Source organism: Mytilus californianus, unplaced genomic scaffold, assembly GCF_021869535.1.
Source record: "Mytilus californianus isolate M0D057914Y unplaced genomic scaffold, xbMytCali1.0.p SCAF_7, whole genome shotgun sequence".
NCBI classification, from domain to species: Eukaryota; Metazoa; Mollusca; class Bivalvia; order Mytilida; family Mytilidae; genus Mytilus; species Mytilus californianus.
The window spans coordinates 114,630,112-114,739,387 of NW_026262723.1; the positions used below are offsets into that span (position 1 = coordinate 114,630,112).

Genomic DNA, 109,276 nt, shown 5'->3' on the forward strand with positions numbered 1-109,276 from the left:
TTTAAAAACCGTTAACGGGGGTTTTGCCCTTTACGGATAGGTCAAATCTCTTCAGTCAAATATTAAAAAGTTGCGCCTTAATGACCCAAACATTTATCACTATTCACGATTTCTGTAAGTATAATGGTTTTTGAGATATCCCATGAAAAGTTGTAAGGTTGAAGGTCCAGATCAACCTTTAAAAAGCTTTAAAACACAGTTTAAAACCAGTAGTCAGCACTTCTGTGTTGACTAGAGTTATAATTGATATGTTCATAATAATAAATTGTTAACAAAACTTTGAATTTTTGAAATACTGAGGCTTTTCTACCTCAGGAATAGATTACCTTAGCTGTATTTGGCAAAACTTTTAGGAATTTTTGGTCTTCAATGTTCTTCAACTTCGTACTTTATTTGGCCTTTTAAACATTTTTTGATTCGAGCGTCACTGATGAGTCTTTGGTAGACGAAACGCGTCTGGCGTAAATATAAAATTTTAATCCTGGTATCTATGATGAGTTTATTTAGAACACTTTAAATAAGTCAAAAACACTTAATTCGCTATTTAAAAACATCACCTTGACCTTTGACCTTGTGACCTTTGGTTTCTGTTATCATCCCATAACAAGGTGTAAGGTCAAAGGTCAAGGTCAACGTCAAAAAATTTGACCTTGAGGCATTTTCAAGGTCACATGAATTGATGATCATTGGTGAAGATCCTAGGTGACTGAGACTTACGGTTTCTGAATTTAAGTGGCCAACCGACATAGGTTAATTTTCAAAGGGGCATAACCCTATCAATGAGTCGTTGAATCTGTTTGATCCAAATGTAACGAAGAACCAGGGTGTGGTCCTGAACAAATTCCACCCTTCGGTTTTTTTTCTACCTATTATGGTTACGGTGTTTGAATGATAACAAGGTTTTCGGAAAAATCTGAGCGACATCTTTCGAAACCACTATACACTGCATGAACAAAATGTGGCGGAAGAAGAAAAAAATAATCAGAACAAAAGCAATAGGTCTTTCCACGGAAAAGAGGAAAGACCTAATAATTAGAAGAAATACAGTATGGTCTTTCCTTATAGTGAAAGGAAAGACCTTAATAAGAAAAAGAAAATATTAGAATAGAAAACATGTATTATAGGACATAAGTTCCGGAAATCGTCGAATTATGTTATGAAAGAGGTTTTTAGATATCATCTTCACGCTAACAATAAACGAAAAAATAAACCTCCAGGTTAGAAGACAGTGGTTGTTTTAAAGCGTTTTTTTCGTGCCCATGATTTGATAAAGAATGTCAATTAAATGTGTAGAATTAAAATGTTGGATGAGACTGTTAAGTATGTATTCTTTGCTTGAAATGTGATATATTCAAAACTGGTTTTGTTAAATCAAAACATTTTAACTATTACCAAAACTTTTGTAGTGGGAAAATTTATTATATACTTCGAAATAAACTCCTGGCCATTACTTAAAGATGAAGATATTTCATGTTAAAAAAAGGTGACATTCAGGTCCTTTGTTTACGCCGGGTTAAACGTTGCGTCATTGGCAATCGTACACCATTTCAATATTTCAATTTATTATTTTTTATCACCGCGGCACAACCCCATACCTATATTTCTGTCCTTTTAAAATTTTTTGTGAAAGAGTAACTAACCACTCTTTATTTCTGACTGTATTTACTTTTTTGTAAAACGTTTTGCATCGCTTTTTGACATCGAGAAAGGGTTCTCTCAGACACGCCCGCGTTCCGATGTCGTCAAAATTATTTTTGAGAAGGCCCCTCAAAGCGATCGTTACCAAGATGAAGAGCACGCACTCGTCGTTAGAAACATGCGTCGAAAACTGCGCACTGTTAAAGGGCCGAGCCACCTTAAGTGCGGATCTTGCAGTAAAAGGGGATCAATAAACCATTGCTCCACAAAAACAGAGTACCATTACAAATTTACTTGTATGGACATATGCTTTTATCTTTTTTATGGATGTTATGCTAGGAAAATGACCTAATTGAAGGACAAGAGTTCCTGAAATACATGGCTTCCACGAGAGGGTATGGCTAAGATTGGGTCAAATATGATTGCAATACAACCTACGCAAGGCTAGATGTCCACAAAACGCTTGAGTAGAAATTGACATTGAGCTGTGGGTATTGTATGTCACTACACCCCAAAGATCCGTTCATTTAGACACTTTTGATATCAATTATTCTTATCTGGTCAAATGTCCGAGATTTTAAACCTGTACATGTCAAAAGATTCTCGCTACCATGAAAGGGTAACAACTACGGTATGTTTACTTGTGGGGCAGCATGTAAATTTGAACATAAATGTTAACAGGTGCTCTTCGAACCACCATATTGGGACCTGCAAAAACTTCAAAGTCGAGTAGAAATATGCACCTCATCAGAATTATAATTTTTTTCTCGTTGTAATATTTCAATATGGTATCATCTTACAAGCTTTCCCGGCAAAATAAATGTCATAGCCGATTCGTTATCCGTTGTGATTTTCAGCGGCTCATAAACCTTTGCCCAGAAGCAGATCAGTACAGTACAGCGATACCAGACAAGGAGGCTGTAGAAATCGAATTAAATCACCTTCTCAACTCTTCCATGGCATACAATTTGAATGATAGATAGTATAGATTTAGCAAATGTCCAAACCTTAAGTTTTCATTTCATTATAACAATTTTGTGAGTTGCTAAGATTAAGGCTATAGTTCCATCTCTTATCCCATACAAGTGAGAGGTTTAGTTAGCTATCAAACCTGGTTTAATCAACCATTTCTTCGGAAAATGCCAGTACCAAATCAGTAATATGACGGTTACTTACCATTCGTTCCGATGGTAGATATTTTGACTGGTTTTATTGACTTTACTCCGAATTTCTCTTGGAGTTCGGTATTTTTATTTATACTTTTTTTTTATCATATTTCACCAATCTTGACTTAAGTTTGAGAATGAAACATGGTGAGCAGGATGATAACATGAAAACACCATTTTAGAATATCTGATATAGTTCCAGTTTTGCAGTACTTAAAATTGTTTAGTTCCAACATGTTCAACATTTACGTGTTTATCACATGTATCCGCTCTTTGATGATTAAATGTTTTATATATAGCGGTCTAACTTATATTGTCCACCTGAAATTTGATTTATGACATGTCCAAATGACATGTTCAGGTATTTATTGTTTTTCAACTAACAAATAAACAAATTTCAAAAGAAAATGAAAAATTTTGATATAAATAACAATTTTTTTTTAAAGAAGTTCAAAATATCAAAAGTTCTTTTACTTTAAAAAGAAACTTAAGAGTACTTTCTGACGGCCATGTGTAGCATATTGCACCGCTAGTTTTTAATTTGTTCAACATGCTTTACTTGATTATTAGTGATAAGACAACTTATTCATATCATTTTTGTTTGGCATTACAGAATAACTGAATTTCAACTAATTGTATTAGTGATTAAACTTTAGCATCACTGGATCTATGTATGTATGTGACATGTTAATCTGAAGCATTTACTTGATACATAAATACACGTAATCAGTTATCAATGTACACCTAATCCTCCATCAACTCGGAGAGATTCACCACTAATCATTCCACTCTGGTCACTTAGTAAAAATACTACAGTATTAACTACGTCTTCTATCTCTGAAAAAAGAGTTATAAAGTATGACCTCAATACAGAACATTTGGACGAGTAGCTAGTGTTTGATTTTAGGTTCAACAATTTTTGGTACATAATGCCTTTCTCGAACTGTTTATGACATGTTTACACAAATTCCGTTTGGTGTGCACTGATTGGTAATTTTATCTGGGGAAACATTATTTGTCTGTTAGCTGTAATTGGTTTTAAACTAGATTTCCGTAACTGCGAGTACTCTCTAATCGGTACTTTTTCTCTTTTGTTCTTGTGTTGTGCTGTTACACCATTGTCCAAGTTTAGGGGAGGATTGCGTGTCCATTTTTGTTTAACCCGTCATTCGTCATTTATCAGTGCTTTCAGGATTCTGTAATTCAGAGGTTGTATTTGGTTGTCGTTTGTCATATTTGTTTTTCGTTTAATGTTTTAAAGTGAATCAGACCGTTATTTTTTTTTCGTTTTAATCGTTTCATTTGTTCTGCCATGCTAGTGCATTTGATGACAAACTATGCAGTTTGGGTTTTGCTCATTGTTGAAGGCAATACGATGACCTTGTTCTCTGGTAGATGATTGTGTCATTTGCTATCAAACCACATAAGCAAAAACTCGTCTTCTGATACTACATACATAGAACATTAAAAAAGAAAATGAAGTCTATATGAGGAATCATTTACAGAAAAAAATGTATGATATCTTTTCGTCTTTTTCATTTTAAATTTTTAAACAAAATAATATTTTCTCGGTATTTTCCTTTTGGGTCTTATCAGTTAATTTTTCGACATTCTACGTATGTTTCTTACCTGGAAATCTTCCCATTGGTGTCGTTGGACTAGTTGCATTAATTTTTCCTTGTATGGCCGAGTCATGTCTGTCTTCACCACAGAGGGGTTGATCGTATTTACTCTTACCTAGAAATCGTTGTGGTGTCATTGGAATTGGAAATAGCGGCATTAATTCTTCCTTTTAGGCCGATTAATGTCTGTCCACACCACAGTTGAGTTAAGTATATTTACTCTTACCTTGAAATCTTCCCATTGGTGTCATTGGAAGTAGTGGCATTAATTCTTCCTTTTATGGCCGAGTCATGTATGTCCACACCACAGTGGGGTTAATCGTATTTACTTTTACCTGGAAAATCTTCCCCATGGTGTCATTGGGAAAGTGGCATTAGTTTTTCCTTTTATGGCCGAGTCATGTCTGTCCAAACCACAGTAGGGTTAATTGTATTTACTCTTACCTGGAAATCTTCCCATTGGTGTCATTGGAAGTAATGGCATTAATTCTTCTTTTTATGGCCGAGTCATGTCTGTCCAAACCACAGTAGGGTTAATCATATTTACTCTTACCTGGAAATCTACCCATTGGTGTCATTGGAAGTAGTGGCATCAATTCATCCTTTATGGCCGATTAATGTCTGTCCACACAACAGTGGTGTTAAATGTATTTACTCTTACCTGGATGTCTTCCCATTTTCGTCATTTGAAGTAGTGGCATTAATTCTTCTTTTTATGGTCGAGTCATGTCTGTCCACACCACAGTAGGATTAATCGTATTTACTCTTACCTGGAAATCTTCCCCATGCTGTCATTGGGAAAGTGGTATTGGTTATTCCTTTTATGGCTGAGTCATGTCTGTCCACACCACAGTGGTGTTGATCGTATTTACTCTTACTTTGAAATCTTCCCAATAATGTCATTGGAAGTAGTGGCATTATTTCCTCCTTTTATGACCAAGTCATGTCTGTCCACACCACAGTGGGGTTAATGGTATTTACTCTTACCGGGAAATCGCCCCATTAATGTCATTGGAAATAGTGGCATCACCACAGTGGGGTTATTTGTATTTACTCTTACCTAGAAACAGTGCGGTTAATTGTATTTACTCTTTCCTGGAAGTCTTCCCATTTGTGTCATTTGAAGTAGTGGCATTAATTCTTCTTTTATGGTCGAGTCATGTCTGTCCACACCACAGTAGGAATAATCGTATTTACTCTTACCTGGAAATCTTCCCCATGCTGTCATTGGGAAAGTGGCATTGGTTATTCCTTTTATGGCTGAGTCATGTCTGTCCACACCACAGTGGTGTTGATCGTATTTACTCTTACTTTGAAATCTTCCCAATAATGTCATTGGAAGTAGTGGCATTATTTCCTCCTTTTATGACCGAGTCATGTCTGTCCACACCACAGTGGGGTTAATGGTATTTACTCTTAATTGGAAATCTTCCCCATGGTGATATGGGAAGTCGTGGCTTTAATTCTTCCTTTTATGGCCGAGTCATGTCTGTCCACGACACAGTGGGGTTAATCGTATTTACTCTTACCGGGAAATCGCCCCATTGGTGTCATTGGAAGTAGTGGCATCAATTCAGCCGTGTATGGCCGATTAATGTCTGTCCACACCACAGTGGGGTTAATTGTATTTACTCTAACCTGGAAATCTTCCCATTTGTGTCATTTGAAGAAGTGGCATTAATTTTTCCTTTTATGGTCGAGTCATGTCTGTCCACACCACAGTAGGATTAATCGTATTTACTCTTACCTGGAAATCTTTCTCATGCTGTCATTGGGAAAGTGGCATTGGTTCTTTCATTTATGGCTGAGTCATGTCTATCCACAGCACAGTGGGGTTGATCGTATTTACTCTTACTTGGAAATCTCCCCCAATAATGTCATTTGAAGTAGCGGTATTAATTCCTCATTTTATGGCCGAGTCATGTCTACCTATACCACAGTGGAGTTAATGGTATTACTCTTACCTAGAAATCTTCCCATTGGTGTCATTGGAAGTAGTGGCATTTATTCTTCCTTTCATGGCCGAGTCATGTCTGTCCACACAACAGTGCGGTTAATTGTATTTACTCTTTCCTGGAAGTCTTCCCATTTGTGTCATTTGAAGTAGTGGCATTAATTCTTCTTTTATGGTCGAGTCATGTCTGTCCACACTACAGTAGGATTAATTGTATTTACTCTTATCTGGAAATCTTCCCCATGCTGTTATTGGGAAAGTGGCATTGGTTATTCCTTTTATGGCTGAGTCATGTCTGTCCACACCTCAGTGGTGTTGATCGTATTTACTCTTACTTTGAAATCTTCCCAATAATGTCATTGGAAGTAGTGGCATTATTTCCTCCTTTTATGACCGAGTCATGTCTGTACACACCACAGTGGGGTTAATGGTATTTACTCTTACTTGGAAATCTTCCCCATGGTGATATGGGAAGTCGTGGCTTTAATTCTTCCTTTTATGGCCTAGTCATGTCTGTCAACACCACAGTCGGGTTAATTGCATTAACTCTTACCTAGAAATCGTTCTATTGGTGTCGTTGGAAATAGTGGCATCAATTATTCCTTGTATGGACGAGACATGTATGTCAACACCACAGTGGGGTTATTTGTATTTACTCTTACCTAGAAATCGTTTTATTGGTGTCATTGGAAATAGTGGCATCAATTATTCCTTGTATGAACGAGACATGTATGTCAACACCACAGTGGGGTTATTTGTATTTACTCTTACCTAGAAATCGTTCTATTGGTGTCATTGGAAGTAGTGGCATTAATTCTTCCTTTTATGGTCGAGTCATGTCTGTCCACACCATAGTAGGATTAATCGTATTTACTCTTACCTGGAAATCTTTCTCATGCTGTCATTGGGAAAGTGGCATTGGTTCTTTCTTTTATGGCTGAGTCATGTCTATCCACAGCACAGTGGGGTTGATCGTATTTACTCTTACTTGGAAATCTCCCCAATAATGTCATTTGAAGTAGCGGTATTAATTCCTCATTTTATGGCCGAGTCATGTCTACCTATACCACAGTGGAGTTAATGGTATTACTCTTACCTAGAAATCTTCCCATTGGTGTCATTGGAAGTAGTGGCATTTATTCTTCCTTTCATGGCCGAGTCATGTCTGTCCACACAACAGTGCGGTTAATTGTATTTACTCTTTCCTGGAAATCTTCCCCATGGTGGCATTGGGAAAGTGGCATTGGTTATTCCTTTTATGGCTGAGTCATGTCTGTCCACACCACAGTGGTGTTGATCGTATTTACTCTTACTTTGAAATCTTCCCAATAATGTCATTGGGAGTAGTGGCATTATTTCCTCCTTTTATGACCGAGTCATGTCTGTCCACACCACAGTGGGGTTAGTGGTATTTACTCTTACTTGGAAATCTTCCCCATGGTGATATGGCAAGTCTTGGCTTTAATTCTCCCTTTTATGGCCGAGTCATGTCTGTCCGCGACACAGTGGGGTTAATCGTATTTACTCTTACCGGGAAATCGCCCCATTGGTGTCATTGGAAATAGTGGCATCAATTCTTCCTTGTATGGCCGAGTAATGTCTGTCAACACCACAGTCGGGTTAATTGTATTTTTACTCTTACCTAGAAATCGTTCTATTGATGTCATTGGAAATAGTGGCATCAATTATTCCTTGTATGGACGAGACATGTATGTCAACACCACAGTGGGGTTATTTGTATTTACTCTTACCTAGAAATCGTTCTATTGGTGTCATTGGAAATAGTGGCATCAATTATTCCTTGTATGGACGAGACATGTATGTCAACACCACAGTGGGGTTATTTGTATTTACTCTTACCTAGAAATCGTTCTATTGGTGTCATTGGAAGTAGTGGCGTTAATTCTTCCTTTTATGGCCGATTCATGTCTGTCCATACCACAGTGGAATTAATCGTATTTACTCTACCCTGGATATCTTCCCATTGGTGTCATTGAAAGTAGTGGAATCAATTCATCCGTGTATAGCCGATTAATGTCTGTAAACACCACAGTGGGGTTAATTGTATTTACTCTTACCTGGAAATCTTCCCATTTGTGTCATTTGAAGTAGTGGCATTAATTCTTCCTTTTATGGTCGAGTCATGTCTGTCCACACCATAGTAGGATTAATCGTATTTACTCTTACCTGGAAATCTTTCCCATGCTGTCATTGGGAAAGTGGCATTGGTTCTTTCTTTTATGGCTGAGTCATGTCTATCCACAGCACAGTGGGGTTGATCGTATTTACTCTTACTTGGAAATCTTCCCAATAATGTCATTGGAAGTAGTGGCATTAATTCCTCATATTATGGCTGAGTCATGTCTACCTATACCACAGTGGGGTTAATCGTATTTACTCCTACCTGGAAATCTTCCCCATGGTGTCATTGGAAGTAGGGGCATCAGTTCTTCCTTTCATGGCCGAGTCATGTCTGTCCACACAACAGTGGGGTTAATTGTATTTACTCTTACCTGGAAATTTTTCCATTGGTGTCATTAGAAATAGTGGCATTAATTCATCCTTTTATGGCCGATTATTGTCTGTCCACACCAAAGTTTTCTTAATTGTATTTACTCTTACCTGGATATCTTCCCATTGATGTCATTGGAAGTAGTGACATTATTTCTTCCTTTTTTTTGTCCACACCACAGTGGTGTTAATCGTATTCACTCTTACCTAAAAATATTCCCATTGGTGTCATTGGGAAAGTGGCATTAGTTCTTCCTTTTATGGCCTAGTCATGTCTGTCCTTACCACAGTGGAGCTAATCGTATTAACTCTTACCTGGAAATCTTCCCATTGGTGTCATTGGAAGTAGTGGCATTAATTCTTCCTTGTATGGCCGTGACATGTCTGTCCACACCACAGTAGGGTTAATCGAATTCACTCTTATCTAAAGTTAGAACAACATATCATAACAAAGAACGTAAAATATACAAAATAAGATTGAGAATGGAAATGGGGAATATGTCAAAGAGACAACAACCTGACCAAAGACCAGATAACAGCCGAAGGCCACCAATGGGTCTTTAACGCAGCGAGAAAATCCCGCACCCGGAGGTGGGCCTCAGCTGGCCCCTTATAAAAATGTGTATTAGTTCAGTGAAAATGGACGTCATACTCAACTCCAAAACATATAAATGAACTAAAATTAAAACTAAAAAAACATACAAGACTAACAAAGGACAGAGGCTCCTGACTTGGGACAGGCGCAAAAATGCGGCGGGATTAAACTTGTTTTGTGAGATCTCAACCCCTACCCCCGCCCCCACCCACCCCCCACCCCCCCCCCCCCCCCCCTACCTCTAGCCAATGTAGAATAAAGAAACACACAGCAATACGCACAGTAAAAACCAGTTTAAAAGAAGTCCGAGTCCGATGTCAGAATAGGTAACAAACGAAACTAAGCAAAATGACAATGATACATAAATTAACAAAGGACTACTAGCAGTTACTGACATGCCAGCTCCAGACCTTAATTAAACTGATTGAAAGATTATGTCTTCATCATCTTAAAATCAAGCACAATCCCTCCCGTTAGGGGTTTAGAATCATACCATCATAAAATATATGAGAAAAACATAACCCGTATCAAGCCTATGACTTACTCAAGAATAACTTGCATGTTAAAAAACAATATTGATTCCAATTCTGAGAACAAAGTAAGAAAACATACATCATATTTAATAGGAATAGGTATTGTTATTTGAAAAAGGAGACGATACCAAAGTGACAAAATAAAATCATAATTCAGAAAAAGACAGATAACACCATGGTCACAAGGAAATAAGACGAACAACATTTTACACACCACTATCCAGATAACATCCTGGCAAAAAAAGGATAATTCACAGATGACACAGAAAAAAAGGATAATACACAGATGACAATATGAACAAAGCAAAAATAAGACAAACAATAATTCACACAACACTACACAGATAACGCCATGACCAAAAGGAAATAAGACCAACAACAATTTACACACCACTATCCAGACTCAAGACTAAACAACAATTACCACACCAAAATCCGGTTGAACTCAGATGCTCAAGAATGAAAAGCAGTTTTTTGGAATTAAATGACAAAACAAAATTAGGTAATACGAATCAAACAAAGTCCAGGTGTGAGGAATACGATGAATACCTTTTTTCAGTAGTTTTCTTAATGACTAATTCATCTGTATAGATGAGATGTACTTACATTATGAGGTCCCAGTTCTAATGCCATACATTTAGTTAACATATCAATAGCTGCTTTTGTTGTAGAGTAGACACATCCTTCAGATATAGCTTTTTCAGACAAGATACTGGATATGTTAACTATTCTTCCACCTTTTCCATTTTGTATCATCCTCTTAGCAATAACCTAAAATAATGGTAATATACCGTTTCAAAAAAATCGTCTGCTATCAAACATTAAATCGTTAAATCTGTTTAAATCTAACTTGGTTTCAGTTTCTCATTGGTTGGTTTGATTTGTGCTCATGTCTTCACAAATTTTATTGGTAACAAAAAGTTATATGTCTTCAACAGATTCATTTATGATATCAAACTAAGTACATTGTACCTACTTAACCTGTCGCACAATTCATTACCAAAATCGTCCAGTTGTAATCTATCAGAAGTCCTGCAGTAACAAATCTTACCAGTCAAAAAAATGCTTTCTGTTAAACAAACTTATCATATTAATCGCCGTTGTAAGTCCCGTGCTAGCTCTTTACAAAATCTTCAAGCCATCAGACCTTAAATATTTGACTTTACAGTATAAATAAAAAAAAGAAGTAGATAAATTATTAAATACTTTTGTAAAAACTGAGAGGGCTTTAACCAAACAGACAAAAACCCACTCTAGGTAAACTTTGCATTCAGGAGACATTTAACTCTAGTTTTGATATTAATTACAAAATAAATTGATTAAAAAAGACAGTCACAATGTATCATTTAAAACATGAAATTGCGGAAGCGCTGCCTTCGGTGTGGATAGTCATATAAAACAAAACGTGCAATTTGGTGCGGTTTTTTTTGCCATTTTATTGCATTTACTTCATTTTATATTAGCTTTTTATTGACATTTACGTATCTTTTTCCTATTTAGCTTAAAATACAAAAGTACGAAAGAATAAATAATACATTCTGCAAATTGGAGAAATTTTCATTTTATGACAAATATGGCACTTAATTGTTCTTTTTTAAGTTTACCTGAGACACGTTGAAAGTTCCTTTAAAGTTGATGTCAAATATTCTATAATAGAAATTAAAAATGTAAGGTCAGATATTTATAAATTTTCAATCGGATTTAGTTTATACTGGAAAAATAGTACTATTTAAAGTAAACAACAAATGATTTATTGATTATCTTCTGATATTATCATAGGATTGGTTCCCTTGCACATCCCTTCTTACCCAACCAGATCGAAATTTTGTACATTTCTGATCAACTTGTCATATGCATGATCCCGGGACACATTATCTATATTTTGAACTCAAATTCAAAATGTAAACGAATACTAACTAAAAAAGAAATAAAATGATATTATATCATCTCAACTATATGTACATAATAAGAAAGCAACAGGAATTAAAGAAACATTTTGTCTTGTTTCAAACTAGAAATTACCGAACTAAATGCCATACCAAAAATATCAGATCTAATTATTGAATAACAGCAGCTTAAATATTACGTTTACAAATACGTCTACTACTCATGAGCCGATGCATGTTTACTTTAAGTCCTATAATGTATTGTCCATTACATTGATATTGTAAGGCATTAAAAAATCCATTTATTCTTTATACGTCATTTATGTCATTGTATTATAATAATGTTTTGATTCCTGTCGACAAATTCGACTTGAGATAGCTTTAATTTTCTGTTAAGTGCTTTTATAATGCTTTAAAACATCTTATTTTTCTGAATTTTGAACATCTTGTCTCCAGCATATCATATGATGATATCTCAATAAGATGCACTGAAGATAACTTCCTCAAAAACCCAGATATCTGAAAAAATTAAGCGTAAACATCTTCATAACCTGTCTTTTGAATTGTTCAGAAAAAAACTTGTACAAAACATTAAATAGTATGTTTTCTCACCTCGAGCGGTCATCTAATTTAATGCATTGATTGTAATGGGTGAAATATAAGAATAAAACTTACATTTACAAAAATATATGAAAATTAGTTTAATGGAATGCTTTATATCTTGCCTGTCAATGTTTTCTTTTGGAGTATCGATGAATAATGACCTCATAGTTACACCAGCATTGTTTACCAGTAGGTCTATGTGTCCGATCTTACTGACTTCCTGTCTTGATTTATACCAGTCTTGTAAGTCTACATTAATCACGTTAATGTTTGGTACCTAAAACAATAAACAACAGTATTATTAACCAGTAGGTCGACGTGTCTGATCTTATTGAGTTCCTCTCTTGTTTTATCCCAGTCTTTTGAATCCATGTTGATGTTTTGTACTTAAATAAAGGCAACAGTAGTATACCGCTGTTTAATAGTCATAATTCGATTCAGCGAAAACAAATCCGGGTCACAAACCAAAACCGAAGGAAACATATCAATTATAAGAGGAAACCAACAGAACAACAGAAACACTTAACTACAGCAACAGCAAACGCCAACCTTCATAGGAACGGACTATTTGATAACAACTACCATATTCCTGACTTGGTACAGGACATTTTAAGAAAAAATGGTGGGTTGAACCCGGTTTATGGCTAGCAAACTTCCCGCTTTCATGGCAATGTTAAAAATACTGCTAAAAGGACAACATTACGTGACAGGAATACAATACAAATAAACGCAAGAGACTGTTCATATAACGATTGGTAGGAAATAACCCCAATTTCCCTTAGCTCTTCTTATTTAATAGAATTGATCCGTTTATTTATATGGTATGCAAGACGTTTTGTTAGCTGTGTTGATTATATTTCTTATTTCTGTATTTCCCAACGAATAATTAAAAAATGAAACTTATTTAGACATGTTGGATTTTTTTTTTTTGTCGTTTGAGGTATTAAGATAATTATATTATTTAAGTAGAAAAACAAATGCTTCCTGAAAATGTATTTATATACGTTCTCTATTAATATTAAGTTACCTCTGATTCTATTTCTAATTACCTGTCTTTTAATCTATCTAATTACCTCCGATATTAAACTATCTAAATCTGCCTGTGTTCTACTAAGTGCAAATGTTTCTGCTCCACATTCTGCTAATTTTTTCGCAATAGCTCTACCAAATCCTACAATTTATATCGTAGTAGAATTTCATATGTATTTGAAAAGAAATATTATTTAAGTTCTTACTGAAGTCTTAAGAAGTTTCAAACATCAGAGTTCAAATTTATGGACAAAAAACTTAATATAAGTTTATCACAGCAACTCAAAAATCGCGTGCCCTGTCAACTAATGATGAAACAACAACATGGAATGTATTGTTATATCACATATATTCAAACTTCATCTCTTTTCGTTTACAGAGTAGTAAAGACATAGCAGTATTGTAGATACTAGAATTTGTTCAGTTCTTTGAGTAAAATATTTCTAATTTAATCATCCCTTACGTGCTTTGAATCTATTTTTGGAGTTTATAAGGAGTCACTTTTCTAAATAAATTTAGAATGCAGATTTTATTTCAAGAAAGATTAAATTAAAATGCAGAAAATTTAATTGACAATAAAAGACCTGAAACTAAGACCAAATCACGAACCTGAAAAAAGACGAAAAACAAGTCATCACACTTTTCATTTAAAACCTAATGATTTTGGTTCTTGTTGCTCAGTCTTCATTGTTAAGTTTAGTGTTTTGTTTGTCTTCTTTGTCGCAACATTTGCTTTTTTTTTTTTTAATCGTGAATATTGATTGTCTTTTTGGTATTGTTTGTCTCTTTTTGATATAATTTATGAAATCATAAATAAAAAAAATATGAACAGGTTCTGAAATGGCACCTTATGACTTAGGACTTTGCTTTGTTAAAATTTCAAGTACCATTCCTTCATTTCCGATATCCATGCAAAGAGTGTGGTCAGAAGCGTCGATAATGTAATCATCTCCAATTATGCAAGCCTAATCTTGTAACGAATTAACAGTAAATGATGTCAACCAAGATTACTCATAACTGTCATAAGATTCTTTCCTAGATACAAAGATATGGTTTGGAAGTATAGCTGAAAATTTATAACAAACGGCATATCCCATCCTAATGTTTACGGCGATGTTGTTTAGAGCCCATAAACTTAGATACGATCTATGTAAACTTATCGATCATTTGAATAAACTTATTCTACAATGTTATCAATTTGATACTGTAGGAAGAACTTTGAATATTATGTCGGTCTTATCATTGATCTTGTTATTGATTAATAAATCAGAACATAACTACAAATGCATTCCTATAGTTATGAACACTTGTGGTCCTACATTGTATATACTATTGATACTTATATTTTGGCATTGCAAAAGGTCATGGCATCCCCAAACTGTTATGGCGTCTTTAAAACTATATTCTTTGCCAGATGGAACCTTTTGTCTGGGAAGCATGATTTATTTATCAGTTGTAATTGAATTTGAACTAACTTTCAGTAATAGCGAGCTCTGTTAGCTTGGTACTTTGTGTCTTTAGTCTTTTTTAAGCTTTGTTTTTTTCTAATGAGTCAAACCGTTTTCAACTTCTTTTTACAGTTTGTTCTACTATTGTGTTGTTATACCACTGTCCCGAATTCGGTTGAGGATTGAGCAGTCGCCACATTGTATTTGCCTATCCCTAGGCAGGAGCCTGTAATTTAGTGATTGTCGTTTGTTTTTTTGTTATGTTTTTGTTTCTTTTATTGTTTTGTTCATAACTCAGGCTGTTTGTTTAGTATAACGGATGTGAGTTTTAATAGTTCACTATGCAGTTTGAGTGTTGGTCATAATTTAAACAAATTACGGTGACCTATAGGTGTCAGACCACTAATTAAAAATCCCTATCTGTTCAACCAAATTTTGCAATTTTCACAGCTTTTGCAATTTTCACAGCTTTCTAAATATTTTACCTTAAGTTTAACTTCATAGAAACCAGGTATATCTTGAATAGTACATGTATCACCTTTCTACATGGCAATTTTCAATCTACCTTTAAAGTCTTATAAGAAAAATCTGACCTTCGGAACATAGGTACTACCAAAATAACCCCTGGTTTTCTGGAAATCTTAAATTAGTATGATGTGGCGTGGTCATTTACATCAAAGATTTGATGGTCAATACTTAATCAGTTTAATGATCTTTCATCTTGATTAATGTGACAGTTTATACGGTACATGGGTTGCACAGTACAGTTGCAATAACATTTTAGAAGTTTATCAAAATAATCTAAGACCATAAAACAATGTTTAATCTAAATTAAGAACAGCTGTTTATAGCACGATCTTGTGAGAAACTTTATGTATTGGTCAGATATATTGGAGTAGTAGCTTGAAGTAACAAGTTGTATTATAGATAATAATGAAGTAACATGTTTTATAGAGTTGGAATTAAGTAACGTTTTATATTGGAATTTATAACTGTGAACCTTTACTAATATCATGTATACATGTACTGTTACACGATTAAATATGTGAACATTAAGCAGACTTCGTTATACATACATGCAGACAGTACTTAGTGAGCTTACGGAGAAACTTTACATTAGCTAGTTCTCTATGCTAACGGGCAAGATGGAGTTATTGATCCCGGATACATAGTTCCGAAATAATGTATAGTCCCAAAGCATACACAGAATAAAGCCCCGTTATATCACTATGGAGCGCATTACTCCTGAATGTTTGATACAAACTCATAGACAAGTAATTTGTTGCTCAAAATGGTCTAAATTTATTTCTCTTTCACCAAAAGTTTCATTTTTGCAAATTTGTTGGTTAGTCTTAAGTAAACAATGACATCAAAAGAACTACTTTGTGTAAGAGTAGGGCTACTTTTACATACGTTCTAAATTGGAGGGAGTATAATTGGTGGTCTGACACCTAAACCTGCTACCAGTTTACCCCTACCCTACCCCCATCCCCAATATAAGAAACACTAAAACAGCAGCGGAAATAAATTGATGATACAGCAAACTTTTTTGTAAGCGAAACCTGTTTATAATTATTACTTTATACATATGTTTTCCGATCAATAGCATCATCAAAACAGTTCAAAATAAACCTACCTTTCCCAGCACCGGTAACGAGAGCTCTCTTCCCATCAAATCGAATCGCCATATTTCAATATTAGTTTATACTGTTTCACACTTTTTTAACTACAGGAAAAGGATGACCTCAACACAATGTCTGTTCAAGGTAACCTATCACTTTTATCTACAGATAGGGTTAATTATATGTATGCTTTATTGTCTTACAATGTAATATTATACAATAATAAATGGTCAGACACTTACATACATTTATATCAACACATATTGTCATGCTATTTTTGTACGCCATATTAAACTAATGGACACTTATAAAAAAATCAGTTGTAAAAAGTGTCTTCTTCCTAAATATTTATCAAATCGGCATGTCTATTTTTCTATCAACCCCTCAAATAATTTCATCTACACAAATGTAAAGCCAAAGGCGATATGATAAAACAAAGTGCCCATTGAAATTGTAGTAATAATAAACGTCCTGAATCCTTTGAAAATTATGTTAGTTATGAATACAATGAGCAGTAATATTGGCAAATGGGTGCCGAAATATTTGCTGTGATATCCCTATAATGTACAAGTATAAAATGTATGCACCTCAACTCAAAGTTATTAAATGCAATATTAATAGTGACCGTTGGTCTTTGTAGACATTGATATTGGAATTTCTCATGACAATCTTCGTACCAAAATGAATGAACAAATGAATACATAAAATTTTATACAACGTTGAATTTTAAACCGAAAATTATCTATGTATTATATACATGCATACACTTATTACCGTGTCGAATACGGATATAACATTCGTGATATATAGTATTGGCAAACTTTTGTTTAATTACCACAAACGGAAATCAACGTGTATTTTTGTCGTCTACTAATCAACTACAAAATGTTTATTTTATTTTCAAATTGATAAGATAGTGACACTTCTTATCTTGATATATCTGTAACATTTTTATATTTTAGGTCAAGCGTGTTATCTGATTGTATCAGGTTTACATACATCTGTATTTTCACACATAGCCATTTAATACAGTTAGAGATCATCAGAGATATTAATTAAGAGTTATATTTAGATTTCTTTGTTTGACTAGTGAGCCCTAATGATTTGCATATGGTGCCCTAGTAAATTTATGTAAGGGGCACGGAACACTAGGAGCCCGGATAACCGGAGCACCCGGATTACCGGTGCACGGAATACACGGAGCCCGGTTGCCCTAGTGGCTTGTAGGAGAGATATAAAAAAGAGAAAGAGCGTGAGATATAGGAGGAGAGAGAATTTATAGTGAGGAGAGGACAGTTACGTTTGTAGAGTAGAGAGGAGAACCGTAATTGTTGAGCCTGAAGTTAGATGTACATTTTGTTATACTTGTATAATGTGATTTTGATAATACAGTATTGAACTTTTATTCGACTTCGTGTTTATGTTCACTTACAAGACTTCGTTCAGACTGCACCAGGATCCATTTATTTATTTATGTGACCAGGATTCCCTTAATCACGCTACCAGTAGATTTCAAGGTTAACCCTGTTAAAGAGTATACTTGGCATTTGTCGTCCGTGTACGAGTGAAAGGCACGACCTGAAACTTATACACCCAACAACACAGCACAAACACACGTGTGTACACTTTAGTTAAAGTTGCATAACGGAAGACTTTTTTGTCACATTGGTGGCAGCGGTGGGATTTACTGTGTGTGACTTCAACGAACTTATAGGTGATAGTTGTATTTGTTTTATAATACAATGGAGACACCAAGAAGGACAATTATCACATCAACTCAGGCTCCAATGCTCTCTCGGGTAAGGCAGAATTGCTTCAGAAATCAACTTTTTTCCCCAGAAGATTCTGAGTTAATAGATAGTTCGCCTGCCACTGGTACTCTCCATGATGTTCGCACGGAGACTATGCCAGATGTCCGGTATCGCCGGAGAATCGGGCATTTTTCACCCAGGAGCAATCAGGATAGAGCTGTCCAGGAGATGAGCAATACGCAAAGTGGTAAAGAAAATGGTTGGAAGAAATTTTGGCAAAATATGGATTAGTTTGCTTACTTTCAGTAGCGGCATCGTTGCAACAGCATGGATTTATTTTCCTAACAATAGGGCAGTACAGAAGTCTCAGGAATATGTAGTGATTGGATTATTAGCGATAATATGCCTGATAATTTCAACGATATAGTTTTGAAATTAGTATGGAATTCCGTCATTACTGGTTATTAGTCAGAAAACACTGCATATACATGGTCCAGGAACAGGCGAAGCCCTAATCATATGTATAATGGGCTAAGCCGTACTCCGGATAATGTTATCACTGATACTGGTACGCCCTATGACTCAGATGAAATGCCCTCGTACTCGAGCCCATGGCCTAATTGCCCTGTTATAAACGGGCAAAGGCAAATGGAGCTTGAGTCACCCGGGCATACATCGGAAAACATGGGCTTATCACCAGGACATGTTCAATTGCCAGAGTCTGTTAGTCGGGAAAATTAATGTACTGATATAAACGGAACGACTACGGAATATCCGAATACTTGGTGTATCCGTGGACGGAACGTTCCTCCATCTAATGAATATCCTGTTCGGAGGACCTTTTCCGGAGCAAAGAATAGTGTTTGGAATGAGTTTATTCAATACTTTGAGAATATATCCGAGTTAAATGTATGGAACAATGAAAATTCACGAAGGGTCCTACTTAGTACTCTTATGGGACAAGCGGAGACGTATGCACATGGGATGCCAGTAATAATACAGAGAGATTATAATCGCCTTAAACGAAAGATGGAAGAGAGATTTGGACATACGGCGATGAAAGAAAGGTATTTGGCAGGGGCAATCCTGAGATTGTAGAGGAGAACTCTATTAAAGCGTTCCTTGACAAGTGCGGACAGTCAGAAGATTTTCGCCTTGCTGTCAAGCGGCGAACCAGACCTAATACCCTGCAAGAGGCGGTAATTAATTCAATGCAGGAAGAATGCTTAAGAGTAGGAGAAAAGGACCTCGCCAAGCATTTCAACCCAGTTCAGCGGCCTATATTTGAAGTTGAAGACGGGGATAGTGATGAAGATGTAACTGCAGAAGCAGAAGGAACACGAAGAGAAAATGTCGACAGAAATAATTAAAGTTCCTGATAATTACCCACGGAATAACGGTAAAGGATCCCAAGGGCGATTCTATAACCGTGATATATGGCATGGAAGAGACAGATCCCCGATGTTTAAAAATCGTCCACCAGAATTTCCGGAACCGAGAAGGGGACCGTAGAGATTCTCGAGAGACAGATTTACGCAGAGGAGATCGACACCAGAGGCCAGGTGTCGGTCATCCGGCATGGACGGTCTAATGAAAAGAAAAAAACCCACAATGAAACGACGGAAGAAGATAGTGAATAAACCAAGTGACTTTATAAACAGTTGTTTATTTATTGTGTAAACTATGTTGTTTTATACAGAAGTTTTTCTGTGTTTGTTTATAAAGTAGAAGTTTAGCTTTATTTGGTGCTCGAAACCCTAAATACATTTTTATGGTGTCTCGAAGCCCTTTAAAATTACAATATGTCGCTTGAAACCCTTCAATCATGGTGTTCTCAATGCCCATTAAACAATGATTAACTACATTTTTTTTAAGACCAGTAAACTCCATTGTTTTGAAAGTCTTAAATCTAAAACTATTATGTAGACTTAAAATATATCATTGTCGGCACTATATAATTTTTGTATTTTTGTTATATTTCTTATTTTTAATAAGTGGTGCTTATTTTACATAGACTTACATTTTGCATAATTAGTTTAAAGTAATTTTGTTTATATGGAGCCCTGTGACCCTTGTTATTTACTTGGTGTTACCTGGCCCAATTTTGAGTGTACGTTTAAACATTTTAAAGAATCAAATCTTGGATTCCGATGGTTTTTTTTTATATACCATGATAAAAATATGATATCTCTGTAAGTTGTGTTAAGTTTTGTTATTTAGAATCGCATAATACTCAAAACTAGTCAGAGGTGCTATTTTTATATTTTAAAAAGTTATGATAAGGTTTTTTTTATTATCATCTATCTCAGGGTACATGTACATTTTTGTTTATATATATATTTTTTTTATCTTAGAAGTTCTTTTGATGCAAACCATGATATGTTTTTGATATATATACATTTTTTTATATACATGTACTACTTGTTGGCTACGTGTGTATTTGTTATAAGGTGCTCAAGAACAGTATTTAATTAGATTTTTTTTTATATAATGCTGTATACTGAACAGTGGAAGTTCATAGTTAAGAGGGGGGCTGTGTAACATTTTTATATGTTAGGTCAAGCGTGTTATCTGATTGTATCAGGTTTACATACATCTGTATTTTCACACATAGCCATTTAATACAGTTAGAGATCATCAGAGATATTAATTAAGAGTTATATTTAGATTTCTTTGTTTGACTAGTGAGCCCTTATGATTTGCATATGGTGCCCTAGTAAATTTATGTAAGGAGCACGGAACACTAGGAGCCTGGATATCCGGAGCACCCGGATTATCGGTGCACGGAATACACGGAGCCCGGTTGCCCTAGTAGTCTATATTTGTATCCGGGCTTGTAGGAGAGATATAAAAGAGAGAAAGAGCGTGAGATAAAGGAGGAGAGAGAATTTATAGTGAGGAGAGGACAGTTACGTTTGTAGAGTAGAGAGGAGAACCGTATTGTTGAGCCTGAAGTTAGACGTACATTTTGTTATACTTGTATAATGTGATTTTGATAATACAGTATTGAACTTTTATTCGACTTCGTGTTTATGTTCACTTTCAAGACTTCGTTCAGACTGCACCAGGATCCATTTATTTATTTATGTGACCAGGATTCCCTTAATCGCGCTACCAGTAGATTTCAAGGTTAACCCTGTTAAAGAGTATACTTGGCATTTGTCGTCCGTGTACGAGTGAAAGGCACGACCTGAAACTTATACACCCAACAACACAGCACAAACACACGTGTGTACACTTTAGTTAAAGTTCCATAACGGAAGACTTTTTCGTCACATATCTTATACACTAGAGACAAATCAAATTAAATGAGTAATACTACTTATATTGGATATATATACTTATATTGGATATATATACTTATATTGGATATATATACTTATATTGGATATATATACTTATATTGGATAAATAAGTCCTTTCGCATTTAAATCATTCTTAAAAAAACTTAACTGATATAGTCTTTCATGTAAAAAAGATATTCTAAATAATAAATTTTTGTGGTAATTTATTTCTCAGATATTATGCATACTATATTTAAATCATCAGTTAATGTGTTGCTGGGTGATTATTGCATTGATGCATGTTTTGCATCCCTTTTTACATTATTTTACCTTCGGAAACATTCTTTCATTTGTGCACACATCCTTTAAGTCGGAGTCGGAAAAAAATTAGAAGGACTAAAAAGGTCAACACCTTAAGATCTGACTTGCGGATACCAATTTCGATTAATTTATAAGGAAAATTGATAAGGTCGCTACAATGTGTTTGCAATCTTCGTACTAATCAGTTGTGTTTGCTTCAGCTTTCAGTCTTAGATTTTTCGCTTTAACTCGCATTGGTAAAATAGCAATGAGTTTCATCGAAGTATTCGAAGTTTTAAAACAGATCAACTATTCTTTTCTATAACTTTGATTGTCCGTCAGCAAAAGGACATATCTGTGTGTCGGATTCATTTACTTAAGATTTTTTTGGCAAATTCGTTATCCTCCGCCCGAAAATAACTTGTACATATATTTTTGATGGGTCAACTCTTACAAGTTTTCAATTTTCTTCTATTTTAAAGAAGAATTTGTCGTTTTGCGAGGTCAGTGGACTTTATTTCGGAGCGCATTCTTTTAAAATCGGGGCAAAAAAAATTAAGCAAAAAGGTTAGGAGGGGATGACGACACATTTACAGAAATGGGGTCGACGAACATCCAACGCTAATACAAAATACATTCGCTGGACGATTTAAGTTTATTGATTTTAAACCACATTAACTGTCATTGAAATAATACATATATCAATTGTAAGTCTCAAAACAATTGGCTAATAGGATAATCGATAGTGTATTGGGAGAATGTAAAACCTTCATTTAGATTTGGGGGACTTCACTTTGACCTACAGAATGAGGTGTCTATATTAATTGGATTGGTCAAATGGGCATGGAATGGTGCGATTTTAACCGAGTCTTTCGACAATGGTTGCGTAATCGCTTCCTCTCGAGTTTCATTGTTATTCACATTGGGTTAAATGATATGGGTGTATTGACACACTATTCGGTGAGATAGAATGTGACCTGCTTTGTTTACATCCATTATATCCAGCTTTTTAAATAATACGGTATGATATATTAATGAGACGGTACTGGCGCAATGCCAAATGTTGAAAAGCTATTGAAAGGGCTCGTAATCAAGTGAATCTCCGTGTCAGGAACTGGGTCCTGAGCATTAGTGGATACGCAATAAGGCTGGTCCTGAGCAATAATAGATACGCAATAAGGCTGGTCCTGGACATTAGTGGATACGCAATAAGGCTGGTCCTGCGCATAAGTGAATACGCAATAAGGCACTGTAATAAACGTACTTAAGAAAGTAATTTATACAGATATAATGGGACACACTTAGTTGTTAATGATGACTATTTGATCAATTTACAAGGAGAACTTCGGAACATGCTGGTCAGGATTATGACAGTTTGATTTTGTTTGGTTTTATGGACTTCTTTTTAATTTATTTTTGAGTTCTGTATTTTTATCATATTCATTCATTCCTTGGAGTATGATAAAGAAACATGTTCAGCAGGATGAAAACATGAAAACACCCTTTTTGGAATACCTGATTTATTCCGGTTTTGCAGTACTCCAAATTGTTCAGTGTCGTGATTGACGAGTTTATCCCAAGTATTCGTTCTTTGATGATTTAATGTTGCTTGCGCATATGTTTTTATATATCTCGGTCTTGTATTATCCTTCTCAAATTCGATTTATGACATGTATAAATGACATGTACCGGTATTTGAAATTTTTTCAACTAACTAAAAAAACAAATATTAATAAAAAATGAAAAACTTAAAATAAATAATTTTTTAAAGACGTTTCAAGTACCAAAAAATCTTTTACTTTAAAAACCAATAATAGAGTACTTTTCGACGGCCATGTGTAGCATATTGCAACACTCTAAGTAGCAAAATGCATTTGAAAACTAATTTAAATTTAATTATCCTTTTTAGTCCACTAAAAATCAAAACCGTTCGGCCCATCCAAGCATAAATCTTAAATTTATGCATAAATAGACATGTTCGGTACATGCCATTTATACATGTCATAAATCAAGAACGAATATTGTTCTTCGTCAATCTGCTGTTTAACTTGATGAGAGTGGTTTAAAGACCCTTTATCGGATATTGTTTTAGCCAAACGAAAGCTGGATTATTTAATTTTAGTCTGCCTAATAATCAATGATGTGGATCGATGAAAAGCTTCATTCTATTTTATACCTTTCTGATTAAAAGAGACACCAACGGTTTGGGATAAAAAGAAACAAATGGGTAATAGCATGAAATAAAGCATCTTCTTTTATTCTATCAAATCCCTTATATTTCAACGGTAGATCGTTTTTCGTTAAATGTAATAACATCTAATTATTTTTATAGTATTTCACAATTTTCAAAACAAGGCAAGTTTATGTAATTATACAATTCTTATCATCACGTTGTCAAAAACCTGTTCAAGACTCGTGTCAGGTGACATGACCTGTCCAGATATTACACAACCACTACTATAAAATCAAACAGTTATACAAGACCCACACAGAACAAAATGTATACCATTCTACTAACAACTGTGCTGTTGCCTACAGTGACAGGTTTCCTGTTGGATTCGTTTGGATTAGGCTCTGCTGTACCGACAGTGTCACAACTGGACGTGAACAAATATTTAGGAAGATGGTTCCAAATGTACGCTAGTCAATCTGTTTATGCTACATTCGAAAGAAAAGCCGTGTGTGTTACTGCGGACTGTACGTTTTATCTTAGTTAATTATAGTTTATTTAGCTTTTTCTTTTGTTCAAAATGGAAAAGAAACATCTTTCCGTCATAGACTTTTTAGAATTTATAGCCGTTTTTAATATACATTATACACCGCTTATATCCTTCTGAATGTACGTTTAATTTGACTCTCTGTTCATGACATTTTTTAACAACACGTCGTAAAAAAGCATCAAACAGATTTTATGGTGATTTTATATCAAATGACCTTGGCAATTATTTTAATGGTGATCATTATAGAATTTACAAGGGATATTTTATAAGGTTTCTGTCTGCTGACTAGACCCCTATTCTTTTATCAACTTAAGAGTAAGAACACATTAAATTGGTATAAATAAGTTAAAATAACAATAAAAAAACACCGAAAAAGAATAGAAAAAAGGGGGATCTATGCCCCTAACGCCAAGGGCAAAAAATACAATTAATGCAAATTTTAGATCACATATTTGATTTTTTCCATGCATGTAAAAGTAGTCTACACAATGTATTTTATGTTTGTTCAGATACTATGTCAACTGATGGGAGTGGACATATTAATGTCCTTAACTCTGAAAGACTCAGTGAAGCTAAGGGAGACCTGAAAGTTATACACGGATATGCTACACCAACCAAAGATGTCGGAAAATTAACCGTCCATCTGGAAACAGTAGGATTTAATGCACCTTGTAAGTAGTATACATAATAACAACTTCAGCTCTCAGGATTGTTCTTCTGTTTTGAAAGTCTTGCTAGATGTTAAATTGTAACTTGGATGGAGAGTTGTCTCATTGGCACTTATACTTTATCTTCCTATATCTATGTCCAGATTTTCTTTCCGAAGAAGCAATCTCACTTCTTATCTTCGTTCGTGTTTAAACAAGGATTTGCAAGTAGAGAAATTAGGCTCGGATTTTATGTACGGATAATGATGTTTTGATTATATTTTGTGCTTTTTCTGTTTGTTGGTTTTTTTTTAAAGTTTTTTTTTTTGCATTATTTAATATCTAAATCTAACGTTTATAAGGTGCCTTATACTTGGAAGTTTGGTGTTAGAATCCTGTGCAAGTCGGAATTATAACCAAACAAAAGGTTAAACATATTGTGAAAATGAACTGGAGCTTAAAATAGCCAAACCAATCTAAAGTCCAACTTTGCCAAATAGAAATAAAGTCTTTGCCTTAGCTAAATACAAACATGATCAACTAATATTTAGTCAAATTATATTTATATATGATGGTAAGCACCGAAGCGCCAACATTGTATGTTAATCACAGTGGCACTGTGATTAACATACAATGTTGGCGCTTGGTGCTTGTCACAGTGGACTAACCAGACTTCACGAGGAATACTTAGAGATAAGGAGTTCAAAAGCAAAATGTCTATAAATATAAGGAAGATAGAAACAATAGCTGTAAAAGGTTAAGATGAAATTTAAAATGTAGGCGATGCGGTATAATTGTCAGTGAAACAACAATCAAATGATGAGGATGTGAACAACTATCGGTCACTGGACTGCCTTTAACAATAAGCAAAACCCGTAGTTTAGTTTCTGATAACTTGCAGAGAGATGGCACAAAAACATTAAAATAGTCTTTCAGTGAATTATCAATTTGTTGTGATTTTATTCGATACGAAAAGGACGGGAATGGACTTGTGCATCTTTTATATCATCTTTTTATGGATTTTTTTAAAAAATAAACTATTGCACTTTTTTCAGATTGGGTAATGAAACTCGGACCAGCTACATTCGGACCAGACAACAAATATCAATACGCTCTAGTGTCTGACAATTTGAAGGCTACTTTATTTGTACTAGCACGCGATCCCGTCGTCTTCAAACGTGATTATGAGGCAGAGGTTATGCATTTTTTAAAAAGTGAAGGATTTACCTCTGTTATAAACAAACCTGTTAGTACTTACCATGGAGCGGACTGTACATACAATAGTGATCACGTCTAGAACAATCCGTCAATTCTAATATTTATCATTATGTGTCCCATTCATCCAAAGAGTTAGCAAACTAAATTGTGGTTATTAACAACAAAGCTAACATGTATCAAATCTTGAGGTTCATCTGAGCCTGTATGGCCTGTCAGATAGAGTTTGTAGTGATGAAATCATTTTTGATTGAGATCAAATCTTCATTACAAGTGTAATAAATGATTTATTTTAAATATTTTAATTTTACCTAATAGTTGATCCAAAATGAGGTAAAGGTCAGATAAAACATGCCAAACAGACATGTACACCTAACTATCATTCTATACACCAAAAATAAAAGCTCTATAGCTTATAGTACTTGAGAAATAGACCAAACTACAAAAACTAAACATTGACCAATCAACCATAAAAATCAGGTCAAGGTCAGATGAAAATGCCACTATATAAATAACACATAGCTGAGAGGGTCTAGAGCAGATTGTTACCCCGAGAAAACATTGTCAACTGAGGCGAAGCCAAGGTTGACAATGTCTTTTCGATGGGTAACAATCTGCTCTATCACCCTCTCAGATATGTGTTATTTAATTTATTATACTGAATGTTCTGTTATTACTATAGTATTAATGTATGGACTTTTTCATATTGCCCTTGTAACATGCCCGAGGTATAAATAATGGCCAAGGATGGTTGTAATGGCCCCGAGGCAGCGCCGAGGGCCATTACAACTGTCCGAGGCCATTATTAATACCAAGGGTATGTTACAGGGCCAATATGAAAAAGTCCATATATTGATACTTTTATTAACCAACTAAGGCAACCTCATTCAAGACAAGAACAGTCATCGAGTCTCGGATCCAAATAAAGCTAACCACGAATCTATAACAGGACCAATACAAAAAAAAAGCCAGTTCATAACACTTTTATTACCGTAAGTGGTTTTAATTCTTCGATTAAACAAAGAATAAGAATCTTACCGTGAAGAAGATACAGGAATTCATAGCTGAACTTGTCTTTTCGCATTCACGATGGGTTTTTGGTCAACATTGTCAGATGTAATTTCTGATTTCTCATCCAAGTACTTTATTTTATGCTATTACAATTCATTTCATCTAGCAAATATAAAGTAGCTGGGAAGAATAATTCAGACAGTTAACTATTCTTACTCTGAGTAGTCTGCGTTCTGATAATTGATAAACGAAAATGAAACAGTGATAATAATCGAAAGTCGTACTCGAAAAAGGCTGTGTAATATTTCCGTTTCAAGTCGTTACAAAACACTGAACATCATTTAAACTTTTTTTTATGATATTAAGTTAAAAAAAATTTGAAAAAAGTTGTCACTTATTTGAAGAAATAAACGACATTTTGATTTAATCGATATCCCGTTTCATCTGTTTATAATGCATGGATGTGATTTCGTAATGCACGGGTGTGATTTCGTAATGCATGACTGAGATTTCGTAATGCATGGATGTAGCAATTTCTCCGTTCATAATGACCAGTTGTCGAAATTTTCCCTTTATAAAGCATGGGCATTTCTATACATATTGTAGTAAGTTGGTTAATAATGTCGATTAAATTTCAAATTCAAAGTAATAAACTATGACGTCTTGTACATAACAACCATCCGTATTTAATAAAGCGCACACTTGATCAAGCGTCTCCGTGAAGGGTAATAGAGTATTTGCCATAGGATAGAGTCGTATTTAATAAAGCGCACACTTGATCAAGCGTCTCCGTGAAGGGTAATAGAGTATTTGCCATAGGATAGAGTCGTATTTTATAAAGCGCACACTTGATCAACGCGTCTCCGTGAAGGGTAATAGAGTATTTATCATAGAAAAGAGTAAATTGACACCCTCGTATAAGCCAATCAAAATATTGCATTTTTACTTGAAGTATAATAAAAAGATATGTAAACCTTACAATCAACGTTTTTTTTTATCAGGGAAATTTTTCCTGAATAAGAAAAAAATAATACCTAGCAGGTTTTAAATATGTAACATAGTATCCAAAAAAGGAACATCATTTCAAAACAGGTAACAGTCACCAAAAAGCTGAAATTCAATCAGAGTTATGTCCAAACAAAAATAGATTGCTATGATTTCTATCATGTTTTCCTATTATCCGCAAGAAGATGGGACTAGAAATCAGCAGTATAACCTGATTATAAATAACCAGAAATGTAGCAGCTATTATCTCAACAAGATGGCACTCACTGTGATGTTTTGCATTCTTTACTGATGATTAGTGAATTGATATCGAAAGTGTTTTACACAATTTGAAAGTTAAATAAAAATATCATACTAACTTGACATTATCAATGATCAGTGTAAATGACATCCAGGTTATATGAAAACTGCCAAACAGATATTTACACCTTGGAATCATTCCATACACTAAATACAGTTCAACTTTTGCTTATAGTACACAGGCACTTGTCTCAGAAATTTTTTCCCTATATACCTTATATTAAGGTATATAGGGGAAAAAAATTGTGAGACAAGTGCCTGTTATAGTATCTGAAACATACCTAACCACAAACACTTGATGTTGACTAATGGACCATAATCAAAGCCTTAAAGGCTGTTAAAGCAATTGCTGCCAAGTTAATGTTTTTGTGACTTTTATTTTTCATCCACATGTAAAAGAATTAAACCTGACGGGAGTCTTGTCTAGTTAAAAGTAAGGATGTTTTAACTTTTTATATCAATAAAAGACTTATCCAGCAGAACGTCATTTTTAAAATGTTTTACATTTCCCAGGGGGACGACACGTTTATCAGGCTAACGGCAGAGGTAAATATATGTGAAGAAACATAATAACTCAAAGAAATCATAATAGAATATCCATTTGTAGGGTGTTTATTACTAGGCAATAATAAAATAATTTACATGACAATCCATGCATCTTCAGGATTCATTATCTTTATTGCTTTGATTTTAATTATATCATAATTGGTTTAAATTTAGCCATTCAGTTGATGATTTCAACTTCCGTGACGCGAATGTTCTACAAGACATATAATACTTTATTATGTATTATATGTCTCTGGTTCTACCGAACTATATCTTTTTTATAATAAGAATCAATCATTCATACATACTTACCGATTTAAGATTTTGAAGATGGGACAAGCTTCTTAAATTTTCATGAAATGCACGTTAACTGTGGGTCAACCTGGGAACTGGCTTGCGCTTTACCCCTTTCATCACTAAGACCAGGGTTTTTTTTAATTTGTTGGTTTACGAATTTTTCACATGAAAAATTCCGGTGTCATATGGTATTTTGAACCCCTTGAAAAGTGAACCCGGGGTCAAAATACCATATGGAAAATTGACCCCGGGGTCATTATACCGCATGGTATTTTGACCTCAGGGTCATTTTTCCCATATGGTATTTTGAACCCCCACCATGGAAAATTGAACCCTCCTGTTTTAGATAAAAAGTATTGTAGATTATCTAATGTGCAATATGTTAGTTGGCTATTTTTTTTCAAGTTGAAGGTGTATAGGAGGGGTTTCAATATACCATGGCTAAGTAAAATTTTCCAAACATCATTTCCAGCATCTTTAATACATACTAATAACTACTGATTGGAGCATTAATACTATGTAAAGGAGTTAGAATTCCAAACATCTTTTCCAGCATGTTAAATACATCCCAACTACATATTGGAGTATTATTGCTATGAAAAGGAGCTAGAATAGCTGTAATTTTTTTAATTAGAGGTGTATAGGGGGTGAGGGGTCAATATACCATCGCATGGAGGTCAAAATACCATGGCTAAGTAAAAATTTTCAAACATCTTTTCCAGCATGTTTTATAAATAACAACTACTTATTGGAGTATTATTACTATGTAAAGCAGTAAGAATAGCTAGAATTTTTGAAATTGGAGGTGTATAAAAGGGGGGGTGCAAAATACCCTGGCTATGTAAAATTTTCTTAACATCTTTTCCAGCATGTTAAATACAGATCAACTTCTTATTGGAGTACTATCACTAGGTAAAGGAGTTAGAATAGCTAGAATTTTTGTAATTAGAAGTGTAGGGGGGGGGGGGGGGGGTCAATATATGGCAGGGGGGTCAAAATATCATGGCTAAGTAAAATTTTCCAAAAATTTCCAGCATATTAAATAGATAACAACTACTTATCTGAGTATTATTACTATATAAAAGAGTTAAAATAGCTGTAATTTTTTTTTAATTGGAGGTGTATAGTAGGGGTTCAATATACTATGGCAGGGGGGGGGGGGGGGGGGGTCAAAATACCATGGCTAAGTAAAAATTTTCAAACATCTTTTCCAGCATGTTTGATACATAACAACTATTTATTGGAGTATTTTTACTATGTTAAGGAGTTAGAATAGCGGTCGGTAGGTCATGATAAAAAAATATCTTACGAGACATATACAGGTAAAATATAAATATATATTTCAGCTTACTAACAATATTTTTGTAATGCTACTTTGTCATCATTTCTTAAGTCTTAGTCCCAAACATTATTACTCAGCTGTTTTAAACATACAATAAGTGCCATCATCATATAATTTCGAAAAAGGGAGTATCACGGACAAACATGAAATCAAATGGTCATTTCACGAACAAGAAAAAACAGCTCCACGTTGCTTTTTATCAACTTTCACGAAACATGTGAAATAAAATTGCAAACACATCGACTTGACCAGATCTGTGTCAAAAACGAAGTAAACTCATCCACTGGAAAGCTGAGGATATCAGTTTCATCATTTGTCATGCATTCCCGTTTTGGTATCCAAATGGACAAAGTTTTTTTTTCAATCTATGAAATAAGAAAATTCCAAATTGTTTGTGAATACTGCTTACTCTTAACTTGGGATATTTCACATTTAGACAGGTCCACTACATCTATAAGATGATCGATAAATCTTATGGAATTATGACAAACTAGAGGCTCTAAAGAGCCTGTGTCGCTCACCTTGGTCTATGTGCATATCAAACAAAGGACACTCTCCCACATTGTAGAAGAGAATAGACTTCATGACAAAAATCTTTATTTTGTTGATCTTGTATTCTTTAGTTTTTGCTCAAAACACAAAAGAGGGTAAAAAAAAATTTCATTTAAGGGCAATCACTCCTATGAAGAGTGACAGTCTACTAACTATATTGGCAAAATTTGACTTTTTAATAGATCTTGCCTTGCTGATCATTTTTGTGATTTAAAGTGTTTATTTATCTATTATAATTTAAATCATTAAAGGCATAACGGAAAAACGTTGCTGTTTACAGTTTATCTCTATCTATAATAATATTCAAGATAATAACCAAAAACTGCAAAATTTACTTTAAATTACCAATTCAGGGGCAGCAGCCCAACTACGGGTTGTCTGATTTGTCTGAAAATTTCATTGCTGATAGATCTTAACCGGATGAACATCTTTACCGCTTGTCAGATTTGCTCTAATTGCTCTAGTTTAAGAGATATAAGCCAAAATCTGCATTTTACTCCTATGTTCTATTTTTAGCCATGTCCACCATGTTGGTTGGCAGGCGGGGTCATTGGACACATTTTTAAACTAGATACCTCGATGATGATTGTGGCCAAGTTTGGTTAACTTTTGCCCAGTAGTTTCAGAGGAGAAGATTTTTGTAAAAGTTAACGGACGACAGACGCCAAGTGATGAGAAAAGCTCACTGGGCCAGGTGAGCTAAAAAGGAAAACAGACTTATTATTATGTGTTTTTAGCACAGGTTTTGTTCCGCAAAATTATTTGCACAAACAAAATAACAAGGTCAGTTATGTTTGTCTATTTTTAGATACGTAAACAGAGTAATTAGGGTTATTATGATATTTCACACTGTCATTATATCATTTGTTTACAGAGTGGAGTCTATCAGTATCAACAGCAAATAAGGAACTCCTTAATAAATAACAGGGCCCGTAATTTCATGAAAGTATTAAAAACATGGTCAGAGTAATTAGAATGGGTAAACTGTGCTACTTTTAATTTAAAACAAATAATGCGAGATAAGATGACATTACTATAATGTGCGTAGTGATTTTATGATAATTTTATGAATGAACGATAATTTAATGAATGAAAAAAAGCAACTTGACCTCTTTCTAAAAGAAAAATGAATTAAACAACATAAAACCGTATAAGAGATAATTCAGTCCAATTTTCAATATTAAATCAACAACTACTGACATGATTCAATATTTTGTTGAAACATCTCAATTACGAAATCGCAGGTATAAAAATGCACTTTTTTCACTCGGACTTTTATGTTCTTTGATAGTCAAACAGTTGTCCCCTTAAATACAAAAATACATCTACAAGAACAGATGTTGAAACTTCTCAAATCCACTAATGTTTTTCAACTGTTCCAAATAATGTATTGCATTAGAAAACATGCATAGTTTTAGAATGACAGACCAGGAATCTGCTAAAAAAAACTTTGGCTTGATCTGGGCAGAGTCTCTGATCTGCGTCACAAAGATGGCCATACGCTATAGCATGAAAGCAATTAAAAATTAGATTACGGTCAGATAAACACTGCCATACATTACAGACATGAACACCATACATTAAATATAGTTATGTTGCTTATATTATCTGAGAAACAGATTTAACTACAAGAAAAACTTTAACCAATGAACCATACAACTGAGGATAAGCTCAAATGAAATTTGGCCAGCAGACATGTACATCTTACAATCATTCCATACAACAAATATAGTATACCTATTGCTTAAACGGTCTGAAATACAGACTTGACCATGTACACTTAATCTTGATCACTGATCCATGAAATGAGGTCAAAGTCAGTTGAACCGTGTCTGACAGACATGTAGATTCCATATACTTAATATTGTTATCCTATTACTCATTAGACAAATTTACTTTTCAAAAAACTAGTTTTTTAAGCAGTCACTGAACCATGAAAATGAAATGAAACATATATATATAATGAGCATATGACCATGATGACAGATGAAAACTTTGTAAAATAAAGTGACTGTTTTACAAGGATATGAAGCATCATGTCTTACACCTTCTGAAGTATAAAGCTTTATTATACAAATAGTAAACACCATTGTCATGTGATTTGTGCTATAGTGGGAGATACTAGATGAATCAAAATTATTTACTTGAAACCATCAGAAGAATGAAAAAGACAAACAAACAGAAGCTAAGGTCGACAGCACAAACAGTTCCTTGGCCAATACCAAAAGCTCATCTTCAATTTTTTTTAAAATATGTTCATTTCTATAAGTAAACTTTTGAAATCTTAAGTATACAAAATCAGTTTTCATCTGAAAATCAATACATGACCTTCCAATTGGTGCTTTTTCCCAAAATATTTGACATCACAAACAAAAATCTTTAGGTCACGATGTCCTTTGACAAGTTTTCCCTCAAAATGACCCCATGTCAAATGAGGCAGTTTGTTCATAAATCAAAGTTTGAATCTTGTGTGTTTCTGAGCAGCTGGGAAATATCCATAAATGGAAAACATTTAAAGCCTGAGCTCAAGTCTATAATTATACTCAAATAAAAAAACTTTATTATTGTTGTTTATTATCAGCATTAGAATTATACATTTCTATAACAACAGACTCACAATTTACTCTTATACAACACTAATCCATTCAAAACAACATAAATGTGTAACATAGTTTAGTAATTATCTCCATAACAAAACTATATATGAAAAAATATGACCTTATTGAGGGCCCAACCTCAAATTTCATAAGCAACATGGCTTTAAATACAAAATATCTGTGTATATCCTGTATTTATTGTCTACCCTATCATATTTGTTTTAACAACATGTACTGTTCAATAAATAATTTAGTTTCTTCAAGAATTAAATATATTAGGCAATTCTTCATCATCGCTGTTATAGTTTTCATCAATCTCCAACAAAGACAGGTCTATTTTTCTCCTCTTTCTTCTTTGTCTAAGACCAACACTACCTGGTACCTTAAAAGTAAGACCATCCTTGAAGTCCATCACTTCTGAACACTGGTCCCCTTTCTCTAAAGAAACAAACTCAGGATCCAGTTGCTGTATATTAAAACTATCTGTTGATAATGAAGATTTACAAGAATCTACAAAAAATAATATAATCACATTAATATTTAACCGAGAGAGAAAAAATTACAACAGAAAGTATAATCACCTATGTACACCTGTTTTTGTTGTAAAACTTCAAAACAGGAAGCAATAGAGATGATTTAACACTTTCATATCTGTAAAACCTCCCAAAGCATGCGTTTCTCAATTCTTATATAGATTAGACTGTTGGTTTTCTCGTTTGAATGGTTTTACACTAGTAATTTTTGGGGCCCTTTATAGCTTGCTGTTCGGTGTGAGCCAAGGCTCCCTGTTGAAGACCGTACTTTGACCCAAGGCTTCCAAAACGGTCATATATTCCGGACATTTGTATAATGTCCGGTAAAATTCCGGCTGGGCAAAGCATGAAACGGACATCTACTTTTTAGTTTTCAAGGCTTAAGAGACGGTCATTTTAACATAATTCGCGATCTTTTTGACCCTATCTTTTGCCTTTAACAGCCACACATTTCCGGTCATAAAAGTGACATGATCATTAAGTACTATCAAAACAACCCCTACTTTAATACCTTCTCATTTTAATCAAGGCTAATTAGTTGTCGAACAGCTGAAATTTACCTGTTCAGGTGACAGGTAAACTATTTTGAACCGGACATTGATCGGTCTATTCAAAGTTATTTTCTTACATTTCAGCGGTTTGCATCTAATTAATTTAGTAAAAAAGATTTAAATTATCAGAAATACGTTTACAAATGTGAATTGATGAAAAAATTAAAAAGGTGAAAATGAAAAATCGTCATAACCACATTGTTTGAACCTGAGACATGTCTCTGTTTGAACTAGTACACGTGTGCGCATGTGCGCAGGTGTGAAATTTAATTATGCATCCTAATTTCTTCAAAAAATGCTTAAATTGTCATTGATACCTTTATCTCACGTTTATTTCGAATATTTTCTTGAAGAAATAACATAGAAAGAGCTACTTACACTCATTCATGCTTTGCAAACGTACACAGAATTTACGTATCCGTCTCTGGTCCATGTTTTACCATTGTCAAGATAACATCCGGTTTAGATTTAAAAACGAAAGTAAAGTTTTTGACAACGTTATTTTGCACAAATAAAGAGTCTAAGCAGATATAAGTACACTGATGTTGCACACTTCCAATGATGCACTGCCAATTTAACAGTTTACGTCAGAACTTCGAATTTGAATCAAAGAAAGTTTAATATCGGTTTTTTTTTAATGTCAATCATTGGGATGGCCAACTCGGCAACTGATTACCATAATTGCCTTTTATTTATTTAGTCTTAAGGGATTAAAATCGGGATAATATATAAAACGTCCGGCTGGCTAAAAATAATTTTGGAAGCCCTGATTTGACCTATAATGGTTTCACTTTTATAAATTTTGACTTGGATGGAGGGTTGTCTCATTGGCACTCATACCACATCCTCTTATATCTATGTCATAAAAACAAATCAATACCCACATCACGAACCAGTATTCAGAAGCTTGTAGTGATCTGGCTAAATGCCCCCTCTCCCATCAAAACAGCAAACCCTATCTAATATATAAAAGTCTTGAACAAATCAGCTTCTGACTTGGGACAGACATCAATTCAACACTGTAATTATATCTTTGAATGTTGTTTTTATTGGTATAAATATTGATTTTGTTAGTTAATTAAAGCCATACTAAATTTTATTGTTGTACACATACATGTATACACTATGACAGTACAACAATCTGTCTATACCTATATTTTGGCAGTGCACAAGGTCATGTTTTTCTATTAATGATGTCTTTACACTAAATCAATGAATGTTGGATGTGTACTGATTGATATTTTAGGCTTAGGTACATGATTTTTTTCTCTTGTTATTTGTTGTTATTGGCTTAGAACTAGCTGTCAGAAACTTGTGTACTTTGTCTGCTTTGTAATTAGGGTTGTATAAATAGCCTGCCACATCTGGTCTGTATTGTAATTAGGGTTGTATAAATACCCTGCCACGTCTGGTCTGTATTTTTGTTAGATGATTTTCTGCTTTATATCAATCTGATGAGTTTAGACCTTTTCAACTGATTTTCATAGTTTGTTTTTATGTTGTGCTGTAACACCACTGTCCCAGGTTAGGGGAGGGTTGAGCACTCACAAATATGTTTAACCCGCCACATTCTTTATGTCCATGTCCTAAGTCAGGAGCCTAGAGTTGGTTTCACAAAAAAAACTTACGACTAAGACTGATCGTAAGTCATGAATAATTCAGTATACTTACGATCAATCTTAGTCGTAAGTTTTTTTGTGAAACTGACTCCTGTAGTTCAGTGGTTGTTGTTGGTTCATGTCTGTCATATTTGTTTTTTTGTAAATTGTTTTGTTATAAATTAGGCCATGGGTTTTCTCTATTGAATTGTTCTCATATTTTCATATCGAGGCCTTTTATAGCCGACTATATGTTATGGGTTTTCTCATTGTTAAAGTCTGTATGGTTGCCTATAATTGCTTACATCCACTCCATTTGAACTTTGGTGGATAGTTGTCTCATTGGCAATCATACCACATCTCCTCATTTTATATACATATAGAACGTGGCAGGAATAATCATAATTATGATGACTCAACTATCCCTAACCTGGGACACTTTTTTGAAGAGAAGCATTGAGTTTAACTTTGAAATTTACAATTTACGTTATTCTGTATCTTTATTTTGTAATTACTTGACCAGTATTGCAATTTTAATACATATTCCATTAATAAAATTTACGAAGTTACATTCTAGAAATTACCTATACCTGTAAGAGACATCGGTGGACTACTTGAAGCATCATCTGTAAATATTTCTTGGTTGTTGTGGTTACGTTTTTTCTTCCGTGAACTTTCAGTAGATTTTGGTTCTAATTTTAATCTTTCTCTGATAATGTCTGCACTCTGTAATCCTTGGGGACTGGAATCTATCAACAATAAAGTCTGTCAAGTTGTAAAATATGTCTGATGGAATACAGTAGTGTCTGGTAATTTTGCCCGTATGGTAAACCTGCCCACTCCCATTTACTTCCGTATTTGTCACTTCCCTAAATATTTCGTCTGCTATTTTATTCATAGGAACAGTACTTATCATCACCGAATGTCAAATTTTAAAGAAAAATCCTTTATTAATTAAAATGTCTAGTGATATATATAATAAAGTTTGTAAAGCTAACAATAATCATATTATTGCTTAGAAAACTCATTTCTGACTTGAAATTTTTTTTTTTTGATTATCTGGAATCCCTTTATAAGTGGTCTATTAATAGATCACCTTTTCCTTTCATAAATATATGATAAACTGGTCCTCCATACATATTTACTGCGCATGGGCAGATTTACCGTACAAACACAATTCTGATAAAAACACAAATGACCCACTAGTTTTGTTTTATTTTAAAAGTTATTTCAGATATTTTTTGGGAAATGAGATGAACTACTCAAAATTGATTTGTCAGTGGATTGATTTATATTAAATTTGATACAATTTGTATATAATTAAGCAGAAATACATATGATCAAAGCCTTATGTGGGCAGTTTTACCTGACTGAATCATAATTAATGTTAAAATGTTGTAATATAAAGACAATATTTATAGAATGTATTGGTATTGATGTTAATGTTCTGTGTAGGGCGTAGAAAGAAGTCAAAGACTTGCTGAGAGGAACTTCCTGTTTCCTGTCGAAAACAAACTATAAAACTTCTACGTCTTTTTGTCTCTAATGGAAAATTATCTCATCGGAAAATATTCCACATCTTCTTATTTTTTGGTCTAAGGTGGAGAGTTGTCTCAATGGCAATCATTCCACATCTTATTTTTTGGTCTAAGGTGGAGAGTTGTCTCAATGGCAATCATTCCACATCTTATTTTTTGGTCTAAGGTGGAGAGTTGTCTCAATGGCAATCATTCCATTACTTTTATACACATGTTATCCAAGATTTTGTACAAGTTGAGGTCTCACTGTTCTGATTTTGAAGTTTCTTTATTAAATCTACTCAGTACAGCTGCTGATATTAGAGTGTAGGAAGACATTATTTCATGTCAGTCAGTTAAGCTTGCTATCAGAATACATTATTCATGCTGAAATGATTTTGAAAGCAAAAGAAATTCATTGAAACTAAAATGCTCACGTCAATAACAAAATTTTTAAACAAAATAATGTTAAATAAATGGAGAATATGTCCATGGGACACTGTTGATGCCCCCACTCTAGAATGGTATAAGTGATGCCACCCAAATTCGAACTTGATCCATGTTTTTTTGGTATAAAGTATTGTGTATGAGTTTCACAACAGTTGGTTGAGGAAAACTAAAGTTATAGAACGAATACTAATTTTGGGACATACATACTTAGGATAACACTTAATGCCCCCTTCACTGCAGCGGCGGCAGAAAAACTGTAACTTTAGAAACTTATGATATACACTCTACACATTCATAGATTCCATAGCTTTTTAATTGATTGTATCTCTAAAAGCATGAATGTTACACATATCAATTTTCGATTTTCAGATGCAGTTCTAAATGCATACAAAATTTCAGAAAATTTTTAAATACCTCACAATTACCATTACTTTGCCTTAATTAGATTTAAAAGAATTATTTAACTTATGTAAAATAAAGTTTCAGGAGATAAAATTGATAACCATATGAAATTGGTCATTAATAAGATATAAGGAGTGCTTCATAGTCAAAACAGACATCTAATCAGATGAAAATATATGACCCATCGACATTCAATTACTACCCATTGATATATATTACATTGGTAAAATTGCACCCCATTGATATATGTGAATATCTAAATGGTGATCAATTCCAGTGGCACACCTGTGTATACCTTTACATAGATGGAGCCCCCTCCCCCTGATATCTGTATGTGTGTACCTGCATAAGTTGTTTTTCTGTGTTTGTGTGTATAAGTGTTTGTTTGCTTAAACATACACATCTGTATGATGTGGGTGTGAGTGTGTACCTCTTACCTTTACATTGCTGTATGATTTGATGCCACAGTTTATTCTTGGTAAGGTTATTTTCATTACCCACAATCAATAGATGATGTTTGGCTCTGGTCAAGGCAACATTGGTTCTCCTGTAGATGACAGAACATTGTACACATACTGTTTACTGATTTCTTATTAAATTTTAACAAAATTCTTTATGGCTTTAATTACAAATTTAAAAGTTTATGACTCTCAGGAAGTTTATAGTAGAAGTGAGTATATTATATACATACAAATAAAACTTCTGGCTTATTGTGAAATGGTAAAAAAAAAAAAACAAATGATGAAATGATTTAATATTGTAGCACTTCTCCCTACTTTTTGTTATCAATAAATCCCACATTTCTGGTTCTGACACAAGATAGTATGATCACGTCTCTCTCTCCTCCTTGGAAAGCGTCAACTGTAGAAACCATTACTCCTTTTAACTCTTTACAGTTTCTGTCAAAATAAAGTTTAATCACAAATAATAGAAAGGTATTACAAATGCATTATTTTTGTCCATGTGGATTGCCCAAAACTTTTCATGTTAGTTTATGTTGTAGTTACTGAAAATGTCAGATTAGCAAACCTATACTGAGACAAATTTTATAATTTTTGCAGCTTTCACTTACTTACACTATGCTTTATAAGTCAGGATTATGACTTGTTTTCCATTCGTTCTATTGGTTGATAAAGTTTAAGGTTTGATTTTGTCCATATTTAAGGACTTCCCCTTTTTGAATTTACCTTAGAGTTTGATAGTTTTGTTAATCCTTTTTTACTGCATCCAAGACAAAGATTTATTTTATACTTACTTATTGCTGCCGAGTAAGTTTGTAATTTTATACATCTGAGATTTATAAAGAGAGATAACTCCAATCCTGTCAGGATTTACATCTTGGCCAACCAATATTTCAATCAGAAACATAATAAACTGTGCCTCTTTTTCATTGTAAAAGCTTCCATCTCTGTCATTGATTTCTATGCCATCACATACATCATAAAAACAAAGGGCAGGTAACTCATCCTAAAAAATAATAGTTTCTGTTAACTTTCATATCAACTTAGAATCTTAAAAATTTCAAATTGACTAGTTTTCCTGGTCAACATGTCAAAACCATGAAATCACAAATTTAAATTATTCAGATTTTACCTATATGCATAAAAACATTGCCTGAACAATCCAACAAACTAAAGGAAACACAATACTGGGGTTGCCCTTATTTTACATGCAGACATCTTTTGGATTCCTCTGTGATCACATCCTGCAGGCTTATACCTTACAGATGAATGGTTTTATTGTTTAATACTAAGTTTTACTTCAAACTTCATATTTATGGTCCTTCATGAAGTTTTCTGAGCTTGCTGGAAGATATATATTTTATATACTAGGTGGGTACTGTTCTACTAAATTAAATACTTCCATATATAAGTTGTATAATTATAGGTCATGTAGCATCCTGGAACTAAAGTTTGATGTTAAACAAAACTGATACAGCCTGTTAATTTTGATATTTGGACCATTTTACTTTCACATCTAAATGCAGACTCTCAAATCTGTCTTTTCACATCAAATTAAATCAGTATATATTTATATCTGCCACAGACCCATACAGGAATATACCCATGGACACAGATGTTAACCCTTTTGCCGACAAACCTCGTTTTTCCTGGAATTCACGATGAGTCCCGTTATATTTCCCGCTGAAAAACCTTGCGACCACAAGTTATCTTTCTTTGTTTATTGCCCAAATGAACGTGTAAACATGGTGCTTCGATTTGTTGAAAACCGTGACAAAATCAACTGAAATTTACAGATTTCACTGGAATTTGAAATAAGGGGCATTTTTTTGGAAAGAATTTGGAAGAATTGAAGCCAGACTAGTATACTATTTTGACATAAATGCTTTTTTATGTACAAAAACACTTGGAATGGACATGGTTCAGTGTAAGGAATTTGTCCAACCTCATAAAAATGTTCAAACTTTTGCAGTTTTTGGTTAACAGTTTATGATTTTGGGTCCAAAAGATGAATTTCATGAATTTTATGTATTTCAATGCCGAAAATTAGCAATTTTGAATATTTTCGGACACAAAATTTAATAATAAAAAGTAAATAAAACTGTGTCCATGGTGTAAGTGAATAAAATAAAGACATAAATAACTACAGACAAGTTTTTATTGATATTTAATATGAAGTTCTCCCACTTGTGTCACAATAACCAAGGAAGCCATCATCTCAGAGTAGCTTCCGTTTTGGCGGCTATCGGTGAAAGGGTTAACAATAGTCTATTATTTCTAGAAAATTTACATTTTTTTGTTTCAATTGGTCTCTGTCTCATTGACATATCTCCCATATTTTTCATATTCAAAATAACTAAGTATCAAAGAGTATTGTAGTTTATAATTTTGATTAATCTTATATCTAGTATAAATCAACTAACCATGACTGGATCCCTGTCCTCTACAGAAATTCCATTCCTTAATACATTATTATAAAAGAGAGAGTTGGAAACTTGACTGATGTATGGATGACACCTGTATTGTGTGTGTAACATGACAGGACTGTGACCCTGCAAAATATTCAATATACATTCTCTCACATGAAATTCTAGTGAAGTTATTTTTATGAACTGCAAAAAAAATCAATTTTCACAGGATAAAATTTTTGTGATTTCAATGTAAAAAAATTTTCAATTATTTATTTCTAAGGAAAACAGAGATTAAACGAATATTTCTATACTTCTATATAAATTACAAACACTGAGGTGGTTGGGGGTCTTATATAAAATCCATAGAATTTTTTAATAATTTGTCAAAATGTAGTTTTTATCATGCTTTTCTCCAAAATATAATAAAAAGTATGGGTCACCGGTACACACTACAGGTTGTGCAAAATTGTCAGATTTTGTAATTATGCATGGAAAATCCAATTTTGTGTGATAAAAAGAAAACTACACCATAGAATTAAATGTGAGAAGATAGCTCTTATAACATGTTTTCAGATAAGAAAACTAGAGGCTCTCAAGAGCCTGTGTAGCTCACCTGATTCTACTTTGGTTTTGGAAATCATGTAAAAATAGATTAAAATCATAACAGATACCCTAATAATGAGTGAGGCCAAATTTGGTTTAATATTGGTCCTGTAATTTAATAAAAAATCCTGGTGGCCATCTTGAACAGTAAATCGGCAACAAATTAGCAACACTTAATCAGCACCTCATAAGAAACATTTATGCAATGTTTTGGTTTCATTCCATTCAGTGCACCTCTAGAAGAAGCATTTGTATGTATTTCCCATAGGGTCTTATGTTAAAGGAAGTCCCCCCATTGGCGGCCATCATGGATGAAGGATCAGCTTCAAAGTAACAAAACTTAGTCAGCACCTCATAAGGAACATTCATGCCATGTTTGGTTTCAATCCATTCAGTATGTGGTTCTCTAAAAGAGGACATTTGTATGTATTGTCCATAGGGTCCTTTGTTAAACATTGTCCCCATCTGGCAGCCATCATGGATGAAGGATCAGCTTCAAAGAAACAACACTTGGTCAGCACCTCAAAAGGAACATGCATGCCATGTTTGGTTTCATTCCATTCAATGGTTCTCTAAAAGAAAACATTTGTACTTATTTCTCATAGGGTCCTATGTTAAACTAAGTCCTCCGCTGGCCGCCATCTTAGATTATGGATCAGCTTCATAGTAACAACACTTGGTCAGCACCTCATAAGGAACATTCATGCCATGTTTGGTTTCATTGCATTCAGTGGTTCTCTAAAAGAAGACATTTGTATGTATTTCCCATAGGGTCCTATGTTAAACTAAGTCCCCCGCTGGCTGCCATCTTGGATGATGGATCAGCTTCAAAGTAACAACACTTGGTCAGCACCTCATAAGGAACATTCTTGCCATGTTTGGTTTCATTCCTTTAGTGGTTCTCTAAAAGAAGACGTTTGTATGTATTTCCCATAGGGTCCCATGTTAAACTAAGTCCCCCGCTGGCGGCCATCTTGGATTATGGATCGGCTTCAAAGTAACAACACTCGGTCAGCACCTCATAAGAAACATTCATGCCATGTTTGGTTTCATTCCATTCAGTGGTTCTCTTAAAGAAGACATTTGTATGTATTTCTCATAGGGTCCCATGTTAAACTAAGTCCCCTGCAGGCGGCCATCTTGGATTATGGATCGGCTTCAAAGTAACAACACTCGGTTAGCACCTCATAAGGAACATTCTTGCCATGTTTGGTTTCATTCCATTCAGTGGTTCTCTAAAAGAATGTTTGTATGTATTTCCCATAGGGTCCAATGTTAAACTAAGTCCCCTGCTGGCGGCCATCTTGGATTATGGATCAGCTTCATAGTAACAACACTTGGTCCCCACCTCATAAGGAACATTCATACCATGTTTGGTTTCATTCCATTCAGTGGTTCTCTAAAAGAAGACATTTGTATGTATTTCCCATAGGGTCCCATGTTAAACTAAGTCCCCCGCTGGCGGCCATCTTTGATTATGGATTGGCTTCAAAGTAACAACACTCGGTCAGCACCTCATAAGGAACATTCATACCATGTTTGGTTTCATTCCATTTAGTGGTTCTCTAAAAGAAGACATTTGTATGTATTTCCCATAGGGTCCTATGTTAAACTAAGTCCCCCGCTGGCTGCCATCTTGGATTATGGATTGACTTCAAAGTAACAACACTCAGTCAGCACCTCATAAGGAACATTCATGCCATGTTTAGTTTCATTCCATTCAGTGGTTCTCTAAAAGAAGACATTTGTATGTATTTCTCATAGGGTCCCATGTTAAACTAAGTCCCCTGCAGACAGCCATCTTGGATTATGGATCGGCTTCAAAGTAACAACACTCGGTTAGCACCTCATAAGAAACATTCATGCCATGTTTGGTTTCATTCCATTCAGTGGTTCTCTAAAAGAATGTTTGTATGTATTTCCCGTAGGGTCCAATGTTAAACTTAGTCCCCTGCTGGCGGCCATCTTGGATTATGGATCAGCTTCATAGTAACAACACTTGTTCCGCACCTCATAAGGAACATTCATGACATGTTTGGTTTCATTCCATTCAGTGGTTCTCTAAAAGAAGACATTTGTATGTATTTCCCATAGGGTCCCATGTTAAACTAAGTCCCCCGCTGGCGGCCATCTTTGATTATGGATTGGCTTCAAAGTAACAACACTCCGTCAGCACCTCATAAGGAACATTCATACCATGTTTGGTTTCATTCCATTCAGTGGTTCTCTAAAAGAAGACATTTGTATGTATTTCCCATAGGGTCCTATGTTAAACTAAGTCCCCCGCTGGCGGCCATCTTGGATTATGGATCGGCTTCAAAGTAACAACACTCGGTCAGCACCTCATAAGGAACATTCATGCCATGTTTGGTTTCATTCCATTTAGTGGTTCTCTAAAAGAAGACATTTGTATGTATTTCTCATAGGGTCCCATGTTAAACTAAGTCCCCCTGCAGGCGGCCATCTTGGATTATGGATCGGCTTCAAAGTAACAACAATCGGTTAGCACCTCATAAGAAACATTCATGCCATGTTTGGTTTCATTCCATTCAGTGGTTCTCTAGAAGAAGTTCAAAATGTAAAAAGTTAACGCTGACGACGGTCGACGGACGCCAAGTGATGAGAAAAGCTCACTTGGCCCTTTGGGCCAGGTGAGCTAAAAAACTAGAGAGCCTGTGTCGCTCACCTGTTATCTTTTTAAATAAAATTGATACATTATACAAAGCAACATTAATATTTCTAATGCTATATTCCTAACAATTATGGTTTTTAAAGTGTTTAAAGTTTAAAAATGAAGCTTTATTGAATCCACCAAGGCCTGTATAATGTTGGAAATGCCTTAAAATGTTTTTTTGGAACACCCTTCAAAAAAATTTCAGCATTGGTTCCCCTGACCTCGGCTAATCCGACCATTTGAATTAATTGAAATTGGTTTTTTTTTTACAATTTTCCCATAGACTTCTATAGGCCAGGTGAGCTAAAAATGGGGTCAACGGACTTGTTTTCTTGCTACATATTAAATTAGGTAAATTCACAACACTTTCTATTATAAAAATTACTTTATCTAAGTTATCTCCCCTACTACCTGAGTTATTTCCCCTTAAGTGGCAAAGTTGGAATAAAAAATGAATCAAACAAAAATATTGTGTTATTTAGAAAATACAGCCGTAAATATGATAAAACACATTAGCTATATTAGCATGAAAAGTCTTACACATGAATTACATACTAATCTCAAAATTTGCACATTTCATTAAAGATCTAGACCAATTGTTATCTGCTACTTCAAAATCCAAGATGGAGGAAGACACCTCAGCAACCTTAAATAAGAATTTGCTTGCACTTGTGAATCAAAGTATTGAAAAAAAGGAAGTATGTATCTTACAGGCTAAATAGCACTCACATGTTACAACTCATTTCTTTTAAACATGCTGACCAAATATGAAGTCATTTTGTTGAGTAGTATGTAAGAAAAAAATGTGAAAATACTTATTGGATGAATGGACAGACATGGTTATTGAAATATAGCCTAACTCCTAGAATGGGGTACAATTAAAACACAAGAGTAAATACCATAAGTGTAATTCTATCAAAGAGAGTCTGTTCCAGTCCATGTACTGTTGATGTTTCACTGCCTTGTATTGTAGGATCTAGTTGCTGGAAAGAGAATCAATGTGAATGAGTAATTTTTTTTCATTCAGGGTATTTGGTATTGATAGATGTTTTATAGTCTATGTTGGGCTTGATAGTGTGTGGCCACTTGTCTATTGTGGTACATGTAAACCATAAACTAGATGTCTTTTGGTGATCTTGTGATTTTGTGTTGTTAAGTTGCTGTCTTATCTATGTATACACCAAAAACTTTTTTCTATGTGACGAATACAAACTTTTAAATTATTGTGTAGCTGGTAAGTTATAATTTTTCTTGCCTTAAATTTGTTCTGGCTTCTTCATTTGTTCTCATACAGATAATATACTGAAAATGTATGTAAAAATATCCATAGCAATATGAGTTTGTTGACACATAAGTCAATGTATGAAACATTTGTGTTGCAGGTCAGTTTAATTGTTTGTTTCTTAGGGTGCATTTTGTAGGACATGTTAAAGATTGAGGTACATGCAAGTCAAAGTTTTCAGTTTGTGAAGTGCACTAAAATATGAAATTCAAAGAATAATTTTTAAAAAAGAGTCCATATATATGTAACACTCCCAAACGTATCCATCCCCCCAAATGTGTCCATTACCACCAAATGTGTCCTTAAAATCCCAAGTGTCCAGTTTAGCATCCCCCAAATGTGTCTGATAATTGTTATTCGCCAAAACATGTCCATTTTAAAACACCAAAATTTCTCAAAGCTTTTAGCAATAACATGACAATTCAATGAAGGATTCAACACACTTGTGTTTTTTATTTTATCTAAATGGACACGATTGGGTGTTCATAAAAAGGACATGTTTTGGCACCCTTTAGCAACTAGACATGTTTTGCAGTTCAGGGATTCCATATGGACACATTTGGGGGAATAGAACACGTTTGGTGGGATGGACACATTTTCTGAGTGTTACATATATTTAAAAGTGTCTCCACAAAGTATAAGCTAATTGCAGCGACAAATCTAGAGAACTTCAGCAATCTGAAACCCTTTTATTTTAAATTAAAAAGACATAATGTAAAAAAAAAATGTAAAAAAAAGCCTACTTTTCTCTGAATAAAACCCTACAAATTAAAACTACAGTCGAACCTGCCTTAACAGTCACCTCCTTGTAGCGGTCACCTGCCTCTTACGTTCACTTTCAAACCCTCCCAAATGTATTCTCTGTATAATTTAACTCGTTTCAGCGGTCACCTAATTTTCGCACAAAATCCTCATTTCAACTTTTAACAACGGCCATATTAATATTTTTAACTATAAAATAATCATGATGAAAAATATACGTGTCAGTTTCAAAGTCAAAAAGAAAATCGGAACCCGTTTGCAAAGGAGATCACGCAATAGGAGGTGAATAAGTGAACTCCTTGTGTTACACACCTTTCAATTTCCATAAAAAACCGTATCACCGATTTATTTCTCACCGATTTATTTCTCACCGATTCAATTTACAGCACCGAAATCCACCATTTTTTTTTTCACTGCCGCAAGAAAGATAACTCTACCAATTGAAAACACTAAAACAATTTTCCCCGATCTGGCCATGGCAATGTAGGGATCAGAATAATTCAGAATCTCGTTTAAAACGGCAACCTCCCTTGGGCGGTCACTTTCGATACTTCCCAAGAGCGAATGCTTAATACAGGTTCGACTGTACTCATTTAAAAGATTTTGTATCTGCTACTGCATCAGTATTGGTGATTATTATTAAAGGAAATCTAACATGAAATTGTTTATTATAAATGTGATAGAAGAGTACATTGTATGAAGTTTAATGATTGAAATGTTCTTACCTTTGGGTCACCAACTAGAACCAGTTTCTGACATTTAAACTTTGCCACAGGTAACATAGAGGCTGGCTCAGTCATCTGTGAACATTCATCTAACAGCACTATCTATCAATGGAAATAATTATCAAACAATTCATTTTTTTTTTTGTGTTTTTTATTTTGGACAGCTTATTTCACCTAGAACAGGGTAAATTAACAAATATCTCAATAATTTAGTCACACCAACAAATAGCATTTGACGGTGTTTATGTGTTATAACACATCACAACAAGTACAGAACAATCTATTTTTACAAAGGTTTCCCATGTATCTGGAAGATAATGCAAAAGAAGCTAATCAAATATGGTTTATATCTTCCTATTTAGGATAAACAATGATTTGAAAATCTTTTTTTTTTAAATTTGTTGTCTTTTTTGTTTGTAGTTTTTGAAAAGTGAAGTGTAAGGTCTACGTAAATGAATAATTTTACCTTACATTCAAGTCTGCCTAGCGTTTTATCACCTTAAGAATGATCGCTACTCTGTTTCAAAATAACAAGCTTTTTAAAAGACTATTATAAATTTATAGTATATAAATAACAGAATTTAAAAAGCAGAAAAAAAATGAAGGGTTCGTGTGCTTGTTTTCGAGATATAAGCCATTGAGAAATGATTCTCTCTATATTTTTCATACAATTAACATTGGCACCTTTTTCCTTTAAAAAACTATGAAAAAATAACAAGGATTTTATAAGATTTTCAAATATGGCTTTTTGAACTATATGTAATAAAATTATGAAAAGAAAAGTAGGGCTTAGTGGGCAAAATTTTTGATGGCACTACATGGATAAAACTAGAGGATTCCGAATATCTGACAAAAATTCAAAAAACAAGAGAAGATAACATCCTTAATGTTATATATCTAGCTGTGGAATTGTAGCTCTTATGGTCTTTTTGATATTTTTTGACATATTTGCAATTCACATATTGTAAGAAAACATATCACAAGGACCATAAGAGCTACAGTCCTGGAGCTAGATATATGCACACTGCTCTTAGTTTGTATATAACTTGTATGATGAGTGTGACTATTCCTATATATCAGACTTTATAAACTTACAGGAAACTTCATATCCTTGAGAGAATTAGCTGAGCAGGAAGCACAAGTTACTCCAACAACTCTCACTTTACTCAGTTTCTGTAAGGTAAAAGGTCAAATTCATTTAGGAATGATATAAATATTTAAAAGTGTGATTAAAAATATGGAATATAAAAATGTTAACTAAAATTATGCGAACAGGCACTTATAAATTGATATCTTTCCAAGGATTGCCCATAAAACCGTCTCCTTTATTTCTAATGTTTTTTTTTTAATGTATAGCAAAATGGCACAATTTTATCTTATTTTTCTTTAAGATGATATTTAGATATTAATTAATTCATACTTCCAACTATTTCTAAGATATAACCTAAACTTGGCTTTAAAAACACCATGGTCTTTAATTGACGTTAAAGAACTAGGAACTGTGTTCCAATCCTTTATTTCATTGAAAAAGAAAGATTAGGAATAAATAGATTAAAAAAAAAAAAAAAATACAACTGATTAAATGCATCATTTTTTTTATGTTCGCTTCAGAAATTTCTTTGCTTAATAGGCAATATTATTGCTACTTTTCCAATTGTCTCACACCTGTAACTGTGGCAAGCAAGTCAATGAAATACTTATTCCAAATTGTATTTATTTATTTGTTTAAAAATTTTCAAAACCAGCAAATGTCATAGGAAAACAAAACTCAAAACAATCATACAACAAAAACATTTGTTTTTAATTTAACATCTTAATTTGTAAGCAAAATTTTTGCTCATTTATTTTTACCTAGGACAGTCAAGTTTTCTTGGAATTTTACGTGTTTAACATAATTGAAATTTATTACAGAAGTAAAGAAAATCTAAATACCTTTTTATTTTCTCCAAGTTTGTGTTTCTCAATACTTTGCTTGACATTTCTGGAAAAAAATATTAAAAACAAATTAATCATCATTGTGTGGACATAATAATCATTGTAACTCTACATTCTCTTCTGGTTGTGGCCTGTTATCTATTTCTTGCATGAAGAGATATTTCTCGTATCACACATCATTGGCTATTCGTTAGGTCATTGATGACTATCAAAGGTTAAGACGATGTACATTAAAAAAAATATTTCGTCCATGGCAACAGACATATGAGATTTCTTCAATAATATACAAAACACTCACACTTTTAATCTCAAAATCTGCTTTTTGTCAAATTTTCTTACATTCTGAAGCATAAAAGTTTTTAAATGTCTGATGTTAACATTTGACGCCAGAATATGACTACATACTGGTATGTGCAAAAGATTAGATCAACGATTAGCGGAATTTTTAATATAACACAATGAATGTGTTGACTATAAAAGAAATAGGTCTAACAACTTATAAGAATTTGATATTGCTGGATATCAAGTCGAGTTATTTAGTAGTAAATAGTAATAAACGACCTTTATTATACTGAAATTAAATATCTCGAGTTGATATCAAGCAATATCCTATTCTCACTCGTTAATTCATGTCTGTCATATTTTTTTTTTGTAAATTGTTTTGTTATGAATTAGGTCATTAGTTTTCTCAATTGAATTATTTCATATTTTTCATTTCAGGGCCTTTTATAGCAGACTATACTCTATGGGTATTACTCATTGTTGAAAGCCGTACAGTTACCTATAATTGCTTACATCCACTGCATTTGAACTTTGGTGGATAGTTGTCTCGTTGGCAATCATAACACATCTCCTTATTTTTGCTTAAAAGCAGCAAATCTAAATTTTTAACCTTCATTTTTTCACCATTTTTACTTCCCAGAATCCATAACAGTAGTTATCATATCAAACAATTTATCCAATCATTTACTTATACTCGTGTATTAATTCATTAGTTTTGTATGTGCATGCTCATTTTAATGTAATATTGTTATCACATTGTATACATGAGAAGACTTTACAAGTTGGTAAAACTTGTGTCTGATCTTATTTAAATCATTGATCAAATAATATAACAAATAAACTGAGATATGTCTCGTCTGTCTGCGTAAAATTCAAAAAAAGACAATCTGATGGACAGCAACATTAATTCAGTCGCTGGACCATTATCTAGTGGGCAAGGCCTGAAAATAATCGTCAAACTGATATGTACTGATAGTAGTGCAACTTTATACAAAATTGATCTATCACAAGTAGTTCTTATCAAACTGACTTAAGCAGAAAACTTAACATTGAAAATTGCTAATTAATTCAAAGTCACTAGACCATGACCTAGGAGGCAGGGCCTCGAAATAGATGTCAAACTGAAATGTACTGATAGTAATGGAACTTTACATTAAATATCAACGATCTATCACAAGTAGTTCCTATCAAACTAACTTAAGCAGAAAATCTAACATTGAAAATTGCTAAACTGAATAGAATTATTTTTAAATTGTTTTAATACATAACTCACAAGTTTTCCATAGTTGTTAGTTCACCACTACGTAACATCATTTGAAGATCTTTCAGTTCCTGACTGTCTGACCCTGTGACATGTACACTGAGAGGCAATTACCTATCTGATATACTCACTGTTTCTCTGTAGCCGTAAGTTCACCACTACGTAACATCATTTGGTGATCTTTCAGTTCCTGGTCTGACCCTGTGACATGTACACTGAGAGGTTATTACCTATCTAATATACTCACTGTTTCTCTGTAGTCCTAAGTTCACCACTACGTAACATCATTTGTAGATCCTTCAGTTCCTGACTGTCTTACCCTGTGACATGTACACTGAGAGGTAATTACCTATCTAATATACTCACTGTTTCTCTGTAGCTGTAAGTTCACCACTACGTAACATCATTTGAAGATCTTTCAGTTCCTGACTGTCTGACCCTGTGACATGTACACTGAGAGGTAATTACCTAACTTATATACTCACTGTTTCTCTGTAGCTGTAAGTTCACCACTATGTAACATCATTTGTAGATCTTTCAGTTCCTGACTGTCTGACCCTGTGACATGTACACTGAGAGGTTATTACCTATCTAATATACTCACTGTTTCTCTGTAGCTGTAAGTTCACCACTACGTAACATCATTTGAAGATCTTTCAGTTCCTGACTGTCTGACCCTGTGACATGTACACTGAGAGGTAATTACCTAACTTATATACTCACTGTTTCTCTGAAGTTGTAAGTTCACCACTACGTAACATCATTTGTAGATCTTTCAGTTCCTGACTGTCTGACCCTGTGACATGTACACTGAGAGGTAATTACCTAACTTATATACTCACTGTTTCTCTGTAGCTGTAAGTTCACCACTATGTAACATCATTTGTAGATCTTTCAGTTCCTGACTGTCTGACCCTGTGACATGTACACTGAGAGGTAATTACCTAACTTATACACTCACTGTTTCTCTGTAGCTGTAAGTTCACCACTATGTAACATCATTTGAAGATCTTTCAGTTCCTGACTGTCTGACCCTGTGACATGTACACTGAGAGGTAATTACCTGACTTATATACTCACTGTTTCTCTGTAGCTGTAAGTTCACCACTATGTAACATCATTTGTAGATCTTTTAGTTCCTGACTGTCTGACCCTGTGACATGTACACTGAGAGGTAATTACCTATCTAATATACTCACTGTTTCTCTGTAGCTGTAAGTTCACCACTACGTAACATCATTTGTAGATCTTTCAGTTCCTGACTGTCTGACCCTGTGACATGTACACTGAGAGGTAATTACCTAACTTATATACTCACTGTTTCTCTGTAGCTGTAAGTTCACCACTATGTAACATCATTTGTAGATCTTTTAGTTCCTGACTGTCTGACCCTGTGACATGTACACTGAGAGGTAATTACCTATCTAATATACTCACTGTTTCTCTGTAGCTGTAAGTTCACCACTACGTAACATCATTTGTAGATCTTTCAGTTCCTGACTGTCTGACCCTGTGACATGTACACTGAGAGGTAATTACCTAACTTATATACTCACTGTTTCTCTGTAGCTGTAAGTTCACCACTACGTAACATCATTTGTAGATCTTTCAGTTCCTGACTGTCCGATCCAGTGGCATGTACACTGAGAGGTAATTACCTATCTAATATACTCACTGTTTCTCTGTAGCTGTAAGTTCACCACTACGTAACATCATTTGTAGATCTTTCAGTTCCTGACTGTCCGATCCAGTGGCATGTACACTGAAATGATTTTACATCTCTATTATTTCATTTGTTAGAATTTATACAGTAAGTTTAAATACGATGGAAAAGGTTTTTCCAAAGATATATAACCATGAAAGATATTGCAAGTAGTTGTATATCTATTATTAGGAATTTTTGTCAGATGTTTGGACTCCTTGGATTTTTTCCTAATATAAAGGGTAAAATATTTTGCCCAATAACACCCATTTTTCTTTCATATAAGACTTCAATAGCTCATAAAAGGTCATTTACCAAAATTTAAGCAGATTCTACATTTCTTTTCTTTCGATTTGAGACCCAAATAATACCAATGCAAATATAAGGTAAAAGTCTGAGTTAGCCTTTTCAAGCCATTTTTTAAAAATTAAATATCTCGAAAAGGAGCTCCAAAAGCTATCAATATTTTTAGCATATTTTGTTCCTTATCTAATGCTCTTCTGACATATAGTATCAATTTTAAATTCTAGATTTTTTTAATTTCACCTAAGTACATCCTTAAGCAGCATGAGAATGTCTAATTGAAAATTCAAAACGGAAAGTCCCTAATCAAATGGCAAAATCAAATGATAAAACACATCAAACGAATGGACAACAACTGTCATATTCCTGACTTGGTACAGGCATTTTCAAATGTAGAAAATGGTGGATTGAACCTGGTTTTATAGCACTAAACCTCTCACTTGTATGACAGTCGCATCAATTTCCATAATATTAACAATGATGCGTGAACAAAATGTCACATATAGGGGTACAAAAACAACATGGACCCAACCAAAAACTAGGGGTGATTTCATGTGCTCCGGAAGGGGAAGCAGATCCTGCTCCACATGTGGCACCCTTCGTGTTGCTCATGTTGTTACAAAGCCGGTAAGTAGTCTAATTGGGTAGCATTCGTGAAAAGGGAAGGGGATTGTAGTTACGACATAAGGAACATATCCGATATCATCTGTATAACGAATATTCCATAACGGTCAACCAACTTGTGATGGCTTCCGTAATATCTACGAAGTGATGATTACAACTTCACCATTTGGATCTCTTGGTTTAAAAATGAAAAGGTCACAATTGGGAAGCTGAAATCATCTCTCTTGTCATAAAGTTGTGTTTTCAACTGACCCTCATAGTCAATTTCTAGATATAAGTCCTAATCAAATGGCAAAATCAAAAGCTCAAACACATCAAACAAATGGATACGTAACAACTGTCATATTCCTGACTTGGTACAGGCATTTTCTTATGTAGAAAATGGTGGATTGAACCTGGTTTTATAGCGCTAAACCTCTCACTTGTATGACAGTCGCATCAAATTCCATTATATTTACAACGATGCGTGAACAAAACAGACATAATAGGTAACATTGTCAAGTTATGGCGAGTTTATATTTACCAAAAAAATAATGAAATGCATAATAGTTCTTCAACTCAAAGTCTTGGTTTAAAAAAAATAAAATTCTGAAATATTTATATGAAAATAATAAACTTCATATAAATGCACTGTGAACAACAAATTTATTTGTTTGATAAGGTTATAAATAAACAACTTACTAACCTGAAGGGTAATATAGGTTTGGATATTTTTTTAACACTACCAACTCTTACAAACTCCTCAAATTCAATGGCTAATAATCTGTAAATATATTGTACTTTTTAGTCCATAAATTATCACTCCAATGAAACTAAAACAAATTGAAGTTAACAAATCATACAACTCTCTTTTTGTAAGATATAAAGTGTTACTGCCCAGGGTTTTTCACTTTTTCATTTGTGGGTGCCAAATTTAAATAACATTATTCAGAGTAAAAAATTATAATAAAGTGTTTATATTTCAATGTCATGTAAATTAATAGTGTTAAACAAAGCATGGCATGTATGTCTATTGAATGTAGAATGCTGCTCTTTAGGTGAACTTTTCTTGTTTTATTGAGTTTCAGGTCACCTCTCAAATTTAATTTCATTTATATCTGCATGAGTATCTTTGATATGTTAACAGTTAATATGATCTCTCAAATATTCTCAATTAAACCTAAAATAGAATACACCAGAATTAAAGGGGCCTCGGTGGCTGAGTGGTCTAAGTAGTTACTACTGTAATCACTAGCCAGTCAACACTGAGGTTGTGAGTTCGAACCCCGCTCGTGCGGGTGCACTTGACTCCAATCTTAATTGACTAGGATGGTCAGTTTTCCTATCGAAGGTCAGTGGTTTTCTCCGGGCACTCCGGCGTCCTCCACCAATAAAAACTGGCTGCCATGAAATAGCCCAAAAGCGGTGCTTAAAAGTGGCGTTAAAACACCAAAATTCAATCAAATCAATCACCAGAAATAAAGCAATTTGGCCAAGGAGACAACTTTTGCACACACAAAAAAAGTCTTTTCAGGGGAGATAATTAGACTGGATAAGACTGCAAATCACCTATTGTTAAATAAAGTAAACAAGGATTTTAGCAACTATAGGTCTTAGTACAGCCTTCAAAAATTAGCATTACCCACACTATATACTCAGCTATAAAAGCCCCAACATGACAAAATGTGAAAAGTCAAACAATTATCCAACTTTAAATGTATCAATTATGACATATATATTTATATACAATTTATAAAAAAATTATTGTACAAAAATTGTGACATTTATTTTCCCTAAATTCACTTTATAATAGACAGTCATACTAACTAGATAAAACTTGACAAGAGAACTAAGGAAATCCTTACCCATTTAGTATTCTGTCTACAGCAACATTAGTGGTAGATGCTATTAGAAGTTTCCATGGAAACGGAACTCCAGGGGTGTATGTATCATTCCTCTCAAATAGCCAAACTAAAAATACGACCACTACTGACAACAGGAAACTTTTACCAGCTCCAAACACACCTTAAAATATATAATGGTATATTAACAAATGTTCTAATATTGCATGCTAAATATATTTTATTTTCAAGTTTAAAAAACCTTAATAAAAATTAAAAAACAATTGTTCAGAGAACAATTGAAGGTCTTTCCACATCAATTTTCTAAATAAGTGATAAGAAGCGACTTCCAGTTTACATAAAGTTACTTTTGGCATTCAATCATAGGTTTCTTCATACTGATTCAATTAATATATGATTTCTGCATACTTTTGCCTGAAATAAGGGAGATAATTGCCAATTTCCGGTTCAGAAAGTGTCACTTCCAGTCTCATATGATAGCTGTATTCACACTGATTCTAAAAATATATCATTTATAGATACTTTTGCCTGTAAAAAGGGGGATAATTGGCTACTTCCGGTTTAGAAAATGTCACTTCCGGTCTCATATAATAGCTTTATCCACACTGATTCCAAAAATATATAGTTTGTATATACTTATGCCTGTAATAAGGGAGATAAAATGCTACTTTCGGTTTATAAAATGTCACTTCCGGTTTCAAATGATAGGTTAATGAATGACCATTCAAAAAATATATGGTTTCTATGTATTTTTACATGAAATAAGTGCAAAAATGACTACTTCCGGTTCACTCAAGGTCACTTCCGGTTGATATTTTTCAAGGTCATATGTCACCCAACATTTTGCAAAAGATCTAATAGCTTTATCATGTACCAATCTGAAGAAATAATCAATTTACCTTAAAATAAAACATTTCAGGGGCAATAACTCCTGGATTGTCTCAGACCAAATGTATCATATCTTCATCACAATATAACAAACATTTTGCACTAGTTCTTTTATATATATCGGAGAAAATATCGGAGAAAATGCAAAAACAAGCAAAAAACAAAATTCAGAACATGACCTTGACCTTTGACCTTGACCTCATTTTCTAAGTTAGCATCCAAGGACCTCAAATAAAAAGACTGTAGGTTTAAACGGCTTATGGTTTATGAGTTACAAAAACTTTAAGACAAAATTTATTTGAAAAAGGAAGATAACTCCTATAAAATTTCACCGGATCGCTTCGATCCAAATCAGCCAAAATTTTCTGTAGGATGTAACGAACAAATATGAAAAAGAATTTTGTCGTTATCTTTTTTGGTTTCGGAGGAGATACACTAACAAGAAAAACAGTGTTTGGGGAGATAACTCTTACAATAACAAGTCTTTGCCTAACCAAGATGAGTTTTAAAAGCGCAATAACTGTTCGATATAATATCCAAAATATCTAAGCAACATCTTGCGAAACAACTTTATACCGCAAGAAAAGGGTTTGGCGGAAGAAGAAAAAAAAAAATAATAATAATAATAATCAGGACAAATATTATTAATAGGTCTTTCCACAGAAAAGTGGAAAGACCTAATAATAATCAGAACAAATACAATAGGTCTTTCCACAGAAAAGTGGAAAGACCTAATTACATTCAAGATCAAAATATTTGCTTTCTTTTATGCATATTAAATATGATGCTGTGGATTCATTATAATTCATTGAGCACCAATTTAACTGTTTAAAACATGCCATACCATGTATAAGTAATATATCTTTCTGTCTGTCAGTAAACATTCTGGCCACTCTTAATTAATGCTCCTTAACCTTTAGTAGAGACATACCATGTATAAGTAAGATATCTTTCTGTCGGTCAGTGAACATTCTGGCCACTCTAATTAATGCTCCTTAACCTTTAGTAGAGACATACCATGTATAAGTAAGATATCTTTTTGTCGGTCAGTAAACATTCTGGCCACTCTTAATTAATGCTCCTTAACCTTTAGTAGAGCCATACCATGTATAAGTAAGATATCTTTCTGTCAGTCAGTAAACATTCTGGCCACTCTAATAAATGCTCCTTAACCTTTAGTAGAGACATACCATGTATAAGTAAGATATCTTTTTTGTCGGTCAGTAAACATTCTGGCCACTCTTAATTAATGCTCCTTAACCTTTAGTAGAGACATACCATGTATAAGTAAGATATCTTTCTGTCGGTCAGTAAACATTCTGGCCACTCTTAATTAATGCTCCTTAACCTTTAGTAGAGACATACCATGTATAAGTAAGATATCTTTCTGTCGGTCAGTAAACATTCTGGCCACTCTTAATTAATGCTCCTTAACCTTTAGCAGAGACATACCATGTATAAGTAAGATATCTTTCTGTCGGTCAGTAAACATTCTGGCCACTCTAATTAATGCTCCTTAACCTTTAGTAGAGACATACCATGTATAAGTAAGATATCTTTCTGTCGGTCAGTAAATATTCTGGCCACTCTTAATTAATGCTCCTTAACCTTTAGTAGAGACATACCATGTATAAGTAAGATATCTTTCTGTCGGTCAGTAAACATTCTGGCCACTCTTAATTAATGCTCCTTAACCTTTAGTAGAGACATACCTTGTATAAGTAAGATATCTTTCTGTCGGTCAGTAAACATTCTGGCCACTCTTAATTAATGCTCCTTAACCTTTAGTAGAGACATACCATGTATAAGTAAGATATCTTTCTGTCGGTCAGTAAACCTTCTGGCCACTCTTAATTAATGCTCCTTAACCTTTAGTAGAGACATACCATGTATAAGTAAGATATCTTATTGTCGGTCAGTAAACATTCTGGCCACTCTTAATTAATGCTCCTTAACCTTTAGTAGAGACATACCATGTATAAGTAATATATCTTTCTGTCGGTCAGTAAACATTCTGGCCACTCTTAATTAATGCTCCTTAACCTTTAGTAGAGACATACCATGTATAAGTAAGATATCTTTTTGTCGGTCAGTAAACATTCTGGCCACTCTTAATTAATGCTCCTTAACCTTTAGTAGAGACATACCATGTATAAGTAAGATATCTTTCTGTCGGTCAGTAAACATTCTGGCCACTCTTAATTAATGCTCCTTAACCTTTAGTAAAGACATACCATGTATAAGTAATATATCTTTCTGTCGGTCAGTAAACATTCTGGTCACTCTAATTAATGCCCCTTAACCTTTAGTAGAGACATACCATGTATAAGTAAGATATCTTTCTGTCGGTCAGTAAACATTCTGGCCACTCTAATTAATGCTGTAGACTGATCCTCATTCAGTTTATACAGGTCTATTAATTCTTCTACCTTCTCATCCTAAAATAATGTAAAAATATATAAAGTCTGAAATTATCATTCTTTTAACACCTTTACAGGGAAACTATTTCATGACAGTGTCAAACTTAAGTTTCACCTTCATTAGTTAATCCTTCATCTTATCTTCTCACTTTCTTCAATTTAAAACATAGTAAACAATTTTATCCTGCAATCAGCTAACTATTGTACAAATAACAGGTACACAAATAATTTTTTTCTTTATTTGTACTTGTACTTGTACAAATAAAGTCTCCTGTTACCCCGCTTCCATGTTGAGCAAGCAGTAATATGGATATTTCTTTTTGCGTACCAGTTCATTTTTGGGTCCTTTTCGCGGTCTGCCTTTAAATTATGTCGATTTCTTTGAAAAATTAGAGACAGTGATTTAGATTTTAACAACTAAAGTTTCAAGTGTTGGGTGTAAAATTCAGGATAAAAACAATATATGTACATTTTCAGAAAATATAAAATTTATTTGTACTCACTACGAAACAGGAGAAAAGCTTGGTGAGCCTCGCTTTTCGTCCTGTTTCTAAAGCTCATACAAATAAATTTTATATTTTCCGACAATGTACATATATTGTATATGAACAAACTTTGATATGTCGCTGATATTAGGTAAAAACATTATTTTTTTCTACAAACCTTCCATCAAAGGAGTGTTTACTGTTATGACTTTGTAAAAAAATTCATCTTGTGAATTCAACTTTTATAAACTGGAACAGTGAAATAAGTTTTGTACATTAATGCAGATTCTAATGAAGTATAGTGGATTCCCATTAATATATTTACTTCTGCTGGATTCAGACAATTAATTGTTTGCCTCTAGATGTCAATTGGTTGGTTTAACCATTTTGTTCGCTGTCTCAATGACATATACCACACACCTCCTTTTATTTGTACTTACCACATAATTTTCTGGAACATAAATATTGGTATTCTCTGAGACTTTAATAGGAGCAGTAAATGTGGAGGAGCTTCTTTCTGTATTGCTGTATAAATATAAAATCAAAGCTCTATTAAAATAATCCATGTTCAGTTGTTACTCCTATAAAGTGACCTAACGAGATGTGGCTAATGAACTTCAAAACTGAAGAACAGTTTTATTAAATTGTGACAAGGGTTTCTAACCATCTAATTTGTGTCATCCACAAACATAATGCAAAGCATTCTGAACACTACGTCGTACGCATTCTGAGACTCATTCATTACCCTTTCTTTTGTTATAAATAGAACATTCCCATTCAAACTAGGCCCAGTCAGGAAAAATTGACTAAGTACTCAAATCCTGTAAATCAGGTGGGGATAATCCTCAATAAATTCATTCAATTTCATATTTATGTTGATAATGTATAACTTTTCACATGATTTACCCTATGTGTTTATTTCATTTTATTTTACTTTGAGAAAAAACTTATTCTGATTTTAAGGCAATAATTCTATGTACTTGAAATATATCTAACTTTTCTCCAGCACCAATCTGCTACAAGAATGCACTACCATTTAGAAAATTTTCAGAGGACATAACTACTATAAAAATAAGGAGATGAGGTATGATTGCCAATGAGACAACTATCCACCAAAGTTCTTATGAAGTGAATGTAAGCATGTAATAACTACTGTTCATTGATAGATTGCTGCCTGCTTGTTGTCAAGCATCAAACATTACATGTATATCAAGTATTATATCATGTGAATCTGATATGAATGAACCCTGCTTTATACTTCTCTGACATGCCGAGTCAGATTGTTAGTAAGCTAACTCTTATGGTAAGTTATATATACAGGAAGACAAGTCATCCTACTCTTCCCAGACATGTTATTCTGATTTAGTCAATAAATCTTAGTTCTTAGTCCTGAATGCCATGTGCTTGACAAGAATATTAATTTCAAGTTTGACATGGCTTGGTATGGAACCTACCACCTTACTCAATCAAAAGCAAAAACAATTCTATCAGACCACTTATGTTATTTTACCTAGCAAGTAATGACTGCAACACAGGAACATCTGTTATAGTGACATTTTCCTCTAAGTTCACCAGATAACTTAGTTCTCCAGTCACGTTTCCTGCTAGTATGGCATGACATTTCTCTGAAATAAGACAAAAGTTTTAAATTATACATTTTTCTTCCTGGTTTTATCATATAATATATAAGCTTTGGTTTATCTAAAAATCTCAATACATGGTACTAAAAATTACCAATTGACAAATGAATAGCTAAATGAATGAATAACAATACTTATGGCCTATAAATTGAATGGCCAGAAAAATGATACTGACAACAGATTTTTATATGCTATGCTATGCTTTAGTCACATGTTACATGAGCATCTTTTTTAATAGTAATAAAATGAAAGGAGGCTGATAAATAAGAAATGTGTTTGTTTTATATTTATTTAGTAATTCCTACAATATCTAAATACAGAAAATCATTTTCTTAAGAAAGAGTTCTTAAAATAAAACTTTATAAAATAAAATATACCTCCATTAGACCAGTTAGATGGACAGAAACTGGCTATAGGCTCTATCTCTACCTCATTCCCTGATGTTGGTCCATAATATGTACTCTTACACAGAACAGTGGACGAAGGACGGAAGTCAAGATGTCTGGATATTATCCATAGATCATCTGTAATAAAACATGATGTTGATATACATTTCTTCAAACAACCTCAATAAATTTGTTGTCAGTAATTCTTAGTTTGAGATATAATACTAAATTTATAGTCTTATTATACAATTGTTCTACTTCTTTTAATTTATAAGCTTGTACTATACTTCCAGATCATTTGAACTCTGGTGGAAAGTTGTCTCATTGGCAATTATACCACATCTCCATATTCTCATAATAAGAATTCAGTACAAGAAAAGAATCTTACCTCTTTACTAATGGAATAATAGATAACTAAAACACAAGTACAAGCAAAACAGTTACCTGGTATATAAACAACACAATATCAAAACAAAGCTGGCAACTACAGAAAGTATTTATTTTCTTTTATTTTCTTTACTTGTTACTATAATCCATGGATAATTCTATATGCATCTTTTCTTACCTTTGGAGTATAAACCTGAGTTATCTTTCCTTGATAGTTGTATGTACATCTTTTTCTTGCCTGTAATATCCATACCCATCTTCTGTTTTACCCAATTCTGCAAGGAAAAATGCATGTTTGTTTTTTAGCAAAGTGAGTATTGTGCAAGGAACACACAAATACTACTTCTTAGAATAACATTTCAGCAACTACATCTTTTATAAATTCAAACTGACCTTGTGAGACCCTCATGGGTAGTCAAGGTTGTTAAACACCCCTTAAGTAGTTATAAATGCACTTTGAAAATTCAAAACCTGCTAGTGCTTGGTGTAAGACAAACCTTATCTTTTGCCTACTGAAAGAAGAACATGTGGGCTGTCTATTAGTCATTTCTATAGCAATAAAATAATTATATTCTTTGAGAGCACAAGACAAAATTGTCACCTTCAAAAGTGGCATGACCTTAATAGATATTTCAATTTTCAACTGTTAAAGATAAAATAATAAATGGAAATTTTTTTGACTTTTGATACTAATATGGAAATAGAATTTCCCTCCCTAACTACTAAATGGTGTGTTCCTTCTGAAATGTGTCATGAGATTAACTGTTGATTATCTCCCCTACTACTTACTGATGTGTTCCTTCTGAAATGTGTCAAGTTTTCTGTTGATTACCTCCCCTAGTACCAGACCTGCCAACTATCACGATTTTGGCAGTATCATTCCAATTTTCATGCCTCAACCCGAATCCCAATATCGGGTTGGTAAAACAAGTCAAAATCTACCCGAAAAACATTATTGGTTACCGATTTTGAAGTTTTTCTGATCAATTTCTGTAAATCTATAATTTTACCTGGCAACATATTCATGACAAGTTTACAACCCCAAGCTAATCAACGGTCACAACAGGTGTCATAATTTGTTGTTACAGGTAATCTGCTTATCTGATGAGTCATAACGATCCTAAAAATTAATTAATTTGTAAACAGAAATGGTCAGTCGGCATTTCAATTTTAATCAATTTATCATACTATCACAATTTGCAACGTTTACCGTGGTTTCATGACAAAATCGTAATTAACTGAAAGATGAAAACTGTAATGTACTTATGAGAAAACATCGTTTATCTTGAAATTTGTTAAAATTTTTGAAATCAGATGTGTTTCTGTCCAGTTCTGATTTAAAATCGAAGCCATATTGTATTCACTTCTACTGTGTATAAGCCTCTGCCAGTAGGAGCATCTCTGAACACAAAGAAAGATAACTCAAATTTTATCCATTTTCTCCTTAATACTGATAGACACTAGATCTGTCTTCATCCTTCTAACTTTAGGACAATAAGGTTTAGGTCTTTTGAGTCATGGTGCAAAGATAAGGTCTTTGGAGGGGGAAAATGGGGGGGGGGGGGGGGGGGGGGGGGTCTTCACTTTGTATCTTTTATTTTTAAGGGCTATTTTTCTCTATCTTAAAGAAAAAAGAAGAGATATGAGACTATTTCAAGGGTTAAAAACAGTGCACACAAAAATGCCACAAAAATTGAAACCCTTAAAAATCTGGTCTCGCACTAAATCTCCTATGGGGATTTTCAAAGGTGGCAGGTCTGTAGTATTTACTGTTGTGTTCCTCCTGTAATTACACCTTATATAAGAATGCCAGATTTTGATTGGTTGTTAGCCAGTGTATTTTTCGCATATTCTAACAATTTTTCCTCATTTCAAACAAATTTACCTTTTTTTTCACCACTGCCGGTGAATTTGCCTCAAATTCCCCTCTCTGCCGTGGTATTTGCCATTTTGGATATTCCTTTTTTACCCTCACGAGCCTGTTCCCGCCAAAATTATTCGGAACCTTATTACTTTATCCCGACAACATGGTTAAGCACTATTGATTGGGTTAAACCGAAAACTGTCAGAAATATACATATAAAGAGGGAAAAAAAATGTCTTTACAAATGAACGATTTAATGATGGAAAAACAATGACGTTTACACATATAGATTCCATGACGTTACAAAAAGACAGCACTAACGCATATAAGTACATGTATAATTCCCGCGGTACTACGATTTCCCTTCACATGTACAGCAATCAAAATCTATTCGTTGTAATTAAACAGATATATCATGTTATGGAGGGGTATTTGCGAAAAATACCAGTCTTGGGACCAAATTTCCCTCGCCAAGCGGCTTGGGAAATTTCACCGTCCCTAGACTGGTATTTTCTGCAAATACCCCTCCATAACATGATATATCTGTTCAAAATGTGTCATGATGTTTTCTATTGGTTACCTCTCCTAGTCCTAACTGGTGTGTTTCTTCTGAAATGTGTCATGTTTTCTGTTCATTACCTCCCCTGCTACTTACTGGTTTGTTCCTCCTGAAATGTGTCATGATGTTTTCTGTTGATTACCTCCCCTAGTAATTACTGGTGTGTTTCTCCTGAAATGTGTCATGATGTTTTCTGTTCATTACCTCCCCTAGTAATTACTGGTGTATTTCTTCTGAAATGTGTCACAATAATTTACTTTTATTACCTCCCCTAGTAATTACTGGTGTGTTTTTCCTGAAATGTGTCATGTTTTCTGTTGACTACCTCCCCTACTACTTACTGGTGTGTTTCTCCTGAAATGTGTCATGTTTTCTGTTGATTACCTCCCCTACTACTTACTGGTGTGTTCCTCTTGAAATGTGTCATGATGTTTTCTGTTGATTTCCTCCCCTAGTAATTACAGGTGTATTTCTTCTGAAATGTGTCACAATAATTTCTGTTTATTACCTCCCCTAGTAATTACTGGTGTGTTTCTCCTGAAATGTGTCATGATGTTTTCTGTTCATTACCTCCCCTGCTACTTACTGTTGTGTTCCTCCTGAAATGTGTCATGATGTTTTCTATTGATTACCTCCCCTACTACCTACTGGTGTGTTTCTCCTGAAATATGTCATGTTTTCTGTTGATTACCTCCCCTAGTAATTACTGGTGTATTTCTTCTGAAATGTGTCACAATAATTTCCGTTTATTACCTCCCCTACTACTTACTGGTGTGTTCCTCCTGAAATGTGTCATGTTTTCTGTTGATTACCTCCCCTACTACTTACTGGTGTGTTCCTCCTGAAATGTGTCATGATGTTTTCTATTGATTACCTTCCCTACTACTTACTGGTGTGTTTCTCCTGAAATATGTCATAATGTTTTCTGTTGATTACCCCCCCCCCCCCCCCCCCCCCCCCTAGTAATCACTGGTGTATTTCTTCTGAAATGTGTCACAATAATTTCTGTTTATTACCTCCCCTAGTAATTACTGGTGTGTTTCTCCTGAAATGTGTCAATGTTTTCTGTTCATTACCTCTCCTACTACTTACTGGTGTGTTCTTCCTGAAATGTGTCATGATATTTTTTGTTGATTACCTCCCCTACTACTTACTGTTGTGTTCCTCCTGAAATGTGTCATGATGTTTTCTGTTGATTACCTCCCCTACTACTTACTTGTTTGTTCCTCCTGAAATGTGTAATGATGTTTTCTGTTCATTACCTCCTCTACTACTTACTGGTTTGTTCCTCCTGAAATGTGTCATGATGTTTTCTGTTGATTACCTCCCCTAGTAATTACTGGTGTGTTTCTCCTGAAATGTGTCATGATGCTTTCTGTTGATGACCTCCCCTACTACTTACTGGTGTATTCCTCCTGAAATGTGTCATGATGTTTTTTGTTGATTACCTCCCCTATTACTTACTGGTTTGTTCCTCCTGAAATGTGTCATGTTTTCTGTTCATTACCTCCCCTACTACATACTGTTGTGTTCCTCCTGAAATGTGTCATGATGTTTTCTGTTGATTACCTCCCCTACTACTTACTGGTTTGTTCCTCCTGAAATGTGTCATGATGTTTTCTGTTCATTACCTTCCCTACTACTTACTGGTTTGTTCCTCCTGAAATGTGTCATGATGTTTTCTGTTGATTACCTCCCCTAGTTATTACTGGTGTGTTTCTCCTGAAATGTGTCATGATGCTTTCTGTTGATAACCTCCCCTACTACTTAGTGGTGTGTTCCTCCTGAAATGTGTCATGTTTTCTGTTGATTACCTCCCCTACTACTTACTGGTGTGTTCCTCCTGAAATGTGTCATGATGTTTTCTATTGATTACCTTCCCTACTACTTACTGGTGTGTTTCTCCTGAAATATGTCATAATGTTTTCTGTTGATTACCCCCCCCTAGTAATTACTGGTGTATTTCTTCTGAAATGTGTCACAATAATTTCGGTTTATTACCTCCCCTAGTAATTACTGGTGTGTTTCTCCTGAAATGTGTCAATGTTTTCTGTTCATTATCTCTCCTACTACTTACTGGTGTGTTTCTCCTGAAATGTGTCATGATGTTTTTTGTTGATTACCTCCCCTACTACTTACTGGTTTGTTTCTCCTAAAATGTGTCATGTTTTCTGTTCATTACCTCCCCTACTACTTACTGTTGTGTTCCTCCTGAAATGTGTCATGATGTTTTCTGTTGATTACCTCCCCTACTACCGTAGAAAGGCTTGTATAGTTCGCACTGGTACATAGTCCGCACCCCCTTCTCCCCACGAAATTTTAGGTGAAAAAACTTTTTGTAACTGTTAGAAAAGGTCTAATGAAACTCCGGTATTTTCAAAGCCTGTGCGGTCGTTTGCTGTATTTTCTTGGAAAAACCTGTTTTCCATCATCAAACAGAAGCTGAAACTGCTTGTGAATGATTCTAGAACGCTTCATGATTGTTAAAATAAGTTTAATTCACTTAAAAAACAATTTAGAAACTTATGTATGTTTAAACAGGAAGTTTAAAAAGCACGTGTAAAAGAAGAAACTAACCGGTGTGAGTCGAAATCCGTACATAACAGATATCACTATAATACGACTTTGAAAGTAAAACAGTTCCATCCTTTTGTAAAACAGTCTTTAATATATCTATCACATTAATATTTGAAGGGTCTTAAGCTAATACAAACCATATTAGTCAGTATGAAACACCAAAACGGAACGAACAATAACCGATTACGTTTTGTAGTTTACAAATTCTAAGCTGGTTTACGGTTGTCTTTTTCACTATGTTTGTATCGTTTCAATCAAGCAGATACCAGTTTATTTCAACCAATGCATTGAAAAGAAACGAGAAATTTGTAATGAAAGGTTTAGTTTTTATATTTATCAGTATTAATTTGATATTGAATAGAAATAACTTATTAATATGGATGAGTTAAAATTATTAGTTTGAAAAATGATAAGAGCGCCCTCTACAATATAAATAACAAAGATGGCGGAAAGTAAACAAACCACCTCGCCCGCGAAATTGAAATTTTTCTCTTATTTCTTGCTTATTGTACTCTATAGTCCGCACCCCGTCTGGAAGGTCCAATTTTGGAGAATAAAACCGCGGACTATACAAGCCTTTCTACGGTACTTACTTGTTTGTTCCTCCTGAAATGTGTGATGATGTTTTCTGTTGATTACCTCCTCTACTACTTACTGGTTTGTTCCTCCTGAAATGTGTCATGATGTTTTCTGTTGATTACCTCCCCTAGTAATTACTGGTGTGTTTCTCCTGAAATGTGTCATGATGCTTTCTGTTGATGACCTCCCCTACTACTTACTGGTTTGTTCCTCCTGAAATGTGTCATGTTTTCTGTTCATTACCTCCCCTACTACATACTGTTGTGTTCCTCCTGAAATGTGTCATGATGTTTTCTGTTGATTACCTCCCCTACTACTTACTGGTTTGTTCCTCCTGAAATGTGTCATGATGTTTTCTGTTCATTACCTCCCCTACTACTTACTGGTTTGTTCCTCCTGAAATGTGTCATGATGTTTTCTGTTGATTACCTCCCCTAGTTATTACTGGTGTGTTTCTCCTGAAATGTGTCATGATGCTTTCTGTTGATAACCTCCCCTACTACTTAGTGGTGTGTTCCTCCTGAAATGTGTCATGATGCTTTTTGTTGATTACCTCCCCTACTACTTACTGGTGTGTTTCTCCTGAAATTTGTCATGATGTTTTCTGTTCATTACCTTTCCTACAACTTACTGGTGTGTTCCTCCTGAAATGTGTCATGATGTTTTCTGTTGATTACCTCCCCTACTACTTACTGGTTTGTTTCTCCTGAAATGTGTCATGATGTTTTCTGTTCATTACCTCTCCTACTACTTACTGGTTTGTTCCTCCTGAAATGTGTCATGATGTTTCATATTGATTACCTTCCCTAGTACTTACTGGTGTGTTCCTCCTGAAATGTGTCATGATGTTTTCTGTTGATTTCTTTATAAATGTACAATCACAGTAGAAGTACAGATGATGACTTTTTATGAATGTAGAAATGGAGGCTGGGTCAGACATTATTTGTTTGTCTATTCCACATTTCTTGTTCTGTCCACCTCCTTTCTCATCAGCCCACTGGAAAAACTGAAAATAAATCAATGACAAATATGTATTAATAAAGCCATGGATAATAGTAATTTGTTTATTTCTCCAATTTATGATGTATTATAAAGGTAGGCATGGAGGCTTGGTCAGACATTGTTTGTTTATTCTTCATTCTTGTTCTACCCTCATACAAGCCATGCCCAAATGAAACTAAAGACTCAAAGGAGCCTGAATCTCTTACCTGGATATAAAGAATTATAAAGGCCAAGTTTCATTATTTTAAAGTGGATAAAACCAAGCTGACAAAAACAAATAGGACCAAGACAACTCAATTCCTAACAATTTTAAGATAACTCAGACTAATCTGAAAGATAACTCAGACCAATCTGAAAGATAACTCAGACCAATCTGAAAGATAACTCAGACCAATCTGAAAGATAACTCAGACCAATCTGAAGGATAACTCAGACAAACCTGAAAGATAACTCAGACCAATCTGAAAGATAACTCAAACCAATCTGAAAGATAACTCAGACCAATATGAAAGATAACTCAGACCAATCTGAAAGATAACTCAACTAATCTGAAAGATAACTCAGACCAATCTGAAAGATAACTCAGACCAACCTGAATGATAACTCAGACCAATCTGAAAGATAACTCAGACCAACCTGAAAGATAACTCAGACCAATCTGAAAGATAACCCAGACCAATCTGAAAGATAACTCAGACCAACCTGAAAGATAACTCAGACCAATCTGAAAGATAACTCTGACCAATATGAAAGATAACTCAACTAATCTGAAAGATAACTCAGACCAATCTGAAAGATAACTCAGACTAATCTGAAAGATAACTCAACTAATCTGAAAGATAACTCAACTAATCTGAAAGATAACTCAGACCAATCTGAAAGATAACTCGGACCAATCTGAAAGATAAATCAGACCAATCTGAAAGATAACTCAGACCAATCTGAAAGATAACTCAGACCAACCTAAAAGATAACTCAGACTAATCTGATAGATAACTCAGGCCAATCTAAATAAACTGTTAATATAATTTTGATACTAAATTGCAAATGCTGAAATTCATATAGAAATACTTTAAATTGTAAATTTAGGAAAAATACTCAGTTTATGAAGCATAGAAGAATCTGTTACGATTGGTTAGGTTTCTGTGTTTACCTTACATTGACTGTTCCTAGCAGCATTACAAGTATAGAAGAATCTGTCATGATTGGCACAGATTTCTGTGTTTACCTTACATTGACTGTTCCTAACAGCATTACAAGTATAAAAAAATCTGTTATGATTGGTCAGATTTCTGTGTTTACCTTACATTGACTGTTCCTAGCAGCATTACAAGTATAGAAGAATCTGTCATGATTGGCACAGATTTCTGTGTTTTCCTTACATTGACTGTTCCTAGCAGCATTACAAGTATAAAAGAATCTGTTATGATTGGGACAGATTTCTGTGTTTACCTTACATTGACTGTTCCTAGCAGCATTACAAGTATAGAAGAATCTGTCATGATTGGTCAGATTTCTGCATTTACCTTACATTGACTGTTCCTAGCAGCATTACAAGTATAAAAGAATCTGTTATGATTGGGACAGTTTCTGTGTTTACCTTACATTGACTGTTCCTAGCAGCGTTACAAGCATAGAAGAATCTGTTATGATTGGGACCAGACTTTTTAACTTGTATCATCTTTGATGGAGCTCCACATTTACAGAATGGGTTACTGTTTACTGTTTCCTTATTTTCTTTACCTGAACGAATAAATCATATACAGTCATTATTTAAAATAAGTCTATGACATTACATCCATATAAATTTCTTTCAACTTTTTACTTCTATTTTCATGTAGATGAACAAAAAAATGGTAGTGTTTTTTTATTACTTCAAATATCCTTCTCAACCCAACTTTTTATCTATTTTCTATTTCATTTTAGTAACATTCTTTATGAAGAGATAAATCACATACTAAATTTAATCAAAATAACATATATCTTAAGGTAATCAATTTTGAATGAATTTTTTTGTTTCTGTATCCTTAACCTGTATTTTTAAAAATGTTTATCAACTCATTAAAGTTTAGAATCATACTATTTCTGATTAAGTTAGGTTGCATGATTCAATATATTGTGCCATGTTGTTTTTTTTTAAGGTATGTCAGTCTTAACCTTTCATAATGAACCCAATAAGGTATATTCTCTCACTGTGACAAACTTGACCATATCTTCTTTTGTGTTTATATTGACACTTCTTATCCTCAATGGCATCTACAAGTTTTTCTGTAGCACTAATCTGTGACTGGGACTTTAAGCTTAAAATTGAATAGAATTTCTGGTATTGTAGGAAAAGAGAAATTTTACAAGTTTGAAAAGGGCTGTATGTAAGCTTGAAGTTCTAAATGTGTCATTAATGTATATCCCTATGTATCTTCAGTGCAAAAGTAAAATAATAACAACTTCATGTTTCAAGTATACATGCATTTATATACTTATTCATAACCCATTTCAATAACTTATTGAAATACATATCTATACCTTGCACTGTTGGAAGATATGAGGTGGTATCTATTTTAGATAAAGCATGATGATACTTCACACCAAGATCAAACAGGATAATGTTCAAATGTTCTGAAAATATATACACCAAGGTCTCAAAGGACAATGTTTAAATATTCTGAAAATATATACACCAAGGTCTCAAAGGACAATGTTCAAATGTTCTGAAACTATATACACCAAGGTCTCAAAGGACAATGTTTAAATATTCTGAAAATATATAAACCAAGGTCTCAAAGGACAATGTTTAATAATTCTGAAAATATATGCATCAAGGTAAAAAAGGACAATGTTTATTATGAACATATATACACCAAGTTCACACAGGACAATGTTTAAATGCTCTTAAAATATACACACCAAGGTCTCAAAGGACAATGTTTAAATGCTCTGAAAATATATACACCAAGGTCTCAAAGGACAATGTTTAAATGCTCTGAAAATATATACACCAAGGTATCAAAGGACAATGTTTAAATGCTCTGAAAATATATACACCAAGGTCTAAAAGGACAATGTTTAAATGCTCTGAAAATATATACACCAAGGTCTCAAAGGACAATGTTTATTCTGAAACTATATACACCAAGGTCTCAAAGGACAATGTTTAAATACTCTGAAAATATATACACCAAGGTCTCAAAGGACAATGTTTAAATGCTCTGAAAATATATACACCAAGGTCATAAAGGACAATGTTTATTCTGAAACTATATACACCAAGGTCTCAAAGGACAATGTTTAAATGCTCTGAAGCTCTGAAAATATATACACCAAGGTCAAATAGGATAACATTCAAATGTTCTAAAATATATATCTATGGAATACTTTCACATGATGTCCAATTGTCAAATTAGATAAATATTATCAGTTGAATATTTGTCTTATTCATACCTTTTAGAGCAGCTGTAAAGACTTGCTTGTAGTTACCAAGGGAGGTAAATCTAGTAGGAATCTCTATCTCTCTAACTAGTTGACTGTTTTCTGTTATTTCTTGTATACTTGGGAACTGTAAATCTGATCCTAAATTTCTCTGTTAAAATTAAGAAATACTAATAATATAAGGCAGGGGTCACATGTGGAAGAAGATGAAGTCTGTTGATCATGCTTTTATGTCATGTTTGTAACATCATTCACAATGTAAACAATGAAATGAGTTCTTTAAATCTTAGATGATGTTTTATCCTATTTAAGTATCATCTAATAAAAAATTCTAATTAATTATAACTGAAATCAAAAAAGGATAACCATTTCAACATTTTATTTATTTGCAAATTATGGTTTCATGTTCACCCTTCCAAAAAATCAGCACAGCATATGGTCCTTTGTATTTTACAAAAAATCCAAAAAAACGAAATCATAAAGGATTACTATTACTGAAAATATATTGAAATAACTTGTCCTGAATGTAAAAAAAAATTACAACTAGACTGATTTAGATAGAATTGCTGTAACTTATAGTAGTGATAATTGTTACCTTTGTTCCTTTCAGAATACAAGATGTAAGCTGTGGTACTGGACATTTAAATCTCTTCACTGGATTGTAGTTATCACTAGAAGGAACACATGCTACAGAATCCTCCTCCATAGATTCTACATTTGAAGGATTTCCATATGAAAAGTTTGGTTCATTTGTTCTAGTTATTGTGGATTGTGTATTTTGGTTAAAATTCTGATTGTTTGCAATCTGATATCTGTTTGATTTTGAAGATGCTATAACTGGAGATAAATATTGCTTTTCTGATATATGCCTGGACAAAAATTGCTCCTTAATGTTGTGTGAAGTGCTCTGAAATTTCTGAGATGAAACAATGAGTTCATTCTTGTTAAAAGACCGGCTTTCTTTAATTGCATCTGATGGGTTTGAATCTGAAAAATCAAAACTGTCTTGACTTTTTTCAGGCTGTAATGAGAAAGTGTGTTTCTCTGCTTGAAGAGGCATGTTGGGCATGCTAAATCTATCATTACATTTTGTCCATGGCTGTAATGAGATTACAGGATTCTCTTTATGGTCAGTCAATTCTGGAACATCTAATGACTCGTCACCATTAAATGTCTCATTGTGTTTCGTCCAAGGCCGTAATGAAATTGTAGGTGTCTCTGCTTGGTCAGTCACACCTGGTACACTAAATGACTGATCAAAGGTTAAAAAGTCGTCATCTTCATCATCAAAATCAGCATACTTTCCCCATTTTGATCCCTGGTTTTTATCTTCTTTTAAAATATTATTTTCACATGTTTCTATTTTAGGATTTATAGTTGAAATTGTATGAAATGAATTCCCTCCAACATTTACTTTAATACATTTATGCCCTTGGTCATCATCATTTCTAACTTTATCTGTGTGCTGTTCTTGGTTCTGTTTTACTGAATTACTGAACCAAATTATATTGGAATTAAAAGGACCACTTCTATCTGCATATTGGTTTTTATAATTATCATTTACATAATGGCATTTATCTTTTGCATCCCGATTCTCAGAGCTACTTTGTGATGATTCTTGATCATTCTTTATAAATATGTTACCACACTTTTGTCTTTCTAATAATTTGTTTTCCCAGTAAGTTAATGTAGGTGAACTCATATGACTATCACTTTCATTTATGTTTGACATGTTTTTCGTGTTTCTGAGGCATTTGTCATTATCTAACTTATCTTTAATCATATCTTTATTAAATAAACCTGGTTGTTCCTCATCATCATCTGATTTAGAACTGGGAACAGAACTGTTATCACCATTTTCTGTCAGGATGTCATCAGGTGCAGACACCAAAGGTATTCTCATTTTTCTCTGTTGACTAACAGTACTTTTCAAAAATAGTGATTGATTTTCGTTTTCAACAACCTGTTGTAATGAACCTCTTTGTAAGATCTGATTACTGTAGATAAGATATCTGGGTGACTTCAGATCAGACTCAGTAATGTTGTCAAAGTCCAAATAATCTGTATCTCCTGATACTACCAGTTCTTCTTGAGAATACTTTCCTGATGCTGAAAGATAAAGAAATAAAACCAGTGTGAGATGAAATACAATAAGAAACACAAAGTTTATTTGATTTTTCTATACAAATAACTTTATGGATTGTAGAATTGCAGGAAAATGAATAGTCATTTGTAGGAGCTACATAAAGCTCATGTTTCTCTTTTTTATATGCATATATGTGCCTCCTCTAAACAAAATTTACCTTTTTACAGCACAAGATGGACAATATGTTTCAAATTTAATTTAAAATGTAATTTAAGTAGAACAAGTGAAACTGCGAGCTACTGCTGTATTGACACTGATGATACCCCTGCCCAAATACTTGAAGGTAAACAGGAAGTTGTTGAGTGATGAATCTGAAAACGCATCACACGGTATAGATGACTTATATAAACCCTGAAACCAAATTCAGAAATCCTTGTAATGTAGTTCCTAAGAAAAATGTGACGAAAATTTTCAACTTGGATGTCATGTGTAAAATGATGTAAGTATTCGGTAAACAGGAAGTTGTTGAGTGATGAATCTGAAAACGCATCACACGGTAAAGCTGACTTATATAAACCCTGAAACCAAATTTCAGAATCCTTGTATGTAGTTCCTAAGAAAAATGTGACGAAAATTTTCAACTTGGATGTCATGTGTAAAATGATGTAAGTATTCGGTAAACAGGAAGTTGTTGAGTGATGAATCTGAAAACGCATCACACGGTATAGCTGACTTATATAACCCTGAACCAAATTTCAGAAATCCTTGTAATGTAGTTCCTAAGAAAAACGTGACAAAAATTTTCAACTTGGATGTCATGTGTAAAATGATGCAAGTATTCGGTAAACAGGAAGTTGTTGAGTGATGAATCTGAAAATGCATCACACGATATAGCTGACTCATATAAACCCTGAAACCAAATTCAGAAATCCTTGTAATGTTGTTCCTGAGAAAGATGTGATGAAAAATATTCATGGGACGGACGGACGGACTGACGGATGGATGGACTTACGGATGGACAGACAGAGGTAAAACAGTATACCCCCAATTTTTTAAAGCCGGGGTATAATAATAAATATACAGAAAGGAAGTAACTGAACATCACAATGGAAATTCTTTGTTGGTTTAAATATTTGGTAATCACATAACTTATTCTTTTCTTTTTACTTATTTACTCATTCACTTCATCTGCTGGTGATATAATTTCATTGTACAGGTATCACAATATAAAGTAGAGAAGTCAAGAAATTGTGATGGTCCTATTGCACTTTACATAATTTTTACATTTTTTTTTTCAAATTACAATTTTTAATATAGAAATGCTATTATTTTTTTTTTTGGGGGGGGGGGGGGGGGGAGGGGTTCAAAGAGTTTCAATTATCTTCAATAAGGAAATAATATTTCATCTCAGTGTAAAAATCATTCTTCACAAATAGAGCAGATTTTGATTTATTTTCATAGAATTTATTGACTTATGGGTGTCTTTAATAGTATTGTATGTCATTGGATTGCTCTCATTGACTGATGCTTAACATTTCCTTTTATTCATACTTTCAACTCTACATCTATTTGGTCACATACATATAAATAATATTCCATGTACTCAATTCTTAAAAGATATAAGAAACTACCAACAGATTGTAAAACTTTGAACTTTGATTTTGGAAATAGTATGATATATACAACATTTGAGCAAAGTATTAAAGAATCCAAACTATATTTTGACCTCATAAAATAATAGGCTCAGTTCTAAATATAGAACAAGGAAGTAAAAATTGATAACCTAGGATTGTTCCATTAATACCTTTACAGGTAAAGTTTTTATATTTTGTCTTTTAATTCCAAAAAAGTATATCAAGATCAACTATTATTAGTAGATTAATTAAAGTAGATACATGGGTAGATCTGACATAATCCATATTAAAGTAAAAGCAAGTTGAACACAATTTTGTTATGAAATAATTTACCCTGTCATACCTATTACAATAATTACTCAAAGGAAAACTGTTCAGATCAGTACTGAAAGTCAAGAACTACTACTTCAGAAATATGGCACAAAATTTTATGACTTGTCAATTTTGTGAAACATCAAATGAGACAAAATGGAAATGTATCAATTGTGATCTGATTCTCTGTCAGGAATGTAAAATCAAAATTCATACAAAACTTAAGAAAAATCAAAGTCATAAGGTGATTGATTTAAAGGAATTCAGTAATTTAGGAGCAAGTGAAACTATCCGTGATCTGGATCTGAAGGACATTCAGTGTACAACTCACCACAAGGAACTCTGTTTTATTTACTGTCAGGATTGTGAAGTGTTGTCATGTGCAGTCTGTCTATTGGAGTCACACCAAAATCATAAACTGACAAAGATTGATGAAGTGTACAGTCAGAAAGTAAAAGAACTCCAAGAACTGGACAATAAAATCAGTCAGGATCTGCCGTATTTTGAAAAGTGTGAAAAAGATCTACAAGTAATTAAATCAGATGAACAAACACAACATAATGGAATAAAGCAGATAATTTTAAAACGCAAATACGAGCTAAAAGAAGAAATCACTAAACATACAGGCAATCTTATCACAGAATTAGACAGACTATGGGTTCCCAGGAAAACAGAAATTTCTAAACAGCTTCAGGATATTAAGAAAAAGAGTGCAGACCTAAGATTAAAGAAAGCTAAAATTCAAGAGGCATTTCAATCCAACAAGGCATCTACCATTTTTACAACATCTGATCAAGTAAGCAAACATCTTCCTGCTAAACCTGGCAATTTTTTGTCAAAAAGGCAAGTCCTTCTTTCACAATCAAAAGATGAGAAATCAGATTTGGATTCTATTATAACAATTCCAACATTTAAAGTAAGAGAAATATTTACCTCTGATATGCCTGCTATTTTTAGGATTAAGAATTTGGTAAATGGTGTCAATATTATGTGTCCTATAGATGACAACATTCAAACCTTCACACTCAAGGATAATAAATGCCAAATTACAAATATAGCAGAGGAAATTGGTAATGACATTATAGATATGACTGTAACTGATCAAGATAAATTACTTTTTACAACTGCTTCAAATTCAGAAATCAATTGCTTGTCAACATTTACACCTGGTTGTGAGGTGGAAGTTTTCATTTCAATATCACCACTACATGCAAGAGGTATTCATGCAAGTGTTAATACTATTTTAATAGGATTTGTTGAAAAAGAAGATTTATTCCCTTTAACAGAGGCAAGTAGAAGAGGGATTATGATATATGACTATAACTGTAGACATGTGAGAACAATTGAACGTGATCAAAATAATCAACTCTTATTTTCATCACCAGATGCAATCACTACAAATATAAATGGAGATATATGTGTAGTAGATAGTACAAAAAGTGACAATTGGGAAGGCAGGGTGGTTGTTTTAGGGGAATGGGGGAACTTTAAATGGGCATATGATGGTCATCCCTGTATTAATACTGAATATAACTTTACACCTTATGACTTGGTCACAACATCAAAAGGTATAATATTAGTGACAGATAGAGACAGCAATGCTGTTCATATCCTGTCTATGTGTGGTGATCTAGTCTCTAGTCTGAATGAAAGTCATGGTATTGAGAAACCTTCATGTCTAAATATTGACCTCAAAGGTCAGTTACAAATTGGTTGTGATAGTATAGAAACAAAAGATGAAGTTGCTAAACTGCATTTAGTAGCGATGTCTTTTTAAGATGAGCAATATTCACAATTTTATGTAAACAAACATCCAGCAGGGACAAATCTCATTTATACAAATTTTTTATTTAATCTTAATTATAGGTTAATAAGAAAAGGAAAAATAGATCTCTTACTTTTATTTCCAACATACCATTCACATAATTATTATCAACTCAATACCTTAAACAGGTAAAAAACTAGAGGCTCTAGAGAGCCTGTGTCACTCACCTAGGTCTATGTGCATATTCAACAATGGACCCTTACATTGTAGACAGAATAGATTTCATGACAAAGATCCACTTTTTGTTGATTTTGTATTGCTGATCATTTTGTCTGCTTAATTTCTCTCTATTTTCTTTAGTTTTTGCTCAAAACACAAAAGAGGGTAAAAAAATCCTCATTTAGGGGCAGTCACTCCTATAGAGTGACAGTCTACTTACTATATCGGCAAAATTTGACTTGTTTGTGGATCTTGCCTTGCTGATCATTTTTGTTATTTAAAGTTTCTATTTATCTATTATAATTTTTATCATTTAAAGTAAAATGCAAAAAAATTGGTAGAAATTGCTTTACAGGGCTATAACTCCAATAAGGAGTCACCATAATATTTCCTCCATATTGTCTTAAATGTAGATCTTGTCTTTCTAATCATTTTTGATTATTTAGGTTTCTATCTATCTATTATAGTTTTTAAGATATTAGGCAAAAACGCAAACAATTGGTAAAAAACAGTCATCAAAGGGCTATATCTCTAATAAGGAGTCGACTGACGATTTTTACTATGCCAAACTTATACCTAGATCTAGACTTACTGATCATTTTTGCAACTTAAAGTTTCTTTCTATCTATTATAGTTTTCAAGATAATAGGCAAAAAATGAAAAAAATAGTAAAATTTGTCATTTAAAGGCAAAAACGCAAACAATTGGTAAAAAACAGTCATCAAAGGGCTATATCTCTAATAAGGAGTCGACTGACGATTTTTACTATGCCAAACTTATACCTAGATCTAGACTTACTGATCATTTTTGCAACTTAAAGTTTCTTTCTATCTATTATAGTTTTCAAGATAATAGGCAAAAAATGAAAAAAATAGTAAAATTTGTCATTTAAAGGCAATAACTCAATCATATAAAAAGCCTCCTGACAGTTTTAACGTCTATGAACAATTGGTAGAGCTCAACATTCTGAACATTATTTCCTTGTCCAATTTTCTCTATTTATAATGGTTTTTATAGGACCGCAAAAAAATTGCGTTTGTATATTGCTATCATGTCGTCATCCATAGAAATTTGGTTTCTGGACAATAACTTTAGTATGAGTGAAAGGATCTCTATGAAATTTAACCAAAATGTTCAATAGCACAAAAGGAAGGTTGGGATTGATTTTGGGGGTTATGGTCCCAACTGTTTAGGAATTAGGGGTCAAAAAGGGACCAAAAAAGGCATTTTTCTAGTTTCCAGACAATAACTTGTGTACAAGTGTATGGATCTCTATGAAATTGTACCATAAGGTTCCATACCACAAAGGGAAGGCTGTGATTGACTTGGGGGGTTATGGCCCAAACCATTCAGGTAACAGGGGCAAAAAAAGGGGGGGGAAAACAAGGTTTTTCTGATTAATGGACAATTACTTAAGTATTAGTCTATGGATCTCTATGAAATTGAAACACAAGGTTCCATACCACAAAGGGAAGGTTGGGTTTGACTTTGGGAGTTATGGCTCAAAGGGTTCAGGAATTAGGGGGAGTTATGGCTCAAACCGTTCAGGAATTAGGGGCAAAAAGGGGGGGGGGGGGGGGGGGGGGTTCTGGTTTCCTGACAAATACTTAAATATTAGTCAATGGATCTCTATGAAATTGTACCACAATGTTCCACACCACACACAGAAGGTTGGGGGTCGATTTTGTGGGTTGTGGCTTTAGCTTGTGATTTCAGCTTCCCAATTGTTAACTTTCCATTTCTATGTAGCAACATTCCAGCAGTGCCTGCATACGGAGTATATATCTCCCAATTGATACGATATTCCCAGGCTTGAATTTCCTATCATGATTTCCTTGATAGAGGATTGCTGCTCACAAGGAAGCTATTAAACCAAGAGTTCCAAATGGTGAAGTTGAAATCATCCCTTCGTAAATTTTACGGACGCCATCACGAGTTGGTTGACCGTTATGGAATAACCGTTTCACAGATGATATCCGATATCGGATATGTTCCTTATGTCGTTACTACAATACCCTTCCCTTTTCATGAATGTGACCTACCAAATTAAGACTATTTACCGGATTTGTAATAACATAAGCAACACGGGTGCCACATATGGAGCAGGATCTGCTTACCCTTCCGGAGCACCTGAGATCACCCCCAGTTTTTGGTGGGGTTCGTGTTGCTTAGTCTTTAGTTTTCTATATTGTGTCATCTGTACTATTATTTGTCTGTTTGTCTTTTTATTTTTGGCCATGGCGTTGTCAGTTTGTTTTCGATCTATGAGTTTGACTGTCCCTCTGGTATCTTTCGTCCCTCTTTTTTAATCGTTAAGAAACTAGAGGCCAAATAGGGGCCAAAAACAAGACTTTTCTTGTTTTCATCAAAAACTGATTTCTGGTGGTTCTATGATATGCTGAATCTAACTGTGCATTCAGATTTTTAATTTGGGCCCTGTTTTCAAATTAGTCCATATTAAGGTCCAAAGGGTCCAAAATTAAACTATGTTTGAATTCGTTTTTTTTTTTTTTATATGCTGAATCTAACCATGGAATTAGATTTTAGATATTGGACCATTAAGTAGATTATATGTCCCATTTCAAATTTTTAAGTTATCTGACCACATTTTGTCTGAGTCAGAAATCTATAATGTGTCAAATATTTAATCACTATCCAAATTCAGAGCTGTATCAAGCTTGAATATTGTGTCCATACTTGCCCCAACTGTTCAGAGTTCGACCTCTGCGGTCATATCCAGCTGCTCCAGGCGGAGCACAATTTTTAAAATAATAGACAAAACTTGCATTTTACCCTATGTTCTATTTTTAGCCATGTCAGTCATCCTGGTTGGCAGGTGGTGTCATCGGACACGTATTTTAAACTAGACATCCCAATAATGATTGTGGCGAACTTTGGGCCAGGTGAGCTAAAAAAAGGAACAGCTATCATTTCTACGAAAGTAATAAAGGAAAGAATTCAATTCAAAAATTGTGAAAGGGTACAAAAGGCATGCTCTATACATAATTACCATAATATAAATAACAACAAACCAGAAAGTCGGTAAAAACTATCATTAAATGTTCATCACATGTACAGTGACTAATTCTTGATGAAACCAGTTTTATATTATATAAAAAAAAACTCATAAAAGGTACCAGACTTATAATTGTTTAGGCCAGACAAGCATTTAGTCTACAAAAGACTCATTAGTGATGCTCAAACAAAAAAAGTTAAGATCATAACCGTGTAACATCAGTAAGTATCATAATAGTTTTCTTAGAAATAGATATATGACATAAGATTAATCAAAATCCCACAAGTGTGAGATGTAGGTCATCATGGTTATAGTGACCAAAATTTTGCCTCAAGCCATTTTTTTTTTTTTTTTAAACTGATTTTGCAAAGATAATAAGGTTGTTATATTTTATACATGTTCATTTAATGAATATTTCTTTTTCTGCATAGATGATTTCATATATCTTAACTAAGTTAGGGCAACTCTTTCTGACAGTTGTTAATCAATACTATCAATATACCTTATCATTATCATAACAAATATGTTAATCAAAATATTCTTATTTATCTTTAAAAAAAAAAGCTCTTAGAATGTTTAATTTAATTAATTGATATTTGTGTTGGCCATTCTTATATTACTAAAATTGAAAAATGCATATCTTTCTGAGGTCACACAAACAGGAAAAGTATATTTGTAAATTTTAATCATTAGTAACTGCAAACATTATTTCTTTCAAATAATAATTTACAAGTTCCATCTTATAAAGCTTTGACCAAAGAAGAAATTTCTTCAACTGTAGAATCCATTGGTATTAAATATATTGACCACAGTCAACTAAATCACACCAAAGAGCGTACTTTCTTAAGCTTTGATCTAGTTTTTGTAACTGAAACATGCTTATATTTTTTAAAGGATTTTTTGTACTCTGATTTCATTTATATATGTTGTTATCATTTTTGTTGATGGAACAAATGTCCTTGTTCCATGACACCTAATATCATGGTTTATATTTGCTCTATTTATATTAACTAAAAATTTGTATTTCCTCAAGGGTCTTCAAATAATTCATTGTCTCTCCTTAGACACAAATTCCAAAGAACAGTTATGAATCAACAATAGTTAATTTTATCTGTAGTTTTGGTTGTCTGTATATCATTATCAGTGTGTTATGTGTATTTTTTCTTAATAAATTTTTGACTTTTTTCTGCCTTATTAGTTTTTTTACATTAAAACACTAGAGAATGATATGATGTGGAGGTCAAGAAAAAAATGGCTGACAAGGTCTCATCATAAGTTATATATAATTACCTTGCCATACAGATGTCAGTTGACAATTGCTGTGTAATAATTCAGGGGAAGCAGGTCATAGCTGTACTTTAAGTTATTAACTTAAATTCAAGAAACATCTCCCAGCTCTATAGGTTTATAGCTTGAGACAGGCTAAAAAAAATTTCATATTTTGGGATGTTATGGCCTTTTATAGCTGACTTTACTGTATAGTTTTTGCTCATTGTTGAATGCCATACAGTGATCTATTGTTGCTGAAATACCTGCCTTTTGAACTTTGGTGTATAGTTGCCTTATTGCCAATCATACACAGGTAAAATAGCTACGGACGTTTCACGGATGTGGTAATAAACGTCCGTAAAACATCCGTAATACGGATGTATTACGGATGATACGGTTACGTCCGTAAAACGTCTGTAAAAATACATCCGTAAAACGTACGTGTAAAAACTGATGTAAAACGGATTTTCCGTTTCACGGACGTTTCTTAAACATACGTATTACGGACGTTTCTGCAACATCCGTATTACGGCTATATCTTATTCAAAGATGTAAAAGTACCATGCATGATATATGCACAACGGCTAATACATGCATAAAGTAAAATTCTTAACTTGCTTTCAACATTCTGCATGCCAGACATACATGTGTATAGTGAATCTCTGCTTCAAGCCTATAACTTTTAATATTTGCATAATATGAGTACATATGAAGTGATCTTTTTCCGAAAAGACCACATGATTTAATTAAAAGTATGAAATATTAAAATAATTAACTGACAATGTCAATGACTGATTTATAATCCTTTTCTCCAGAGCATTTTTTTTTTTATATACTTCATTTGCATAGGATTTTTCAATGAAATGCAGAAAATACTTGTACTTTAATGCAATGTTAACTGTACATGAAAACGTTTCAATTGATGCACTACAACACAGCGGCATCATTATAGAGGAAAGGGTTAATTATAGAAATTTAATGAAAAGTGTATAGTAACAGGAACATATATATTGATATACTGTCATGACTGTTCCCAGGTAGTAATTAACAAAATTAAATGGAAAGCTTCTTAACAACAGTCACGATGATTCAACAGTTTTCTCATTCTTTCATACATGTATAATAAAAAAGATAGTGAGTTTCTAAACACTGAATTTTTTCATTGCTTCTTGATGTTCATCATGAACATCCATTTATTTAATTTAAGATATGGTTGTACTTTTCCATCGACCATTTTAAAACATATCTTCCAAAAAAAATCTAGAAAAGGAGTCAACTTGTGAGTGAAATTATATAAAATTAAAACAATGTTAATTAAAAAAAATATCTTTTTCCTGTATGTAAGGTCAAATAAAAAAATATGTGTGTTTCTTATTTCCGCAACTACCCTATATTTTAAGCTTAGAAATAGCCTACCCTAAAGTTTTTTTGATTTATCAATAAGCACTGTTAAAGTCAGAATTTCTCTCCCATCAGCCCATAGACTCAATGTAAAAAAAAATTGTAAAATAAGAAAAATCCCCTACCTATCCTATTTTTTCAAAGATGTAATAGGAAACACACATATTATTTCATTTGGCCTAATTAAGAAATAAATGTAATTGAAAAAAAATCTTTATATTTTTTAAAAGATTTTATTTTTAAAAGCTTGTCCTCGCAATATTAAGTTGAATTATACAAAGAGTGCTTGGTGTCTTTCCCACAAACAACTAATGATGGATGGCTAATTAATTGCCATGAATGCAGTTAAAAGAATATAAAAATCTAACATTTAACCTTATTTGTAACGCTTGAGTAAAAATGACTGGATGTATATATATATTGTACATGGCTGAATTAAAATTACCGCATTATGGCGCATACCTGGTTTCTTCAAATGAGACCAATGAAAATAGACCTGACTGTTGTCAATACTTGATTGTTGATCATTCTGATTATCTGTCCAAGTACAAAACTATGCTAACAAGAAATTGCACATGAGCATATAGAAAGTACTTGAAAAGTTTCAGATTGTTTGATGTCTGAAGTAGTTTCTATCCTGTTCAATGACTGAATGAGGATCATAAGATTTAGGGGGAAGGAAACACTCTTATCGTGTTTAAATCACGACAACCAATGCAATAGTCACATGGTGTTACTTCGTCCCTTATACCCGCCCTTATACAATGCATCTGAGACTACTATAACCTCAGACTATAACATAGTGTTATAATAGTCTCAGAATATATGTAGAATAATGCCGGTAACATTATAACTTTATCATACATTTATTCTCCTTTGGTGTGGAATAAAAGCAAATTACCTGCAGTGCTTCTATTTTATTAAGTTGTGTTTCAAGCAAGCATTTGTGAAAACAGTACTATTTAAAGTATTTTTGGGCAAGATAGAAAATTACAGTACAGGGCCTTTTGGTGTAGGTCTATTGTTAATGATGAAATTGAAAGAGGATACCAATTAAATTAATTTATAACCAAAATTCTAATAAAACGAGAAAAGCCAGAGAATAAAAGATAAAACAACAATAACTTACCATTACACATAAACTGACTGATCCAGAAATTTTCATAAAGGGGGTGGGGGCACTGACTGTTAAAAAGCAGGCCTCACTAGTCATGCCAGTGGCGGATCCAGATATTTTCATAAGTGGGGCCCACTGACTGCCTAACCGTGAGGGTCCCGCTCTGGTCATGCTTCAGTGATTTCCTATATAATCAACCAAATCCCCCCTGGCCCCTCTAAATCCACCTCTGCATGCTTAAGTGATAATCCCTATACAATCAATCAAATTTTTCCCACAAAAAGGGGAGGGGCAGGGTGCACTAAATTCGCCTCTGTGTGCAACATGAACATCCAAAATACATGAATGAACTCAAGTAGTGATAGTAGTGAACAGTTCGGAACTTCCCGGGGCTGCTCAACATGTGGCAACCTACGTCTTAGTATAATTGCAAATTTAGTAAGTAAAATTTTGATTTGATTCGACATTTTGACAAACATGATAACATAAGGGACTGACGACATCATAAGATCGATGTAGGATAAAAAAAAAAACTTAAATCAAATAGTTTGGGGGTGGGGTGGGTGGGTAAAAATTGCTGCAAGTTTTGTTTATCCAACATCAATTTTACATATATATCAAATCAATTTTTCCCAAATTAAGTGAAAAGGGGGGGGGGGGGGGTCAGTGAATTATCCTACATTGAACTTTTGATGTCGACTCGTCCCTAAGATCTGGTGAGCTTTTCGTTGAATATAGGAGATAGTGATTAAAGTATTTGCAAGCAAAGTTCATAAGTTGAGAATTATAAAACAAAATATATTGTTTAACCTTGGACCAATAGATCAAGTTCAAAATTTAGCCATTTCAAGGATCGATCAGGGTGATAATGTAGCACTGGCTATTATAATACTTGTGTAGAACCTTGTATAGAGTAAATCAAGGAGGCAGTAGGAAAACTTATAAGATGTTTCCTAATAATCATGATTACAAAAGAACTTGACACGGATTCTTAACTGAAGGTCTGTCCGATTAGTAAAATTTCGAATGCACTTAAATGAATACATAAGTGACCCCCCCCCCCCTTTAAGTCTCCGCCAAGACTGATAGACTCCTTAAGCCAATTCTGTAACCAAGAGCATTCCTATGTTTATATTTTATTTATTATTGAGTTACTGTTTAACCTTTAGTTCTTCTCTGATTAGAGCTAGGATTTGTATAGTAATAATATACAAATCCTTGATAAGAGCAGAGACATATAAGTATTATATGTCTCTGATAAGAGTAATCCTCGTTTGTCAATTTTCCATAATTCCGCGGCACCACCCCCTCAGCAAACAGTCTTGTATTTAATTCTGAATAGAACAAAATGTAAAATAAGTGAATAAGTTATAGATTAAATAATAAATAAATAATTAAATATTCTTTATTTAGTTTTTTCTTTATTCTCACTTCTTCCAGAGACATGTACGAATGTACATGTATGTCTCTGATTCTTCATAGTCTTATATTAAGGATTTGTAGAGTATACAAATCCTTGATTATAACAAAGGCATATAATACTCAGTGTACCACTTCTGAACTTTTTTGTAATTATTATCTCTACTTAATTCCCCATTCTTGATTCCAGACCGGGTTCCGGACTAACTCTCATATACGTAAATGATCGTAAATGTACGAAAGCTTGACACGTCGAATACGAAAACCCGGAAATATTTTCTCCGTTGCCGTTTTTTATACTATGACGCAAAATCCATGGACGCTCGTCTGCTGCTGAATTCATGTTTTACCATGTGGTGATTGAAGATTGAAGATGTTTTACAGTTTAACAAGGATTTGTATAGTGTCACTGTACAAATCCTTGAGTTTAAAGAATGGAAAGATATATTATAGTCAGGTAGATAATACAAAGAACTCTGGTTTTTCAAAACCGATGGGTCAAAAAGTTATTAGTATGAACAGATAAACCGGGGAACGAAAGAAAGTTGTGTTTCTCTTAACAGATTACGTACCCAATATTTTGTACTTGGAAAGCGCAACGAAAGGTAAATATTATCATGTACATATTTAAGAAGATGCTAGTGCTATACTTTTCACGAAAAAAAATTGACTTTATAAATGTCATCGCATGCAAACCCGAAAATCAGTCAAAGATTGTCAAGAACGGACGCAAGTCAACTCGACCCACTGGCAAAACGCCCTACTTTTTTAACAACACGCCTCCCTTTTTAAAAATATCCCACTCTTGTTAAGGGAGCTACCATGTGAGTTTTATTGGGGGGTACTGGTAGGGGTGTGTTATTTGAAAAATATGCGGAACTGGAGTTCTGTCAACTTATAAGTTAAAAAAAGCTAGGATTTATGTAAAGAATTACCAGGAACAAATATAGTGAAAAATTAACTGGCAGGACAGAGATTTCAATTAAAAAAAAATGCGGGATAACATTCTTATCCTAGCCCCCACCCCATAAAAATCAAGTGGTGGCTTCCTTACCAACTCGCCCCGCTTTTAAAAAAAATTGCCCCACTTATGAAAAGGGTTAAATCCGTAAAATATACTCCTGTCAACAATGGCAACTCGCCTAACTTGGGTAAAATCCAAATGAATATAGAATATAAAAAAAATAAAGGTCTGCCAACTCGCCCGTATTTACTTATCTACCCAGAAATTAGAAGACACTGATACAAAGAAATCGAAATTTAATATATGATATTTATTGATTTAAAATGATGTATCACTTCTTAAAATATGATTGTAGATTCATTATTTATTATTAAATTATTATGTAATTTATGTATTTATTTATTGTATCATAATCTATTTGATTCTTTTTTTAGCTGACTCAAAATCATGCATGATGATGCTGTTTGGGCCCCCTGGTTGTACATAGGAAGTGGACTCCTCGAGAAGATGAAAGGTCTGCTTTACATGTATGTAATGTAAATATAAAAATAAGAAAATGTGGTGATTGCCAATGAGAAAAAATAGAGGAATTTTTAAAAGTGTAAATTCACTTGTTTTTCAATCCTAATAAATCTGTCATATTGTAATGATAATAATGTTTAAATTACGTAATTATTTTCAAAATAAAATATTGTTTACACCAATGAGAAAAGACAACTCTCCACCAGAAATCAAATGACATTGAAGTTAACAACAATAGGTCACTGTACATCCTTCAACAATGAGCAAAGCCAATACCGCATAGTCAGGTTTTAAAGACCCTATATGAGAATCACAAATTTGTAAATCAATTCAAACCAGAAAACTAACAGACTAATTTATACAATGTAATATATAAAAAACAGAACCAAAAAAACAAAATATTATAAACAGCAACAAACGACAAACTGAACCACTGAATAACACTAACAGGCTTCTGACATGAGACAGACGCATTCAAAAGGTTGTGGTGGGGCTAGACTAGTAGTTTGTGGTACTAAACCAACCACCTTAGCTGGGATATTGGTGTGAAAAGGGCTTTTAAAGCAGATTTATACATCCCCAAAACTAAAAAGACTAAGTATAGATCTGAGAGTACTCCCAATTGCTAACAGCTAGTTCAAAGCCAATAACAACTTTCAAGGTACATGTACATGTATTTACCACCAAACCTTGTCTCGTTTAGTCCATTTCTCAGATATTACCTTATATCAATGAATATCAAATACTAGTTCAACTTTTGGTATAATTTAAACATTTTTGAATGACTTCAAATTTCAAAAAGTATCATGATTATTAAAATAACTTTATGGTAAGTTGATGCCCAAAGATTGGAATTATAAATCATGACAGATTCAGAGATCCAATTATACATGTATATAACCGCTTTTGTTCATCCCTTCATTCAAGGGTCATATGGATTTTATATGATGGATTAGATCATTAGAACATTAAAATGATTAAATACTTTGATTTTTTATAGTCATTTTTATACGCCTGTCAAAATTTTTACAGGACATATTATGGTATACAAATGTCTGGCTTCCGGCCGTCTGTCTCTCTGGCGTCCACATGTCGCACTGTAACTTGAGAACCACTTATCCAAATTTAATGAATCTTAACATAGTCGTTTCTTATGATGGTCAAACTATCTGCATACTTTTTGGTGAAAATAAGATTTAAACTTTCGTAGTTACAAGACTTTATAGCTAAAACAGGGGTGTGTTTTTTTCACATGTCGCGCCGTATCTCAAAAAACATGTATTATTGTTGCTTAAAACTTTACACACTACTTATTTATATTAATCTTAAGATCTGTTTACTTTTTGGTGATGATTCAAAATTTTATTTTAGAGTTATTGAGTTTTTTGTAAAAAAGGGGGGTTTTAACATGTCGCGCTGTATCTCAGAAACTATTTATGATTATTGCATAAAACTTCACACACAAGACGACGGGTGTATCATGCGCTCGTGGCACTGCTGTTTATTAGCTTTTCTCATCACAAGGCGTCTGTCGTCGTTGTCCGTTGCTGTTAACTTACAAAAATCTTCTCTTCTGAAACTAGGGAGTCAAATTGAACCAAACTTGGCCACAAACATCATTAGGATATTTAGTTAGAAATATGTGTCAGATGACCTCTCCTGCTAACTAACATGCCAACATGGCTAAAAATAGAACATAGGGGTAAAATGCAGTTTTTGGCTTATACATGTGTAGGACTCGGAGGTGCGATGGGGACGCTGAAGTGCGATGGTCCACGCCGAAGTGCGATGGTCCTTTCGATAAAGTGGGATGATTTTGCATGACGTTTGATATTGTGACGTTTTCAAATACAACGTTATGAAACAAATGGATTCACAGGCAGGAGAATAAGATTTGTAGATGAAGGTTTCGTACGTACTAAGGAAAGGAAACAGAATGAAACGAACGATTTAAGTCCCAAACAGTTTTGAGCATGTCTTGGTCTTATATAAAATTTGACTTCTCCTCAAGTTAACATCACATGATTTTGTGTGGCCAAATTTTAAAAATAATAAATTAATTATTAGCAATGTTTTCGTTATATCAAGTAGCGATAATTTTGTTTTATTCTCGAAATGAATCCGGCATGCTTTGTAAGAAAACGGGCAATCTTGGTTATTTTATTTTGTTTAAAGTATTAATATTCTGCTATGGGTTAGGCCAAAAGAAACCCAAATGGTGCCAACTTGTTGTAATTCTCAGTTTCTGCTGCTTAGCGAAAAATCAGCTAATTCTCAAGCTAATGACAGAACAAGCGTCATGTCTCACTATATGTCAAGCATAAATGTAATCAGTAGTTTTTATTTCTTAAAAACTGTTATGATTTATTAAATAAATAGATGCATGAGTGTTGTGAGAAATTTCGTAGCTACTGACATGACAAGAACAAGTTACTAGTATATTTGATAAAATTAAATGTATCCTGCTTAGTTAGTACTACAAAGAGCGCTGTGCTATACCCGTTTTATTTTTTATCGCACTTGAATGCTCATTATAAAAACAATGTCCCCCAACTCGAATCCATTATACTTAATCTGAGCCATCCAGTCTATTTTCTGCCTCATACTGTTGTATACTAAGCAAAACATTAGCAAATTAAAAATTAAAGTCTTTATTTTGACCTGACCAGAAAACCCGGTCTTCCAAATGCGAGGCTAGCACATTAACCACTACACCGCCACATTTAAAAATGGGATTTCAACTTCAGACCATTACATTTAGCTAGTATACACAACGTCACAGTTAGACCATCGCACTTCAGCGTACCCACCAAACGCACTTCAGCATATCTAACAACAAGTTAGTGTCACAATGGACCATTGCACTTCAGCGTGTTAACCAACGCACATCAGCATGGACCATCGCACTTCGGCGTGACCATCGCACTTCGGAGTACCATCGCAGTTCCAAGTCCTACACATGTATCTCTGAGACTAAAGCATTCAGAGCAAATCTGACGTGGGGTTAAAACGTTCACCAGGTTAAGTTCTATCTGCTATGAAATTTTTAGACAAATCAGACAACCTGTTGTTGGGTTGCTGCCCCTGAATTGGTAATTTTAGGGAAATTTTGCAGTTTTTGGTAATTATTTTGAATATTATTAGAGATAGAGATAAACTGTAAACAGAAATAATGTTCAGCAAAGTAAGATCTACAAATAAGTCGACAGGACCAAAATTGTCAATTGACCTTTTAAGGAGTTATTGTCCTTTATAGTCAATTTTATTAACCATTTTTCGTAAATTTTTGTAATCTTTTACTAAAATCTTCTCTAAAACTGCTCGGCCAAATTTAACCAAACTTGGCCACAATCATTATTGGGGTATCTAATACTATTTATTATGATTTAAACGTTATTTTACATGATTTCCAAAACCACAGTGGATACTGGTGAGTGACTGAGGCTCTTGGAAGCCTCTATTTTTTCAGGGAAAGTTTGTTGGTCTAGTTTTAAAAGATCAAACTAAGCCAATTTTGCCGGATCAAATATTAAAGGCAATTTTGGCAGATATTATAACTTCATTTCATTAACCATTATTTCTTTTAGCATTTTCAATGAAAGTACAAGTACTTTGAGAAGTAGGAGAAGCTAAGCAACAGAACAGAATTCATTTATGTCATTGATGTCTAGATTATATAGTGGTTTCATAGATTGTCATATTGATTTATGTGCATATGAGCACAGAGGAGCAGTAGTCAATGAATAATTTTGTGATGAGAGGTATGTTATTAAAATGATGACTTTATTTGAATATTTTTTTCTTGTCAGACTCGGTACATCATGTTATTGTACATGTAGTTTCCAAGATTATTTTAAAGTTTGAGGTCATAGAGTTCAAAGTTTTGATTCTTGTTGTGGGCAAGTCGAAAATTATCCATGTTAGAAGTGACAAATTATTTTTTTTACAAAACCGTAAACAATTTGTTGATATTTGTGATGAGGTCAGTTTAAGGAAACCAAAAAATAACTTATGGTAAAGTCATTAATATTGTGCAGTTGTAGTAATAATACTCCTTAGTACTTAACTTAAATGTTGACAAGTTTCTGATTCCTTGATACAGGTCTGAATTTGGATTGTAAATAAATATTTGACACATTATAGTTTTCTGAATAAATGTAGTCAAAGAACTTGACATTGGTTACACAGATACTTTTGCATAGCTACTATTTCTGTACCAAAATTATGTAGTACTGGAAATCTACTTTTAATATTTAGTACCATTTTGTTACTTTAAAATTATCATGATATTAAGTTCCTGTATTTTACGGTACTTGATTTGTACTTGAAATTTAAGTACTACAGTTTTTTATTCATGTTATTACACCGTTACATTTTCAGCATTTTGATAGTTTGTCTATTTCACATCTCTTAAAGTTATGATTTTCAAACATGGAATATTATGATCACTGTGGGTATTATTTCTGTACCAAAATTTTTAGTACAAAACAAGTACTGTAAAATACTGGTACCTTACCTAAATATTACAATAATTTTTGAGTAAAGAAGTAGTACAGAAATAGAGTAAAAAGGATAAGAATGTACGAAAAATGCTCTGGTTACCAACCAATCAAAATCCGGCATTACTATATAAGGTTGAATTTATAAGGAAAATTGCATTGCAAGCAATCCCAAACAGGCCTACATTTCTTGTAGATGAATTATATATGAAAAAGTTTAAAAGAACAAACAATTTTTTTATACAACCACAATATGGGGTCGTATACTGCTACACAGTATACTGCTATCACATTGTAGTCCTTTAAAGACATTTGGTTTCTGGACAAAAAACTTTAGTTAAAGTGTATGGTACTCTTTAATCTAAAGGTTCAATACCCAGTGGCGGATCCAGAAATTTCCCCCCTATAATGTGTCAAATATTTGATTACAATCCAAATTCAGACTTATATCAAACTTGAATATTGTGTTCATTTTTACCCCAACTGTTCAGGGTTCGTTTCCAGCTTTGCTTGGGAAACCGTTTATTGAAGTTTATTTTGCTTTTTGACAGAAAATTTATCCATTGCCAAGGTACATTGAAAGGTTTTTCTTTTATTAAAATATGCACATATATTTATATTAATTTTTTATAAGCTTAACTGTTGATCTTCTTTCTGTTGTTTGCATACATTTTGTTTCAATTCACTCAAAAGTAAAAGTATATAGTAAAGGTATAAATTAGTGAGCATCAATTCATACTACATGTAGTTTTTGTCTGGACTTCTTGATTAAATTATTTATATATACAATTTTAGCTTGTAACCAAATGAAAGGAAAGTACAGTATTGACAATGATTGATATCACTGCTGAACATGTATGTCATGTAGGTGTGAATGTCCTGCAAAAAAGAACTGATATCAAAGTAAGTTCATCTGTAGAATTGCAGTTAATTTAAATAATTTGATGTTATCTACCTAAAACTGTTTCAAGTATAACTGTACATGTACACTGTTGCTTATTTTTCTCACTTTCCCATGTAATGTATGCATCAAGGCATCCTTACTTTGCCCCTTCTACTGCTCCATACACACACACTTGAGATGTCAGAAGTTCAAACTATCATAGCATTTACATTTCAAACTTACACAGCTACAATAGTACAAGTAATCTTGATGTACAGTTCTAAAGATGCATATCGAATGTACATCTGTAAAGCTGTATATAAACTGTACAGCTGTAAAGCTGTATATCAACTCTACAGTTTACAAACAGTTTTACAGATGTACAGTTTATGTACAGCTTAACAGCTGTACAGTTGATATACAGCTTTACAGATGTACAGTTTATATACAGCTGTACAGTTGATATACAGCTTTACAGATGTACAGTTTATATACAGCTTTATAGCTGTACAGTTAATATACAGCTTTACAGATGTACATTCGATATGCATCTGAGAACTGTACATCAAGATTACTTGTACTAAAGTAGCTGTGATATAGACATCAATCTTATTCTACGAGAAGAGAAAAAGGGGGAGGGGGGGGGGAATCAGAATCAAAGGCATGTATAATAGATGTGCCATTTGACTTTGGTACACTCATAATGATTGCTACTACCTTGACAATGTCCAGTACGGGGTGACATCCTCCGCTATTGCTTGCAATAGCAAATCTAGTGTTAGAATAACCTTAATCGCCATTCATTTTTTCTGATGTAAGAAGAGGAAATAGAGTATATTTCGCAATCTTACGTGTAAAATTGTGCGTTAGATATTTGACACTGAACAGCACAAAACGTATAGACAAGGAATAAACCAATGCAAAATGTGTCATTTTAGGCTATACAAAGTATTGATCAATCAATCAAATCATGATTAAAGTGATCAAATCATGATAAGAGATCAATCAATCAAGTAATTAATCAAGTGCAGAATTGGAAAAAAAAATGTCCCCTCACCTTTTACAAACTGTCAATCAGTCGATCAATCAATCAAACGATCGATCAATCAATCGATTGATTGATCAATCATGATCACAAACCATCAATCAACCAATCCACATAATTTTTCCGATCAATTTATGAAAGAAAATACCTTTAATTTGCTTTTGAACAATCGACTTTTGCGTATTATTATTATGTCACCCCTTTGATAAAAGGGGGGACATATTGTCATTCTACGAATTATTCTTCCACACTTTTTGTCCATCTTAGTTCTCGGAGATGACTTGACATACATTGATAAAACTGCTCCATAATGACAATCCCCATGTGCAGATGTGCACTTTGGGTTTGGAATTTTCAAAATGGCTGCCGTTACCATGGAAATGGCAAAAATGTGAAAAACCGAAAAATGGTCCAAATTAAATGAAACTTTATAGCTGTACAGTTAATATACAGCTTTACAGATGTACATTCGATATGCATCTTGAGAACTGTACATCAAGATTACTTGTACTAAAGTAGCTGTGTACCTAGTCAGACTGGCCTATATTATGTATTGATAAGTTGTTATCATTTAGAATACATAAAATATTTGCCACTGGACATTAAAATAAGCAAAAAAAATCAACCAATTAATGATTTTGCATTATCAGAATGAATTTGCAAACATATAGCAATCAGATTATGTACATGGATAAACCTTGGAGCTTTTTCAATGAACCAGGTTTAACCAGCATATAAATATAAAAAGATGAGGTATGATCCTCAATGTGTCATTTAAAAGACCAAAGGACATTATTATTTATATAATATAATGCTATTTCACACTTTCAATTTTGTTTTTTGATCAGAATGTTTTTTTGTCAAAACATAGCCATAAGTATTTCTATTCTTGGCGGCATTGTCAACGATTTGTATAAAGCTTTATATTTCAGAAGGTAGAAGACCTGGCCTTGAAGTCATAAAACTTTTGAGTCAGATTTTTGTACTCATACTCCAAAATCAACCAATCAAAATGTTTGATTTCATGTTTCGAGCATAATTTTTGTGCTCCGAGCACTGAGCAAAGTTTTATGACTTCAACCCCTGGACTTCATATCTTGTTAGCAGAGGCTTATGTTACAAAGATTCTGTCTGTCATATGTCCATTGTCCTCGACCTCATTTTCATGGTTCAATAACTGCTCGAAAAAAATATATAGTTCTTTTTTCATGTGAATTTCTCACTTATGACATGTATGAGTTATAGGATTTTATAACTATATTTGGTATAAAGGTTCCTTGCAACATCTACATGTCTGTTAGAAGGGTTCACCTGACTTCTTCTTCACTTTTTTGATCAGTGACAAGGTCCATTTCTCAAATCCTATAAGCAGTAGGTCAACTGTACATGTATATCAGTCTGGCAAGTCAGTCTGGCAGGTTTCATCTGATCTTGGGTATGACCTCATTTCATTTATCAATGTTAAGTTTTTGTATTTTTGCTGATTTTCAAGTACTACAAGCTTAAATATTAGGTCAACTATATTTGGTGTATAAAAAAATCGTTTGGTGTAGATGTCTGTCTGATAGGATTTATCCGACCTTCACCTCATGGTCAAAGATCTGTAAAGTGTTAAGATTTTGTGATACTTTTAGTAATTTTACCTTTATCTTAAAGAATTTCAACATAAAATAAATGGTCAGCATGTGCACTCTAAGTCTTGTTGAGGTACTGGTTACCTATGAGTTGTACGCTTAACATGCTTTGACAATTTTGTAAATACTGGTTCAACCTACAGCTTGTATTTAATAGAGGCTCTTCCAAGTTACGGCTATGGTAGTTTGATCAAAATTCCTTCATTGTTTGATTAATCTATTGATACTGTTTCTGCACATTGATATATGAGTACACACACAACTTTGTTTTAAGATTTCATAAAAGGAAAGTAAAAGGAAAGGCTTACATTAGTTTGACAGCAACCTTACAGCAAAAAGTACAATAAACATGGACATGACAGCAGTTTTTTATACAACCGCCAAAAATCACATCATCGTCAGAAATTAAAAAAAAAAATTTCTTCAAATATTATTTGGGGGAGGGGTGTCAATTCGCAACAGCATAGTGTACTGCACAAAAGCAAAAAAATGAATATAAATTCAAATCATATAACCAATTCTAGTTCTTTGACTACATTTATTCTGTGTCAGAAACCTATTATTTGTCAAATATTTAATAACAATCCAAATTCAGACCTGTATCAAATGCGAATATTGTGTCCATTTTTGCCCCAACTGTTCAGGGTTGGAGCAATTTAATTTAACATGCTAAAACTCACAATATGTCATAGGCATATACTTTGTAGGCAGTTTGGGACCTCTTAAGTGTATTAGACTATTAATTATTATAACATTACTTCATGGAAGTTAAATTTATATTATTTATGAATATTTTATTTCAGTTACCCGTACGAAGTTATAAGGCGTATTACGCCTGGAAATCTGGCGTAAACCAGGCGTAAGTGGTAGTTATGTGTCCAGATCCAGGCGTAATGGAACAGGAAACGTAAATTTGAAGTCCTTACGGGCGTAGAAAATATGGTAAACCTGGCGTAAATTGAAATAAGCAAGGCGTAAATTTTCCTACGGGCGTAAAACTGTTGGTATGGCGTAAATCATAATACCCATAATGCTTTGTTGATAAAGGATCATGGGATTTTTTTTCAAAATTTGACTCTTTGGTATTATTTTGCAAGAGTTGGACTTATGGCAGCTGTATATATTCAGGGATAATTAAGCTTGTTTTGTGTTTTTTGGAAGAATTTGAAATTGGAATTAATATGGAAACAAATTGATTAATGAATATTGTGAAATAAAAGGAAAGTAATATACATGGTAAAAGATAATTATGTGAGTAACTAAGTTTTTTTTTTAACAGTAATTTTGAATTCTGAAAACCTTCATCCTTGGATGATAACATTAAAATCTTTCACATTTAGTTAAATTGCAGTATTATCATTGATATATTGTTTCAAATGACATTAATTTTCAAAAAAAGTTAGTTAAAATGCTGGTTTTATTTCAGGAAGAATTAATTGTCATAATTCTCATTTAAACTTAATACTTATTTGAGCCAGTGTCTGTCTAATATGTATTTATTTATATAGCTTCTTCAATTAATGGTTAATATTTCAAGTTTCATGTCAAACAATGAGAAATTTAAGCAATAGTACAGAAGTTTGTATCAAATACACAAAAGTACACAGCTAGGGTAATACACTGATTTAAAATAAGTGTAGTATTATGTAAGGATATTACGCCTGTTTTTTTATTGACCAGGCGTACTCATTTGCATATAACGCCTGGTTTTCTGTGGACCAGGCGTACTCATTTAAATATTACGCCTAATTTTACGCCTGGTTTCCGCCTCAGTTACGCTTGGTTTCCGCCTGGTTTACGCCTGGTTGACGCCTGGACATGCATTCCGTAAACACTACAATGACGCCCTGATAGAGTATGATTTCTACGCCTGGTTTCCGTGTCATTTACGGGCGTCCCATTTCGTACAGGGACCATTCACAGTGAACATGGTGAAGAATAACCAATACCATGAATACAGGACATAGAAGACTACCTCACAAATATGGGAATTTTACAAAAAATACAACATTTAAATTTACAAAGAAGACATTTATTTTGACATTCATGGACTTTGAAAGTAAAGAAATTAGAATGTGAATAAAAATCCTTGGAAATAAAATTTTGAACTTTGAAGGAGATTGAAGATTATGTTTGTTCTAAGAAAGTTTTAAGAAAACAGATACATTCAAAACTGTAAAAAGGAAACAATACAATATTCACAATTACTCTTGAGATCAATTACTCTTGATATATAATTAAAAGATCATATAAAAGTAAGGAAATTTGGTTGAATTGCCAATGAGAAAAATATCCACCAGAGTTCAAATGATGTGATAGTGAGCAATTATAGGTCCTCCAACAATGAAAAAAAAACAACTATATAGTGTGCTATGAAAAGGTTTGGATATGACAAATAGAGAAAACTAAGAGCCTTATTTTAACAAGTTAATATATGAAAGCAAAATATGAACCAAAGACAAGCACTGAAATACTTATGATTAATGTTGATTTACTCTTGAATATTCATGTAGAATGTTTAAAAAGATTTTAAATCAAAGTTATCATCAATATTCAACTTGTTAAACAACAAGTCACTGTATGACAGAAAGTTCTATGCCAAAAACCTTGTATGCATTGCATCAGAAACAAATTTTAGATAGAACACTAGGAGACTATATAAGGGAATGCAGATAAAAAGTATCATCACCTTAAAATAAAGTATAGCATTTTGTCATTGACAGGTCCATCAAAAGTTTCACCAATATAACTGTTACATAAAAATCAAACCATACAGGTATTTTTTTTCAAAATATCTCTATATAATAATATGCATAATATTAATAGACGTTATACGTCCGTGGTACAAAAAATCCATATTACGGACGTGGTACTTAACATCCGTATTACGGACGTAGCATTATAAATCCGTATTACGGACGTTTAACGGATGTTTTACGGTTTGATACGGACGTATTATGGATGGGAAGCAACGGACGTTTTACGTCTGTGGTACTATTCGTCCGTAGGTTTTCCGTATAATACGGACGTATTACGGATTTTTTACGGACGTAATACGTCCGTAGCTATTTTACCTGTGTACCACATCTCCTTACTTCATATCATATAGGTCAAACTAAAAATATGCAAAATGGGATAATATTTCCTTAGAACAGAACATTCTATGCACAAACTCTCTGGTACCAGATAATGCTACAAAAGGTTCTTTTAACTAAAAAGTATACTTACAGTGTTGTGATGACCCTCTTGTCGTTAATGATTTGAGGAATTCTGGTGTGTTAGGTACAAACTGAGCAGGTGAAGACAGAAACTGAAAATAGAACCAGTCATATTGAATTTATTTCTGCTGGCCTTCAGTGGTCAATTAGTCCATATAATTGGTAAATATTTACTATGAGTAAATATGTAAGCAAGTGGAAACTATGGCCTTTTGGTCTCCCCAACCATGGAGGTACAAGTGATTCCTTTTAACATTAAGCTTTTTTAACCCAATCTTAAAGTCATCAGCAAAGACGTAATGATCCTAATAACTAAATGTAGCTGTATGATAAGTATGTCATCTGCAGCCCGATTGATGAATGGACATTTGTGGAAATTCATATGACAGATGAAGTGTACCAAGGACATGCAGTGGCATCACTAAGTTTATGGGTTATAGTTGTTTAATCATGTTAATATGTAGATGTTTGAGGATAATGAGGAGGATGATGATGAATTTGTGTTAAAGATTCTGTAGCATATATAACATACATAACGTGCATATCAGCACAAGAACATGTTTATGTGACATATAACATACATAACGTACATATCAGCACAAGAACATGTTTATGTGACATATAACATACATAACGTACATATCAGCACAAGAACATGTTTATGTGACATATAACATACATAACGTACATATCAGCACAAGAACATGTTTATGTGACATATAACATACATAACGTACATATCAGCACAAGAACATGTTTATGTGACATATAACATACATAACGTACATATCAGCACAAGAACATGTTTATGTGACATATAACATACATAACGTACATATCAGCACAAGAACATGTTTATGTGACATATAACATACATAACGTACATATCAGCACAAGAACATGTTTATGTGACATAATATGAATCTGAACCCTACTTTATACTAGACTGACACCCTGAGCTTGGTTTTTAACATGCTAGTATACAAGGTTACAGTCCACATGTACAAATGTCACCCTAGACAAACACATTATTCGGACTCTTTGAAATCTATAAAATGCCCTTAGGACTGCAGTTATTACAGAAACACTGATAATGCGCAATCCCCACTTTATTAGTAATTATCATGTAATGTCAATCTTCAATAATGGACAATAATATGAGATTCATAAGGTTAAGACAAAATACACCTCAGTATTAGTGTCTACCCTAAAATTTTATTGACTCAAGTAATGTAAAGGTCAAGATTGTTCTGTTTAATTGCAATATAAAATATTTTTGAACAACAATGCACATTTTGGAATGTCTTGCCTGCTTTAAAAATAATGATTGAATTTCAAGTAGAAGGTCTTCCTATAAGTCATTGGTTGACAGAAGAACCATGAAAATTAGGTTAAGGTCAGATGAACACTGCAAGACTTACAGGATTCTCCTTACAATCATTATATGCATCAATTAGTATATGATCTTTTATTTGCGGTACATACAAACCAGACTTTATCATAAACACTGTAAGTTGGCTAATGGACTGTGAAAATAAGGTTAAGATTAGATGAACATTGTCAGAGGGACATGTACATCTTACTATCATTCTATACATTTTTAACAGTTAACCTATTCTTTACAACTTTATGGCTGACTTATTGCTATTAGAATAAGAGTAACAGACCTAATTTCAAAAATTTGAATTTGACCAATGAACCATTCAAACTAGGTCAAGATCAGATAAACCCTCTTAGCCTTAGGACATGTACATTTTACTATCATTCTATACACCTTTTCTATTTGACCTATTCTATCCAACTTTATGGTTGATTTACTGCAAATCATTCCATACACCAAATATAGTGGTTATATCACTAAAAGCACCTGAAAAACAGATCAAATCACAAAAAACATTGACCAATGAACAATGAACATGAAGTCAAGGTCATATGAATCCTGCTTGACAGACATAAAAACTCTTAAATTCATCTGTTTATGGTGATTATGTAGTAATGAGCAAGCAGATTATACAGTATTGTTCTGTATATACTAACAGACAGATTTCCTGGATCATGATGGATATTAAAGTTTTTACCTGGAACATTATTGATGACCTTTGTCCCTTTTTTAATCTTGGTTTGTCATCATTCAAGTCAATGTAGAAACTCTCATCTTCTGTCATTGGTTCTGTCTCTTTAAAACAAATTTAACTTCATATTAATTTCATAAATTCATGTTTTCATCTCAAAACTTTGACAATAGCCACAAATTTCCATATATTTTTTTTTTAATTATCATTATCACATATAATAGAAATGGCTGCAATCTGCCCTAGGGATGATACTTCTGAGTTCAGGATACCAGATTTTAATGACAACAACATTTTTATCTCATATTAGGATTGGAAGGTCATATGTTTCTGAACTTGACATTTCAGAGTCGTCTAGCAAACTATCTTACCACGAACTTACCTAGTATTTGATGACCTGGGCGGGTATTGCAAAATCTTGGGTGAGCTCTTACATTCCTGGGTGTGACCCACCAAAATCAGGTCATTTAACAGACCATATGAATACAACAGAAAAACTAGATATGGACAATGCCCACCCCTCCCCCCTTTCAACTCTGCCATATGCATGCGTATAGTTCCACATATTTTAGATCTGACAGTAATGTTGGCATACAACTTGAAATTGTTACGCTGTCTGTAAGAAACAAATGATGCACCCACCTGACCAAGAAAATGACTAAGTCCAACTACCTGTTAATTTCAGAATATTTGAAAAAAAAATCAAAATCCTGTGGCCATGCACACCTCCATTATGTGTTTGAACATCCTACAAAATATTAAAGCTGTATCTCCAAAACTGTAGGAGGAGATAGCCGGACAAACAATTTATCCTAATCCAGACGGACGGACGGACGGACGGGGGTAAATTAATATGCCCCTCGACATTTTGTCGCGGGGGTATAAAAAGTTTCTATTTTTTTCTGGACACATTAAAGGTTAATGTGTATAATTACCTTGGTTGTCTTTTCTTCTGACTGCACCACTTGTGACACTTCCTCTCATTGTATAACTCTCTAGTTTCTCCCAGTCTGGGGCTGGGATAACAGGACAGATGGGGGTGGGGTTAATGTGTATATTTACCTTGGTTGTCTTTTCTTCTAACTGCACCACTTGTGACACTTCCTCTCATTGTATAACTCTCTAGTTTCTCCCAGTCTGGGGCTGGGATAACAGGACAGATGGGGGTGGGGTTAATGTGTATATTTACCTTGGTTATCTTTTCTTCTGGCTGCACCACTTGTGACACTTCCTCTCATTGTATAACTCTCCAGTTTCTCTGAGGCCTGATGAAAACAATGGCATTGCTTATATCAAATTACTCTGTTAAAGGTTAATAAGTACAGTATACAAGATCATTTACTTTACAAACAGCAAATAACCAACTAATCTCTAATTTATGTTTTAAATAATTTTAGAATACTATACATTGCTGTAAAAAAAATGTTTTTCAACATTTTGTTTTTATTACAAAAATTTTAAAAATACTTAAAATATAACTTATATCTCTACTTACAGTACATCTCAAGTCACTTTGGTTCTGTATCTGACCATTTATAGGTAATTCTTCACTACCAACATAGGCTGGTCTTACTATCATTTGGTTCTTCTTTTCAAAAATATCATCTGGATGTTGTAAGTCTGAAAAGTCAAAATTAATGAATGAATAAAATAAGTATGAATACAGTGGGAGATTCAGGGGTTGAAGAGGGGGTACACCCCTTTCAACAGAAAAAAAAATAAATGTTTTCTCAAAAATCATCCAAAACAAATTTTGGTATATATTCCATTTCTGAATTATGCCCTCTTTCAAACATCTTGTATCCACCCCTGGTATAAACCTGTTTATTTCATAATTTGGATTTTTTTCATGAAGAAAATTCAATAAATGAAAGCCTAATTAAAGTAGGTTCCAGCTCTTAATTACTAGAGCAAACAATGAGATTTTTGGATTGACAGTTTTGTGTAAAATGTCTGCTTGATGGATTTTTTAGGGTGACTTAACAATGATCATTTTACCAATAAAAAATGTTTGTATTTATGTTGTAATTTAACAAAAACTTGTTTGTGTGCTATTACATCAAGTACACAATTAAAGTGATGAATTTTTTTTGCTATTAATTTATTCCCAGTATTCATAACGTAGTTGTCTCCTTGATAAACACTAACCCCATTTCAACATGAAATCGAAATGTGTCACTTCATGTCAGCAATCTTGATGTGCATCAAAATAATACATAAGCAATGCTACTAGTTCCGATCTGTCACATGAATTAAATATAACTATTTGAACACTGTTTAATAGTTGTAATAGTTGTCTCATTGGTAATCATATCACATCTCATTATTTTTATAAAAAATTACTGAACATGGAAAACTATCTTGATCCACATGACCTTCACAAACTGATGTACAAATGATTACTTATAGAGTAAAACAGATTTCTATGATTAATCCCATTCATTTCAGGAGAGGGAAGAGAAAACAGCTTCCATCAGTTTCAAAAACCAGTATCAATTGAAGAATTCATTCAGGACTTTAAATAACATTCAATAAAATTCCATATTTTCTGACTTTTCTATTTTTTTTTCTTTTAGGACATTTCCAGACAGGTAATACACTACATGAAACTTCTACTTTTTGATCCATGAAGTATGAAAATACTGTTGATCAAAGTGAAGAAGTAATATAATAATATTTTTCCCTACAGTGTGAAAGACCATGTAATACTCAATAAAGTCTTATTTTTCAGGTAAATCAATTTTTCAACCATAAACTTACTGTACATATGTAACCATGTCATTATCTTCCATCAGACAGCTATACATATTTTTTTTTTTTCAAATTGAACTTTTAAATTTACCTTCACTTACCATGGTCACTTAGACCTTGTACTGAAGGTTTCATCTTGTTCTTTGTATTCATGGAATATTCTGGGGAGAAATCTCTCTTTTCAGGGTTACAGTCTGCAAAGTAGTCTCCCCTTGCAGAACTTTCTCGATTATCAGCACAATAATCTCCCCTTGCAAAGTCTTCCCTATAATCAGCAGAATAATCTACCTTTACTGAGTTCTCACTATAATCTGGAGAGTAATCTTCTTTCATGAAGTTCTGCAATTCAGAAGAGAAATTTTCCCTAACAAAGTTCTTCCTACAGGTTGGTGAGTTATCTCCCCTTACAAAGTTCTCACTGTCCAACATCTCATGTTTTCCTTGTTTTTTCTGGTCTTTAGAAAGCGTTATTCGTTCTTTATTTCTTATCCAACTAACAACTTCTGAATCGGAATTATAATTGTCTGGCTGACACTGACTGTTTGTTAAAGCTGTTTTCATTGTACTACTCTGTGACAAATTATCTCCCTTGTCAGTTGTTTGTGAAATATTATCAGTGATGTAATATTCTTTTTCACTATACTCCTGTACACTTGTGTTCTGTTCTACTGATTCACAGGTATCATTCAGCATGTATATACTGTCCTGTTCATTTACATCCTGATGCAGCAAAGTCCCAAAATTATCTGCAGATCTCAAGTTGCTTGCAGACTCAGAAGCAGTTTTTATTTTAAAACAAGTCTTTTGAGAATCAGTTGAAACAAGATTCGTATTTCCATAGGAATGGTAAAAGTTATTCTTATTTTCTGTCATCTTTTCTTTATAAAGCTGATTTTCAGAAAATGAATTGCTTTCAGTGAACTTCTGTGACATACACAACACAGACTCAGAATCTTTGATAATACTTTTTTGTGTACATGTATTCTGACTTATACTTTCATTTGATATATGAAATGAATCGGGAGAAAAATTCAGATCATTTAAAGATTTAACAGGAAAGTGTTCTTCTAACAAAGCATCTTTTTCTTCCATCTCACATTTTTTATCTGTCTGTAAATCCTTAGCAAAATAACAATTTATCCTGTGACTTTCCTTCTCAATAGAATCATTGGTTTGTTCTCCTACAGACGGTAAACTGAGATCATTCTGAGATAGACTGTCAGTACTACTGACATCATTTGGAATATAAGACAGATTAGATGTTGAAGCATGGTCTTGAATCTGTTTATCTGTCGTTTCATTGTTTTCTGTCAGAATGTCACAATGAGTCATACTTTTGAGATCATTTTTATGACAGGAAATATCTTTATGAATGTTCTGTTTACATGTGATTTCATTATTATAAGGCTCTGTCTTGTTTACACATATGCTTTTAGACAGATCCTTTCCCTTAGGTGATATTACATTATTATCGTCTAACTTTGTAGTATTAATGTTATTTTCTGCTACATCCTCTACTATGTCTGCAGATTTTTTTTCTTCCTGTCCCATATCCAAATCAACACTGTGATGAATAGATGAATTACCCTCAACCAACTTGGAATATTCCTGTATATTAATACTGTCATGGTTTATATTAATGGTCAATACTGATCCTAAATGAGATTTTGGTTGGTCCTCATTTGAATTTGACAAATATGATTTATTGACTCCTTTATCATCAATGTTTGTGTTTGTGTTTTCAGTACATGTATATTCAGGAGAACACACATTTGGAGTCATGTTTGTGTTTTTAGTACATGTATATTCAGGAGAACACACATTTGGAGTCATGTTTGTGTTTTTAGTACATGTATATTCAGGAGAACACACATTTGGAGTCATGTTTGTGTTTTTAGTACATGTATATTCAGGAGAACACACATTTGGAGTTATGTTTGTGTTTTTAGTACATGTATATTCAGGAGAACACACATTTGGAGTCATGTTTGTGTTTTTAGTACATGTATATTCAGGAGAACACCCATTTGGAGTCATGTTTGTGTTTTTAGTACATGTATATTCAGGAGAACACACATTTGGAGTCATGTTTGTGTCTTCTCTACTTTCAGCAGGATTACTATTTTTATCTGAATCCTCAAAATTGTCTTTTGTTAAGTTACTACATGTATCACTTTTATTATCAATAAACTGTTCTTTCATATCAATTTCATTGGGGTTCATAACATCACTAACATTAGAACTATTATTTTCCAGTATGGCATAATCACCATCTTTACTTGTTACTACAGAATCTGAGTGAGACAAGTATGCTGGGTTTCCTACAGTAGAGTGCCTCTCGGCAGTATCAATGACGGAGTCTGAATCAGACACATAAGACAAAGGAGAGAAATTTATATCAAAGCTAACAGCAAGATCATCATTAGTGTCCACCATATACTCTTCATCCACTGTAAAAAGATCTTCTTTATCATGTTCAGAACTTCTATGTAAAGTATTGTTCCTTTTGTCTTGTCTACCTGGACTTGTGTTAGTTTTATTACAACCTTGCAATGTAGTTTTAAGTGGTAACTTGTTTTGTGAATAATCAGTGATTTGATGGAATGGGGACAATACCTCAGAGCTATCATTTGATAAAAACAATGGCTTACAGCCATCACTTGTCTCTAGTTTTGAATCAGTGGATGATTCCATCTTATTTGTTACTGTTTCCTCTTTTTCTGTCCTATTATGATTTTCTACACTAATATTTGGTGTAAGGGGAGATAACTCTACTCTTACTGAACACCATTCCTGACTAGATCTGAGTGAATCATTTAAATACTGTTTACTGTCATTATCTTCTATAGACAATTTTTTATTATAGTTAGGTGACATTTTACTGCCTACCATTTCTGTATTACTGAATTCCAATCTTTCTACCTGCTTTTTTCTTTGTTCTCCATCAATGATGTTGTAATCCTTATTTGTTGTGCTGTGCATGTTATTACATCTATTTTTCATGTTATTTGAGTTGGATTTTTCTTCTTCCTTCTTGTTAGGTTCCATAACATAAGACAAAGTTGACGGTGTAGATTTTTTCTTTCCAAGCAATGCCATTATTTGTGTCATTGATCTTTTAGAATTTTGCTCCTCTGATGGAGTTTCATCACATGACTTTAGTCCTCCACTCACAGACTTCTCGTATTTGTTAACATCAAAACTACCCATTATATCATTTTGTATGAAGTTGGTATTTTCTGATTTAACATTTTTTCTTGGTGAACAAATATTTTTATGGTCAGAAGATTTGTCATTGTCATCTGTCCTAGGAGACATCTCTTCTAGAAAAATTTCAGAATTTATTTCAGAGCAAATCTGTTCACTTTTTCCTGGACTATGGAGGGATTTAAGTTTATTTCCATATGCCGACCATGGTGATAACTGATTACTTCGAGGAGGAGACTTTTCAACAGACAAGATTTGGCTATCTAATGCTTGCTCTGAAACTCTTGCTAGAGAATTATTTTTTTCTAAAAATAACTGCTGTTTTGATGACTTAAGAAATAAGGGTGTTTCTGTGTTATGTGGGGATGAATTTAATTGTAATAGATATTGATTGTTTGCTGATTCATTCCGAAAGCTTGTTCTTTTATTCCTAAGAAGATCCAAATAAGAAGTTTGCCCAGAACTAGGTTCTTGAGGTACCAGTTGGTTCCCTTCATTTTCTGATTGTTTTACAAGTCTTGGTGGAACAAAGCCCTGAAAATACAATTTAAAATCTCAAACGTTATTTATAAAATGTTGTAGATAGTTAAGTGATAAAAACTTTACCATGTCTTGTAAACAGGAACATTTAAATTCATTATGACTTTCTCTCTATCTTAAAGGATGGATGTTGAACTTGGTTGCACAAACATCAAAAAATTAACTTAAAGCATCATTTAATCTTAAAGAGTTTATAAATCTGTTGTATATGATTATGTTAATGATTTAATTATGTAAATTAACACTTACAATTAAAATTATGGGAATCATGACTGCTAATTTGTCTCAACATAAAAATAAGGAGATGTGGTATGATTGCCAATGAGACAACTATCCACCTAAGTACAAATGAAGTGGATGTAAGCAACTATATGCAACCATACGGCCTTCAAAAATGAGAAAAACCCATACCATATAGTCGGCTATAAAAGGCCCTCACATGAAAAATATGAAACAATTCAATTGAGAAAACTAATGGCCTAATTTATAACAAAACAGTTTACAAAAACAAATATGACAGACTTGAACCAACAACCACCACTAAACTAAAGGCTGCTGACTTGGGATAGGCACATACAGAATGTGGCGTGTTAAACCTGTTTGTGAGTGTTCAACCCTCCCCTAAACTGAGACAGTGATGTTTTATCACAACATAAGAACAAAAGTTCATATCTTACTGTTCTTTTTCTCTTTAGACCCGTCCTTACTGGTACCCTAACAGGGCAGGTAACAGGGAGTGCTGGTTCCACAATAGTTTGTACTGTTGACTTTTCATCCTCTATCAGTATAAAATATCTGTCACTCTCTAGTTGTTCTCCCTTTACTATAGCCTCAGGTTTAATGTACATAGAATCTAACTTGGTCTTCCTTTCATCATATAAAACAGCCTAAAATAGTCAAATTATTTCTAACCCCTCATTTATGATTGTTCTGAATGAGAAATATTTGCAAACAAATGTAATTTTCACACAAAGGTACACTGTATGTTGGTTTTCCACTGTTATTTCCTTCATAAGTGTTTTTTCTCACTTATATTGAACTACACACCATAATATGTACCAGTATTTTTAGACACATATTGTCACAATGTGTATAATATTTTGTGGGGCCAGCCTTCATTGATCCTCTTGTCAGTCCATATAATTTATAAAATTTGCAATCCTGTCTTCAAAAATATACATGTTTTATTGCAAGACTCTATACAACATCTTATTTTTTTCCTCAAAGATGGAACCAGAACAACAAACATATATATATATATATATATCTAACTTAGATATATATATATATATATGTTTGTTGTTCTGGTTCCATCTTTGAGGAAAAAAATAAGAGTAACCTTCATTATATTTGTTACAAGTAAGGAAAACCATTCAGTAGCTTTTGATCCATGACAATG

General features: G+C 33.5%; 4 protein-coding genes and 1 long non-coding RNA gene across 5 annotated transcripts; 3 read left to right on the forward strand and 2 right to left on the reverse strand.

Annotated features, from left to right (window-relative positions):
- Positions 1-3,423: 3,423 nt before the first annotated feature.
- LOC127708316 (D-erythrulose reductase-like) lies at positions 3,424-16,745 on the reverse strand. Its single transcript, XM_052213172.1, has 7 exons — positions 16,622-16,745; positions 13,582-13,679; positions 12,631-12,785; positions 11,624-11,666; positions 10,626-10,790; positions 9,207-9,315; positions 3,424-3,641 (listed from the first exon to the last, which is right to left on the reverse strand). Exons 1-7 carry the CDS (start codon positions 16,671-16,673, stop codon positions 3,538-3,540), a joined length of 726 nt encoding a protein of 241 aa, XP_052069132.1. The 5' UTR covers positions 16,674-16,745; the 3' UTR covers positions 3,424-3,537.
- A 7,670-nt stretch (positions 16,746-24,415) lies between these two features.
- LOC127708319 (outer membrane lipoprotein Blc-like) lies at positions 24,416-26,821 on the forward strand. The gene is made up of 3 exons (XM_052213175.1): positions 24,416-24,639; positions 25,172-25,333; positions 26,365-26,821. The coding sequence occupies exons 1-3, from the start codon at positions 24,441-24,443 to the stop codon at positions 26,604-26,606; spliced, it is 603 nt and encodes a 200-aa protein (XP_052069135.1). The 5' UTR covers positions 24,416-24,440; the 3' UTR covers positions 26,607-26,821.
- A 7,310-nt stretch (positions 26,822-34,131) lies between these two features.
- On the reverse strand, positions 34,132-108,754 carry LOC127710109 (uncharacterized). Its single transcript, XM_052215852.1, has 29 exons — positions 108,555-108,754; positions 104,232-107,871; positions 102,875-102,999; positions 102,569-102,644; positions 101,386-101,483; positions 99,318-99,399; positions 72,900-74,413; positions 72,317-72,455; positions 71,402-71,494; positions 70,479-70,621; positions 68,694-68,882; positions 62,476-62,572; positions 61,902-62,048; positions 61,395-61,509; positions 60,325-60,409; positions 59,300-59,417; positions 56,095-56,254; positions 54,936-55,013; positions 53,297-53,383; positions 50,076-50,124; positions 49,239-49,316; positions 48,144-48,245; positions 46,274-46,357; positions 42,110-42,238; positions 40,481-40,692; positions 40,002-40,124; positions 39,663-39,772; positions 37,441-37,605; positions 34,132-34,684 (listed from the first exon to the last, which is right to left on the reverse strand). Exons 1-29 carry the CDS (start codon positions 108,723-108,725, stop codon positions 34,434-34,436), a joined length of 8,460 nt encoding a protein of 2,819 aa, XP_052071812.1. The 5' UTR covers positions 108,726-108,754; the 3' UTR covers positions 34,132-34,433.
- LOC127710110 (uncharacterized) lies at positions 76,367-82,520 on the forward strand. The gene has a single exon (XM_052215853.1). The coding sequence runs from the start codon at positions 76,440-76,442 to the stop codon at positions 78,111-78,113; it is 1,674 nt and encodes a 557-aa protein (XP_052071813.1). The 5' UTR covers positions 76,367-76,439; the 3' UTR covers positions 78,114-82,520.
- LOC127710111 (uncharacterized) lies at positions 86,922-91,676 on the forward strand. Its single transcript, XR_007985946.1, has 3 exons — positions 86,922-87,147; positions 87,941-88,033; positions 91,616-91,676. It is a non-coding gene; the product is annotated as an uncharacterized LOC127710111 (long non-coding RNA).
- Positions 108,755-109,276: the final 522 nt, after the last annotated feature.

What these genes read in the sequence shown, in the direction of transcription:
- LOC127708316 (XM_052213172.1), bottom strand. Translation starts at nt 16,673, where the DNA reads ATGGCGATTCGATTTGATGGGAAGAGAGCTCTCGTTACCGGTGCTGGG. An exon ending in GAACTTTCAACGTGTCTCAG is followed by an intron (nt 10,791 to 11,623) that starts GTAAACTTAAAA and finishes CCATTATTTTAG; the next exon opens with GTTATTGCTAAGAGGATGAT. An exon ending in ACCAATGGGAAGATTTCCAG is followed by an intron (nt 3,642 to 9,206) that starts GTAAGAGTTAAT and finishes CTCTTTTTTCAG; the next exon opens with AGATAGAAGACGTAGTTAAT.
- LOC127708319 (XM_052213175.1), top strand. Translation starts at nt 24,441, where the DNA reads ATGTATACCATTCTACTAACAACTGTGCTGTTGCCTACAGTGACAGGT. An exon ending in CGTGTGTGTTACTGCGGACT is followed by an intron (nt 24,640 to 25,171) that starts GTACGTTTTATC and finishes ATGTTTGTTCAG; the next exon opens with ATACTATGTCAACTGATGGG. An exon ending in AGTAGGATTTAATGCACCTT is followed by an intron (nt 25,334 to 26,364) that starts GTAAGTAGTATA and finishes CACTTTTTTCAG; the next exon opens with ATTGGGTAATGAAACTCGGA.
- LOC127710110 (XM_052215853.1), top strand. Translation starts at nt 76,440, where the DNA reads ATGGCACAAAATTTTATGACTTGTCAATTTTGTGAAACATCAAATGAG.
- LOC127710109 (XM_052215852.1), bottom strand. Translation starts at nt 108,725, where the DNA reads ATGTACATTAAACCTGAGGCTATAGTAAAGGGAGAACAACTAGAGAGT. An exon ending in TTGCAGTCATTACTTGCTAG is followed by an intron (nt 60,410 to 61,394) that starts GTAAAATAACAT and finishes ATATTTATACAG; the next exon opens with CAATACAGAAAGAAGCTCCT. An exon ending in AGATATCTTACTTATACATG is followed by an intron (nt 56,255 to 59,299) that starts GTATGTCTCTAC and finishes ATATATTTTAAG; the next exon opens with GTGTGTTTGGAGCTGGTAAA.